A 144,179-nucleotide genomic window follows, 5' to 3' on the forward strand; every position below is an offset into this window, starting at 1 on the left:
TAAGGTAGTGGTTAGGGGTCTCTGGAACTGTCAGACCGCCCCCTGCTTCTGGACAATAAACCACAGACACTTTTTTCAGCAAAATCTGTATCTTGCTGAAAACTGCATCCTATAGTCAGAAAAATACGATATTTCTGGGTGTAATGTATTTAATGGAAAGGAAAGACTTCTACAACTACTTTTTGTATCCACTGTCCCATGCTGCATCATAAAGTGCATGAAAAACAGCATATAAACTGCATGTGTCACTCCAACCTTTTAGCATTTCTTTGATATTCTGTTGTTAAAACTTTAACAAACATTATTGAAAAAAAATAAACATTGGTCTTCCAAAAAAGACTGGCAATAAAACATTGGAGGACAGTCAAATTAGACAATACATGTTATTTCTCTTCCACACTAGACAAACTAATTGTTGAAACCCAATAGCAGGTTTCCCCTCTCAATCCTTTTGACATGTTCCTGGCATCCATCACTTTTAACCCAGTGTATACACACAAGCCAATTTGCCATGTGGAATGTTTCTTAGCAGATGTCTGGAAGTGAAATCATGACATCTGTGTTTTGGTCTTACTTTAATGATTATTGACCAGAAAAAGTCAGGTAAAGATTATTGACTACAGGGACATTAGCAGAGAATCTGTCATGTTGCTGCTGGATGCAAACCAGCCATACATTCCAACCTAGATCAAGAGGTATGGATACAATAATTGCAAACGCAATGTAAACGTGCAAGCTAACAGACAGAGAAACATACTAGATGTAAAACTAAAAGCCTATACAATCCCGGGGGGTTAAAGAAAGGTGGTTTACAAAGGAAGCAAGAACTTTTGAAAAAAAATGAGTTGCAAGTTTGTCTAGTTCTAAATGAGTACAGACAGAACAGTACACAATATGGAAGTTAGTCGTTGACCTTCTTTCCGGCAAGAATACAACATTTATCAAACTAATGGCAGCTAATAAAAGGGATTTTTCTAAAAAGCTCTGGTACATTATATAACAAAAAATCACCTTGTAAAATACTGACTGCTGCCCCCCCTCCCCTTCCTGCTATTCTCCCATGTAACCTTAACCTCAATAACACTGCATCTGCTTGTCACTGCATCACCCAATCACTGGATGTTACGGTTAGGTTTTGTCCATACTGGCAATTACAACATTAATGGGCAATGTGGTATATGAAGTCAGTGCGGCCTAATCATTAGATTGGAGGATTACCAGAAGATGGTGACAGAAGAATTCACAAAGTCCGCAAAAAAAAAAACGTTTTTCAGCACAGTTTCAATGTAGACTTTGATTTATTTATTATGGGATCCAAAATCTGCACTTTTGGAGATGCTCAGCAAACCGCAAAGATCCATCAGCATCCAATACTTTTAGAAAGTCACTCGTGTCCCTACTTGTCTTTAGCTACCCAAATTTATGGAATAAAGTAATGGAATTTAAAATGTATCAGTGAGTGCAACGAGTGATATTCTCAACCCCTTAAGGACGCCGGCCCCTTCCCCCCATTTTCGATTTTTACCTCTCCACTTTTAATAAGTCATAACTGTTTTCCTTATATAATCACAAAGATGTCTGAGGGCTTTTCTTTTGAGGAACACACCTTTTTCAACTACACTAATTAATGTATCATATAATAGACTTCTGCAAAAGTGGAATAAAATGAAAAGAAAAAAACAACAACTGAATTCTGTCATTTTATGCTGAGGGGTCTTGTTTCTATGCTGAACACACTGCAGCAAAAATTACATGATCAATTTATTCCATGGGACAGTGCAGTTACTACACTACCAAATTTATAGTTTTTTTTTTTACTGTACTTTTATTTTTTTCCAATTTTTAAAAATTATTTTTTGACTCCATCTTGCGACAGCCATAACTTTTTTATTTTTCCGTGAACATAGTTGTTAGAATGCTAGTTTTCGGCGGGATGTCCTGTAGTTTAGTACTATTTTGGAGTACATGCGACTTTTTGATCACTTTTTATTATATTTTTCTTGGAGATGGCATGAGGCCCCCCCCCCCCCCCCCTCCTACTAATACGTTCACTGTGCGGGGTTAATCATGCGTTTATTGGATAACTCAGACTTTTATAGAGGCAGCAATACCAAATATGTTTGTTTTTTTCAATTTTTTAATTATAAGTATGGCAAAAGGATTTTTGTTAGCCTACTACCTTTGTTTTCATTAACTAATAAAACTTTAAAACTAATTTTTACACATTTTCTTTTAGTCCCCATAAGGGACAAGAACTTGTGATGGTTTAATTGCTCCCGCAGTGTGATGTAATACCATAGTATTACGTTATACTTTGATCTGCAATCTGCCATGGCAACCCTGGGGGCTTTCAGAAGACCCCCAGCTGCCATGGTAACTGCACAGCACCACACAATCGCATTGCAGGGAGGCGTTCAGGACCCCTGAACATCGAGTGGGGCTTTTAAAGGGTTAACAGCTTCGATCAACGGCGCTGCTGCTTGGAGCTGTTGCAGGCGGGTGTCGGCTGTAAAAAAAAACCAGCTGAACCCTGCTCCCCCTCCATACCTCAAACCTCCAGGATGTAAATGTATGCCATGCAGCATTAAGTGGTTAAGGGACTTGTTATTTGTATAGCGCCAACTTATTCCGCAGCGCTTTCAGGTAATTTATTTATTAGCACCCAGCAAGCTGCGTACTCATTTTACCGACCTCGGAAGGATGGAAGGCTGAGTCAACCTTGAGCCGGCTTACATGCTGCCTTAACACTCTGGGCCACACAAGGCCGTTAAAGTATTGGATGGAGAATTTGTATTGTAAGAATGCTCCAATGTGTGAAAACACCCTTAGCTTCATCAGTGCTTGTGCCTCCTTAATAGTACAATAAACTAGTTTTGCCTTTAAATGATTTAAAAAAAAAAAAAATACATATAAAACCTCCCTCACACATGCAATGCAATAAGCTACATGTTTTAACTTTTGCTTTCGGACGCAAGGAGCTGCGGCTGACAGCGAAGTTTAGCATACCGCATCATTGATAAGATGTGCTAAACAGGCAAAAATAGAACAGACACTGCTGGAAAGCGCTGCGATCGAGCGACTGTCTGAGGGGTCCCATTGAAAACAATGGAACCGCTGAAAGCGCCGTGCTAATCATGGTGAAAAGCACCTGTGTGAGAGAGAGCTTAAGGGCTGCTATTGAAACCTACCTAAACACATCCTTTCATATTAAAAGGCAGGGTATCCTCTGTACTCATTTTCCATGGTTTTATGGGTTATGAGAAGGCCTGGAAAACAAAACTTTTCCCAAAGCAATTTTCTTCCAGAAATATTGAAAACAAAGGGTGTAGAATATGTTCTTTTCCAATGATATATAATATATCTATGACATGGTATTCAAACCATATAACATAAAAAATGGCAAATTGGAAAAAAAAACTGAAAAAAAAAATTTCCCCCAATTTTTCCATTTTTTCCCCCAGGCCTTCCAATCCCTAGATGCTACACCACAGCTTAAATTGACACTCTAGGCAAATTTCCATAACTAGTAAAATGGATATACCTGTGCAATTAAGGCTTGATTCACACAGCTGTATAACTGTTGTGACCAAGAAACTCACGTGCAACTCTCCTATCTCCTATTTTAGTCCATGAGAACAGAAGATGCTGAAATCAATAGTGCGTTTGGGGGAAGCATGTGAATAGTCTCGTAAGTAGTGTTGAGAAAACCAAACCAGTTGAACTTTGCTAAAAGTTCAGTTTGTCACAAACTCAAACAGGGCTTTTAGGAAAGTTCTACCCGATCCACGGTTCTACTGGTTTAGTTAGTTCAAGACTAGTCAAGAACACTGGTGAAGAACACGGTCCAAGAGCATAACAGCTCTGTATTACACCCAAGAGTGTTACACAGGGCTTTTATGACTTAGACAATGTTATAAACTAGTTTTAGAAGTTTTGGTGGCGTTCGGTTTTGTTAAAACTAATTTGGACTGAGCCACACTTTTTGCAAAATTTCAGGAAAGTAGCCAATCGAAATGTTCAAAAGTTTGCTCTTCACTACTCATAAGCCATTATGGGAGTCATGTGCTGTCCATGGAATAGACGGGCTCCAGATCTTTCAGTATGGTCCCTTAAATACAAATTTCCAAACTGTTCTGTTTGCTCTTGATCCTGAACATGACCAGCAATAATTATGCAGAGTCCTACTGCTTTTGGAAGAAGTTACACCACACAGACTTCCTGCTCTGCCCACCCCATTCACATGCCATTAATGCAAATTGCTTCCTTTTGATACTTCCTTCTGCATTTGGACTAAAAAGCGTGGGAAAGTAACTGAAGGGTGAGCAAAGAGGTCCCAGCAATAACATTATATATACTGCAAGCAGAAGGCTGGTAGAGCAGGAAACTTTGTGGGCGGAGCCCTCCATCTCTCAGAATACATTCATTTTCCTGAATTTGCGGTTTTACATAAACCAGCACTAAGGAAGGGGATACAAAATATTAAACCCCATGTGACAGCCCCATTGCCTTTTGACATACTAAGGACCTAGAGGACGTAAAAACATGCATCCTCTAAGGATTAAAGCCACGTGGGCTGTGGACGTGACAGCTACATCGTGTCGGCTCCTGGAGGTAGCCGACAACATGGAGCTGTCACGAGGGGCTGCGGGAAGCGGTAATCCGGTCCTCCGGAACTTGACGCCACTCTTCTGCGCGTGCGTGCCAGACGTATGACGTCACGCACAAGGCTGGGAGCCCCCAGCAAATTTGAAATCTCCTGGCTCCTGAATGCAGCTGGGAGGCAGGAGATGTCACCAGGGACCACGGTGAGCAGTCCCTGGGCCCTTGATCGCCATTATCCAACAGATAGCGGCGATCACGAAAAAGTTAAAAAAAAGTTAGTTTCAGCTGCCCTCATGCATCGGATCCACCGGGGCAGCTGAAAATACTCACCCTGGTCCTCCATGATGTCGTACGGCGATCAGGACCTGCCGCAGGCTTTTGTGCAAGCGCCGATGTGGCGTGCATGCACAGAAGGCCAGAGAGTCCAGCAAATTTAAAATCTGTCCGCACCTGGCTGTCAAAGATAGTTGAGTGCAGGGAGATGTGAGCGGGAACCGCTGGGGAGCCCAGTAAATTTGAAATCTCTTTGCTCCGGGCTGCCAACGGTCGCTGAGAGCCTGGAGCAGTCTCCGGTCACGTGATAAAAAGGTAGCAATCTACTTTAGGCTGGTCTCATACAACTGGATAGGATTTACAGATTACGCATGCATCTGATCCACAGTAATACGCAGATCAATCGCATTGGATTACACAATTCCGCTTACATTAGCAAGTTGGAATTACGTAATCCACTCACAGAAAACAGAATGCAGCAGTTTCTATTTTACCGCAGATATCCGTGGCATAGAGCCCACTGTGCTCCATGGTCGCGGATATACCCGCAGCCCATACGCAACTATATTGTGTACGGGCTGCGGGTACCTGCGTCATCACTAAGCGACGGCACGGGAAATACAAACAAAAAAGTGGGTACTGTGCATGACCATCTGTGTGAGTACGCAGTTATGCGCAGTACACTACACGGCCAGACGCAGGGCCACGGCCGGGCTCACAGCTGGGATCGGCTGCAGACCTCTGCAAGCGGATTCCACATCTGTCCGTGTGAGCCTAGCGTTATTCAGATCACTACCTTTAATATGCAATTATTGCCCTATGTGCTCATTCCAACCAGGCCCCCGTAATTACACCTGCCTCGCGACATACCATGCTGTTTACATTATTGCTTTTATCTAAAATTTAGTGAATGCGAAACCGGGTGCTGGGAGGGGGTGGGCTAATTTTTAGGGAGTCAATTTTTTTTTCCGGCACCAGTATAAATGGGGCCTGCCTGGAATTTATTCAGTTGTGTCCTGAAATCCAACAGGTGTCCTATAAGTAGATTATGGCCACAAGTCTGCATTCATACGTGTGCTCTATTAAAAAAATATATATATATTTTGAAATTGACACTATTGCCAAAAAAAAAAAAGAAAATCGTAATTTGTTTTCCTTCTCCTTTGCTTACATGAATTCAAATACTGTGGGATCAAAATATGTGGGGTCATAAATTCGTTAAGGGGTCTAGTTTTCAAAATGGGGTCATTTGTGGGGGTTGTCCATTGTTTTGGCCGCTGAATTGTTCTAGAAGTGGGCAATGGAGCCTGGAATGTATTCAGTTGTATCCTGAAATCCAATGGGTGTTCCCTCCATTATAGGCCTAACCATGTGTCCTGTAAGTAGATAAGGGCCACAATGGGTATGTTCATGAACACAGGACAAACAGGGGGATCCATTTTGGGGTGCAAGTCTTCATTTATATGTGTGTTGTACAAAAAAAATGTTTTTAGATTGACACAATTGCCCAAAAAATGAAAATTGTAAATTTTTCCTACTGCTTTGCTTAAATTCATTCATACCCCTAGATGAATTCGTTTATGGGTCCAGATTTCAAAATGGGGTCATTTGTGGATGTTCTTCATCGTTTAGGCCCCTTAAGGGCTCTACAAGTGGGCAATGGGGCGTAAATCACCTTAAAGCAAAATGTCGGTTCTGAAAACCACTGGCTGCTGCTTTCGTTTAAGGCCCCATTGTGCATAGACATAATATTAGGGCCGCAATGGGTATGCTTCTGAACACAGGATAAACAGGGGTATCCATTTTGGGGTGCAAGTCTTCATTCATATGTATGCTGTACAAACCCCCACCCCCACCCCTCCACAAAAAAAATGGTTTTAAAATGACACAATTGCAAAAAAAGTGAAAATCATAATTTTTTTTTTCCTTCGGTTTTGCTTAAATTCATTGAAAAACGGTGGGGTCGAAATACGCAGTAGACCTCTAAATTAATTAGTTAAGGGGTCTTGTTTTCAAAATGTGGGGGTTCTCTATCATTTTGGCCACTCAAGGGCTCTGCCTGTGTGCTATGGGGCCTAAAAGGCCTTCAAGCAAAATTTCTGGTCTGAAAGCCACCGGCTGCTCCTTTCATTTTGGGCCCTGTTTTGCATACATACTTAGGATTAGGGCCACAATGGGGTATGTTTTTGAACACAGGACAAAGAGGGGTGTAAATCCTCATTTTCGTGTGCATAATAGAAAAAAAAACTGCCTTTAAAATTATATATTTTCAAAAATATGACATTTTATTTGCTCTCCTCTAACTTGCCTTAATTCCTAAAAAAAAAACAAAACCCTGTGGGGTCAAAATACTCATGAAATCCCTCAGTGAATACATTAAGGGGTGTAGTTTTTAAAATGGGGTTATTTGTGGGGATATCTATCATTCTGACACCTATGAGCCTTTGCAAACTTGGCTTGGTGCAGGAAATCAAAGTGTTCCTCAAAGTGTTGATAATCAATCTTAAATTTGTACGTCTCCTAAATGGTTAAAAAAAAAACAAAAAAAAACGACAGTTTTCCAAATGTGCATCCAGAATAAAGTAAACAGATAGAAATATGTATCCTATCAAAAATTTGTACAGTATGTTTGCACATATGAGATATTGCAACTAAAAATGTGAAAAAAAAAACTTTTTTTTTCAACATTTTCCCAATTTTGGTGCTTTTAATAAATATGCATTAATTCTATCAGTCTATTTTTACCACCTAAATAAAGTACAACATGTAGCGAAAAAATGTTAGAATCACTTGGATATGCAAAACCTTTATGGAGTTATTCTATGTCAAAGTGACATGTCAGATTTCCAAAATGTGGCTCCGTCACTAAGGTGTGAACAGGCTTTGTCACTAAGGGGTTAAAGCTAAGATTAGTCTAGTGCTGTCTGTAATAGAATTATGCCAACAAAGTTGACCACTTTAACCAAGATTCTGGACCCTATGCATTTTGTTCCCTAAGGAGTCTCCGGTGTTTAGCAAAGTCTTAAAGATATTGAAATAGAATACCCCTGTTCTTCATTGTAGGTTTAATATCTTCATCAATATGTAATGAGGAAATAAAAATACATTAGACTTTCTAGTGACCATAAAACAAGGTAACTTTCCTAAAGTTCTTACTTAACAATTGTACATTTGAAGTGTCACATTAAACAGAACAGTAAGGGCAACAACATCCACGTGGCATCAGCCTGGGCAGTTTCATATACAGAAGTATTTACTGAATACAGTACATGATGATGTAATGGCTTCTTCTGTTGTCACATCGCTAACTGCGCCACACTTTGTTTTCACAGGAATGATCTCCAACTAATCATCAGATCATTCTTGCAAACAATTCGGCCCAATGTCCACAGGCGGATCTGAATTGCGGAAGATCAGTAGATCAAACCGCCCATAGGAATACATTAGCGGCCACAAATGAAATAAAGCATGCGGATTGCCTTTTGGTCCGGAAAAAAAAACACAGGATGCTCTATTTCCGTGCAAATCTCACACAGACAGTCCCCGGCCACGGGCAGGGTTGGATTCCGCTGCGGGTTCCCACATGCGGAATAAAGCTGCCCGTGGCCATGAGGCCTTTATGTTTCTTTTCACCTTTAGTTCTTTGTAAAACATTATCCAAGTCTTTTTCTCTTCTAAGTACAAAAACAGTGCAATTTATGTTTATAGCGGACACTTTCACTCCACCATATTTTGAGCCCATGATACGAGCTTAAAGAGGTTGTCCAGGGAGGTGGAAATCCTTACAGCCTATGCAGAGTCAAAGAAGGGCATTTTCTTAGTTATTAACCCTTTCCAATCCACTGTCTGACATCTGAAGACATTACGATTTAAGGCTGTACAGCTCCGACGTTGGAAGACGTCCGTCAGGGTTCTCTTACTGTATATTGCCAGCCTCTCTGCTGTCAGAGCCTATCCAACGTGTCACCTCATGCAGTACTGGCTTTAGCCAGCATATAGCACAGTTGTATAACGGCAGAAAAAGAGGAAGCCCCCTAGGAAAACCAGGATACAAATTGGATTGAAAAGGGTTAAAATGTGCAAAAGAGCCAGCCACCGGCAATGAGACGACGCTCAAAAAGTCTGTATCACGTGACCCAGTGTTAAAAGAGGAGGTTCCGACACAGCAGGTGTGGTTGAGGATTTTGCATTTCTGGGCATATGCTTTAAAAAGGTAACATGTTTAGTTAAGCGTAGTCTAACCACTAAATACCAGATTACATGTAGAATTAACCCACATAAAAAATTGCTTAACTTTGTAAATACACTGAGGGAGGATATATAAAATGGCCTAAAAGAAGAACTGACTTTGCTGTTCATAGCAACCAATCACAGCACAACTTTCATTTCGTGTAGTGTTCTTGAAAATGGAAACTTACACTATGATTGGTTAGTACGGGCAAGAAAGTATTTTTTTTCCCCCTTGTAGACAGTTTTATAAATCTGTCCCATTATTGTGTTTTGATAGTAATCGGACTTCTGCAGGTTTCATATCTGAACTTCTGCCAGCATTCCTTGATGGCTCAATGTTTGCTCAGTTTCTCTGGTGACTTGCAGTCTGGGAAGTATAAAAGTACAATTTTTACAACTCAGCTAAACACCACGATACTGTAAGCTAAGAACAATGACACGTGCTATTCCAGTGTGTTATGGGAGCTAGGCAAAGCTGTTAAGCGGGTGGGTCTAACCAAACTTGTTAACAGGCTCCAATGGGAACCGAACAAGCAGAATTGTGAATGTGGTTCTGGGCTTTAAATACAGAACAGGAAACTATAAATAATGCAGAGTATTAATGTAGATGAACACCTGCTTAACCTTTCACTAAAAATTGGTAAATTTGGCTAAATATATATAATTTAAAAAAAAAAGTATCTTCCACTTCATAATCTACACGGTTTGCACTAAATTCCTACAGGTGAGCAGCCTAGCAGAGATGAGGGGAAGTTACATTTTAAACTGTATTACATAATGTTATTAGAGGCAACATACATTGATGCCCCATTTCACATGGGCCGATGTCACCGCTCGTACAGAGCGTTCAGACTAAAAGATATGGCTGGCTTATGTGAAGTGCTGCACGGGGAGCGTATACACGCAATGAGAAGCCAGTGATAGCTTTTTCGCTGACTTTCAGCGATTAAAAAACTGCGGCCTTACAGTGAGTGATTTTTTTACGCACTTATACTTAAATAAATTTGAGCGATAATCGTTATTTGAACGAATTTTGAGCGATAAGAGTTACCTGTGAATGGGTCATAAGGCTAGTGAACTAGTACAGTAACATGCAAGAATGTGCAACTAGTTGTGTCTGGATATGGTTCCGCCCTTCCATGGTTCAACTGGAGGTTTCAAGGTCCTAACAACCCACAATCATGCATTAGTATCTGTAAGGGGATGACTCAAGAAAACAATCCCCTAACTTGATGACGGCTGAGGACCAAACACTGGGACCCCACCAATCCCAAGAACAGGATTCTAGAACATCTCACACTGAAGGCAGTGATGGCCACACATGCGTACCAATGCTCCATTAATTTCAATGGACTTACTAGAGATAGCCAAGCGCTTGAACACCATGTCCAGCTGTATGGAGATGAATAGAGCAGAGGGGCAAATATGCAACCCCTGCTGCTGCCTACATTGTAGGGTGCTCCAGACCCTTGGTCTCAGGATTGATGGAGGTCCAGCAGTTGGACCACTCACCAATCAGCAAGTTATCTTCTAGCCTGTGGATAGGGGGTCATCCGCTTTAAATGCCTTTGTAACGAAATCTTTTGAACACCTCTGACATGTCATAAGTTTTAGGGCTGACACCCACTGACGTTTTATTCTCTCTTGCACTGCGAGAGCAAGTGTAAATACTCGCCGCGCAAGAAAGACGCCGGGATAGCGCCAGTGTTTTCAATGGGGGCAGGGGCAGCATTTGGGGAAGGGCTTGAAATATAGGACCTTCTCTGAAAATCATCATTAACTGGTTAAAAAAATATTTTCGAGGAAGGGCTTGAAATATAAGCCCTTCTCTGGAAAAAAAAAAAAAATAATAATTTACTTACCTCTTTGTCACGTCTTCTGGCTGAGTCCCCGGCACTGCTGTCCAGTACTTTCAGCAGGCGGCGATTTAGAATTTCACGCCTCCTGAAAGGGCTGTGCTGATGCTCAGCCAATCAGCACAACCCTTTCAGGATCTGGGGATTTTTAAATCCCCACCTGCTGAAAGTGCTGGACAGCAGTGTCGGGGAGCCAGCCGGAGGACAAGACGGAGAGGTGGATAATTTTTTTTTTCTTTTTTTAACCAGTTATTGATGATTTTCTGGGAAGGGCTTATATTTCAAGCCCTTCACCGAAAAGCATGCTGCGGGGGTTGCCACAAACAACTGCTTTCAATGGGACTGGCAGCAGCGCCAATCCTATTAAAAGCAATGGGATAGCATGGTAGACGTCTGCCACAGCTATGACAGAGAATTCCTTCATCCCCGCGGGGATGAGGGAAACTCCTGCCACAGCTGTGTCAGAAGTCTGATATTCTCCCTATGGTTTTAATAAGGCTAGTGCTGCTGTCGCTGGCCCCATTGAAAACACTGGCGATATCCCGGCGTCTTTCTTGCACTGTGAGGCAAGTGTTTACACTTGCTCTTGCAGTGTAAGAGAATAAAACGCCAGTGGGTGTCAGCCTTTAATCAGAGAGGGTCCTGGGAACTCTCAATCACTAAAACAAAGTGTCAGCAGCATGGAGCCAGGCACTGTGAATGCACGGCTGTGGTAGGTAAGCAGAGTACAGACTCAGACTTTCACGTGAGCTTAAACAGTACCCTGAGGATAGCCAAAGAGATAAAATCAGGAACCGCATTAGAATTAGCGCTTCTGGCCCTTTAACAATTGGTAGGTGCCTCAACATGTCACTATGGTAGGTCAGAAGTTTTCTAAAAGTTGAGTTATACCTTTTAAAGAAAGGTCGTAAAGGTTTCTTCCAGGAACACCTCTTTAAAAAGAACTGTAGTTTACTTCTGCAGTAAATAATCTGCAACATGCAAACCTTTGAGATGTTTGCTAGCAGACTAAGGGCTCATGTCCACGGGCAAAATGAGATTTAAAATCCGCAGCGGATCTCCCGCGCGCGGATCCGCACTCCATAGGGATGCATTGACCACCCGCGGGTAGATAAATACCCGCGGATCGTCAATAAAAGGGATTTTTTTAAAAATGGAGCATGAAAAAATCTGGACCATGCTCCATTTTCGTGCGGGTCTCCCGCGGGCTTCTATTGAAGCCTATGGAAGCCGTCCGGATCCGCGGGAGACCTAAAATAGGAATTTAAAGAATTTATTCACCCGCAGCGGACCGGGAAGCTCTTCTCTTCCTCACGGCCGCATCTCCCTTGCTTCGGCTCGGCGGATGTGCCGGCGTAAGGAATTCATCCGCCGGCCGAAAAAGAAGATCCGGCCGTGAGGAAGAGCAGAGCTTCGCCGCCCGCTACGGATAGGTAAATTCTTATTTATTGTTATTTTCAGTGCTCATGTCCGCGGGGCAGGAGGGACCCGCTGCAGATTCTACATGTAGAATCCGTAGCGGGCCCGATTTTCCCCGTGGACATGAGGCCTTAAAATTGCGAATCTCTGCCCTGAATTCTTGCAGCTTTAATTACATGACTAGTATATAGATTTTTTTTTTTTTTTTTTACACACACCACAAGTTAGTTATTTGAGCTAAATCAAAGTTTACACCAGGAAGTCACATTTACAGCACTATACTGAATAAATGGTATGTATGTGCATTAAGCCTCGTTCACACTAACGATTTTGTCACGTTGCTACAAATCGCATGTATGCGAAGCCCATGCTTTCCTATGGGTCACTTCACACATGCAATGTTTTGTAGCATGCAACAACCAGACAACTACCTCGCAGGTCCAGCGATATGCCTACGACTCGTGCGGTTTTGTAGCCCATGTTTCCCTATGGAGCCTTCATCGCTGTTGCATTGCATGAAAACGCGTTTTTGGGCAGTGCAATGCAACTTTGACAGCAGGAAAGCCTACTGTCAAAGCTCTAATCCAAGCCCTGGCTGCAGGCAAAAAAGCAAACACAGTATACATCCCCTTAGAAGCACTGTCAGCCTGGCCGTGTCATCTTCCCGAGTTCTGAGACTGTTTCTCTTCATCATCTGGCCGGGGATTGAAAAATGCCCGCCTCCTGGAAGCACTGACTGTGTTTGGCTAACGCTTAGCCAATCTCAGCCAGCACTCGATGAACCAATCATAGCTATTCATCGAGTCCTGGCTGTAATTGGCTAAGTGTTAGCTAATCACAGCCAGTGCTTCCAAGAGGCAGGGATTTTTCAATCCCCAGCCAGAAGAGAAGACTATGAGCAGTGCCGAGGACCTACTGTAAAAGGCTATAAAGATTCCTTGCACATTGTACAGATGCCGAGAAACTGCTGCAGCAGAGCCCCGGCCAGGAAAGCGTACAGGATGATTTTTACCAAGTACCCTTGATTTTCTATATCTCCATAGCAGTCAGAGTACTTAGCCAATAAAACAGCATTTTGTGTAAGAATAGGGGCCATCTGCCAAATCACTTTAACCTTTAACATTTCTAATTAAGAATATTAAAAATACTCCCATCTACTACATAGGCCACTTTCACACGGGCGACAGCAATACAGCCGCAAGAAAATCACAGCGGTATCGCAGCTGTGAGATATTGCTGCAATATCGCGATTTTGGGGTTCTCGGGGTCTTGAAGAATAAGCCCTACCTTGAAAATAAGCCCTGGCTGCAGTAAAAAAATAAATAAAAAAATTAAAAACACATAATACATTACCCAACAGGCGCTGCCAGCTCTGCCGCACGTCTCTTCCACCGACAGACTTGCTTATAGTTTTGAACCAGCGTTTCCCGGTCAGGGGATAAAATTCCCTGCTTCCAAGAAGCGCTGGCTCTAATTGATTCTCGAACACCGCAGCTCAGCAAATCAGAGCCAGTGCTCAATGACCCAATCATAGCCATCACATTGAATGGCTGTTATTGGTTCATTGAGCGCCGCAGTGATTGGGCCATGGCACTTGAGAACCAACCAGAGCCTGTGCTTCTTGGAGGTAGGGATTTTGAAACTCCAAACTAGGAAACGTTGTTTGCATCTCCGGCAAACTTGCTTGTAGTTTTCAGAGGAGACGCACGGCAGAGCAGACAGCGCCTGTTAGGTAATGTATTGTGTTTTTCTTTTTTTTGCAGATAGGCTTCATTTTAGGGATTTTACAGTAGGATTTCCTACTGTAAAAGTTGCATTGCAACACACCACAAGAAAACCATGTTTTTGTGTGATGCAACAGAAAGGAAGGCTCCATGGGGAGACATGGGCTACAAAAACATAGGAAAACGCAGCAATGTTTATCAATCCCCAATATTTTTTTCCTCGCAATCTAGCAGCCTACAAAACATCACTAATGTGAAGGATCCCATTGGAAAGCATGGGCTTCACATAGTACATGCGATTTGTAGCACTGTCGCATCGAAAGACAAATTGTGCGATTACGGCCAGTTTCACGCGGGTGACAACCACATAAACGTACACATATTTCAATTCTTTAAAATAAAATAAAAAAAAAAAATGACTCCTCCATAACCTTATCCATAAACTACATTGCAAAAAAAAAAAGTGTATCAGAGATCTGGAAGTAACTCCGAACCGTGTCACTCAATAGTACATGGATATACGTGTGTGGAAGCAAAGAAACTACACCTTAGGGAACATGTTTATTGTGTTTGGGGTAATACATTGGGTGCTCTCTGAGCTACAAAGGGATAAAGGAAATCCTTTCAGTACAAACTGACAAAGGTAAAACAGTATTCACAACAGCGTGTACCACATAATTGGAAATATTTCTGGGTTTAATACAAATGACATTTTCTAGTAATCTACAGCTAACTTTAATAACGTCGTCATACAGATAATGAATTAGGCTAAAATGCACTATAATATTTGGTTTGGAACGGTATCCTTAGTACATCACAAAATACATTTTGATATCCCAAAGAAGCAAGACTTGCAAGTAGGCATTTTAACGTTACTAATCTACAGCTACAAAGTTCTACTCTTGATAGCATTTACCTTTTGGGGCATGATAACCATATAGGATAAAAGCAGAGAGTAGAATCAGTTTAACATATACACAGAAGTCCGTATTGTAAAGGCTATAAAGATTCCTTGCACATTGTACAGATGCCTTGTACTTCTTCACGCTGTACAATTTATGTAGCGTATCTCTTGGTCCACTGCCTGGCTATCCTGTCATGCTCTGCTCTGTTGGTCAAATACTGAGTGGCTATGCTTCCAACCAGGGGGTCAGCTGCAAAGAGAGAAGAATAGGTTATTTATTTCAGCAAGACATTCCTACAAAAACACATTCTGAAGCATTCCTGAAATGTGACATTGCTACAGTAAATCCACAAGGAGTAGAGATGGCAGCAGTCAGGTGCAAGTAAAAACCTTTATTCCTCCCAGTGCTACAACAATGTTACAATTTGACATTGCTACAGATGGGACTGTGGCGATTTTACACAATGCATCTTTACAGAATGAAACCTCACTGTGTTTATTATACTGGATACAAACCATACAGGAATTAAGAAGAAATATCACAATATCCGAGTACTATTTGTGCACTTTAAAAAAAACAACAAAAAACTTAATGTTGTAACAAGACCATTACCTCCAATATTCTATACCCCACAGTAGGTCAGACTAGAGAACTATCAGTAGCACCAACCTATAGCTTTTATGTCAAGTTTTGAAGAAGTGACAGAATGAGCTTGACGTGAACATAGACTTGCATATGCTACAACCACATGTGGTTAGAGTCCTACATAGCGGACAACTTGTGGCCGAGACACGGTTGGGTTCTGGCTTTGATGTGGCCAAGACTACAGCCATCATGCAAGTTGGTGCAGCTATCAAATAAATTAGGTTTTAACTGGCTGTTCACTATTAATGACAGTGTGCTTCTAGACAAACCACATGGCCATTAATAAGTACTGCAGGTTTTAAAGCTGCACTTTCCCGATTGAAATCTCTCAGTTTTTCGTTGCGCAAAACCGCAGGATTTCTGCCAAGAATACGACCGTGTGACCCCAGCCTACCCCATTTCCCCAAATGTCCTGAACACATGGTTTCTCCCATTTCCCTTCTTTTCCCCAATTGGCTCCACCCACAGGGTGCAGGGATATCACTTTCATGATTTTTTTCAAAAGTCAAAATTTTGCCCCAATAAATGGTGAATTAGGCTGTATTCACACTTGTGTCAGTGCTTTACGTCTGTTCTATTTTTACAGCAGAGAAACAGAATTAAACGTTTCTTTTTTTTTCAACGGATTTCAATGGGTTTTCAAAAGAAAAGAAAAGCTTCTAGTTTGCTTCCATCAGTCAGGTTTCAGTTTTTCTTCTTTGGAAAGGAACAAACTGCAGACTACACTATTCTGTTAAAAAAAGGAAAAAATAGAATGAAAACACACCGAAAGGCTTCAGTTTTTCTGAAAATCACTGGGCATTAAAAAAAGGAAACATTTATTCCATTTCTCGGCTTCAAAAATGGAAGAGAGAAAAGGAGAGCCTTAACACAAAAAAGTGTGAACATAGTCTTAATCAGTGGATGCAGGGTCACCATCCTAAACTCCTGGCATCGTGACTTCTACAATGTGAGCACTGGTGCCAGGAGTTAGGGCCTCAGAATGGCCGCAGCAGTCACCTGACTTCTGCGGGCCATACACCAGGAAGATGGTGCTGGCGATACAAGAGCTGCTCAGCAGTGTTGTTGGGTGGCCCAAGGAGAGGTGGGTATGCATTGTTTTTTGCTTTTATTTTACAACAGTCACAGCTGCTGGCGGAATTTTCATGGTAGAGTTAACGGTTCAACGGGACTCCTATGGCTAGCACTACACATCCTTGAGATGTTGAGTGAAGCTGGCTCCCGGCCATACTAGATCAGTGATTATTCTAGAACTTAAAGAGAATCTGTCATTTTGGGAAACCCACCTAAACTATAGTAATCCATGAACAGCTTAAAAGACAAGATTCTGAATCTGTTCTTTTTGTTTGCAGTAAGCCCACAAACGGCCTGAGCGCTGCATGCTAAGGCATATCCCAGACTTGTAAGCTTGGCGAAATGACACAGCAAACTCCTAGGACTCCTTCAGCGGCACAAAGTGCACAGACCATTTGTGTGCTTACTGCAGGGAAAAGCAAGTCAGTCCAAAGATTACATATTCAGAATCTGTGTCTGAAGCCATGTGCGGATTATTGTGGTTCAGGGAGTTTTTGGTGGCGCTAGGTTCCCTTTAAACTTGGCACGATCCTTTAAAAAGTCAACTCTCAGCAGAGAAGTCTACTTTAAACCCTACGACTATTTATCTTTTTTGTTTTAATACAAGAATCTCCCCAAATGTATTTTATTGTTGAAAGGAATTGTCCTCCATGTGCACTTGGCAGCACGGTTATTTTAATAGACACATTACTTTGCATTAAACCTCCGCCATCTGTTCTGCCCTGAAATTACAAATGTAAGAACATAATTTACAGCAGACACAACGATATGCAATTCAAATTTGTAAGTGTACTCAATGAAGCAAAGCTGCTGCTTCAGAAGCCATCATGACTGAAAGCATTCTTGTTTTATGGAACATTTTCTAAACAAATAAGCTATTTATATCAGTTAATCGATGAAAACATTGGATTTACTTTGCCGATTTAATATTTTAAACTGGTTTTCACTAGAAATGTTGAGCATGATTTAAGTCTTCCTGGCGTTCCCTTTAACAGGTCATTACAAAATATCCTCAGACGTAATCTGTAAAGTGATGCTTTGTTTTCTGGCTGATAGCGAATGTGATTGGTCAAAGTACTCATCCTGTTACTCACACTTGTGAGGTCACATAGCAGCTCAGCCAACTGTGACTATGGGGAGACAGCTGCTAAATTATGTATTCTAAGTAGGGAGGGACAGGGGGAGAGTCTCCAATTAATATTAATGAGCAGCTTATTTGATTAATCTCCAAACAATCACATTAAAGGGAACCTGTAACCTCCCTACAGCACCAAAAACCAAGATATGGTGCCCTTGAGGGAGATCACCGGGTGCCAGGTCATGTATTTTTTTATTTTCGTTTCACATAGCGCCCGAAAATCTAACTCTTCAGTGTCCCGCATTTGCTCTCTCTCCCATAGACTTGTATAAGAGAGTGCACGTAGGGGATTCTGAAAACAGTCAGATAGGTGTGTTGCCATGAGATCTTCAAAAGTGGGACACTGTTAGAATAAGGGGGCAGGAGAGTGTATGAACCCCCCCCCCCCCCCCAAAAAAAAAAAACAACAAAAAAACAAAACACATCCGGCTTCCTGTCACCTTTCCTACCACCACCATAGCGTCGTTAATGGTACTGTTGGGAGGTGATGGATTCCCTTTAAATTGAAACCCTCCCGAGAATGTCTTTTTATATTGCAGATGCTGAATTTATCTCGTAAATATACTTTTGTGGCAGAACTTAGTTGCCTTCAGTGAATTTTTAACCCCTTATTAACATAACTAATTTTAGCCATAAGAACCAGTAAATTATTGGCCCTTTCGTGGTCCAGCAGTCATAACTTTTTAATAGCTATATAAACCCTTGTATTTTGTGGGGAGAGTTCTAGTTTATATAAGAAATAATTGCCGATGCATAGAATATATTGAATAACTTATTAGTGTTATTGCTGGGGCGATGGATAAAAGCTCTCACCACTGTTTTTGGGAACTATTTTTACAGCATTCACCATGTGGTATAAATATTTTGTTAACTCTATTCTACAGGCGATTACGCCTAGGACACCACCAAATTTCTAAAGGTTTATCATGCTTCATTACTTTTGCACAATGTACATTTTTCTGGCTTCATTAAATTCCAAGACCTTAGCATTTATTATTCATAAATTTTCCCCCATCAACAGAGCTGTATGAGTTGTTTTTTTTGGGGGGGGGGTAAGGACTTGTTTTTATTTGTACTATTTTGATCGTTTTTCATTCTTATTTTGGGGAAGCAGGATTAAGAAAACTCATTTAAATTTTTGTTTTGGATAAATAATGTACTTTTTTTTATAATACAAGTTGTAAAGGGGAGGGGGAGGGGAGGAGTGAGGGAGATCTAACATTTTCTGTAAAAAGATTTAGATGCCGCAGTCAGCAATGACTGCAGCAACTTCAGTGTTAAACGGCGTAGAGGAGCAATTAGATGAGCAAGTCTTCATCTTTTTGCTCTTTTTTGGGAATAAGGACCCCCATATGAGATAATGAACATGCAAACATGCTCTATGATTGATGAGGGGGTGATAGAAGAAAAGTTCATAGCACACCTTCCCTGAGACAGGGGGCTATACAGGAGAATAACATTCTATACTTCCTGCACATCCACTTTCTTCCCCTTCCTTTCCGTCTTGAACACTGGCTTAAAGAAGTTGTCCAAGATTTAAAAAAAAAAACAAAACAAAAAAAAACAACACTACGCAACTGCTTTCTTCCAGACACAGCGCCACCCTTGTCAATGTGTTGCATCTGGAATTGTAGCGCAGCTTCCTTTCACTTCAATAGAGCTGAGCTGCAATAGCACACACAATCCTATGGACAAGGGTGGCGCTGTGTTGGGAAGAACGCAGCCATGGTTTTTCCAACCCTGGAAACCTCTAATAGTGACAGCTGTAAATTCAATATTCCTGCCTCCACTCCAAGTGGATATAGCTATGGGTCTTTAAGTGCTACTGACATGCTTTTGGAGCAATTTTAAGGCCATTATTCTTTGCCTAAAAATGGTGACAAGAGTATGTTGACAGCTCTACTAGAACCAGAGCTACAACTGCCTGAAGTAGAAAAGGCCCCGTTCATCCAAAACTAGAACGTCCCTTTCCTGCAGAATTAACAGCGCTCCTCCTAAACTATTGGGGGGGGGGGGGGGGTTAAGAGAACATGACTCCTGCTGCCCAGGTGGGAGAGACCAGACGGTGTATCAAAGAGTCCCAAAGTACTGTTGCAGTGGATAGAAATTCCTGTGACCTCTTCTGCAATCTATCTAGTCTCAGATGTATAGAGGCTCTTGCACAGGTAGATATTCTACATGTTAATGAGCACCGATCGGCGCTAGGCACCATTTCCATGCAGTAGAGGATCACTAGAATGGGAACATGACCAGACAGATTACACTAGTCAGTAGCACATCTCCCCACCGATCGCAGACATACTCACAAGGGTCAATACATGGGAAAACAACGTTCATGTCTGATTAACCGCCCGTGTAAAACAGATTGAAGCATTATTGTACCACTTTCATGTGGTGTCTGAATGCTCCCGTGCAATGACTTACCAGGGTTGCAGTCTGTCAAGAGGGAACAAATAGATAGCAAAACTTTTGATATAGTCAATGCTGGACTCCAGTTGTCTTTCAGAATATCCAAGCAGATGACTCCTTGGCTGTTAATATTACAGTGATAGATTCTTGTTCTGAATGTGACCTAAAATTCAAGCAAAATGATATGTAAGGATTATTTCGGTCCCATAATACCACCATACCTCCCATTTTAGAGTGTTTTGTTCAGCTACATGCTGGAATTCTTAGGAACGCTTCATAAAGTGAAAATTACGGAACAACCAAACACAAGGAACTACTGAACACAAAGCCTGGAAGGTTTTACATAAAATGATCAATCAATCACATGCTCGCTGGATCACAGAATTAGATAGTAATCGTTCAATGTTAATGCTGCCGGGGACTGATCGACAAATGCCAATTTGTTTGCTTATCATTCATCGCACAGTTTCTGCAGGCATAAAAATCAAGTGACGGTTGGCCTGTGTGGAAGGACCCCAAGTGAATGTCTCATCCAGGTCATAAACTATTAGAGGGGTTGTTTTAGTAATCTCTAGAGATGAGCGAACGCACTCGTCCGAGCTTGATACTCGTTCGAGTATTAGCGTGTTCGAGATGCTCGTTACTAGAGGCGAGCACCACGCGATGTTCGGGTTACTTTCACCTCTGAGACGTTAGCGCGCTTTTCTGGCCAATAGAAAGACAGGGAAGGCATTACAACTTCTCCCTGCGACGTTCAAGCCCTATACCACCCCCCTGCAGTGATTGGCTGGCGAGATCAGGTGTCACCCGAGTATATAAATCGGCCCCTCCCGCGGCTCGCCACAGATGCATTCTGACAGAGATCAGGGACAGTGCTGCTGGTGCCGGAGCTGCTATAGGGAGAGCGTTAGGAGTTATTTTAGGCTTCAAGAACCCCAACAGTCCTTCTTAGGGCCACATCTGACCATGTGCAGTACTGTTGAGGCTGCTTTTAGCAGTGTTGCACAATTTTATTTTTTTGTATATCGGCCGTGCAGAGCATTGCGTCCGCAGTCTGCAGTCATTGTACAGAGTATAGGGCCAGTACTGGTGAGGAAGGGAAAGAGATATTCAGGCTCTATAGGCAGTGGTCTTTTTCCAAAAAACTGGGGAAAAATACTATATTTGGGCTGCCTGTGACCGTCTTCAGTTTACATCAGCGCCGTCATCCCGCCAGAGGGAAACAGTATCCATAATATTATACGCTGCCTACAGTATCTATCTGCTGGGGGTAGTAGTCCTAATTAATAAGCAGCTAAGCGTTACAGCAGCCATGCGCAAAATTGTTTCCTGGATCTGCTGTGCGTTCCGTAAGCGAAGTCAGCCTCCAACCACAGGCCAATAAGCGGCACATTTAATTACAGCATTCTGTTTCTGCACTACTGGTAATACAGCATGCTGAGGGGTAGGGGTAGGCCTAGAGGACGTGGACGCGGCTGAGGACGCGGAGGCCCAAGTCAGGGTGTGGGCACAGGCCGAGCTCCTGATCCAGGTGTATCGCAGCCGACTGCTGCGGGATTAGGAGAGAGGCACGTTTCTGGCGTCCCCACATTCATCTCACAATTAATGGGTCCACGCGGTAGACCTTTATTAGAAAATGAGCAGTGTGAGCAGATCCTGTCGTGGATGGCAGAAAGTGCATCCAGCAATCTATCGACCACCCAGAATTCTGCGCCGTCCACTGCTGCAACTCTGAATCCTCTGGCTGCTGCTCCTCCTTCCTCCCAGCCTCCTCACTCCTTTACAATGACACATTCTGAGGAGCAGGCAGACTCCCAGGAACTGTTCTCGGGCCCCTGCCCAGAATGGGCAGCAATGGTTCCGAATTCTCTCCCACTGGAGGAGTTTGTCGTGACCGATGCCCAACCTTTGGAAAGTTCCCGGGGTCCGGGGGATGAGGCTGGGGACTTCCGGCAACTGTCTCAAGACCTTTCAGTGGGTAAGGAGGACGATGAGACACAGTTGTCTATCACTCAGGTAGTAGTAATTGGAGTAAGTCTGAGGGAGGAGCGCACAGAGGATTCGGAGGAAGAGCAGCAGGACGATGAGGTGACTGACCCCACCTGGTTTGCGACGCCTACTGAGCACAGGTCTTCAGAGGGGGAGGCAAGTGCAGCAGCAGGGCAGGTTTGAAGAGGCAGTGCGGTGGCCAGGGGTAGAGGCAGGGCCAGACCGAATAATCCACCAACTGTTTTCCAAAGCGCCCCCTCGCCCCATGCCACCCTGCAGAGGCCGAGGTGCTCAAAGGTCTGGCAGTTTTTCACTGAGTGCAGACGACCGACGAACAGTGGTGTGCAACCTTTGTCGCGCCAAGATCAGCCGGGGGGCCACCACCACCACCAGCCTCACCACCACCAGCATGCGCAGACATATGATGGCCAAGCACCCCACAAGGTGGGACGAAGGCCGTTCACTGCCTCCGGTTTGCACCACTGCCTCTCCCCCTGTGCCCCAACCTGCCACTGAGATCCAACCCCCCTCTCAGGACACAGGCACTACCGTCTCCTGGCCTGCACCCACACCCTCAACTCCGCTGACCTCGGCCCCATCCACCAATGTCTCTCAGCGCACAGTCCAGCCGTCGCTAGCGCAAGTGTTGGAGCGCAAGCGCAAGTACGCCGCCACGCACCCGCACGCTCAAGCGTTAAACGTGCACATAGCCAAATTTATCAGCCTGGAGATGCTGCCGTATAGGGTTGTGGAAACGGAGGCTTTCAAAGGTATGATGATGGCGGCGGCGGCCCGACGCTACTCAGTTCCCAGTCGCCACTACTTTTCCCGATGTGCCGTCCCAGCCCTGCACGACCACGTCTCCCGCAACATTGTACGTGCCCTCACCAGCGCGGTTACTGCCAAGGTCCACTTAACAACGGACACGTGGACAAGCACAGGCGGGCAGGGCCACTATATCTCCCTGACGGCACATTGGGTGAATTTAGTGGAGGCTGGGACAGAGTCAGAGCCTGGGACCGCTCACGTCCTACCCACCCCCAGAATTGCGGGCCCCAGCTCGGTGGTGGTATCTGCGGCGGTGTATGCTTCCTCCACTAAACCACCCTCCTCCTCCTACGCAACCTCTGTCTCGCAATCAAGATGTGTCAGCAGCAGCACGTCGCCAGCAGTCGGTGTCGCGCGGCGTGGCAGCACAGCGGTGGGCAAGCGTCAGCAGGCCGTGCTGAAACTACTCAGCTTAGGAGAGAAGAGGCACACGGCCCACGAACTGCTGCAGGGTCTGACAGAGCAGACCGACCGCTGGCTTGCGCCGCTGAGCCTCCAACCGGGCATGGTCGTGTGTGACAACGGCCGTAACCTGGTGGCGGCTCTGCAGCCTCACGCACGTGCCATGCCTGGCCCACGTCTTTCATTTGGTGGTTCAGCGCTTTTTGAAAAGCTACCCACGCTTGTCAGACCTGCTCGGAAAGGTGCGCCGGCTCTGCGCACATTTCCGCAAGTCCCACACGGACGCTGCCACCCTGCAACATCGGTTTCATCTGCCAGTGCACCGACTGCTGTGCGACGTGCCCACACGGTGGAACTGTACGCTCCACATGTTGGCCAGGCTCTATGAGCAGCGTAGAGCTATAGTGGAATACCAACTCCAACATGGGCGGCGCAGTGGGAGTCAGCCTCCTCAATTCTTTACAGAAGAGTGGGCCTGGTTGGCAGACATCTGCCAGGTCCTTGGAAACTTTGAGGAGTCTACCCAGATGGTGAGCGGCGATGCTGCAATCATTAGCGTCACCATTCCTCTGCTATGCCTCTTGAGAAGTTCCCTGCAAAGCATAAAGGCAGACGCTTTGCGCTCGGAAACAGAGGCGGGGGAAGACAGTATGTCGCTGGATAGTCAGAGCACCCTCCTGTCTATATCTCAGCGCGTTCAGGAGGAGGAGGAGGGGGAGGAGCATGAGGAGGAGGGGGAAGAGACAGCTTGGCCCGCTGCTGAGGGTACACATGCTGCTTGCCTGTCATCCTTTCAGCGTGTATGGCCAGAGGAGGAGGAGGAGGATCCTGAAAGTGATCTTCCTAGTGAAGACAGCCATGTGTTGCGTACAGGTACCCTGGCACACATGGCTGACTTCATGTTAGGATGCCTTTCTCGTGACCCTCGCGTTACATGCATTCTGGCCACTACGGATTACTGGGTGTGCACACTGCTCGACCCACGGTATAAGGAGAACCTTTCCACTCTCATACCCGAAGAGGAAAGGGGTTCGAGAGTGATGCTATACCACAGGACCCTGGCGGACAAACTGATGGTAAAATTCCCATACGACAGCGCTAGTGGCCGAACGCGCAGTTCCAAGGGCCAGGTAGCAGGGGAGGCGCGGAGATCAGGCAGCATGTACAGTACAGGCAGGGGAACACTCTCTAAGGCCTTTGACAGCTTTCTGGCTCCCCAGCAAGACTGTGTCACCGCTCCCCAGTCAAGGCTGAGTCGGCGGGAGCACTGTAAAAGGATGGTGAGGGAGTACGTAGCTCGCACGACCGTCCTCCGTGACGCCTCTGCCCCCTACAACTACTGGGTGTCGAAGCTGGACACGTGGCGTGAACTCGCGCTGTATGCCCTGGAGGTGCTTGCTTGTCCTGCGGCTAGCGTCTTGTCAGAGAGGGTGTTTAGTGCGGCTGGGGGAATCATCACAGATAAGCGTACCCGCCTGTCAACCGACAGTGCCGACAGGCTTACACTCATCAAGATGAACAAAGCCTGGATTTCCCCAGACTTCTCTTCTCCACCAGCGGACAGCAGCGATACCTAAACAATACGTAGGCTGCACCCACGGATGGAAGCATTGTTCTCTATCACCATCAAAAACGGGGACCTTTTAGCTTCATCAATCTGTGTATAATATTCATCCTCCTCCTCCTGCTCCTCCTCCTGAAACCTCACGTAATCACGCCGAACAGGCAATTTTTCTTAGGCCCACAAGGCTCAGTCATATAATTTTTGTAAACAATTTTTATAAACTTGCACCTGAACCAATTTTTATTTTAACTGGGCTGCCTCCAGGCCTAGTTACAAATTAAGCCACATTAACCAAAGCGATTAATGGGTTTCACCTGCCCTCTTGGTTGGGCATGGGCAATTTTTCTGACGTACATTAGTACTGTTGGTACACCAATTTTTTGGGGCCCTCGCCTACAGTGTAATCCAATTTTTTGCCCACCTGCATTAAAGCTGACGTTACATCAGCTGTGCTGGGCACCGCAATGGGATATATTTATGTACCGCCGGTGGGTTCCAGGGAGCCACCCATGCTGTCGGTCCACACGGAGTTGTAACTGCATGTGTCCACTTGTAAAGAACCCCAGTCTGACTGGGGCATGCAGTGTGGGCCGAAGCCCACCTGCATTAAACATGACATTACCTCAGCTGTGATGGGCACTGCAATGGGATATATTTGGTGGGTTCCAGGGAGCCACCCATGCTGTGGGTCCACAGGGACTTCACAATAGGGAGTTGTACCTGCCTGTGTCTATGAATTAAAAACCCCGGTCAGGTTGGGGCATGCAGTGTGGGCCGAAGCCCACCTGCATTTAATCTGACGTTAGCTCTGCTGTCCAGGGCACTGCAATGGGATACATTTATGTACAGCTGGTGGGTTCCAGGGAGCCACCCATGCTGTGGGGGCACACGGAATTCCCATTGCGGAGTTGTACCTGCCTGTGACTATTTATAAAAAACCGCGGTCTGACTGGGGCATGCAGACACCTTGACAGAATGAATAGTGTGTGGCACATAGGTTCCCCATTGCTATGCCCACGTGTGCAGCTCCTGATGGCGGTGGCACAGAATTATATTTCTCATTGCTTCTGTACAGCATTGTGGGCTATCGCCCCGCCCCTTTTAAAAAGAGGGTCGCTGCCTAGCCGTGCCAACCCTCTGCAGCGTGTGCCTGCGGTTCCTCCTGATGGCAGACACACTTATAAATAGACATGAGGGTGGTGTGGCATGAGGGCAGCTGAAGGCTGCGCAGGGACACTTTGGTGTGCGCTGTGGACACTGGGTCGTGCAGGGGGGGGGGGGGGTTGGGCAGCATGTAACTTAGAAGTGGCAGCGGAGTGTCATGCAGGCAGTGATTGTGCTTTGTTGGAGGTAGTGTGGTGCTTAGCTAAGGTATGCATTGCTAATGAGGGCTTTTCAGAAGTAAAAATTGTTGGGAGGGGGGGGGGGCACTCTTGCCGCTATTGTGGCTTAATAGTGGGGCCTGGGAACTTGAGATGCAGCCCAACATGTAGCCCCTCGCCTGCCCTATCCGTTGCCGTGTCGTTCCCATCACTTTCCTGAATTGCCCAGATTTTCACAAAATGGAAACCTTAGCGAGCATCGGCGATATACAAAAATGCTCGGGTCGCCCATTGACTTCAATGGGGTTCGTTACTCGAAACGAACCCTCGAGCATCGCGAAAATTTCGCCCCGAGTAACGAGCACCCGAGCATTTTGGTGCTCGCTCATCTCTAGTAATCTCCTTTCCCATATGTGGTCAGAGAATTCTGAGTTAATAGAGGGGTTTCCTCTGTTCAGGATCTTTGTCTCTTAGCCAGATAGGAGAGCGGTTCCGAAGAGTCTCTTGCTCTGGAGGACTCGCCTGGTATTATACGGACATCCCACTGAGTGTGCACTGTGTAATGCCCAATTTTCTCCTATGATGGCACTTCTTGAAACTGTGAGGCTACAGATTACATCTGATTATTGGGGATTCCAATAGGGGGACACTTTGTGATCAGCTTGTCATTATGGGACCCTTCAAAAGAAAAAAAAAAATTGTGCTTGCTCAAACTAAGAACCCCTTTAAAAACGGAATTAGAAAAAAAGTTCAGTGAAATTCCTTTAATTCAGCAGTTCTTAATCCTGCAAAATAAAGCAAATCTTCTCAAGATCATAAGCAGAAGACCAAAAACTGACAACCCATTTGAAGATTACTTTGATTGCGGAATGCCATGTAGCTGAATTTTGTGGGAACCTTCTGTTTACAGGCAAGGAGGAAAGGACCTTAAAAAAAAGGTGCAGAATCTACTACAAACGAGGGATAAGGAAGGGCGCCCTTTATCATTGTAAAACGTGCCCCACGTAACCCGGCCTGTACATAAAAGATTGCATCAAAATATACCACACACTTCATGGAATAAAGAACATTGCTCCTTCTTAAACGCCCCTACATCACAGCTAGAAATACAGGGAGCCATTTCAAATCTAAAAAACAAGGCTTCGGGGACCAGATGGATATACAGGAGAGTTCTTTAAAATATTCAAAGATCAGATGACACTATTATTGGAAACACTATTCAATGGCTACATGCAGGGGACCTCTATTCCATCACATATAAATACAGCCCACATTAAACTACTCCCCAAACCGGGCAAAGACCCCACAGACGTGACCACCTACCGACTAATCTTCTTAATCAACAGTGATTTAAAGCTAATGGCAAAGATTATGGCAGACCGCCTAGCCACCGGGAAAATAAAATGTTTGAAAAGTGGCGTAGTAGGGGTATTGGGAAGGTTCAACATCTCCTCCACCATAAGAAGCCAAGGTATAAAACATTCAAGGAACCGCAGGAGCTATAGCAAACGAAAGGTGGTGGGAAACCTGCTTTAAAATAATTCATGGTGTGATATAGGGCTTTAACATTCCCCTGCACCCTGGAAACCCAGGCAGACTACAAGCATGCCCTAGATGCTTGCAACCAAAATCTGATCTACTACATGGTGTTTGGTATTGCACTAAAATCCAAAGGTTTTGGGAGCAGGTCCAATCGCTGGTGCGAGAGATGGGGTGGGGTGGGGGGGGGGGGGGTGGGTGACTAGCCCACTGACGCTACAGGCTTATGCGTTTCATTCTTTTACTAATTATGGTAACACACTAAAATAATTCACACCATCCATATAATAAGCAAAAGCTGCCTTTTGTCAAACTGGCAACAAGCTGGCACTGACACTTCAAGATATAGTACAGCAACTAAAATATCTAATAAATATGGAGAGGTTTGAAATAGAAGGGTGTGCAGAATCTCAAGCACCAGGGTTTTTCACAAAGTGGCAAGTTTTTATTGAAAGATTTTTAGACCCAGACGAGATTATAGCGTGTGATGCCATTTAGAGATGCATCTTGGTACTATAACCAGACTGACACCGACCGCCTGGGGAGACTCAGAATAGATTAATATAAATCATCATTCCCTAAATACATGGGAAGGGAGATGGGTAGATGTAAGGGATAGCCATGACATTAGATTTTGGAGAATCATGGGATCTGATTCTAATGTTAAATAGTAGAAATTCCAGGAGAGGGTAGGGGGATGATATAAGTGATCACCGATGGATAGAAACCCTTCACAGATATAGAAATTAAAATTTAATGACTTATTCGTAAATTCTAAAAACGTGGGCTCCGATGGATAGAAAGGTCATGCAAGATCTTTTTTTTCTTTAAGTTTTGGTCTAGGTTTTGTTTTTTTTCCATATACTGTATATGTTAAATCAGTTATTTTTTGATTCCAGCAGAATTGCTATATTTTGCAGTTAATATGCTTGGGAGGGGGGAAAAAATACTAATTATGATTTTACACTGTAGTATGTTAGCACATATACAGGTAGTTGACTTCTTTTATATTACTACTGCAATAAATACACACAGCAAGCTATTCATGGACAAGTTTATTGGTAGGCAGTGAAACCACTGAACACCAACAGGTTACTCGAATTATTATTAAATATATAGCAGCTGGAATTTACCCTGATATACCCTACACAGCTTATACATAAAGTCACATGCCAGTCCTTCTCTTAGGAGCCCTGCCATGTGCCCAGAGGTTTACGTCCACATACAATTAGGTAACATCGTGGGGTGCCTTTTTCTCCTAATGCTCAGAGCAAAATAAAAAATTTGGGGCTAAACCTACATAATACTGGAAAAAGTGGGATTTTTAGTTTTCAAATCAAAGAAAAAAAGTTAAATTCACAAAAGTACTTGTGGAGTCAAAAACACCACACCCCTCAATGAATTCCCTGAGGGGTCTAGTCTCTAAAATAGGGTCAGTTCTTGGGAATGTGGGGATGGGGGGTGGGGTTAATGCACCGATACCTAAAGGCTGCAAACACAACATGACATCTAAAAAAGGGTTTTCAGCAAAACCTCCATTCCAGAAGCCAGATAGCACGCCTTCCCTTCTGAGCCCCGCCATGTGCCCAAACAGCAGTTTACATCCACACATGGGCGTTTCTAAAGATTGCAGAATCCAAGTAATAAATTCTGAGTTTTGTTCCTCTAACTCTTGCTGTTATGTAGAAAAATGGTTTTAATATTTGAAAATCTACAAAAAAATAAAAGATGGAAAAGTTGTAATTTTTCATGCTTTTTCTTTAATTTCTGTGGAGCATCTAAAGGGTTAATAAACTTCCTAAATGCCATTTTAAATACTTCGAGGGGGTGCAGTGCTGCTAAAAACTTATACTTTGTGGAGTCGTTAAAAAAAATAAAATAAATAAAAAAATTTATATTTGCATTACTTTTCTATTGTAATAATTTTTCAATTATTTGAGTTCGTTTGGCTGTCTCACAAGGGAAAAAAAAGTTTTGATTTTCTTAATAAAGCCAAAATTTATTGTTGAAATTAACCACTAGCAAATTACAATATGTCACAAAAAAAACAAACTCAGAATCGTGTAGGTACCAGTAAGTAAAAGCATTCAAAATGTATTACCACATAAAGTGACGGATGTCAGATTAGAGAAATAAGAGACGGCATTAACACTGTAAATGGTATAGAGCTGTGTAGCATCAATGGTTCCCTGTGGTGGACTGGGCCCATTGCTGGATGACAGGGATGTCTATTCATTTGAAGGGCATCCATGAAATACTACATTTTCCCTGCAGCAGCTACTATTACTATTCTGCTTGAACTGCTGGAAATAAAATCCCATCAGCCAACTTATCTTATAGCACAAAAAGGAAAAAAAAAAAAAATGCCTTGGCTTCTTGCACTAGGCCTGTGGTGTAGGCAAGCCAAAAGTCCGACTCCTAGTTGTCCACACTTGTTATAAGTAATAGAAAATTCACTGCAGTAAAAAGGCAACCTTCAGCCTTAATATCCAGTAATATATTTTTATTTTGAAGTCAGAGTTGGTACCCCTCCAGCCACTCTACAGCCCCCCTGCATTGTGTCACTATCACGTTTGTAGATATCCCAATTTAAAGCTTTATAAGCAGATACTGGCAAAACATCGAGCAGATAAGAAATGTTATTTTTATATTTTAGGGAATCTAATATTAACTTGACCTAAACCTTAGTCTTCCCTTATAAAAAAAAAAAAAAACACTACTACTCATATGTCTTCCAAAAAATAATATGGCTCAAATTGTTTCATAATACCATATATAGTAGGAATACATTTTTTTTCTGTAACGCAGAAGGAGAGTTAATGGCATTTTATTTCTGGCCACACTAGATTTAAAACGGCTGCTCTTGTCTTGCAACTTTATATTTGTCTCCTCCGAGTCAGATTTAGTATTGCTATCAATAGTCATATTACAATCTCACGCCTCCACGTTACTGATCCGGTGGGATGTGCAGAAGTCTGCAGTACTCTGAAGTTTCTGGCCGGTTCTCACAGGCGACAGCCAAGTTAGATGAGTATCTCGTATAAAAGCAACATAGTGAAATGTGGCCTCATGCTTCAAACCGAACAATTAAAAGGAAGTGGTATCCAAACTGTGTCAACACCACTCTAGAGACTGACTGCAACCTCCATGAATGCCAGATCTGCTCAATTCTGCATAAAAACGGAGACAGCTTTACTCTGCGAAAAATCGATCACTAGATGTATGCTGTTCTATAAGGGGGCAGCGTAAGTACTGATAGACCCACGTTTCAGCACTTTTGTCTTGCAGTAGTTTTTCTAAAAAATAAAAAAAAAAAAAATAATAAAAAAAAAAATCACCATTTATCAGCTACCGTGTGAACCAAGTGCTGAACTCCTTTAACCCCTTTCCACTTAAAGGAGATGTCCCGCGCCGAAACGGGTTTTTTTTTTTTTCAACCCCCCCCCCCGTTCGGCGCGAGACAACCCCGATGCAGGGGTTAAAAAAACCACCCGCACAGCGCTTACCTGAATCCCGGCGGTCCGGCGTCTTCATACTCACCTGCTGAAGATGGCCGCCGGGATCCTCTGTCTTCGTGGACCGCAGCTCTTCTGTGCGGTCCACTGCCGATTCCAGCCTCCTGATTGGCTGGAATCGGCACGTGACGGGGCGGAGCTACACGGAGCCGCTCTCTGGCACGAGCGGCTCCATAGAAGACTGCTGAAGACCCGGACTGCGCAAGCGCGGCTAATTTGGCCATCGGAGGCCAAAAATTAGTCGGCACCATGGAGACGAGGACGCTAGCAACGGAGCAGGTAAGTAAAAAACTTTTTATAACTTCTGTATGGCTCATAATTAATGCACAATGTATATTACAAAGTGCATTATTATGGCCATACAGAAGTGTATAGACCCACTTGCTGCCTCGGGACATCTCCTTTAAGGACGTATATTTATGTCCTGGAGCGTCGGGGTATGTATGAAGAGAGGTCGCCCTGCAGCTGACACCCGCGGGCAATAGCGGCAATCAGCCGCGTGTCAGATTGTGGCTATTAACTGTTTAAATGCCGCTGTAAATTCTGACAGCGGCATTAATATCCCCCGAACAATATTTGGGGGTCCCGTACGTTCTACCCGCGGTGAGATCGGGGGAGCTGTGCAGGTGTCATGGCAGGCAGGGGGCCTTCTGAAAGGGCTGCCTAAGGAGACTGCCTATCAAGCCATCCCCATGGGGTGGCTTGATAGACTGCCTGTCAAAAAGCAGTGTGACTTAATGCTATAGCATTACATCATACTGCAGGTTTAAATGTCCCCCCCTTTTGCCAGATCTATAATAAATAAATCTAAATAATTAAAATAAAAATACATATTTGGTATCACTGCGTCCGTGAAAGTCCAATCTATCAAAGTAGCGCATTATTTTCCCCGCGCGGTGAATGTCGTCCGAAAAAAAAAATAAAGAACGCCAGAAATGCACTTTCAGTTACCGTCTCCCAGAAAAAATGCGATAAAAAGCGATCAAAAATCGTCTGTATTTTGAATTGGTAATAACAGAAACTACATGACATCCCGCAAAAAATGAGCCATCGCACAACTACATAGACGGAAAAATAAAAAAGTCATTGCGCACAGAAGATGGCGGCAGAAAATAATTTAAAAAAAAATTTAATGTCTTTGGAAAAAAAAAAGTAGTACCGTAGAAAAAGAACCTACTAGAGATGAGCGAGCATACTCGCTAAGGACAATTACTCGAGCGAGTAGTGCCTTATTCGAGTACCTGCCCGCTCGGAAGAAAAGAGTCGGGGTGCCGGTGCGGGTGAGCGGTGAGTTGCAGGGGGGAGAGAGGGAGAGAGAGATCTCCCCTCCGTTCCTCCCTGCTCTCCCCCCGCCGTCCCCCCCACCGGCACCCGAATCTTTTCTTCCGAGCGGGCAGGTACTCACTAAGGACAATGCTCGCTCGGGTAATTGTCCTTAGCAAGTATGCTCGCTCATCTGTAGAACCTACACAAGTTTGGTATCGTAGCAATCATACTGACCCATAGAAAAAAAGTTGTCATTTTTGTTGCAATTTGTGCGCCGTAGAAACAAGACACACCGAAAGATGCCGGAATGTAGTTATTTTATTTTTTTTTTCATTTTACTCCACTTAGAATGGTTCAAAAGTTTTTCAGTACATTATATGGTACAGTATATAGTACCATTTAAAAATGCAACTCGTCCCGCAAAAAACAAGCCCTCCTACAGCGACGGCGATGGATAACTAAAGGAGTTACGAAGGGGAGAAAAAAAACGAAAATGGAAAAAAAAGGGGGCGCGTCATTAAGGGGTTAAGGTTGTACACAGGCAAGTGCGATTTTTGTAGTGATGCGATTTTCGTGGGTTTGTAATGCGTTTGTGATTTTCATGAATTTTTCACTGCCCTGTACTTCCCAATTTTCTTATGTATTCCCCAAAGTAACATACATTAACAATCGCATGCAAATCGGATAGTAAGTGATGTGTTTTGTTCCACCCCCCATTTTTTAACCTCCCATAGAAAATAATGGGTGATTCTTAGTGAAGAATCGCATAAAAATAAGACATCCAGTGATTTTTCTAACTCTGCTTATTGGTCAGAGAGAAAAATCACTTGTGTGAATGAATCACTTCAGAATCAAACAGGACTTGCACAGAACAAACAAAAGGAGAGAAAAAAACTGCCCATGTGGAAACAGCCTCAATGTTGTGCATATGGAGTCCTCAATATTCCTGACCTGCCAACTCCCCCTGCCACTGATTGCCTTCTTCCTTTACTTTGCATAGGGAGAAGGCAGGCAGTCAGTCAATCAGCCATCGGTTGGCAGGGGAGCCCCCCACCCCCCACCACCACCGATGAATACGAGGATTCAGCACTTGGCTCACGCTGCAGCTGATCAACAGAGATTTTATGAAAACTATTGCAAGGAAAAATACAATACACCAATTGGTGGAATCAGGACAGCATAAACCTGGGGACAGTTTCCCCTTCACGGTCTTTGTTTACCTTTGGTGGCTTGAATGGATAATCAGAAGAAAAAGTGATATCCAAAAAAAACACTCCTCCTTCATATACAGATCCTGGTGGTCCCAGAATAGTCGACCTCCATTCATATATGTTGTCTCCCTTTGGGCCAGCACTATAAAAAAAACAGGAAAAATTAAAAAGATATTTAAAATGTTAGTAAACAAACAAAACGTGTTAGAACAGGTAGAATAGAAAATGAAAATTTCTATGATTTTGGACATCTATTCCTTGATAAATTCATAAAGTTCAGCAAAATAATCAAAATGACCACAGTTCTAACACCATGTCAAGGAATAGAGAAAGAACAAAAGTACCCTTCAAAGAGTTATCAGGTTTTTATAATCTTTATTTTTTCAGCAGACCCATGTAACAAATAAAGTAGTCACAGGGTGTCCCACAGCTAGCAAGTCCAGAATGCAGCTGTAATTTCAAAAGGAAGCAAGTGTTGCTTTCCCCTGGAGGACCACCATGGGTAAAATAAAGGATTTAGAGATGAGCGAGCACGCTCGTTTAAGGCTGGTGCTCGAGTGAGCATCAGTCTTCTTGAGTAACTGATTACTCATCTGAGCAAATGCGCCCCCCCCCCCACTCACCCCGCCAACCCCCGCATTTGCTCAGTCGAGTAATCAGTTACTCTAGAAGACTGATGCTCACTCGAGCATCAGCCTTAAATGAGCGTGCTCGCTCATCTCTAAAGGCATTACATGGTTTGTGGTGGGTCTTCATATAAGAGTGTTGTTGACAATTAAAAAACCAATAGAGGGAGGTCCGCTGTCCAGAATCCTCATCTCTTGGCCATCTGTAGCATCTGTCCTGTATTACAGAGACACACTTATTTAATATTTCTGCTTCACTCTAAACATTACACAATGCCATTCAATCTTAATCAATTGCGCTAGGTACACACAGAAATTTTAGGCTGTGAACATTTGTATTTCTATCAAGACGGGTGTCCTTTCTGCATGTGTATATTATATGTGTGCCGATCCAAACCAGTCACATTTTAGCCTGTGGAAGAATCGATAGAAGATCTGAAAGCTTGCTATAACATCATGTATTTTTGTTAGCCATTAAAAGTTATCATATCTACAAGATTACTTGGTTTCTCTCACTGAGAACAATCACACTTTGCACCGTACCAAACCTTTTTTTCGTTTTAGGTATATGCAAGTCACACTTTTTGTATACAAGCAACCTTGTAGCTTCACCATAAAACATTACTTTTAATGTTGCGCACCCTAGTTTGCAAATTCACAATCTTGAGTCGAAGAGGTGGTTGGAGAATCCCGGCCTCTACACCCCCCCCCCCCCGTCTACTTTCGTAAGCGCTGGAATAAATGCGCTCGTAATGTAAAATCTGCATTTTCAGCACATAAGAAGTCTGAATACATATTATGAAGTCTGAGCTTTCTAAGCCTATTTTAAAATTAGTGGAGAAACCCTTTAAGAAGCCCATATCAATCCACTTAAAAACGGAGACCGGTCATCTAGAAAGACTATTTCCTTTATTAGCAGATACACCATTTCTATTGCATCAGACACCTACTAAATCACATTCTAAAAACAAATGATTAAAAGGCTCTTGCGCATAGTAGTCAGAATACCACAGACCTTCCAAACTGATAATTAGAGGCAGAACATAAAAGAAGAAGAAGAAACCCGACTGACTACAAAGAACGCCAGTCATCAGAATCATAGGGCTAAAAAGAACTTTCTAGTTTTATGTGAGAATACTGCAACTTTGTAATTTCCTTATTTTCTATGTTTCTCTGCCATGTAGAATGTAATAGAAAGCAAAAGAAATAAATCTTAATGCTTCAGTAGCGATAGAAACAAACCAGCTACAGCTGGAAACTAGTCCGAGTGCCTGATGAACTCATTACAACACTAGCCATTTATCCAGAATGCCATGTATGCTAGAGGACGTGTGAATGTGGCACACTTTTAGGTAGGTACCGTTAAAAAAGTTGTAGAAGATTAGAGAAACACGGCTGCTTTCTTGCAGAAACAGCGTCACATCTGTCCACAATCTATATACCGTACATTGCAGCTCAGCTCCACTCACTTCCTTCAATGGCGATGAGCAGTAATACCGCACACAACCTATAGGCAGGTGTGCTGCGGTTTCTAGAAGAAAGCCATATTTGTCTGGTTCTCTGTAACTCCTGTAAGCTCTATTTAAGCCCGAGTTAAATGTAATTTTTGATTTTAAATCAATAGAGAAGAATAGTAAGTCCTCATGTCCCTGGTCAGGTCGGATTCTGCATGCGGGAGCCTGCAGCAGAACCCGACCCTGCCGGTGGCTGAGGACCCTGTGTACCTGTCTTTTCTCTGTACTGCGGATATGTGCGGAAGGGACGGCCAGCGCACAGACGCAGTACATTTGTTTCTTTTTTTTTTTTTTTTTTTTTTTTTTAAAAAGCTCTTACTTTCCTGCGGAATCCACAGCCTGTCTGCAAAGTCAATTGCGGACAGAGCGGTAGTCGGACGGCTTCCATCGAGTTCAATGGAAGCTGTCCGCACGGAATTTGCACTAAAATGGAGCATGCTGCGATTTGTTTTCCGCATACGAAATCCGGGAAACAAATCTGCATGTGTAAATTGAAGTGCGGACGCCTATGCTTCCCTGTGGGCGGCCAGAACCGCGGATCTTATGCATGGGTAACCCACGCGGATACTAGAAATCCCATCCGCCTGTGGACATGAGGCCTTAATCTGTCCCAAGGGTCTGTTCAGAGAGCATCTCTGGCTCCATTGTGGTGCTCAGCCCGAATCCCCAAATGCTGGAATCAAACAAAAGCCCAAGAAAGACTCGTAAGCTTTCATTAACCAATCCGAGACCACTATTTGAGGAGACTTTCTTTCTGCAGTTTGTGTCGGACAGAAAAGGCATAGTCGCCTGCACTATTTTGTTCAACCTGAATGCCAGGGAGAAAAGTAAAGTAAACCTGCTTAAAAGTGAGACCAAAGTGGTCTACAACAACTGAAAGCCTAGGATTCAGAGAGAACACAGAGATCCTGAAATGTGGTCTCAACAGACCCTAATAATTAATTAGTCAGTGTAAAGTCACACAAAAGACAGGTTGAAAAAAAAAAAACACCATGAGTCCCTTCAATAAATTTGGTGCATTGTAAATCTGGCACATCTCTACACACTTGTCTAACTGGATTTCTGGCATGAACTAAAGGCCCATTTAAACTGGACGAGTTTCGGGCAAACGATGCCCGAAACTCGTACCTGCATCTCTGCGCTCCCGTGCTCCTGCAGGGAGCTAGCACAGTTGGCTTGGTCACAGAGCAGCCAGCAGGGGGACGGGGCAGTGCAGGAGACTTCTCTCCTCTCGCTCCCCCACCCCTCTCCGTTGAGATACACAGCGGCCATTTGCTATTGAACGGCCACTGTTTAAACTGCACGATGAACGCTGTATCTCATTGGAGAGGGGCGGGGAGCTGCACGGAGAAAGCAGTTAGCGCAGAGGGGAGGCCGGGGACTGTGCGAGCCGATCCGCCGCTAGCGGACATGCCAGGCCGGCAGGGAAGTACTGCAGCCTCTGAACAGTGACAGCGGGGACACAGCACTTTAAGTCAAATGTGCCACCCGCCAACCTCCCTCATGCCCCCCCCACGGTCAGTGGTCCTTGCTGTCGGCAATGTAGTATCTTGATGCTACCGTGCAGCGCACCACACACAGCCAGTGGGAAGCTAGGGGCTCAACAAGGGGCATTAAAGGGGTTGTCCCGCGAAACAAAGTTGGGGTATACACTTCTGTATGGCCATATTATTGCACTTTGTAATGTACATTGTGCATTAATTATGAGCCATACAGAAGTTATTCACTTACCTGTTCCGTTGCTAGTGTCCTCGTCTCCATGGTGCCGTCTAATTTTCAGCGTCTAATTGCCCGATTAGACGCGCTTGCGCAGTCCGGTCTTCTTTCTTCTGAATGGGGCCGCTCGTGCCGGAGAGCGGCTCCTCGTAGCTCCGCCCCGTCACGTGTGCCGATTCCAGCCAATCAGGAGGCTGGAATCGGCAATGGACCGCACAGAAGCCCTGCGGTCCACCGAGGGTGAAGATCCCGGCGGCCATCTTTACAAGGTAAGTAAGAAGTCACCAGAGCGCGGGGATTCGGGTAAGTACTATCCGGTTTTTTTTTTCAACACATGCATCGGGTTTGTCTCGCGCCGAACAGGGGGGCTATTGAAAAAAAAAAAAAAACGTTTCGGCGCGGGACAACCCCTTTAACTGCAACAATGCCAGGTCAGCCCCTACCTTCCGGTGGCGTCAAGATACACCAGCACCGAATCACTGCATATGGTCAGCCCTCCATAGTCAATGTGTAGTAATGGGGCTGTGGAAACGGAGCTGCCAGCTCCCGATGCTCACTGTGACAGTCCATTCAGGAGCAGAAGGATGACAAAGAGCAGGTGAAAGATGATGAGGTGCTTGACCCAACATGCACGGGCACTGAGAGACCTGAAAGCAGCTTGCAGGTGGGGGGTGGCGGACATTGCGGGCCAGAACCATGCCAAGGCACTGAGTAGGATGTTGCAGAAGAGGGCAGTGCCACCCACCCTTAGCTACTACTAGTCACAGGCCCACAGCTATGTCTCCTCACAGGACTTCTACAGCCTGGGCATTCTTTGAAACTACAGCTGATGACAGAAGAGTAGAGAGCCCACCTGGGCCAGCGGGCAAAGAGTCAGTCTCATCCTGCTCCATCTCCATGTTCATACAGTAACCACTGGGGAAAGAGGCAGTTACGTGCAGAGACAGGCTATAGAGCAGATTTTCAGCCGCCACATCACCACCACCTTCAGACATTGAGATCTAGCCCATATACCAGTGACCCAAGTCAGCAGCCAACCACTGTCCCCGCTGCCAGTGTGCTATCAGAAAGGTTGTTCAGCACAGCTGGGGGTGCGGTAACTGACTTTGCCATCCGCCTCTCCACATACATGCTGGTAATTTTCAATCACATATGACCAAGCATAGATTTATATCAAAGACCACACTGTGCCCTCAAAGTACTGGTGCTCTCCTCCTCATGCCTCTGCCATGTTTTCTCCTCCTACTTCCTCCTAAATGAAAAAAAAATAATCATCATGTAAATATGGAGCTACAGCTCTTGTTTTTACAAGCAGCACACCCTGTCCTCAAGGTGCAATTGCTGCTGGTGGTGCTGCTGCTCTCCTGCTTCTGCCACATTTCCTCCTCCTTCTCCCAAAACAAATGTTTTCTCAAGTGCAAGAAGCAGCTGTAGCTCAATATTTTTCTTGGAGAAGGCCTGTGCTCGGCTGTTCCCCCTCACCTGGTAGAATTTGTTCTTTGCAAAATGTATGACACTGCTTTTAAAACCAGCAGCACACCTGTTGCCTTGTATAGCAAATTTTTGGTAGCTCTGCAGCTGTTCCTTGGAGCAGACCCGTGCTTGAGTGTTTTGTTCACCCAGTAGAATTTCTCCTTGTAAAAATTTATGTCATTGCTTTTAAAACAAGCAGCGCACCAGCTGTCTGCTTTGCCGCAAGTTTTGATCTAGGTCAGGAGACCCTATGTGGGCATCATTTTGCTTTCTGCGACACCCCTGTGCTATGTTTGACACCTACATTAGTGTACACCATTTGAACAATTTTTGGGAGGAGCACAACACCAGATGTGTGGCTGTGGGCCCATGCAATTTCAAGGGGTTTGGCTGCAATGGGGACCTTCATGGAAACAAGTTAGTGAGCCCTATTTCTACTCCCATTAACTTTAATCGGAGTCTAAATCAACCTTCCCAATGTTCATGTTCATGAAATCGGCCCAATACTGACACAAGCAGATTATTCCACTAACCGCTCATCACTAACAACCAAACAGTATAGCTCATAGCTATACTAGCATTCCGCTGAAAGCAGAGAAGGAAATGCCATCTGAGATGGCTCCACAATATTGTACCAACGCTGTACTCACAACCCATAAGTGGCATTCATCATTAACAATTCCGAAACTCCTTCTGCCACCATCTAAAGAAATGCTTCAGATATTTCCTCAAGTACCTGTACAGTGCAACTACAGAAATCATTATTCTCTTCTCATGGTCAAATATAGTAGTAATGTTTCAGACAAGTGTTCAAGGAAATCAAAGAATATCCATCTGTTTGTATCCTGTTCTACACTAGAGTCATTCTGCAGTTAACCATTTCTCTGAACTACATAGTACACGGACCTGACTGTGATACACATAGTTTAATAACCACCATCTGTTGCTCTAACAGGTTTGTGCAGTGAGCACAGACTAGCAGAAATTATTAAGTCGGAATAGGGAACCCATAGACTCCTGTCGGACCTACTGTACCCATATGTTCACCAATGTTCCAATGGTGTAAAGCCACACAGAGCCAATGTTTATGGAAGGCAAGACTTCCTTTTCCTCCATTGTGGAGACTGTGGAGGAAGATCAGCGAGGTGATGAATTCTCCTTATAGCACCAGTGCTTTTCAAAGTCCAACGTGCTCTAGAAGGATGAGTGGAGATCGTTAACAGAACTCAATCTTCCCAAGTTTCAGTTCTAGAAATGTAGTTCTTGTTTGTTTTAGTAATCCAAGAAATTCTGGTTGTTGATCCGGGGTGGGGAAGGAATTTGACAGACTGGGGTTGGGAAGGAATTTTTTTCCTTCCTTTGGATCAAGATTGGGGAAGGGGGGAAATAGTATGTAAAGCCAAAAAAAGTCATATGTCCATCCAGTTGAGCCTTACATACTATGTTACTGATGTGGTTCTAGTTCTGCTTTTCTGATACAGAGCTCCAAATCCTCTGTATAGCAACACACTGAAAGGATAACATTTTGGCAGCCTGCTGACACAATTTTCAGAAGCTTACTGCATAGAGATTTAATATTCCAAGGAGTTCTGTAGGGACCGGTTTAAGGGGGGTTTCCAGGGCATCAATACCAATGACCCATCCACTGAATAGGTCATCATTATCATCAGATCAGTGGGGCTCCGACATCCAACACCCCTATTAATCAGCTGATTGAAAGGGCCGTGGTGCCTACGCAAGCAGTGCAGTCTCTGTTTACCAGACAACTCCACAATTTTTAGCGGCGGTGCCTGCAACAAAATGTATGGAGCTGTGCCTGGTAAATTATGAACAGGCCCCAGTACTCGCCTGGGCACTAGCGCACCTTCCATCAGCTGATCAGCCGGGGTACTGCGAGTTGAAACCCCAGTGACTTCATATTCATGGCCCATTTTAAAGGCATTTTTGAAATTATTGCTTTTGTATAGTTTGGGCCCCACATGCCTAAATCTATAGGAAATCAATATACTTACCATAGAGCCGGACCACCACTTCGGCCGTCCAGCGCCAAGGCATCCGACAAGTGATCTCACTCGGCCAGAGGACCTGGCGACGTACCATATACCAGTTACATGGGCTCCTAATATAGAAGCCCGACAGCAGGTTTACGGGACTTCATTGATGTCCTTGTCTAGCCTCCTATTGGCTGCAGCGATCACATGGGTAAACAACCCACATGACCATTGCAGCGCTTGTATACAGGAGAGAGGAGCGCAGCGAGTGGGGGCGGGAGAGCACTGCGTAGTGGGAGGGGAGTATTTTGTTTTCTTTTTATATCTGTCCCCCACTGCCACCAATGCTAGGGATTCTCAAAAAAAAAAAAAAAAAAAAAAAAGATATCAATATCAGGGTTTACCAAAGACCAGTCCTACCGACCTCCTCAACAGGTCATGTTTTCAGGATTTCCATAGTACTACACAGGTAATGCAATTATCGTCAGTGCCTCAGAAAATGCCACAGGTGTCCACGCTATAGGAGATCCCCAAGTCATGATCTGTTGGGGTTTATCGGCACTGGAGTCTGGGAATCAATGATCTACATTAAACTCCTGGAAATCCTCCCTCCTTTAAATCTGACTTCAGTAAACTCTCCCTAAGGGCTCCTTCCCACTCGCGAGGCAATCATGAGGTTTTTCGTGCAATGTGAGAGTGATTGAAAACGCATGATTATGAAAATAAATGAATTTCAGTGGTTTTATTCTCATTTGCGATGTTCTCACTCCAGCAATGCTGTGTGTGTGTGTGTGTGTGTGTGTGTGTGTGTGTGTGTGTGTGTGTGTGTGTGTGTGTGTGTGTGTGTGTGTGGGGTGGGGGGGGGGGGGCAGTATGCCCATTCTTTTTGCGATATCACCCATTGAAAGCAATGAGAGAGGATCACCATCTCCTGCTGCGGCTGTGACAGCTGCAGCAGGGGATTCCTAGGATGTGAAACCCCTGGATGCTGTCACATCAAGGGCCTTCACCTTGTTGTCAATGGGGCCAGCGGCAGCATCCACAGTGGCAGTGGATACCTTCATCCCCGTGGGGAGTAACCTCATCACAGGGATGAAGGAATCCCGTCACAGCAGTGCCAGAGGATCATGATCTTCTCCCATTACTTTCAATGGGGCCGATGCTGCTGCCGCAATTAGCTGAAAGGAACCCCCGCAGGGATGCAAGGCCATTTTCACATGAAAACGCCTCGCATCCAGAGGTTTCCCATGGATTGCGGGAGCAATATCGGGCCATTACTCACGGCCTGATATCGCTCTCGCCAGTGTGCAGGTGGCCTTAAGGTTGCTACATTAGATAGAATGTTATGAGAATAGAGCAATGACCTCTAGAAATACATGATAAAGTGAAAAGGGGTAGTAACAAGAACAACTTTTATCACCTACCCATAGGGGATATCATGGTCAAGGCTCCCACCGATTTGGAGAAAGGGGCTCCTGTGCGCCCCCTCCTCACTACACCTCCCACAGTGAGGAGCAGATTAGACTTTTATCACCTATCCTATGGATAGATAAAAGCAGTTCTCCCTTTAGCGAGCACAGAATTATGAACCTATTTCGATGAGGGAAATAAAACTAGGTTAAAAGGCAACAATTAGTGATAGAAAAACGTAGTCACATCACTCCATAAAAATGAATAGTGAAATTGATTAAATATGAACAAATGGCAGAAGACAGAGCGATAAAAAAATATCACATATCAATACAAAAATAAAAGAAACGCAGCAGAATAGAAGAAGTGCAACCGACTGCAACTTATCGATTCCATTATGGAGAGAATAAAAAAAAAGTCAACATTATAAACACTTGAGAAGGAGTCCAGACGTACAAAAAGGACGGGTTAGCGCACTTGTCATTTATAGGATATTTTTTATTTAACGTCTCCCTCAATTTAAGGTCTGCTCTGAAAAACCACATATCACATGCAGGATATAATTTCCTATAATGTGTTTATTATGGCTGGAGGTACATTATGTCTAATAAATCAAAGTATAAGAGTTCTTAGTGCACGCCAAAATGGTGACATTTACCCAAGCTGTAAATTAATGTCACATGTGAGCCATTTATATAACGCTCAATTTGGAGCTCACTTGCCGTTATCATATCGTAGTGCAGTAATTACCACAGATCGGATACAGAAATTACTTGTCAAACAGATCTGTTGTCCAATCAAAAGCTTATTTGAAAACGGAGACATAATTGCACCATCCAAACTGCTAGTGAGGCAAATTCTATACATTAACCAATTTAATATGATCCACAAATCTACTAAACTTGAATTTTCTCTGCTCATGTTCTCCAGATGTTGCAGTTTCTTTCTCTCATTTCCTCAGTAATGATATTCAACCAGCCACAATGCATTAGGCTGTGTTCATATCTGTGTCTGCGGCTCCATTCACAGACTACGGTGTCAGGTCCATCACATTGGAGGCATGCAGCACTAGCTTTCATGGTCAATCCTTGGACGGCGTGACAGAACCCAATAGAGCCCATTATACGTTAAGGGGGTCCATCAGGTGTGATGAAACAGTCATTGGTTGGGTGTTTAACAGAAACCATGATGCAGATGTGCACAGAGCCTTAGGTTGGCTGCACACAGCCAGATTTGCATAGGATGTGAAGCTGAGCGAGAAGCGGACGACAAGCCAGCGGCAAGTTTTTCAGTTTCAATGCTCTGCACAAGCACCAACGACCTTAGGGGTGAGGCCAGTGCTTGTGCAGTTGTTTTAAAAGACTGTTGGCCTGTATAAAAGGGCCTTAACAAGCAACTTCTCACTCAGTGTAAACAGGCAGTTCATCTCTGCACGACTGCCTGTTCACCATCAAGGCGGTGAGCGATGGAAGAAATCCCCACGGCACTCCGCCTCTATTCAGAACGGTTATGATTCCTGTGCGAAAGCACAGGAATGATAGTTGTTGGGAAGATTGTCGGGCACTAAACACCTGGTGTAAAAGTACCCCAACACACATGGAGCACAGCTTAATTCACAGATCAAGGTCTTATTATGGGGCCAATTCATGCAAAAAGAAAAAAAATCCCCCAAAAAAGGTTAGGTAAAGAATTTCACAGGCACCAACTAAAATATAAATTTGCACATTTACAGTTAGGGCCAGAAATATTTGGACAGTAACACAATTTTCGCGAGTTGGGCTCTGCATGCCACCGCATTGGATTTGAAATGAAGCCTCTACAGCAGAATTCAAGTGCAGATTGTAACGTTTAATTTAAAGGGTTGAACAAAAATATCTGATAGAAAATGTAGGAATTGTACACATTTCTTTACAAACACTCCACATTTTAGGAGCTCAAAAGTAATTGGACAAATAAACATAACCCAAAACAAAATATTTTTTTTTCAATATTTTGTTGCGAATCCTTTGGAGGCAATCACTGCCTTAAGTCTGGAACCCATGGACATCACCAAACGCTGGGTTTCCTCCTTCTTAATGCTTTGCCAGGCCTTTACAGCCGCAGCCTTCAGGTCTTGCTTGTTTGTGGGTCTTTCCGTCTGAAGTCTGGATTTGAGCAAGTGAAATCCATGCTCAATTGGGTTAAGATCTGGTGATTGACTTGGCCATTGCAGAATGTTCCACTTTTTTGCACTCATGAACTCCTGGGTAGCTTTGGCTGTATGCTTGGGGTCATTGTCCATCTGTACTGTGAAGCGCCGTCCGATCAACTTTGCAGCATTTGGCTGAATCTGGGCTGAAAGTATATCCCGGTACACTTCAGAATTCATCCGGCTACTCTTGTCTGCTGTTATGTCATCAATAAACACAAGTGACCCAGTGCCATTGAAAGCCATGCATGCCCATGCCATCACGTTGCCTCCACCATGTTTTACAGAGGATGTGGTGTGCCTTGGATCATGTGCCGTTCCCTTTCTTCTCCAAACTTTTTTCTTCCCATCATTCTGGTACAGTTTGATCTTTGTCTCATCTGTCCATAGAATACTTTTCCAGAACTGGGCTGGCTTCTTGAGGTGTTTTTCGGCAAATTTAACTCTGGCCTGTCTATTTTTGGAATTGATGAATGGTTTGCATCTAGATGTGAACCCTTTGTATTTACTTTCATGGAGTCTTCTCTTTACTGTTGACTTAGAGACAGATACACCTACTTCCCTGAGAGTTTTCTGGACTTCAGTTGATGTTGTGAACGGGTTCTTCTTCACCAAAGAAAGTATGCGGCGATCATCCACCACCGTTGTCTTCCGTGGATGCCCAGGCCTTTTTGAGTTCCCAAGCTCACCAGTGAATTCCTTTTTTCTCAGAATGTACCCGACTGTTGATTTTGCTACTCCAAGCATGTCTGCTATCTCTCTGATGGATTTTTTCTTTTTTTTCAGCCTCAGGATGTTCTGCTTCACCTCAATTGAGAGTTCCTTTGACCGCATGTTGTCTGGTCACAGCAACAGCTTCCAAATCCAAAACCACACACCTGGAATCAACCCCAGACCTTTTAACTACTTAATTGATTACAGGTTAATGAGGGAGACGCCTTCTGAGTTAATTGCAGCCCTCAGAGTCCATTGTCCAATTACTTTTGGTCCCTTGAAAAAGAGCAGGCTATGCATTACAGAGCTATGATTCCTAAACCCTTTCTCCGATTTGGATGTGGAAACTCTCATATTGCAGCTGGGAGTGTGCACTTTCAGCCCATATCATATATATATAATTGTATTTCTGAACATGTTTTTGTAAACAGCTAAAATAACAAAACTTGTGTCACTGTCCAAATATTTCTGGCCCTAACTGTAAATAGCCCCTTTCAATAAACGTATCTGTAAAATATAACCCTGTATAAGTGTTCAAAAACAAGTCACTCAGCTGAGCCATTCTTGACATTAAAGGGATTTTCTAGGAAAAATATTCCACTCCATACATTGTGGCTGACGGCTGTTTTTTTTACCGCATGAGATCGCAGGGAACTGTGCGGGTGTCATGGCAGCCCGGGGAGGGGGCCTTCTGAAAGTGTAGACTGTTCACACTCATCCATTTCTGCCAGATTAGTATAGCAAATTGCAATATGGTATCCAGAAAAACAAAGCAAGGAAAAAAACTGAAAAACAGGATGATACCTGATGGAAACCCTACTGGTCTATTATAAGTCAGTGGAGGAAAAAAGAAACGGGTCAGAAGGCTTATAACTGAAGTGACACTAGTGGAGCTTATTTGTTCAGTCCAAATGAAGCCTTTTTTTTACTGGTAGGATAAGTCTTCTGAAAAGGTCACTGGGAAGCAACATGATATACAGAACTCGAACCCTTCAGATCATAAGAAACTCCATAGATAAATAAGCAACCAAGTCTTGGCGCAAATCGGCTATTGTAGCTCCTACCCATACAAGTAGAGGACCAGGCTGCAATAATGGAGAGTGTGTGGGGCCAATAATGGTGCCTTTCCCCCTCCTATCTTGTACAACTCTGTTAAATCCATGTCGACTGCACGATGAATGAGTACTAGAACACTCTAATGGATCCTTCTACTATTGGTAAGGTAGAAGAACGCCAAGGACTGTTTATTATGCCATTTGTGAAACGGCCATCTACGAGGGAGCGAGAGGTAAAGCAGAGGAAAATCCCCTCTAGCTTATAAATCCTTAATTACGCTCCTTAATTCAAAGAATATGGCGTGATGTATTTAGCTGTAAATGTGTCCAATTTGTAAGACATTTGGGCAAGGGATAACTGCTACAAACTACAAATGCAGTTTATATTTATTGTTTTAGTAAGTATGCTGTAAAATCACTTTCCAGCAAGTAACGTGCCCTGGCAAACACAATGATGCAAAACGTGGTAATAATATAAAACTAAAACTCACATTCACCAACTAGATCAGTTTATTACCGCAATAGAATACAATCACTCCATTGGTAAAATACATTCCATTAAAAAAAATTTTAAAAAAACAAACAACATCCAGCCCCTACAAGGAGTTGTTGTTTTGCTGCAAAACTTGGCATGCAGTTAGATCTCAGGCAGATATACAAATGATTAGAGTTGTGGTGTGATTAGATGAACAGTCTTGCCACCTGGGGCCCTAAAAGTGGTTCCCCCCTTGGGCTATAAAAGGCTCTCAGAGGCCCCTTGTGTGTAGTGACCTCTGTTTCTCCTTGTGAACAGCTTGTTGACCATTAGACGCCTCTACAACGCAATTGAAGAGATTTCACCCAGTACCAGAGTTTGACAGTGGGGCACTATTGGAATGAGAAAAGCTGGATGTTGTATCAACAAATTGCACATCGCCTGTGCTGTTCTGACCAGCCTGTTAGGAGGTGTTGAGAGCAGTGGATATGCGGGAACATGCACAAAAGGCAAGCAGGCTCCAGATGCCCTCAACAGACCATCAGTAGAGAGGATTGTCTAACAAGCAACTCCCAATGTTTCATTGTCCACCATCCCAGGACAGATGGCACCATCTTTACAGGCCCGTGTTTCTGTTCCAGATGGTCTTACAGCCCCCATTACATGTACGGCCTTTGACACCCACCCACAGTCGCCTTCGTTTGTGGTAACGTCGTGAATGACTAAACGGGACTGCTATGGAGTGGAACCGGGTTGTCTTCAGTGACAAATCAAGGTTTAGTTTGGGCACTGATTATGGCAACGATTGTGTCTGAAAACATAGGGGGGTGAGCATCACAATGCTGCCTTTGCTGTGGAGCGGCACACTGCTAGTGTGATGTCTGGAGGCGCCATCGCATACAACAGTTGGTCACCTCTAGTAGTGGTAAGAGGAAGATGATGACAGCTCAGCGATATGTTCAGGACATCCTACAGCCTCATGTGTTTCTCTCATGGCGGCTTCCAACAGGCATTTTCCAGTGGGATAATGCTCCACAGGCACACACAAGAGGGTCACACTTCCGTAGGATCACATCTTGCATTAAAGCTAGGAGTCGGCCCAACAGGGTACTAGAGCCTCCCTTCAATTGTTCCGTCCTCTGCAATAAATTAACCCTTTGCTCTGATATTGTAATAGGTTACTAATATCAATGTTGCAATCACAAATAGAGTTTCATTTGATTTCAACAATTTTTTTTCTAGGTGCTTGATTGATTTTTTTTTTTTTTTTTTACAGCGAGTGTATTTTCCAGTGGAGAATGTGAGGTTAAAATTCATCATGTAAGTGACACGAGTTTCCACTACAAATTTGTTTAAAGGTTAAAATGTGGCTTAGCATTTATTTCTACCTCACCACAAACTCAAAACCCTTATCACATAGCTGTAAGCTAACAGGAGGGTTCAACTCGGATCTCCCAAGTAAAGCAGTACACACAGGAAACTACCCCATCATGGCAAGCGCTCAACGAAATGCACATATGAAAAGTCATTTATTCCATTTAAATCATGGTTACGAATTACTATAGGTTATGATAAAATACTTATTTCTGACAGCAGGAAGTGAACCCTTTGGAATCACTGGATTTCTGCATTGATTACTTTTAAAATTTGATCAGATTGCTATGCAAGTCACAAGTATAGAGAAACAACATGTAACTATACTACCACCACACAAAACATACCATTCATGTGTTTAATTGAGCACATTGAATAAACATTCACAGTGCAAAGAGAAAAAGCAAGTGAATCTCTGCGTCAATGATTTCTCAAAGCGCTAAATGGCAAAAATCTGTTTCAATTAAGGAGAGGAGATTGAAAGTATTAATTTCATAGATGGTTTGCTCATTAAATAAAGGGTACACAAAGCCTGGTTACTGACAAATATGTTCTCTAAACAGCTTTGTTAGTGTGAACCATGCTTTGATAGAAATAACTTTTAGAAGACCTGTTAAAGAGATGTATGAAGCTGGAAAAGCCTACAAAAATATTGATAAAAACCAGAGCATATATGAATTATTGGTTAGAGAAATCTACACATGGAAAAAATTCTAGACTGTCAATACTCCCCCTAAGAGCAGGTATTCTTTTCAGATAACAGTCAATCCTAAAAGAAGTGAGAAAAATCCCAAGTGTGATAAAAAAAAAAACCTACAGTCTACAAACTGCAGAAATCTATTCATGAATCTAGTATTAGAAAACCACCAAGCAGGAATGGTGTTCATGAAAGGATATCACAAAGGAAACCGTGACTGGTCAAAAATAATTGCAGCCTATCTCATGTTTGGCCAAGACCACTTCAATGTTCCAGAATGCTTTTGGGGAAAAAAAAAAAACAAAAAAACTATGAACAGATGTGACAAAAGTGGAATTTTGTACCACAAACTCAGAATGCTACGTTTGAAGGAAAAAAAAAACACTGCACACCAAACACCAAAACCTCATCCTAACCGTAAAGCAAACTAGAAAGATCATGTTTGCAGATGCTTTGCTGCTTAGGTCTGAAAACCGTATAATCATTCAGGAAACTGAAGAAGTGTTCCGTTTATCAGAACAATGCAGTTAGAAGGAACGATCATCATTCAAAAAAAAAAAAAAAAAAAATTGTTCAAAAAAATTTCACAAAAGTGAACAATTTGTCTAAACATGAGCCAATGACTGAACAACAAACAAGAATCGTAGTTGGCTCGTTCACTTGTCATTGCATTTAAACAATGATCGTTCAGTGTTTCACATTCCAAAAGAGGAAGTCATTAAGGCAAACTGACAAGAAAGGAAAAAAAAAACACCTGTCTGCCACAAGGCATCTATGGGAGCATCAACTTTCATAGGGATCCAACTATAGCTAGACAATATATAATTAATGCGCTCTACGTGTCTGCATTCCAAGAAGATTTATCATAATGCATTTTACAGGTTTCAGAAGGTACAAACAAGAAATCAACTTATGACCAACAATGTTAGAGACTGTTCATCAGCCTAGGAAATTACTTGCTGGAGAATCTAAATGTCACACTACCTTAGTCTCCCAGTATACATTCTCCTTGAGGCTGTAATTCCAGTCCGCTTCAATTAACTAATATTCACTACCAGAGACCAGCAAAACAGCAATCTGTACTGCCCACAATAGGGATGCTATACCCACCTGACATTTAAGTGAGGTGTGCACATAATTTAATAGGCTGTGCATGCATAGAACATTACTCATGAAAAAAATTAATAAAAAAAAAATCCTAAAAATCCCATGGTTTTCACAGTGGCCACTAAGCCCAATAGCCTGAAACTTCCTGTTCTGCAGAGAAAACTTTTCAGCAGTCACCTCATTATCCCAGGTAGGATATTAATGAAGGTGACACCTGCATATAGTTAACAAAGACCAGCCCTCCATACTGTGATGTGGATGCAACAACCAAGAAGCTAAGAGGACGGGGAAAATCGGGAGCCCTAGTTCTAGGGATTAGTAGGGACCTCAGCAATCTATCAGTTTTCACCTATCCAGTGGATAGGTTCAAAGTTTGAAAAAAAATATAAAAAAATTACTAACCAGAATATCCCTTTTAAAAAAAAAAAAAAAAAACTGTACAGAATGTCCATTTTTGTAGCATATATAAAAAATGTGTTAAGATCTTATACATTTTACCATACCGTATTCTGGAGGCGATTTTTTTTTTGTCTGCCAATCTACACGTCTGCCCATGTGCACTAACCCTAAAAGGTTTCCTTAGTAAATATAACTGTAGCACGGCAATCATAGCCTAGAGATCTCATGCATATTATCATCCAGCAAAAATGTTAATATTGGAAAAAGTAACTTAACTCTCGTAGCACTTAGAAAATGTACTCACGCCATTAAAACTGTGTTTATTGAATTGTCTATTTGCATTTTGCTCCTCCGAAGCGCGGCTCCCCTCTAATTAGGCTATATTATGTGTTCTATTATTTGATTTTCCAAATACAAGGAAAGTTGCCATATCACAGCAGGACTTCTCTTGAGAATAATAAAAGACTCTTGGGGCATCAAAATACTAGGAGGATTTTTTTTAAATATGTGTCGTTAGTTTAAAAAGAGGAAGAAAAAAAAAAAGTCATCAATTTCTGTAGCACATTTACATTTTACTATTCGTATTCTGTTTAAAAATAATCTCCGATAATACCACCACCGAGAAAAAGTGATTCCTAATGACCTTGACATAGACATTCTGTGAAGTGATTAAGTAACTCATTAAGATGAATGATACAGACATTATGGATATTACTGAGCGGCATATTACCATGTAAAATATGGGTTCATTCCTGCCACGGAGTAATCCACAAACCATTCCAGATAAAACAAGTTTTTCTTTTGAGTTATTTAAAGCAAGACGAAACTATGTTTCTATTACACTAAAAATCACAAAGGATTAGTGATGTTAATGCTTCGCTGCCTACTTTAAGCAATTTCTCCTAAATAAAATATATCAATCATTCCCCTGCTATTCACTAAGAGTTTTATAGCCTTCATATCTGAAACACTCAAAATTAATCCCCATTATTATGACAAAGCTTCTATCTTGAGAAATCCTCTAATTAAAATTAACCAGGCGGTTGCTCTGAATGATCTGCACTTTTGATGTACAGTAATGCACACGTTCTAGCAAGCTGCTACAATGGAGCCTTAAACCAACAGCGACCAATTTACCGGACCTGCCATACAGGCATGGGTACTCCTTGTTCATCAACCATATGTCGTTAGATAAAGAATGGGCATTGGCCATCATAGGGCTCTGAACTGCAGTTACAGCTTGATACAGAAGTTGTGTACCGTCAGATTGGGTCTCCTTCAGCATGTGGTCAACTGGGACAATAGCTGCTACTCTCTTCCAGCCAATCAGGATGAGAGGGAGGGGCTACAATAGCAGACAGGCTAAGGGCTCACTCACATGGGCGTATGTGTCCGGCGTATTATGCGCATATTTTTCGAGCATGTATATTACACAGCAAATATGCATTTACATGTGTATTTGCTGTATATGCTAAAGCTCCATAACCTATATTAGCGCATAATACACAGCAAAATTAGGACACAGTGTTTGGTTTTTTATTTATCCACGCAATATGTGCGAGAATTTAAAAAAAAATACATTTTTTTTAAAAAGCACACAACGCAGATGTGAGTGGCCCAACAGAAATCAATGCGCTTTTAGCAGCACGTATTACACGATCGACATACGCCCGTGTGGGAGAGCACTAATACATTTACATCTACTATAGCTCGTGGTCTGACAAGACAGTAAGTGCTATACTCCCCCAACCAATCAGGAGGAGAGAGAGGGGGACTGCACATTGGGACCCAATGTACACTAGGCTCTGGTTCCATGTTTGAGCCTTGAAGCAAGGAAGGTATTCTAACACCCAATTTCTACTTCTTACTCTCTAAGCCAATTTGGAGGTGCAAAGATAATGGGCCATGGCTGTTCTACCTGCTGATAAGGCTTGTGCTTACAAGTTCCTGTCACCACTCTTTCCTAACCAAATCCTCATAGGCAGGCACTTTTGATCAAAGCTATTGGTTGGGGAGAGTCTCAGACACACTCTTCACAAAAAAAAGAGAAACAGGTGATGTATGAAAAAGGCATGGTATAAGTGTAATAAATAAAAGTGGAGGCCATTACTGTTATAGGGACACTGGACATCTAAAAAAACCAAAAAAATCAAAAAGTCTGCGGCAGTGGCCCCCATGAGCCACATTCACAAAAAGAAAATCCCTTACTGAACAGGTTTGGCCATCCCTGATCTAGATCGTCGAAAGTCTTAGGCCTCCTTCCCACGAACGGATTTCCGCCGCGTAATTCGCGGCGAAAATCCGCTGCGTTGCACGCAGCTATTAGGTTCTATTGAACCTAATAGCTCCATGCTCACGATGCGTAATTCCACCGCGGAATTACGCACCGCGATTTCTCCCGTCCTCACCCGCAGCATGCTCTATTTTCTGCGGGTGAGGACGGGCTGTACGCACTGACGGCTTCCATTGCAGTCAATGGAAGCCGTCCATTCACGCTATCTCCCGCTGTAACCAGCGGGAGATAGCGTGAAAAAACGCTTTCCCGCCCACCGCCGAGCGTCATATGACGCCAAATGACGCGGCCCGGCCGCGTCACGTGACACGGCTGGTGACGCGAGAGCGGTGGGCGGTGACGAGCGGTGACGAGCGGTGACGCGGCGGTGGTGGGCGGGGAAGCGATTTCACGCTATCTCCCGCAGGTAAGTATAGGGGCTCTGGGGGGCGCCGTGACGGGCTTCACAGCGTAATATTACGCTGCGGAGCCCGTCACGCTCGTGGGAAGGAGGCCTTAAAGAACAGGATGTATCAACGCAAGTCCAAAAGAAATATAGTGAACTGACCTCATAAAACTGCACAATACAGAATGCAGACACAAATCCAAATTCCGTGCACATTCTGCACAAACATTTTAGCATACATAGTAACATAGTATGTGAGGTTGGAAAAAAACAAAACAAAATACGTTGTCCACACAGTTCAGCCAATTATCCTGCAACGTTCAACCAGAAGCAGCAGCCATGGAGGTAGAAGCCAATTTATCCCATTGCCATTTATTGAATACTTTTCATTTTTGCAATGCAGAAAGGTTTACCAAGGAATCTCATTTAGCATGAAATTATCCAAGGAAACATTCTGCATAATGTATATATATTTACTGCATTTCCATTGGAGTTATTTAAAATTATCCATCTACAAAGGTTTTTATCAGGATAAGAAAGTTATATTATATAACTTCATAGACTTGTACGCACAAAGGACTCAGAAGAGAGTCAGATTTTCTTTCGCCTCGCTGACTTCAGCTGCGGGAACCAGGAAGCCAGCGAGTACAATAAAAATACATCACTCGGCTCTCCGTCACCCCGTCTAACACCACCATAAGTTAGTTTATGGTGCTTTAGGCAGGTGACAGGCTCCCTTTAACAATACTAACTGCAAGTCAGAACCAGCACACAGACTATATACGATGAACCATTCAGTCGTTGTCGACTCTGGGTCACCCTATGGATCAACTCTCACCATTTTCGTCTATAAAGTACAGCTTCTTTTAACTGGCAAATTATATATATATCTATATCCTAGTGCTCAAATGTCTCCCTCCTACATACGGCACACGTTTGGCATGTATTCACCGAAGCATTTCCCGACGTGTGGGTCCATAGTAAACAATTCCATGCAGCACATGTCACCAACAGACTTGCATTGGCGGTATACCTTTTAAGGGATTCCCCGTGTATTGAAGAGCATAGTCTCCTATTGGGATACAATATAATTGTCATTTCTGGGACACAGTAGTACTGCAGCGTTTTAATTATTCCATTCCACCCTTATCAAAATAGTTTACAGAAGTGAATTAAAATATGCAACCGTTCAAACTCTGTCTCTGCTTGAGTGACATGCAGAAAACAGTACTTCAATATAAGAACTGGTAGCGTGCCAAAGGGAGGGACAGGCCTTCCATGTCGCACGGTGAGGCGGTATACACCGCTGTTTTGGCAGCCAACTCTGAGCCTGATAATGGAGTGATGTTAATTTAAGGAGAACTGGAATACATAACAAATCTGTTTTACAATCTAATAACTATAGCACTAACATACGAGAGGCAAAAGATTAAAAGTTGTCAAAGGATATTGACAAGTTACTTCTCAAGACACATTAAGGAGATGCCAGTTCTTGTCATTTCTCAGGTTTACACAAGCAGACGATCAGAGCAGAACTCCAGGTTCCCAGCAGGTACGTGTAGAAGGGGATCAGATGGGACCAGATTACTCTACTCCAAAACTAAACCTGGAGGGCCGGGCCTGCAGTATAGCATTATCTAGTGTGAATGCAGCAATAGTATACAGAAGGAGGATGCAAGCACATAAGGCACTTCTCTGGTGGATTCAGCATCATTGTACGTCCCCAGATCAGACATGAACACACAGACCTTTAGTCCATAATGGATGCATAAAAACAGGCAGGAAATCAACAGACAATACTACATAAAACATGACTCCTACATGGACAAGATAAAAAAAATACAAAAATAAAAGTAAATGATTATAAAACTGGGTCAAAGATACATATAGCCAAGTGAGACCAGGCCATTGAGCAAAGTGGAGAAATTTGGCAATAGATTTAGGCCAGGGTGTGGTGAGGTATAGTATAACAAAACCAATTTTGAGGAATAAAGGAGGGAGGGAATCCATTAGGAGAAATATTGCTCTAGAAAACATAAAGGGGCCGAATATACTAATAAAAACTAAATTGGAACGTCAATAAAGAGAATAAAAATTATGGATAATGTACTACAATAACTAAGAGATTATTAAAAAGGTTATTAAAAAGGCAAACAGTCAATTATGGGAGGGGAAAGAAAAAAAAAACATTAAAAATGGGATTAGTGGAATGAAGGTATAATTTATATTGAATTTTATTTGATTATTAAAGTGGTTAAAATAAATAGGGGCCATTTAATAACACCACTAAAAACTACATGTTGAAATGCGATTAGATAGGCTCTAAAACTTTATTAAGACCCTTGGGAACTAAAGTATTTAAAAGGAAAAATCCAGAACCTCTCTTTTTTGCATAGTCGGCTAAATTCATCAGAGGGGATTTTCTCTATAGGGTTAGGTGCATTAAAGATGTATCCTTACTTGAGAAAAAACATAGAGCAGTGTTGGATTTGTGACAAGGCACGTTGTCTTGTTGGAAGTATTACTGACCATTCCCAGAGTATTACCACATTGTCGGCAGCACATTAGTGTCTAGAATGTCAAGTACAACTCCGTATTCATGGTTCTTGTCGCTACAACCAACGGACCGAGACCATGCCATGTAAAACATCCCCAGACCATAAATGCCGCACTTAACTGTTGGCACACCACACCCAGGTATGTCCAACTGATATGAAGATGGAGTAGTGCGATTAGTACACCATAGAACATTGTTCCATTACTTATAGATTTAATAACAATGGTCCCTGCACCCCTGTAGATGGGAAGATGGATGCAAATTCTTTGAGAGAACTTGTCAAACCTTTGCAGGATGAATAGAGGGAAATACCAGCTGAAGTGTATCAGACGTTAGATCATCTGATGTCATTACAGACAAAGGAAACTCAGCTAGGTATCAACATGTATAAATAGTGTTTTTTATTCTCTCTCAAGTGTCCAATTACATTTGGTAGGATCGTGAACGATAAAGACCCCACATCCAGGATCCTGCGAGACAAACTTTATGCGACACTCTTTTACTCTGTATATGCTACGGAGGAGGCATGTACAGAGTTTGTTGTTGGTTTGTTTTTCCTGGTTTTTTTTTCACCTGGCTAGTTACAAGAGCAAATTAAAAAGAGGTTTTCTCGTATTCTATCATTTAAAGGAATTCAGGATAAATGTAATTATCTTCTAGTGAAAAAAAATTAAATAAAAGGGTCCCTACATTAGGACTTTTACAAGAGAAAATTGCAAATTGCAGGCACAGCAGCCCCTTATTAGACATTATCTGAATTTTCCCATTTACAAGTGAGGATGATAACACACACACACACACACACACACACACACACACACACACTTCTGATGACTAGTATACTATATATTATTATATTTTTTAATGGCTGTGCATGGAATTTTTTATTTTTTTAAGCAAAAACAAGACAAATCAAGAATTGTCCTTAAAGGGGTTATCCAGTGGTAAGCTATTGATGGCCTATCCTCAAGATAGACCCCACTGATGTACTATTGATAGCCTGCCATCAGCGGTTCTCTGGGGCAGTGTGTTCGTACATGGAGCCGATTTCTACAGGAAGCAGGCACTGCAGCAGTGACGGAACCATCTGCATCAATAAGCTCAGTGCATCGGTCCAACAAACAGTTGGTCGGTGGGGTTCTCGGGTGATAAGACACCCACTGATCTACTATTGATGACCTCGCCTGAGGCAAGGCGATCAGTAGTATACAACTGGACAACTCCATAAGTTTGAAAAAAGAAAAAAATAAATTAGATAATTTTTATAAATTTTTTTTTTTTTTTTAGCGCTATTGCCCAGCTCTACTGGCAAAAGCCAAAACAGACCTCTGTACTTAGTCACAGGTTTAGGGTCTGCTGTTTTCTTGACCTAGCCTGAAACCCTACTCCTTTCTCATTCAGCCTCCTGGTCTGTCTTCTTTACATGGCAGTTCTGCCTAAAATCAGATTTGCTAGAGTGCACAAAGCTCATTAAAAAGTACAGAGTGACAATTTCAAGCACAGCAAAAAAACTAAAATTACTTACCCACATCACCAGCGAAGGAAAAAAAAATAAAAAAAAATTATATATTATACCTGCATGCATACACACACACACAGCCCAGCAACCCGCAGTTTTCTGGCAATCCGCTTTTCCTTCACAGACAGTCAAAACTTTGTTTTGTCGCAGACCAAAACTCATTTTTTCCAGATGTTGATGTTTTTCTGCACATTACACAAAAATTAAAACCAGATCTGTGAGCCCAGTAAATCTACTAAAAAAAGGCAGGAAGCACAACGCAGAAAATGTGTTCTCAGAGATGTCCAGACTATAAATGGAATTAGTATTGTTTACATGCTGCGCAAATGATGCAATTCCTAATGGAGTCAGTCTGCAAGGAGCTCAAGCCGTTCGATCACAACAATGGGCTTTCCATGTTACACTTTCAAATGAGCCATTAGACCGTTCTCACTCGTTCATACATCCTTGGCTACAAATAATCTGCTACTTGTACAAGGTGTTTGGAGGTAAACTAAGAAGAACAGTGTGCAGCTTCAGATCTCAAATATTTTAACCTTTTTTTTTATTTGTAACATAGACTAAGAATCTGGATAACATGAGGCACATTTATTATACCGTATCTATACAGTAAAGGTGCACGTAGTAGCCTGAAGGATCTCTTAGCCAAGTTATAGTAATTTAAACAGAAGCATTCCCATTGACATACGTCAATGTAAAACTTGGCCAAAAACTATTAAAAAAGGGCCACTTTGGTAATTTTTTTGAAATTGCATTCATTATGTAGCTATTCCCCAGTATATACGGGTGACCTATATTGCCTTAGTTATTTCTTTCTGTCCAAATCTCCTAACCTCGCTTTCTTCAGGTGGTCATGTGATCTCAGTTCTTACCAGCCCAGATCTACTTGGGAGTTATGGATTAATTTTCTAGTCAGTTTCCCAGCCTGTGTGTTGCTGTTGGATGCATCTACTAAAGCCACAGTGTTGAGGGGAGAGAAAGTCACTCCTATCACAGTTATGGCTGATGATCACACAGCTACAGTCACACAGGTATAATAGAGGAGATCACAGCTTATCCTCCTGACTCTATACTTATGGTCTGTAGCTTATATAGGTGAATATAGAAGGTAATAAGTAAACTGCTCCCCATGCGGGTAGAATGGTATAACGCCAGCTAATGCTGTGCCTAGTTGGCGAACACTAATCTATGAACTGGCAGGAGAGACTACAATGTTTTCTCCAAGACACGGAGATGCAGCATAGTCACCCATAACAGCAGGGTCTCTTGCTGGATATCAATCATAACTTATTCAGGCAAAGGCTGGCAAGGAAAACGCTTTAAACATACGATCTCTCAGAGTCAGAATACCTCCATACAACTAGCCATAATCTGGTTTCCTCTTAAAATACGGAAAAAAACAGCTAAGGCAACATACTGTCCTGTTTAAATCAAGCTTATGCATTATTGAGAGCGATAGATATACATACAGACACACTTTTGTTGCACCTGATCAGTTATTCCGAAGTGTAGCTATGAAGAAAAGTTCCTTCCAGACCCGCAAATTCACACTACGAAGATACCTTATCTTTGAAACAAAAACTACAATTGCCGCATTGACAATATTTAATATTTTACCTCTGGCAAAAAGTTGAAATGGGGTAAACCTAAAACTCTGAATTTACTTATACCTCTTTTTTTCCCCTCTCCTTAAATCTTTGGCATACTCATAAAACGATCCACGAGTAGTATTTAATGACTGCGAATATTCTAAATGATTAAATAAAAAATATATTAAGCTAACTATATTAGGACTAGACTTCCAATTGAGATTAAATGCATATTGTAAGTCAATTTGGTAATTTATTTTGGCGGTAACCAACAGTCAGTCATTGTTAGCAAGAAGACAGCTCAGTAATATCCATTATCAGTGACAATGACAAAAGGATGAAAGGACTAGGTGAGAGCATTCACTGAGGTTAAAGGGGTTGTCCCGCGCCGAAACGTTTGTTTTTTTTTCAATAGATCCCCCGTTCGGCGCGAGACAAACCCCATGCAGGGGTTTAAAAAAAAAAAAACCGGATAGTACTTACCCGAATCCCCGCGCTCCGGTGACTTCTTACTTACCTTGCGAAGATGGCCGCCGGGATCTTCACCCACAGTGCACCGTGGGCTCTGTGCGTTCCATTGCCGATTCCAGCCTCCTGATTGGCTGGAATCGGCACACGTGACGGGGCGGAGCTACAAGGAGCAGCTCTCCAGCACGAGCGGCCCCATTCAGAAGGGAGAAGACCGGACTGCGCAAGCGCGTCTAATCGGGAGATTAGACGCTGAAATTAGACGGCACCATGGAGACGGGGACGCCAGCAACGGAGCAGGTAAGTGAATAACTTCTGTATGGCTCATATTTAATGCACGATGTATATTACAAAGTGCATTAATATGGCCATACAGAAGTGTATAGACCCAACTTGCTTTCGCGGGACAACCCCTTTAACCTTCAATTTGCTCAGTTATCGCTGGCCTGTCATTAGTTCCTTAACTTCTTGCCAAGCAGAAATCTTGTCTGCTCTAGATATCAGCAGGAGAAATTTAATTTCACCTAATAATCAGTACTAGACAAATGTCTCCAAAAGTTAGGAGCCAGGGCCCAAGTCTGTAAGCCAGCTAGTGTGTAGTGAAGTGATGTAAAGAGTGGGGGCTTCATACATACGAGCCTATTACACAGAATCTGTCTTCAATCAACAGAAGCTTTAGTTTTTTTTCTTTTATAGGTTTCAGAAGGCTTTCACAAGCAAAGACCATCACAGGCATACAAAGAGGAGAGACAGTCTTGTAGATTGTTCCATTTCCCACCCAATACAGGAAAGAAAAAAAAAGCACCTCAAATCAGTTCTCTGGCCTCCCCATTTGCAGATATTATATGCATGGAGAAAGGGGAAGATAGGGGTGGCCAAGTGCAGGTTCAACAGCCAACGTTATAAGAAGGGTAGTAGAGAAGAAGTCGATGTTCTATTTTAACAGACAATAACCAAGAAATTGTCTTACAATGCTCCACATCTGCAAATGACAGAAGCAATGGCTAGCGGTCCTGCTGCCATTGTGGCACTTTCACTTACTGTCAAGACAAGTTCTGTGGATGGCTTCCCATGACAAACTTGATCAGGCAGTTGTGGAATCTACTAGAATGATCTATAAAGTTTTACATGAAAAGGGGCTCATAGCAGACAACCCTTTTAAGGTTTCATTCACTCCTCATTTGGCCAGACGTCACGTCCAAGGGTTCTGTTTCAAAATGGCATTCAGATGGAACCCTGGATGGCTCAATATGCTGGCATTTCTGAAACAGAGACCAAAGTTGCAGGCTTTGGTCTCCAGTTCATTAGGTTTCTGTTAGTTTCCGGTATTTTGGCCGCACAGAACAACAGATGACTAGACTATTCTGTCCGGTCAAAATGCTAGAAACTAGGAAACCAGATGAAAACACCAAAAACTTGCAGCCCTGGTCTCTGTTTCAGAAATAACAGCCTATGTAGCCATCGAGGGTTCCATCTAAATGCACTTTTCTGGCAAGCCAGATACATCCCCAGGGAAGTCGGAATTACAGTCACAAAGTAAAGAATAATCCTGTACTGCTGACCACACTGTCTATACATAATATTCTGCGGGGGTCAGAGAACACGACAAAGGAGAGTAGCTGGTGAATGTATACACTTGAATGATAAGAAACAGATATTGAAAAAGGTCAGCTTAATAAAAAAAAAAAAAAAAAAAAATCAAGTCATAAATAAAATGCTATAAATTGGCTAAGGGTTTTGCACTCATGTAGAGTCCTGGGAAACCTCCCAATAAAGTTGCAGCTTTCCACTATCTCATGCTGTACATAAAAAGCCAAGAGAGACTTTCAAGGTTTGTAGAGAATGAAAAATGAAGGTTTTACGATATCGACCTCTGTTCCCATTAAATGGTGTCTGATGCTTAATGACTTGTTTTATGAAAACTCAAAAAAAGACACTAATGAATCAGAAGCTTGTGAACAATGTCATCCAAATCTGCCACATCATGATAAGGATAGACGAATAAATATATATCTATATATATATCTATATATCTATATATATCTATATATATATCTATATATATATCTATATATCTATATATATCTATATATATCTATATATATTATATATGCATCTGGGATTACTTTTTCACGTGCAGTCTTATCAACATCTGTATTGCTTAGAACCAAGTCATTCAAACCCCATCACAAATGTTCAATAGGCACTAACTGTATTCTAATACAGCTTCTGAACTACACCTATAAAACAGCTAAATGCTACAATGTGCATCCATCCGTTCGGTTAGGTAAATGCATTTAATTCTGGGGGTTGAAAGCAAACAAGACATATACTGCGGGGATGCAGTGAGCTTTCATATATGACCCGCCTGCCATCCTTCTACTAACCCATCTCACACTAGTCTGGCAACCCTCTTCATGTCACTGAGATCAGGTTGCCTAGTTATATTATTGGAAAAACATATTAAAAACAAATTGAAGGGGTTCTGACATGAATAATGTTTTTATGCTTTAGCAGCCATTGTTCCCTGGTCTGCCTAATGGACACAGGGAACCCATAGTTTAATGGCTGCTAAAGCATAAAAAGATAATACTTACCTGTTCTTCTGTTGTTGTTGACATCGGGGGGGGGGGGGGGGGGGGTGTCACCTCCCAGCAGGCGCTGTTCCTCCTCTTCTGTCTGCACGAGCCGCGCCGCTCCGGGATCGCGCGCATGCGCAGTGGAGAGGTGCCCTCTGACAGGAGTCAGGACGGGCTGCGTCTCCACTGCGCATGCGCAGCACTCCGGAGTTCAGCAGGACGGACGGGCCGCCCACAGCAAGCACTGCTTGTGACGTGCTTGCTGTGAGCGGCCCGTCCGTTCACCTCGGAAGTGCCTGACGGACGGACCAGAGCAGGAAGCGGTCTTTTTTGACCGCTCCTGCTCTGCTTTAAAGGCACAGAAGAAGATGCCGGCTGGAGGGGACATGCCTGGCGATCGGGCCAGGCCAGGCAAGGTGAGGGGAGTACAATTTTTTTTTTATGTCAGAACCCCTTTAAGCTTTTCGAATAAAGAAACATTTATGTATATGAAAAGGAGTTTAAAAATATCCTGCTACTAGCAACAAAGACATTTCTTATGTTAACACACAGCATGTGCTTTCATAACAGTCCAACTATCAGCAGGCATAAAGATAGTCCAACTAGTCCAGCAAAAAACAGTAAACAGTTATTTAAAAAAAGTTTGTGCCCTCTCCACTAGAAGAAGGAATTGTACAGAGTTTACTAGTGCTCGGCACTCCTCGGGTGTGACCGAATCCCAAATTGGCTGATTTTTCACATTTAATCCACCCTCGCTGTGGCATAGATTTTCCCCAGAATGAGTCATACAGCTATAAATCAAGGCTGCTTGTAGGCCGAGGAAGTTATGGGGATCCCAATTTGAGCCAATCAGGCTTTAGCCAACTTAGCTGTATGACAGGACGCTCCATTTTGGTAGATAATGAATTCTCCAACTTTAGTTTGAAGCTTTGGAGTAGAGGGCAGAGGAGGTCCAGCCAAATTTTTCTATTACATATTAGCATTGACAGTGTTCATTATGAAGTGGAGATTGCCAATGCCCTTAGCAGATATGCATCCCCACACAAGCTGTACAAGTTAGGCAGTCTAGGTCAAACGCTTCTTCAGATGCACTCATCTCTAATGCAGAGACCGAACCGCAACTAGTCACTCCATATTATCGAACTCTACTGACGAGGCACCCAGTTTCAGTGTCTTAACCCACACCAAACATTTCTTTTTTGCAGTCTCGTAACAAGTGGTTTTTCCTTTGCCTTGTAGAAGCCAAAACATAGCCCGTGTATGGCCCCTATTGCATGTTATGTTACCCTCTTTCCACTAACGGAATTCCACTGCATTGAAATTGCAGCAACTGGCACTCACCGATTCTTTTTGATAATTCCGTGCGACGTTCTTCTGCTTTTTGACAGGAAGACCATTTTTTTCCCCCAACAGCAGTTGAGCCATTTTTTGTATATTTTAAAATGATACCATGAATTGGCGAGCAATGAATACCCCAAATTTTGGAAATCACACGTTGAGATTTTCCCCTTTTTATGCAACTTTAAATTGCTTTCCTCAGTTAGCTGCATACAGGCTTACCAAATGGAATTTTATGGAAAATCTTATGACTGCCACATAAAACCTTTATATTGTATCCTTCACCTGGCTTAAAACACAAAGTCAAAAAGTGTGAAGTCATTCAAAATAATTAGCTTTATTAACCAATCTGCAAAGAATAGTTGGACTATTATGATAGTTAGAGTGCAGGGTGTGTGTGTGTGTGTGTGTGGGGGGGGGGGGGGGGGGGTAATTGACTACAATGCAACATAGGTTGATGTTGAAGGACTTGTGTAACTTTCTGTAAATCATTTCGTTTGACGTTCAAAACTTGCATCCCATAGGTGAAAAATCATAGTTTAAAAAAAAATTTGATATAATTTTGTATAACTGACAGATGCGGCGAAAAACAAACAATTTAGCAAAAAAATAATAAAAAAAAAAAATCATAAAAAACAAACGGTACCCAGATTGTTATCAAAAAGGGGTAGTATACCTTCGCTAATGATTACTGCTGCATGTAGAGAATTACACAGATCACCTGTATCCTTTGAAACATGAATCAGGAGCACATTTTTAGGTTTCCTACTTGCCTTTGGTTGTAATACTCGATAAAGACCAAACTGAGTGGTACATCAGGACACAACTCAATTATAAAGTGTTTATGCTTGAATAACTACAGTACAACATCAGGAGGAATTATTGAAAAATGCTGGTGTGGGTTAAACAAAAGTAGTGCAAAGACACAAGGGAAGTATTACCTGTGTGCAAATTAACAAGCACAGTACAGCAATATCATTTATCCCACAGCCATAGCACGTTATCTGGGATGTCAATATTGATGACTTACCCTTAATTACTGTGAGATCAAAGGGAGTCCTGAGCAGTGGACCCTGACCAATCAGCTGACTACAATACCCAAAGAGGTTATTGAAATTGGGATTTAGTTTAGAAAAAGACAGCTGAGGGGGCGACCTAATAACTATGTATAAATACATTAGAGGACAATACAAGGATCTCTCCCATCATCTATTTATACCCATGACTGTGAAATTAACAATGGGGGCTCCCTCTAAGTCTAGAGGAAAGTGGGTTTTTACACAGACATAGAAGGGGGTTCTTTACTGTAAGGGCAGTGAGACTAAAGGAACTCTCTGCCTGAGGACATTGGGATGGAAAATTTGATAAAAGAGCCCTAGAGGGGCCTGGATGCTTTTCTTGAGTGATACAATATAACATGTTATAATCATTAACAACTTCAAAATGGTTGTTGATCCGGGGATTATTCCAATTGGAGTCAGGAAGGATTTTTCCCCTTAAATGGGGAAAATTGGCTTCTACCTCATTGGGGGTTAATAAGATGAACTAGATGGACATATGTCTTTTTTCACCCTTACATACTATGATACTAGCTGTCTACAGTGGCTTTGACGCTTAGATGAGCCATTGCCACTTCATTGCATAAGAGGCACACCACCATACATTGCATAGTGGCTGTGCCTGGTATTGCAGCTCAGCCCCCCTCACTTGAATGAGCTGCCCTCATGCCTTGTGACCATCGAAGGTGATGTCACAGTTCTAAGAATCAGCAGACCTCATCAATCTAATATTGAGGATAGGTCATCAATACTTTAGTCCTGGAACCCCCCTTTAAACATATAGTTATAGAAAACCTACCAAACCATCATATCTATAAAGAAAAAACATTGTGCATTTACATATTAACCCTCTCGATCACAGAGCTAAACACTTATGAATTCTTGAAACAATTCCAGTCTTTACAATAGCCAACCAGTAAAGCATATGATTTAGACCCGTTCCAGTTGTCAGTATTTGTAAGCCAAAACCAGGCTTTCCATTCTACTTTTTTTCTGTAGGTTCCATTCCTGTTTTCGACTTCCAAATACTGTTGCCTAAACGGGATCTTAGTGCTTATGCACATTTAGCGTGGAGCTTCCATAAAGATGCACGAGTCGTCTACAGAACCCCCGTTTACCTTCCATTTCAGACATTGTGTGCATTTAGGTTTTCCCCACCAGACGATCTCAGCACAAATAGCATCCAACAGAGACTGTGTATAAAGGAGCAGCATGCAGAGCATCACGTGTCTTGTTACTTTCATGAAACAGGTCTAAGCAGATCACAATAAAAATAATGAAACAAACCGATATTTAGCAACTTTTTTTCTTCCCCACTATACTTGGTGTGCCATAAACTCAAGACAGTTAATGATAGTGGAAATGACCATTTTCTTCTTTCCATACTGTTGAGGGCAGTAAGTAAATGACACCCGGAATAGTTAACGATTTCTCTCTCTTCTCCAGACACATAGTACAAGTATTTCCACTATGTCCCATATTATTGCTGTAAACTTACTAGATAAAGTCTATGCTCATTACAACAATAACTTGTGCCTAGAGGAAGAAAATAGAGAAAATCCTCTCCTTATCAGAAGCCTTCTTCCGATAAGAAAAGTGCCAGAATGAACCTGTGGCAAACATTACATAAAGGGCTTGTCAGAGATAGGAATTTACCAAAAAACCTGCTGCCCATGCTTAAAAATAATTAATGATCACATATTCTTTCCAGGCCCCCCTGAAGCTCCAGCGCCGCCTCCAGCCTCCACTACAACACCGTGTTTACAAGCTGCTGCAACCACATTCAAGTTTGGGAATGGCTGTAGCAGCCGGTGGCTTCCGGTGAGCAGGATCACTACAGATTGTCAACACAGACCTGCGAGTGAAACTGGCGAGTATATGAGCTTTTATTTTTGGGCATGGAAAGCAGGAATTTAAAAAAATAAAAATAAATTATATATATAATAATTATCATCATCATCTGAGACAACCCCTAAACTCAGAAATCTGTATAAAAAGGTATTCAAGAAATACAATCTACCCCATTTTTTAGTCTAAAATATATTAAAATTCAGTGCAAATTAATATTATTGGGGAATTTGGGCTTAATTTCCAAACCTCAGAGTTCAAAAATGTCTTGTTCCTTCACACAGCACTCGTTATAAATGTAGATTTCACCTATAAAACCCAGGGATTAGTCCCAAGGAGTTACAACGGAAATAATCTGCATGCAAGTCGGCTGCAGATCTGCAGCAGAAGTACAAGCCAGATTTGCTGGGCCAACCCATGAGAACTAACAAGGAGGCATACAACAGCGGCCCTGGCAATTTATAAACACAGGCAAGTCTTCATGTTGTGCTCACGTTGCACGCCAAATTGTAAACTGTCAGTCTGTAGACAACATGACCGAAAACTTACTACATATGGATTTCTACAGCTCCCACTTACACATATCTTCAGTAACCACTCAAGCTCCTCTTACTAAAGGTCTGATGCTTTAAATTGTGAAGCAAGTAGTCATTGGGCGACCGTCTGGCAGCTCACAGACATATCGTTGGTGAATTCTACGTCAAGAAAATTCTAAGTCAGCTTAAAGGCCAGTGATTGGCTGCAGCAGTCACTGGCCACAGGGATAACCTTCTATAGCCAGTCACATCACATGGCTCCCCGTTACGTCCCCTAACCGCATCATAACTTTATGGTGCTGGGGGGAATATGACAGTTTCCCTCTAAACATAGATTTTTTTTTCTCCCATGTATCTACACTGAAGTGGTTGAGGAGACACATGCAGATTAGACCTATTCATATGTGGATTAGTGCCAATGAAAAAAAATTCAACACAGAATTTATGTCAAGTTGTCACAGTTTACTTTTCTCATTTTACACAAACGTGGATTACAAATTCACACGGTATAGCCTAGGGACTCACTCTCCATCAGTCATTAAGACACAATGGTGCTTGAAAGTTTGTCAATCCTTCAGAATTTTCCATATTCCTGCATATATTTAACCTAAAACTGCATCAGATTTTAACACAATTCCTAAAAGTAGAATAAACAAATGAGTTAAAAATATTAGACTGTCCTTTATGGATAGAGGAAGAGCCAATATAACATGTCTGAGTGGCAAAAGTATGTGAAACCTTGCTTTCAGTATCTGCTGTGACCTCCTTGTACAGCAATAACTGCATCTAAACGTTTCCGCTAATTGTTGAGTCCTGAACATCAGCTTGGAAGAATTTTAACCCATTCCGCTGTACAAAACCGCTTCAACTCTGTAATGTGGGTGGGTTTGCTTTCGTGAACGGCTTGCTACAGGTCCTTCCACAACACAGCAGAGGTCTCAAGTGAAAGACTCCTTCCCCCATTCCCTGCATGATGTCTGTATGCCCTATTGCCCCATCAGGGCAAATGGACAGGGGTTGTCTTAATGAGACAGACTCTTGAAAATTTAAAATTATTTTTTTTAGATAAAACGAGAAATAAAGACCCTCTCGAACAGGAGTACCAAGTTGGTGTAGAGAGTGTTATATAGGCAATACAATGCTCCCTCGGAAAAAGTATGTAAATAGGGTAAGTGGGAGGATGGAAAAGTACATCGCAAGAATCCGGTGATCGGCCTCCCCTGTACCAGACTCTACCCTCTCCAATCCCCCCTGAATGCGGCAGCCAGGCTCATCTTCCTGTCCAGCCGCTACTCGGACGCCTCTGCCCTGTGCCGGTCACTGCACTGGCTGCCAGTCAAATACAGAATACAATTTAAACTCGCTACCTTCATCCATAAAGCCCTCCACAGTGCAGCGCCCCCCTAAATTGCCTGCCTCCCTCATCTCAATCCATCACCCAGCCCGGGCTCTCCGCTCTGCTAACGAAACTAGACTACGCGCCCCTTTAAATCGAACTTCCAATTCCCGCCTCCAAGACTTCTCCAGAGCAGCACCAGTCCTCTGGAACGCACTACCAAAGGCTACCCGAACAATCCAGGACTCGCAGAACTTCAGGCGTGCTCTGAAAACGCACCTCTTCAGGGAGGCATACCGCATTCCCTAAGCAAACTCCTTAGTATGCCGCCTGATAACATGCTCCCTGACCTACTGACTGCAATCCCTGCTAGCCACCATAAACCGCTCCTGCAGTCACACGGCTAAATGTCTGACCATTGTTTATGTGCATAGCATCCCTCACTCTCCACCTCTCCATACCGTTCACATCTCCAGCCCCTCTACCTTCTGTATTGCCCTATTATCTGTAGTACATAAGCTCGTTGGAGCAGGACCTTCACCCCTATTGTTTCCATCAACTGATTACTACAGGTAACCGTGGTTCTGTAATTGTACTTTTGTCTTTCTGTAGTCCCCGTCTTTGGAATATGTTGGCACTATATGTAATAATAATCTTTATTTGTAAACAACACACCTTACAGGAAGGAGACTTCTCTATTAGGTAGTGCCATGGAGGTACTGTTCCCTACTTCTATATAAGCCTCTCTATACCAACCTGGCACTCTCCTCAAGGAGAAACTTTATTCTCCCCAAACCCACAATAAGGTCTCTAACTCAGCCAACCAGTAGCTTGCTCTGCACTAACAATGGGCAAACAACCCTAAACAGTCTGCGGAAGGGTGTCTAGAGAAAACTCTGTAGCTTGGCTGCTATCCTTTCCTTAGTCATGTTGTCAAAGCCTGTAAAAAGGTCAAATACTGATTTATTGGGAACTCCCGTCCAATAGGTGGCGCTATTCTTAAATTTCCTCTTTGTACTGTATACGCTAAAAATAAACTCAAACTATAATATCTGCAATAACTACAAAAAATACAATAATGCAGCACAGCACAGTACCTGGTTATGTTCTATCATCTAAGATTTACTCAATCATGGTTAGAAACAGAAGAACAGTAACTATAGGGAAATCCTCTGCGTGTTTACGGATGGCTAATGTAATTCACATTTTGCTATCCTCGGATGCATTTACACCGTTTCAAACACCAACATATTAAATCCACAACCTAAGCAGTGCAAATACATTAGGAAACCGTGCAGGCAGCAGGATTGTGATACTACAGCGCAAACTTGCAAGCAGAGCTACCAGTGCCCACAACACTGCTGACAAAAATCAATTTACTGAATATCATCTCCAGTCAAGAGCAGTTTTCATTTGAAGTAACGCACCGTGGAGTCAGTATAGTAAAACATACCACCACACACTAATAAAGAGCATGCATACAGCAGTATTCCTTCATGTTCATTCATATCCCAATATGCCGTCCGGATGGTGGGATTTCATGGAACAAACAAAGCATATAATCTAGATCATGTGAAAACTGAAAATTCTAGTCAACTTTAATATACCACAACTTTGCCAGCTCTACCTTACATCTTAAATCAATTTACTTAAGCCTTGCGCTACTGTGTAATAAATCAACTGTTACAGTAGCACAACATGTGCATACATCAAAAGCCAAGCGCTGCTGAACGGCAATACAGACAAACTCCAATAACGGCCCATTAAAGATTAAACAACCGGTAGGGAGAATTCAATTATTGAAAGGCCTGCAAATAAAACAAACAATTCACATACAACTTAATTGTGATAAAGTTAAAAAAAAAACAACTAATAAATAAAAGATAATAATGAAAAACTCCAACAAGGAATGCTCAATAACTCAGCAGCTGTCAGAGTATGCTGGGAGTTGTAGTTTCCCAGAATCCACAGGCTAGAAACCACTGGATTAGTACCACATACTGACTAGACTCTGAAGAATAGAAGACTCTCTTAAATCATTTCTGGTGAATTTAGGAAAATTGTAATTGATTCATGCATTGTATTTTACGAGCTGCCTCCTAACATCAATATAGAAAGATTACTGCAACACAGTAGCAACATTGTTTATATGTTGCCATTACATTCTCACACGAACATCACTTCAGTAGACAAGTCATAAACAAGGTGTAGAACACAGAAAACAAAACAATAAATAAAACGACGCATTCTCCTTCATAGCACAGCCTCTAAGGGCTGCAAGTCATTTTTAAAAAAAGGTATTCAAAAACTTTTCAGCAATGTAAAATCCCCTTTGCGGCGAGCCGAACCTGATACCAAGCACAGCAAGTCTAGGGCTTCTTCTAATAGTACAAGTACAGCGGGGCAAGCGCTGCCGAATAATTTACGGCACATAGGAAAAAAATTAAAATGATCCCATTACCTTTAAATTCACAAAATAAAACAACTTTACCCGAGTCAGAAGATAAAGCATGCACCGCCTGATTCATCGCTGTACCTTTTTTCATTTTAAAACGATTCCCCCGCACATCAAAGTGGTTTTAAAGCCCAAACATCTTCTTTTACTGCTAAGCTAAGAGCCCATTAGATTGCTAATTTCTTGTGGAAACAAAGCAATTACAAAAACGTGAATGGTTACATACCTGCAGTTTGGAGGAGGATCAAGGGTTATTTCTGCTAACTCCTTCTGAATTCTGTAAGTGAAATGAGAAGCGTTTCAGACACTCTGCAGAATGAATCAGGGAATTACACTGCCCTCTACCATCATGTTGTTAAATGCAACATTGGCTTTGCCTTCAGTAACGCTAACATGGCTGCTTCCTCTTTGTTCTCAGAGGCATAACCCAAATCCTAGAACACAGGAACTTAGCAGCTCCATTCCAGGGGCATCCGAGCAAAAATGTAAGATGCAGACCCTGGAGGGGGCAAGAAGACCCATCCACGTCCCCGCAAAAGTAAAAAGGTTTCCGTGCCAAACACTTTTTACTAGGGAGATTTCCTTTTCTAGCTAATATGCAAATGAGGCAGAGAGGGAGGGGTAAACTCCAGCATTTTGACAATGACTTTAAACCAGTGTCCTGACCGAGCCGCGACTAAAACACGCTATCACAGGCTGCAGAGAATATTTATTTAACACAGCATTCAGCCATAAAAACTGAAGAACAAGCAAACTTCCAGCACTGGCAGTTCTGCAGCACAAGCCTAATACTACAAGCACTTACAAATCTGCTTAAAAATAAAAAGTTCCACAACTATTTAAAGGGACTCAAGATATTCTTGCGAAAATAGGAAAAAAAAATATAATAAAAATTCAACTTATATGTCTCTCTTTTAAATTTGATCTTAACTAGCAAAGGAGATTCTGCAAACACAGTAGTAAAAAATATATTAGGGTCTCTGCTCTTCAGCGATACAGCCATGACAATGTTGCTGATAAGCACGACTATGTAGTCCGCTATATATACATAGATCTGTCTATATATTGTACGGTCTGCCATATCAACCTGATAGCCTGCTGCCCCACATACATACTCTTAATGCCTTGAACGCAATAGCTGTATGACAGAGCACCACGAGAGTTCTCTTACTTAGGGCTCCTTCACACTGGCGACTGCGATATCGCCGCGAGAAAATTTGCAGCAAACAAGAAAACTGCTGTTTTTGTTTTGTTTTTTTTTAGCAATGCTTTTTCCTGTGAAAAACTGTGCAATGCTGCCGCCCTCTATTTTTCCACATAAGAGTCAATAGGAGTTTCTAACGTTAGAAATGCATTGCACGAAAATCGCAAGTTCGTGCAATGCAATAAAAAGGAGGCTCTACAAGAAAACATGGGCTATAAGAAACAAAAAACATTTTAAAAAAAAGCCAGATAGGACATGCTGTGATTTTTTTCAACGCCACATCAGTGAAAACATCGCAAATGGGAATAACGCCATTGAAAATCATTGGTTTCATAATTCTGCATTTTCACTCTCGCATAGCGTGAAGGCACCCTAAAGTCATATCTATACAAAATGCTTAAAGAAATAAAAATTCTAAGTATCCAACTCCCACCAGGGTCACAAAGCAGAGATATGGGGAGTTCTTCAAGGTGCGCTCACACACAGCCGATTTGTTGTGGATTTCGATGCAAATCTTCAGCAGATTTCAGCCCTTCAATTTAATTAAAAAGGTTGAGATCTGCTACAGCTCTGCACCAAAACCAGTCAGCGACGTGTGAACACAACCTTAGCTAGTGATTAATAGTACTAATAATAATAACTCTGCGGGGTTAAATATGAATTTTACTTATCATTAACCCTATAGAGTTGCACCTTATGAGGACCTGACAAAATATCATCTTACAATGCGCTAGCTCTGTAGACCCTTATAAGTGCAAGATGGCCTGGTCAAAGCCTGAAGACGCAGCGATGACTGCAATTAACCAGATAAATCAATCATGATCATAGCCCTAGTTCACACGCACAACCTCCAAACATCATTAATGCATTCCCATTGTGCAGACCCTAATGAATCTTGCTCAAAGCATTAAAGCCACATAAAACATCACCGAAGCCATGCCTCCTAACCTCAAATGACATCTTCCTGACCAAGCCACAAGACTGTAGAATGCATCTCAAGCCCTCTCGAATATGAAGGAAATTGGAGCAAAGCATGCCATGTAGGGCCCTAATAAGAGGCATATTATGAAGATTCTCATAGCCTTGGTCACTTCCAAACCTGAATCTATTAGAGCATCCAAGTTCATTAAAAGAAGAAAGAATAGGGGGCAAACAGCAATGAAGAAAAGCGTGACAAGTAACACAAACATGCAGGTGTCCTTTTTCGGATATTAATTACCTAAAACATTGACCTTGTCTGGTCCAGGCATGGTGACGTCTGCTGCGTTTTACCCAGCAGCAAGAGGCGTTAATGAAGGATAATTTCTGAATTTCACCTTCACATTGGCAATTTTTTTTAATCATGTCATGTTCTAGTTGCGGCATTTTCCACCTACTGACTTCAACTGAGAGAATTCACAGTTTATAAAGAAAAGCCACACGCGGGCAGATTTTACATATGGTATTACTGCATTTATATAAGAGGGATTTCACTAGTTCTAGAACCCGTTCTTTAAAAATCCCCCACACATTAGTACAATAAAACGACATGATATTTGCTACTCATGTGGATTTTGCTACCATAGTGCTGCCTTTATCTCCATATGTTTGAGGCCGGCACTTTAATAGTTAATTCATACTACACAAATCTCACAAGAGAAAAACAAAGTCACGATAGACGATTATTATTAGGCTATGTTCACACGCGGCAGATTTTCCAACTGGACACTCTGCGCAGAAGATCCACAGCGTTTACAGTATCAGGAAAGTGCATGAGATTTGTATACGCAGCGAAATTTAAATCCGCGGTGTGCCAATTTTAGCAGGGGATTTGCAATGCGGATTCCACACCAAAAACATTTTTAATGAGGATTTTGCGCTGCGGATCTGCAGACACTGCACCCCGTGTGAACATAGCCCATGGGTCAGCGTTCTAGTTCCCACCCTCTACTAAGATTTGAAAGACTTTCTAGCATTGACTTGTAGCACTCTAAAAAGTAGAATACTCTTACACAAGGCCAGATCATAAATGACCTCCATGATGATTCCAGCAGAGCAAGCAGGTGAAAAAAAAGTTCCTAAGTTTTCCAGCAGCCATATACTTTGCACACTGTCCGTTGTCTTATTGACAAACAAGAGCCCCATAGTGAAGTATTACTTACTTATCCCAATCAATAACCAGAGACTGATCAATGGGAAAAGGAAGGGTTTCTATTAGTGGCCAAATCCTACATGGATTAGCTCGTAAGTAGATTTGGTAGGTTTATGGGGGGGGAGGGAGGAGAGAAATATTAGAAATCAAAAAGTCACAACCAACTCTCCAATACATTATAGGGATCATCATAGGAACCTGTTCTACCAGTCATAAAATTAACTTTCAGGAATAATTACTGGATTGTGCATAAACTTCTTCTGGTAAACTCATGTAGAATACAATTGTTGTGGGAGAGTAAAGTTACAAAGCTTGTGTAGGATTAAGGAAAAAAAAAAAAAGAAAGGGGAGTGGAGGGGGTTGACCGTATACATTTCCAGAAACAGCGCTACTCTTGTCCATGGGCTGTGTCTGGTATTGCAATTCATGTCTATTCAAAGTAAATAGGGGTAAGCGGCAATACCAAACAAAATCCATGAACAAGCATGGTGCCGTTACTGGAGAAAAGCAGATGTTTTTTTCTAATCCTAGACAAACCCTTTAATTACCCATCTAAAGCCCCTTAGGACTGGCCTGGAAGCCGCACATGTGTGTGAATGGGTTAGGGGTCATATGGCTTTAGATAAAAAGGGCTTAATCCAATATATTAAAAAATAAAAAAATCACCACACACATCCAAAATCGGGGGATCCAGAGGAAGGAGGAGAAATTGAGGTCAGTTCATATTTCAACATGTAAAAAAAAAAAATCAGGTTTCCCCCTAAAAAGAAAAATCATCACTAAAAATATACTTAGATGTGATGACCTCTTCTAGGAGATTATTAAGGATATCTATTTCGACATGTCTTGCTTAAAGGGATTTTCCAAGGAAATAATATTGATCGCCTGGTGTCCCCTGCTTAGACCATGGACGATCAGCTGATCGGGTGCTCACTGTCATTGCTGCTACACACTGGAGTATGGAGCGAAAGCAGCAGCTCCAACTCCTATGTAGTGGCCAGAGCTTGTAATCACAAGCGCAGCTCACATTAAAATCAGCGATCAACTGAGGATAGATCATCAATAGCTGGAAGTCCCCTTTAAATCTGTATCAGGGATAGCTGGGTAAAGACAGGTTCGGCTATGGTTACATTACTCATGACAGTTGTCACCCTGCTTTCCTCGGCTCCTGGATGACATCCATCCGGCTAGATATCCAGGTTGTAGATCACTTACCCTAATATCCCAATAAGCCATTCAGAGGTTTAGGAAAAGTTGGGTATCTGGGTGACAAATCTATCGTCACCAAACTATCCTATCAATTCTATGTAGACGTTTCATAGTTAACAAGCAGCCAGAACTATGGTAGAGACATGACATCACCGCAGACCCAGAAGAAAGGTGTCACTTTTGTGATCGGGGAATCCTTACCCTCCGCACCCCTCCCACTATATCCTTTTTTGGTCTGGCTATTGTTATTTTTTATTATTATGGCCATCATTTTTAGGATTACCTTTTAGCACTAGTAGATAGTTTTGCAGTGGTTTTACTGGATAATTTGGTATTTTTCTTCTGTTGGACTGCTGACGGTTTCCTTTCCTCTTGTTCTTCGGGCTCAGGGGCCGGTGGATCCCTTTGATCCGCATCTGAACTTCCACTGCTGGTACTAGGACTTTCATCATCGGACCTTTGCCGATCGCTGGACATCTTGCTTGGATTTACTCAATTCCTTATCGAGAAGCTAAAAGAAGATAACAAACATGATGACTTTAGATGAAACAAGTGATTAAAAAAAAAAAAGTTAAGGCTCTGTTCAGATTTCTGCCGGATTAGGTCGCCAGTTAATAAAATAATAGCACAGGATGCTGTACTGTTTTTTTTAAATGGTAAAACAATGGAAACCCATGTTAGGCAATGGGAGCCGTCATTTTATTTTCGTTCTTCTCTTCCATAATGGAACAGCAGATGGAAATATGACAGAAGCCACAGAACCCCGGGAAATCCACATGTAACTATTTGGAGAAGTTTTTGTAACTTTTCAACACGGTGACATCCAGGTGATGCTGCTCTGATAGAACACTGCGGGCACGTGTACTAAGGTAAGGTGTACGGGGCACCAAGTGTACCCCCTATACCGCCTGGATGGTCATAGTCACAGAACGTATGTATCAAGATGAAAATCGACGCAAGCTAAAACCCGTTTGACCTCGTATGGATCGATCATGAAATAAGACAATATTCGGTTCCTAATCCCACGAGCGGCAGTATTCTTACTCGAAGGCCACATCTCTTACCCCACAGGCGAAATAATGATTTAAAAAAAACCACGGTCACATGTGCTCCTCCTATGTAAATGTATGGGGGGACTCCAGCCCGCGATGAATAACTTTTGACATGCCATGTAAATAACACTGATGCTTTGTAAATATTTACACGCCGGTGTGCGCTCTACCCCTCGTCCCCGGCATTCGCTGGAATGTATTGTGATTTAACCCTTCGTAGGCAGTGGATTGGAGGGGGTGGGGGGGTATAATAGTGATATAATTGGAATATTGACATTGCTGGAAGCCAAAATAAAGCATCTGGTCAGGGGATGAGCGTGTAGGACACAGTCAGGCTGCAGGAGACCGTTCACACCGACATTTTGACCACCAGGGAATCCCCCCCACCCCCCCTCGGAGGACGGTGGAGGGGCCCGGGGTCCGCTACAAGGATAGGCTTGGGGGGGTACCATTATTCCTGGCGGGGGGGGGTTCAGCAGGTATAGTGTCATGATAGGGGGGCACTCCACCGTGGACGGACCAAGTGATGCGTGAAGTCAGTTCCAGCTTCCCCCTCCACCCCCCCTCGTCGCTTTCTCCGGGGCTGAAAACAAGAACAAAGCTCCGGCTCTGCCCCGGATCCCTCCCCCGCTTCTCGTTTACCTCAGCAGCTCTTGCCCTTCCCTGCTCTCACGCCCGCTGGATGCCGTGCTGGGGAGGGGGGGATCCTGGAGACACCGAGCCCGGGGGGGGAAAACGAGCAGGCTCCGGCCGGCTGCCGAACATTGAGAGTCGGAAGAAAGAAGAAGGAGGAGGAGGGGGAGGAGGGAATGGGGAGCTGGCTGTAATACGCTTCTGTAGTCTGCTGGTGGCGCCGGAGAGTCGCAGGTGGGCGGGGGGAAAGTGGGAGGAGAAAAAGGCGGGAAAAGAGGCAGAGCTGAAAGACTGATATCAAGAGAGCGGAGATACAAGCCACGCCCACTCTCGGTCACCTCAGTCTCCGCCCCTTTCTGCTTTTCTCCCGGTGACTAAAGCCACGCCCCTTTTGTGTCCCCGCCGCACAACGGTGAAGTCAGTGAGTGCCGGCGCGTGCATGTGTGAAGGGGGGGCGCTCATTAACCCCTCACACACCTGGCTGCAGCCTGTATATAGTCATGTACACAGTCTGCAGCCGCCTTCTCCATCTCCTCCTTATCTAGTGGTGTCATCTGCATTTACTGCCATTACCCACATTATCACCCAATTTGCACCTCAAGGTGGAACAGACACAAAGCCGGATCTGCTGGCAGAGAGCCAGGCTACACTAATGGGAGAACTATAGAAAGTCCGGTCCGACCAGAGGAGACCTCACTGTTCCATTTACATCATTGGTCAAATACCCTGATAATGAGGGTCACAGCGAAGCGCCTCGGAGTGGGGGGCTAAATGGTAGACTGCGCGTTACGTGAACAGCCCGGCGCGCTCCCCTGCCATCGGGCACTCTGAGGCCGCTTTCACATGGGCGATAAAATCGTGCGATGCGAGAGTGACTAAAAACGCGGAATTATGAAACCAATGATTTTCAATGGCTTCCTTCACATTTGCGGTTTTCACTCCTGCGATGTTGCGCTAATAATAAAAAAAAAATCGCAGCGTGATCTATATCCATCTGCGATTTTCTTTTCCTATGGAGCCTCCTTCTTATCGCACGAACTTGGGCGTTTTGTGCGCTGTCATGCGTTTTTAGCATTACAAAGTCCTGTTGACTTTCTTGCTAAAAAAAACCACAATTGGCATCGAGAAAAAGCAGCGCTGGCGCTCAAAAATCGCAGAAACAAAGACGTGATTTTGCAGCAATTTTCTCATGGCAAAATCGCGATTGCCCGTGTGAAACTAGCCGAAGGCACCCTCGCAGAGCCGAAAAAAATCGCGCACGATTTGTTTGTTGCAAGACGCACAAATATGAACCCACTTCTTTAGAATGGGGTCATACTCATGAGAGATTTTTCCCGCGTGTCGCGTGCGCACAAGTGCGATGCAAGGTTTTGCATCGGAAACAATGGGAAACACTTTCACCCACGTCGAAGGATCGCTACTTCCCTGAAGCTATGTCAAAAATGCCTTGCATCCGCGGGGAAATTGCACGTTGGCAAGCGCGACATCGGGACGACCCGTCGGAGCCCTTTTCCACGGGACGACCTGTCGGACGCAGATGCCCAATAGTCCATTCCAGCCATGATTGCGCCGCTGCTTTTACACAGGAGCGACCGTCGCTGGGTGAATGGACGCCAGCGACTGCCTGCGTACATGAGACGATTCGTCGTTCAGTTTTTAGGCAAGCACAAACTGAACGAATTACCGTTCGTCGTTCAGTCGCTGCACGCTTTTACATTCAGGTTCACGCGGGTACCTGACCGATTTCTCAGCCCGTGTGAATGGGCACTAAGGTTACGTCCACATGGGGCAGCCGTGTCTCGCAGCTACTGGTGCAGATTTTGCTGTAGGTGATCGGTAGATTCTCCGGCACGGAAAATCTGCTGTGGAAAATCCGCGCCAAATCCATAGATATTATCGCAGATTTAATGCGTATTTCGGCCTCTCCATTGAACTCTATCGACCTAAAATCTATCATTGGCACGATGCAGAATTAAATTCTGCATGTTAATTTCCGCAGTTTGTGGACAAGATTTTGAAAATCTCTTACACCTTGCTGCTACTATAAATGTAGTGGATTTTCTGTGCAGAAAGTCCTCACAGGAAATCTGCCCCATGTGAACTTACCCTTAGAGGGCCCATAAGAGTGCCCATGTTCTTGTATGAAGCACTGTCTGGGGCATGGTGGCTTCGGTCAATGGCCTGTGGCTGCACTTTCTGCAGGCGTTGTGTCCTGTGGGACTGTTTAGATGCTCAGCTTCACCCTCTGGGATCCCCTCTGTTAGAATCTGCCTGGGAAGAGATGCCCTTTAATTTCTTTCTCAGCTGCTTGTGCTTGCCAATATGATCACAGCTCGAGCCCGCTGCCTTGGGGTCATATTTGATACTGATCTTTCTATTACTTCCTATAGTCAATCTCTAGCATGCTCGTGTCACCTGCACCTCTAGAACTTCTCCAGAAGCTGCCCTTTTCCTGCTGTGCAAACAGCCAAAACTCTTATTGTTGCCCTGATCTATTCTCGTCTTGACTACTCCAACTTGCCACTCATAGGTCCTCCCATCACTAAACTCTCTGCTCTCTAATCTAGCTTGACCACCACAACCAGTCTCATCTTTTTGTTCCTCTGCTACACTGATGCCTCCACCTTGCATCGGTCACTGTACTTGTTGCCAGTCCACTATGGAATACAATTTAAGTGCATTACTCTCATATGTAAAGCTCTCCACAGTGCTGCACCGCCCTATGCACTATCCTACCACAAGTATTTGGACACTATTATCAGTAGAATGGATTGTGTCTTATCAGCAAGTCATGTGTCCTAAACCATGTTACATAAGATGCAATAAAAGTACATTCTATGGAGTGATGAATCACGCTACTCCAACTTCAGATTAGATGGACATACCTGGGTGTGGAGGAGCCTGGGGAACGTCTTCTGCCTGAGTGTGTTGTGCCAACAGTTAAAGGCCGCCTGAAGACGGCCGGGTCAGATCCCCTGCGAGAATTCTTGCAGCGGGATCCGACCCGCGCCCCTGCAGTGACCAGTGTGGGTCTAACCTGCTCCCGCGGCTCCGGCTCTGTAATGTGCCAGCCGATGCATATGCAAAGCAGAGTTGGGGCGCTGGGAGTGACATTTCTGTGCGGGCCTCTTCGAGACCTGCACAGAAATAGAACATGCCGCGATTTGTTTTCCCCATGTATTTTCACATGGACAAATCGTGTCTGTCTGCATAGGATTGCGTTTTGCAATGCAATCCTATGCAGGCGGGCACAAGCAGAAATTAAGCGGGAAATCCCGCCGCAGAATTTTCAGCCCGTGTGCAGGGGGCCAACTATAGAGGACATTGTTTTATGGTCTGGGGAGGTTTTATATGGCAATATCTTTGTCCCCTTGTAATAGTAGCGAGAACCATGAACACGGAGGTGTACATTGACATTCTAGACAATAATGCTGACAATGTGACAATACTCTGGGAATGGCCAGCCATACTGCCAACAAAATAATGCACCTTGTTACAAATCCAACGCTTTACCTGAGTTTGAGGATATGGATGTTCCATGATGGGACTGGCCTGTACAGAGTCCCAACCCGAACCCTACAGAACACATTTAGGAGGAACTGGATTGTTAGGTCAGGAAATATGGACAGCGTTCATCTTCTTTGAGACAACTCACCAGATGTTTGCAGGATGAATAGAGGGAAATACCAGATGAACTGTATTAGACCTTAGTAGAAAGTATGCCGTTGGGAGTATCCGATATCATTAGGACCAAAGGAGACCCCATTTCATATAAATAAAGTGTTATTAGCGCTTACACTGTAGCTTCATTGTCACTGAGATTTGCCATAAAAGAATAGTCTTTGCTCTTTAGTTCTTTCTTAGTAACTGAATATAAACTTCTAAATAACAGTGAAAGGGATATTTTGTAGTCTATTGCTAAGTAGGAACTGAAGCAACAAATTACAGCAAGATGCTGCACTTTTCCAAAATTCCACAAGAAAATCTTCCCAGTCTCGGTGAAGTGCCGTTATTATGACTGTATGATGTTATAAATGAAACAGATCAGCGCAAAACAAATATCAGATCAGACCTGCCTGTCTAGAACTACCTTTACCTGTATGTGTTATCTCCTCATAAGTACGATACAGTGTATACTTTATCTGTTATTGAAAACTCGAGGGGATTCTAATAATTGTCTGATCCCAGTTTATTGAGGAGGATACAGGATGTGCTCACACTTTGGGGAGATTTATCAAAACTTGGGCAAAGGAAAAGTGGAGGAACACCCATGTCAAGTGATAACGTCTCCAAAAGGCAAAAGTACGATGATTTATACCGTTCTTTTAGAGAGTCAAACAAGCAAACACATCCACCTCCATAGTGAACTGTATGGACAATGCATCTGCTGGGAATCAGCGAACAGGGGTCACTGGACCACTATTTGTATAAGTGACGCTCCCTGTGCTTAAGACCAGGATGCTCCTTTCAACCAATGCTCAGTACTGCTGATGGTAGTTGTGCCCACAGCAGTTTGTTTTAGCCCTTATGCCCTTGTTTAGTATTTCCGTAATCATACTGACCCACATAATAAAAATAATGTGTCACTGCCATAAGGGCTCATTCACACGGGTGCATATTGGCCTGGTTTTCACACTCTGGCCGATATACATTGCCCCTCTGATTGGTTTACAATGCATCAGTGCACAGGGGCGTATCCCTGCAGCATAAAAGTGCACGGCCGGGCGCTTCAATGGCGGCAGCTGCATTGACTCCTATGCGAGCCAATGACAGCTGCAGGAGAAGGAAGGTGTGAGGGAGTTTAGCAGCATGACTGCTAAACTCCGTCCCCCTTCTCCTTTTTGCCCCTTGCCACTGTTTGCAATGGGAAGGGCGGGACGAGAGAGGGGCTAAGCTTCTCCCCCGCCCCTCCCATTGCAAACAGTAGCAAGGGACAGGAGCTCAACACACTAGCTCCCGCCCTGTTCTGCCTCCTTCCCTTGCAGAGAGCCGGTGAGGGGGAGGGAAGGGGAAGACAGCCCGATGACGTATACGCCACCCCATGCATCACATGGCCAGCCGATATACGCTTGTATGAATAAGCTCTAAAGGCGATAAACCCACCAAAAATGGCGCAATTGCATGTGTTTTCCATTTCACCCTAATTAGAAATTGCTAAATGTTTTTCAATACATTGTATGGTATGTTAAGGGCTCATTCACACAACCATGATTTTGTTGCGTATCACACACACGATGCACGGCTGTGTGACACGCAATGAATGGAGTCAATGAAAGTAGTGGACTTTCATTGATCCACTAACATTAGCGTCTAACCACTGTGTGCAGAGATGCACATGAAAAAGATCGCAGCATGCTCTACTTCACCGTGTATCACGCAGCGTGAGCCCTATTCTTTTTATGGGCGACATATGCAACATTTTCCCTACACAATGCATTGCGTATGGGTGACGATACATAGGCAACCCCACTATGAAACAGAGCGGGAAATTAAAAAACAAAGCGGCAGCGTTTTACGCATGCGGTCGCGTAAAAGCGCCCTAAATAGTACTTTTGAATAATACAACTAACCCTACAAAAAACAAGCCCTCATGTAACTATATCACCAGAAAAAACAAACTTCTGAGGGTTTTTATTTTTCAAAGTGGGGAGTAAAAAAAGGAAATTAAAAATTCAAAAAGGGCTGCAGCAGGAAGGGGTTAATCATCAAATCTGCTATTGTTATGAAAACCTTATTTATACACCTGATAGTTAGGCCGCCTGCAGACGAGCGGAAATCCCGCGGCGGGATTTCCCGCGGGATTTCCGCCGCTCAAAGCCTGCATAGGATTGCGTTAACAAATGCAATCCTATGCAGACAGCCGCGGTTTGGCCGCGCAAAATCTCGCGCGGCAAACAAACCGCGGCATGTCCTATTTTTGTGCGGGGCTCGCAGAGCCTCGCACAGAAACGTCACTCACGCAGCCGGCGGCTCCGGTCTGCGCATGCGCCGGCTGCTCGGCAGCCGGCACATGAAAGAGCCGGGGCCGCCGGGCGCGGGTGAGTACGCGCTCATCCCTGCAGGCGCTCGGGTCGGGTCCCGCGGCGAGAATTCTCGCCGCCGGATCCGACCCGCTCGTCTGCAGGCGGCCTTACTAGTTGAATAATAACACATAATGTGGATATCATAATACTATTAATACCATTCCCTTTGCCAAGAGCCTAATAATATTTATAGTAGCAATGTGTAAAACTTTGTATCTTATTTGTTCCCAGTGTTGAGAGCCTCTCCCCCCCTCCCCTCCGCCTGCTCTTCCACAGACACACTAGCCCAGTGCCTGGGGCAACCTAACATGTGTTTACTTTACTTCCTGAGAAACACTCTGCCTGCATGCCCTGCTGACAGCGAATGGCCTCCGTCTCCAGCAATTCAGATGTAATAAATGTAAAGCACAATTCTCAGCAAGGACAGCAGTCATATTGTGGCTAATACCTGAGCCTATAGTACTGCAGGTCAATGCAACATCCCTTGCACATCAGCCGTATCAGATCAGGTTCATACAGGGACATGCGGTGCTGCTGAGAAATGCATCAACTAGTATCTAGTGCTTGCTTTAAAGAAGGAAAGCAAATAATTTACCCAGAACGGTTTCATCCTGATCACGCAGAACTGCTTGTAAACAAAAGGTGGACCTTTTTTTCCTATACAAATCAATGCCACAAATACATGATGAGTAAAAGAAATGAAAAAGGAGGGTGGAGCAAGACCCAGTGAGGGTAGTGGAATATTTATGGAGTACAAAGAGTTTTCAATGATTGAGTATTTTGAATGGTGGAGGTGCTGCCAACCAGATGACGCTCCACCAGTGTGGGCGTAAGTGTAGCGAAAAGGAAGTGAAAAGAACTGGTATGGAGGCGCAACACTCTAAGCTACTGGAAGATGTAGATCAAAGTCCAATGTGTGATGGTGAAAGCACTTCTTTTTTATTATTTTTTCAGAAATTAAAAACCAGCAATGGAATACGCGTTTCGGGGAAGAACCCCTTCGTCAGTTCGGCTGGATAGGACTGTGTGATAAGTACAAATAGATAATGGAGGAGTGATTAACAAAGAAAGGGGAGGAGAGGGGGAAAAAAAAAAAAAAGAACAAAATTCATATACATAATGAAGTCTCACAAATGTGTCAATAAGAACAATAAATATACGATGAAAACATCGATCTAAACAGTGATAAAATATATATGAGACAAATAACATAAAAGAATATGAGCATCCGTACATGTTAATCTCATGTTAATTTGTGAGACTTCATTATGTATATGAATTTTGTTCTTTTTTTTTTTTTTCCCCCTCTCCTCCCCTTTCTTTGTTAATCACTCCTCCATTATCTATTTGTACTTATCACACAGTCCTATCCAGCCGAACTGACGAAGGGGTTCTTCCCCGAAACGCGTATTCCATTGCTGGTTTTTAATTTCTGAAAAAATAATAAAAAAGAAGTGCTTTCACCATCACACATTGGACTTTGATCTACATCTTCCAGTAGCTTAGAGTGTTGCGCCTCCATACCAGTTCTTTTCACTTCCTTTTCACAAATACATGATGGTAGTGCCTGCGGCGATTTACGATACGATGCATAAGGGGCTAAAAGCAGCACAGTGTGCAGGAAATTCATACCTTCCTGTTTGCTCAGATGTAACATCTGCACTATATGATGTTTTAGGTCCCCTTCACGTGAGCGCATGCGTATTTGCAGAATGATCGATGCTTTTTTTGTGTGTGCATCAGCGTATTTTACTATACTTTTTGCATCAGCAACCATGTTCATTTGCACGGGCAAACAAAGATGCTCCGATTGAAATGCCTAATTAGTCTAATGAGTTCCAGATGTGTTCCTTTTTCCTGCACAATTATACAGTGTTTCACTAGTGTATTTTGCACACATTTGCGCATCTCCATTGACTGCCATATGGACTTTGGTTGCGCAGATGTGCAGGAAAATAAAGCATGTGCGAGGTTTTTGAAATGTGTAGCAAAAATGCGCACATATGAACAAACCGATTGAAATCAATGGGTTCTAGCATATTGTGTGCACAAATTTTAAATGCACAAATAAGGGGCCTTACACAACAGAAAAGGGCTAGTGTGTGACTAAGGGCTCTTTCCCACAAGCGCAAGCATTTTTACGTGCGGCCGCTGGCACTGTAAATAAGTGTGAACAGGGGCACAAATCTAACATTTGTGCACCCATTCAGATGGCACGAGCCTGGTGTATATACATCGAGGTCACAATGCCATTGCCTCCCTCTCCCTCTCACCGGCTCACCTCCTCTCTCCTTCCCTCCAGCTGTTTGCAATGGAAGGGTGCAGCGCTAAGCACCTGCTCCCTCCCCGCCCCTTGTTTGCAGCCAGTAATAGGAGCTCCGCCCCACCCCCTCCCTTTGCAAACAGATGGAGGGGAGAGGGAGATAGAGGAGGAGAACAGGGGGAGCGAGTTTATCAGTCACGCTGCTAAACTCCCTTCCACCTCCCTTCTCCAGCCGCTGTCATTGGCTACCATAGGAGCCTATGCAGTGGCTGACGTATTCTGGGCACAAGGATAGTTCCAGGACTATCTTTGCTGCCCAGCGTAAAAGCGCCAATGCTATATTTGCTGGCTGAGCGCTTTTATGCCGCTGGAATACGCCTGTGGAATCCATCAGATGGTAGCGTATGTTGCCTGGCCATGATAATGGCGGCCAATATACGCTCGTGTGAATAAGCCCTAAGGTCAGCTAAGTTTGATTAATGCTGGCTTCAGATGGAAATAAGTGCATTTACATGTGCATTTGTACTGCATATTTACATAATGGGAATTGAAGGGCTCATGTCCACGGGGAAAATAGGATTTAGGATCCGCAGCGGATTTCCTGCATGCGGATCCGCATCCCATAGGGATGCATTGACCACCCGCGGGTACATAAATACCCGCGGATCGTCAATAAAAGTGATTTTAAAAAAAATGGAGCATGAAAAAATCTGGACCATGCTCCATTTTCATGCGGGTCTCCCGCGGGGACGGCTCCCGCGGGCTTCTATTGAAGCCTATGGAAGCCGTCCGGATCCGCGGGAGACCTAAAATAGGAATTTAAAGCATTTACTCACCCACAGCGGACCGCGAAGCTCTTCTCTTCCTCACGGCCGCATCTCCCTTGCTTCGGCTCGGCGGATGTGCCCGGCGCATGCGCGCGGCACGTCGACGACGTGCCGGCGACGTGCCGCCGGCGTCAGGAATTCATCCGCCGGCCGAAAATGAAGATCCGGCCGTGAGGAACAGCTGATCTTCGTCGCCCGCGCCGGATAGGTAAATGCCTTTAAATTGCTATTTTCGGCGCTCATGTCCGCGGGGCAGGAGGGACCCGCTGCAGATTCTCCATGGAGAATCTGCAGCGGATCTGATTTTCCCCGTGGACATGAGGCCTTACTGTATTTTTGGCACGCAAATGTCGTGCGTATTTATGTGCACAAAAAAACACACAAGCATGCTCCTAATAATTTCAATAGGCAAATAAGTTAAATTAGTTTAATATGTTCGTGCGCAATACTCAGAAAAATAGAACATGCTGCTTAGTTTTTGGCGTTGCTGATATGCAATGCAGGATGTACCCGTGAACAAACCCAAATTTATTCTACTTACCGCGTATTGTGCACAAAGTTTTGCGTGTGCAATGCGCTGCACAAATGTGTATATGTGAATAAGTCCTAAGCGTCCTTTCACAATAGGAGATATAACATGGATGATGAGCACCAATAAACGAGATTGGCACTGCTCTCCATACAGGCAACTTAGACTCTATTAGGGGTTGAACACTTGCTCGTTTGTCGGCTGATCAGGTTCAGTTTTAAATGGGATGACAGTTGGGCAAAGAAGCTTTCATTGGAATATTCAGAATCATAACCAATTTTCAGCCCATGTAAAAAGGCCTTAAAGGGGTTGTCTCGCGAAATCAAGTGGGGTTATACATTTCTGTATGGCCATATTAATGCACTTTGTAATATACATCGTGCATTAAATATGAGCCATACAGAAGTTATTCACTTACCTGCTCCGTTGCTAGCGTCCCCGTCACCATGGTTCCGTCTAATTTCGGTGTCTTCTTGCTTTTTTAGACGCGCTTGCGCAGATGGGTCTTCTCCCTTCGGCTCCGCTCGGCAGCATCGGCGATTTGGCTCCGCCCCCTTGTACGCATCATCGTGTAGCTCCGCCCCCGTCATGTGCCGATTCCAGCCAATCAGGAGGCTGGAACCGGCACACGTCATGGGGCGGAGCTACGCGATGACGCGTACAAGGGGGCGGAGCCAAATCGCCGATGCTGCCGAGCGGAGCCGAAGGGAGAAGAACCAACTGCGCAAGCGCGTCTAAAAAAGCAAGAAGACACCGAAATTAGACGGAACCATGGTGACGGGGACGCTAGCAACGGAGCAGGTAAGTGAATAACTTCTGTATGGCTCATATTTAATGCACGATGTATATTACAAAGTGCATTAATATGGCCATACAGAAGTGTATAACCCCACTTGATTTCGCGAGACAACCCCTTTAAGGTTAACCCCAATGCTCCAGTGGACAAATCGCTAACTTAGTTCCACAGTTTTCTAACTCCTAAAATTTTCATGGCGGCACCTTGAATGTTTGAACACTTGTACAGTCAAATGTATTTGCTTAATCTGGAGATTTAAAGTATACACCTTACAGTACATTCTGTTTTAGTGCCCTCCACACAGCAAAAGCACGCCTTTTCCGATCAGGAATAGTGCTGCCTTTTCTGCCCCACGTCAGCATTAATGCTGCCTCTTCTGACCCATATTTAAAAATGCCCCTTTTTGCCTAAATATGTAACATTGACCACTTTTCTGCCCTCATAAGTAATAATGCTAACTTTCTGTCCCTTTAATTAATAATGCAGTCCTTTCTGCCCACATAATTAATAATGCTGCCTTTTCTGCCCCTTTAGTAAAATGCCATCTTTTCTGTCCCTGTAGCTAATACCGTAATACCTCCTTTTCCCCCCTACTTATAAATGATCCCCCTCTCCAGCCCTTCTAAAAAATAACACCGCTCTTTCTGAGCACATAATAGATAAGATTGAGGCTTTTACCCCTTTATGTAATAATGTAGCTTTTTCTGCTTTCTTAATTAATAATACTGCCTTTTCTGCCACCATTATTAATAATTCCCCTCTCCTGCTCCCCTTATAAATAATACCACTCTTTCTGCCCCCATAAGAGATAAAGTCACCACCGTTGCCCCATAGCTATAAATGCACCCTTTCTACCCTTGAAGGTAAACTGCCTCAAACTGCTCTAGAGTGCTTTTCCTTCTTTTCCTTTCTTCAGGGTCTTCTGGCTTCAGCGTGGGTAGGTGGTATGTCCCAAGACAATAGGCCAGTGCAAGTGCTAGCCTATCCCCGTCCTCATACTCTGGGGCCAGTATCAGTCAGGTGTTACAGCACACACCACTGACCCTGGAAGAAAGGAAGAGCTGTCCAGAGCGGCCTAGAAGGAAGCGGGGGGGGGGGGGGGTATGTTGTGCTACAAATGAGTATACAAGTCTTTAGGTTTTTTTAACCAACACAAAATTAAGCCTAACTACTTTTCACTGGATCTGTTGAACTGGTGAGAGCCAGTGTTTGGGGATCCCCTTAATTGGCTGAAGAGCAGGCAGCTAGGAACCATCCTGAATTATGGATATCCCAGGGCCTGGAGCCAGTGCTCCAACTGCTCCAATGATAGTACAGCCCTGCTAACATGCTCTGTGCTCTCTTGAAGAGTGTTTGTACAGTTTTTCAATGTCTTTTACTTTTAACTTATTGACTTAGGATTTGATAATGTTTAGCTTTGGAACTGGAAGAATGTTTTCTGTCACTCCATGTCTAGTTTTTGTTTGATTCCTTCAGCTAACCGGCTAGAATTTCGAACTTTCTCATGTGGATATCTTGTACATGAGAAAAGAGCAATTTTTTAAAATATAGACTATCTGTTCCGTCTGTGTATACAGAAATTTTTGGCAAGTTACAAATTGGATCAGAGTTTTATCATTGTAAAAGTCCTGAGACTTCAGCTGAACGACAACGTATTTCCTTTTAGCAGGAGTGCTAATGATAATTCAACACAGCGAGTAGGCCATGTATTTCAAAATCTGGCTTTAACCCTTTCCAATCCATTTATTTTTTCTCATCCATTCTCCCCAACTCCAAATAAATTGGAGCTGGGGAGAATGGATGAGGAAAATAAGTTTTCCCTTTACCCTCCTGATCTGACAGTTCAGGAGGGTGCAAGGGGTCACTACACCGTGGGGGGAATGTGTAAGTATTACTTCCGCATTCTCCCTTCAGCCTCCCAGCGCGGCAATCACGTGACAGCTGGGGGTCAGGTGACAACGGCGGTCACATGATCGCCGGGCGGAATCTCCATGCAATACATAGCGCTAATTGAGCGCTATGTAATGTGTAAAGGAGAAGGCAGAAAGGGTTTTTAACCCTTTCTGCCTTCTCCTCGGGGGTCCTCGATGAGGACCAGTGCAGGAGTGCATCTGCACCCGATGCGTCTGATGATCGGATGCAGATGCACTCCTGCACTACAGTGTCGGGCCTGTCCTGACATCGGAGCTGTGGAGGAAAATGATGATGTCGGGGCAGGCCCGACATTGGATTGGAAAGCGTTAATGCCCTATCCAACACATTATGGATAGTGTCCACCTCCTGTACATTGATATGCCTTGGTTTATTTACGCCTGTCAGTGGACAAAATTTCAATTCCATCAGTTTGGTCGTGTCTGACTCTTGGATACTCTGTAGGCCAGCCCTCTCCAGGCTTCTCTATGCTCTACGGCTGCTTTCACTTGCCTGATGTCCATTCCTGTGTCCTTCTTGATGGTGTCCAACCAACGTGTCTTTTGTCTACCCTGTTTCCTTTTACCACTGGCCATTCCTAGTATCATCTCCTTTTCCAGCATATTCGACCGAATCGCGTGTACAAAATAAGTCAGCCTCTGTCTGACACCTCAGGGTTGATACGGTTCAGGAAAGCTTTGTTGGTGACCCTAGCTGTCCAAGGAATTCGTAGACGTTTTTTCCAACATCATAGCTCAAAAGCATCAATTTTTCTTCTGTCTGCTCTCCTTAATATCCATATCTCACAGCCGTATGTTGCAATTTGCAAGACGACGGTTGTGATTAACCTTCATTTGATGGTGACTGAGACATCCTTACTCTTCCATATTGGATCCATTCTCACCATGGCCAAACGTCTCAGTGCTAATCAACGCTTTATCTCACCTGTGCAGCTGCCAGTATGATCAATAAGGGACCCAAGGACAAAATACAAGACGGGTTTTGCTCTCCCCGCCGCAACTCACCTGTCAGCTGCGGCGGTCCCCGAATCTTTCAGGACGAGCAGGGAGATACTCGGCTAAGACACATAACTCGAGCGAGTAGTGCCTTAGCGAGTATACTCGCTCATCCCTAATTAGGTTCTAATGTATTATCAGGATACCACAATCATTGGCAAGTCCCTGTGTAGCCCAAGTATTAATAGGCAAGCGTAATGAAGACGTTTTTAGCTCTATATAATGGCTGCAAGACTCGGACTTTGGTTCTAATGAACCAAACTTGGATAACCTTAGGATCCTGTAGTAATCTTGGTTTCTTTCAGTAGAATGGGTAGGATGTATGTGGCTGCTATAATAGTAAAAACTGTTCCTTTTCCTGTTCAATAAATTTGTGTAGAAATCTCCAGCCCGCCAATCCATGTTACATCCATTCAGTGTGAGATGCTATTCTTTGAATTAGCTTTAGATCTCTTTCATACTCACTATGACCTGTTTGCAGCCTATAAATGAAATACCGCTGCACATATCCTTTTCATGGCAACAAAAATGGAGCAAAAAACTGTTGGGAACATAAAATTTGGTGCAGACAGTATTTATGAGTAAATGTCTATTAGAAAATACCCCATATTTATATTGTCTTCATAACTTTTTTCATTTTTTTTCTTCTCATTCCTGGCAATTTTTTGTTTGTGTGTTAGATTTTGTGTTGGCTTTCTTATATAGCTTCTAGTTTTAGAATAGTGATGAGAAAAGACAGCCTCAGGGTCCATGTCCAGTCAGAGGACCTTTGTTTAGTTTGGGGTCTACTCCCCAATAGATGCTCGGTAGTTCTGGGTCAGAATACAGAAACATGGAGATACCACACTCTGATGTTCTTGCAGGCGGAACAAAAGGGGACTATAAAAGTGTAATTACCACCAAATGTCATTAAAGGGGTTGTCCCGCGCCGAAACGTTTTTTTTTTTTTTCAACCCCCCCCCCCCCCCCCGTTCGGCGCGAGACAACCCCGATGCAGGGGTTAAAAAAGAACACCGCACAGCGCTTACCTGAATCCCCGCGCTCCGGTGACTTCTTACTTACCTGCTGAAGATGGCCGCCGGGATCTTCTCCCTCGGTGGACCGCAGGGCTTCTGTGCGGTCCATTGCCGATTCCAGCCTCATGATTGGCTGGAATCGGCACGTGACGGGGCGGAGCTACACGGAGCCCCATTGAGAAAAGAAGAAGACCCGGACTGCGCAAGCGCATCTAATTTGGCCATTAGACGCTGAAAATTAGGCGGCTCCATGGAAATGAGGACGCTAGCAACGGAGCAGGTAAGTGAAAAACTTCTGATAACTTCTGTATGGCTCATAATTAATGCACAATGTACATTACAAAGTGCATTAATATGGCCATACAGAAGTGTATAGACCCACTTGCTGCCGCGGGACAACCCCTTTAAGCCCCAGAAGTGTAAAAGGTGGCTTTACTCCTATTGAGTTCAATGGGAGAAAAGCTGCCTATTACACGTACTGTTCCGACCCCGATGTCTGACTCTGCTGCAAATCAGTGGAAATCCACCACTCATGATCCCAGCCAATCAGTTGATCCCCAGGCCACTCGCTGATCATATAAAGCTGTCTTTGTGCCGGAAGATGACAGATCCGTACATTGCCCCGCGGCTCCGGCTGGTATTACATGCTGAGTCCTATTGAAGTGAATGGGGCTCAGCATATAATACCAACCAGGGCCACTACACAGTATATGGAGCTGTTTGCTTCCAGCCCAAGATCAGCTCCATACTGACAGTGACTGGCTTGGGGATCAGCTGATCAGTGGGGATCCTGAGCAGCATATCCCCTCCAATCTGCTATGGATGACCTATCTAGAGGATAGGTCATCAATAGTAAAAAGTGGAACAATGCATTTAAGTACTGTGCCTTCCTGTGGAAACCTGAATTTCAGCAAAGTTGTGCTGTTTAAGAACTGTTGTTGCGACTTTTCTATAGGCCTGTGCACCATTTGCTGTTATTTCTAATCAACATCGGAAGTTACAATATTGAGTAATTTATAATTTTGTGAATGTGAGTCAGTCTGCTGTGCCATGTAGTTTAAGCAAGTCTACAATTATCACTTTAATTAGATAGCCAAGCACTCAGAAGAACAGAAGTACACTGTAATAATACTCCTGCGTCAGAGTGTTAAAACATTACCTGATTTTACAACATCTACAGTAAATAAATTAATGGCAAATGATTACCTTGCAATTCCAGAGAATCTACAATTATAATCAGGCTTGGTCTTCTTGTTTTTTTCTTATGATTCATACAGCTAACATTATGGAGTAAAATAGGAAGCACTATACTATATTGTGCCACTTCTGTCTACATATCTGAAGCCGGGGATGGACAAATATTGTAGACTTTACAATATAGTTACAATGCTACAAGAGCCAATTTAACCTTTTTTAAACTTCCTTTTAGCTTTGCTCAGTTTAGGCCAGGGTAAAACTAGAGAAGACAACAGAGGCAATTGCCCCAATGGCTTCAGAACTTCCATAAACTGCATGGTATTGCATCCCAGACCTATTCACACGGATGGGGGTAGTTTACAATCTAAAACACAACTCATATAGAAGAGTGGTGCTGTTTCTGGAAAAATAAAGTCTATTTTCGAAGCCTGGATAACCTCTTTAAAGCAAACCCCTCATGTTGAGCATGCAGATTGACCTGCAGGTAGTATGGTAAAGAGCAGGAAAAGTTGAGTAAATTGATATGTGCAGTAGTTTTGTGGGGTCTAGTATAAGATAATTTTTAAATTCAGGGCTTAAGAGTCTTGTAGGTGGTTCCCTCCTGCACTATAGCATGGTGCCTGCAGATGGGACTTCATATACAATGTCACTGGTTTTCTTAAAGGGGTTTTCTGAGCAAAAATTATTGATAACCTATCTTCCAGATAGGTAATCAACAGTTAATCACCAAGACCCTCTTCTCAGAATCGCCGGCAATGACCTGATCGCCCGGCCTGTTGGCAGTGCAGTGGGGCAGGACATCATCATACGGGAAAGCAGTGGAAGTGTCATAGCTGGCTTCACTCCCATTGTAATCAATGGGGGCTGATTCTAGCTATTAGACTTCTGCATATGACCCAGGTGTTGGAGGCGGAAGAGCCAGAAGTGTAATAGTGAGCTTCAGCTCCCTTTGATTTCAGTGTGAGTGATGCCAGCTATGGCACTTCTATGACGACGTCCAGCCTCACTGACAGTGGGCAGGACAATCAGCTCATCGCTGTGGATCCTGAGCAGTGGGTACCCGGCATTGATGATCTATTCTGAGGTTCGGTCATCAAAGGTTTTTCTCTGGAAAGCCCCTTTAAATTACCATGTGATTAGAGTTCATGAGTATTTTAGTAATAGCAGCACCTACAAGGCTGTATTATGGCTATGTAAAACCTCAATCATATGCTATATCACCTACTATATTACAGAGCTAGAATATCTTCTTCAACATATGGCACAACACAAAGCACCATATGATAGCACACTGTTACAGTACAGCTGCCTCTGAGCACTGCTGTTCTGTCTTCTGCACATGGCAAGGACTAAGAATGAGTTAACAGGCTACAATTTCGTGTTCCGTTGAATTCCAACAGCACAATCTCAGCAATCGAAGTGATTGTTTGCAATTGACAATAATTGCTCTCATCATAATATATTAAAATGTGTATCATCAGAGGGCCTTAATTGTGATGGGTACTATCTGCATATAGGAGGTTTTTTTGTTATTTTTATAGCAAGAAGTGGCCTCCCAATCTCAGACTCTGGTCAATGTTAGAACTGGATTGCGTGTATCTTATCGGGAAATAGCCCTGTGTAAACACTTTATAGAATTGCTTGCAATCATAATAATATTGCAAATTAGATCTTCACAAAGTAGTAGTATATAAAACCACCCATTAGGCATTATTAATAAATCACTATCAAAGTGTGAAAGAAAGATCATGCTAAATCAATAAATCTATCTTTTTTCCCCAACAAATGGTACATTAACTGTTTCTATTGTTCATCATATTTAGCTAAAAGGAAAATAACAAAGTGTGTGAATTTCGCATTTTCAATAGATCTGAGGTGTCTTATCCACTCTGTTAAATTCTCATTAGTCAGGCGGTCAATTGACTGAGTGCAACAGAGCTGAATGTAGGGATCTGCAAACATATTGAATGCAGAAAGATGCAAACACTATAGAATAATGGATATACCGACACTCATTGTTAAAAAAATCAAGCACCTAGAAGGAGTTGTTGGAATCGAATGAAACTCGATTCTAACATTGATATAAGTAAGTAATTACAATATTCGAGGAAAACGTTAATTTATTGCGTAAAACTGAACACTTGAAGGGAGGCTCTAATACCCTGTTGTACCGCCTCTAGCTTGGATACAAGATGTGATACGGGTGGGCATGGAGGCTCTAGAACCCTGTTGTACCGCCTCTAGCTTGGATACAAGATGTGATACAGATGAGCATGGGGGCTCTAGTACCCTGTAGTACCGCCTCTAGCTTGGATACAAGATGTGATACGGGTGGGCATGGAGGCTCTAGTACCCTGTTGTACCGCCTCTAGCTTGGATACAAGATGTGATACAGATGAGCATGGGGGCTCTAGTACCCTGTAGTACCGCCTCTAGCTTGGATACAAGATGTGATACGGGTGGGCATGGAGGCTCTAGTACCCTGTTGTACCACCTCTAGCTTGGATACAAGATGTGATACGGGTGGGCATGGAGGCTCTAGAACCCTGTTGTACCGCCTCTAGCTTGGAGGCAAGATGTGTAATGGGTGGGCATGGAGGCTTACAGGTTCCCTATGGTATCTTGCGGTATATTGGTCCATATTAACTGTAATTAAGTCTCTTGGTCATGCAAACTTCTAGGCTATCAAAGTTTGCATCCCAGATGGTCCTGTACATGCTCTAGTGACGATAAATCTGGCGATAGGGCAGGCCACGGAAGTCTGGCAATGTTGTGGAGGCATTCCTGTGACACCCTTGTGTGTGCGGCTGAGCATTATCCTGCAGGAAAATGCCTCTTGGAAGCCCTTCTATGAGGGACAACACATGTGGCTGCAGGATGTAATGAGCATATTGCAAAGCTGTTATTGTCCCTCATACTACTACTAGGGGTGACCTACTGTCATATGTGATGGCCCCTCAGACCACCACACCATCAGTGGGGGTAGTTTGCAATTCCACAGCAAAGGCGGATTGCAGCGCTGAACCCTAGGCCTCCAGGCACAAACACGGCCATTGTTAGTGCCCAAACTAAACCTGGATTCATCTTTGAAGACAACTCAGTTCCACTTCGTAGCAGTCCAGTTTTGTCATTCACAACACCTCTACAAATAGAGGCGATGGTGGGTGGGTGTCAAAAGCAGTACACATAAAGGGCACTATGAGACCAAATGTCCTTCAGCCAAGCGCCAGGAAATGGTTTAGACAAGCATAGGGGCCTGTAACAATGGTACCACCTGTCTCTGGGTTGCGAACTATGAAACATTTGGAGCAGCTTGTGCTTGTCGATCAGATGATCTTCTCTACTGGTGGTCTGTCAAGAGCATCCTGAGCCTAGTCGTCTTGTGTGTGTGCCCTCATGCATCCGCTGATCCCAACACCTCCTAACAGTCTGGTCAGAATGTCCCAGGTGGCAGGCAATCATTGATACGACCATCCAGCTTCTCACATCCAATAATGCCCCCCTCTCAAACTCTGATAATTGGGCAAAATCTCTTTGATTGCATCGTAGAGGCGTTTAGTGATCAACAAACTCTACACAAGCAGAAAAAGAGGTCCACTACACACATGGAGCCTCTGAGAGCCTTTTTGTAGACCAAAGGTGGAACCACTTTTAGGGCCTCAGGTAGCAATGCATAGAACAGTCAGACAAGAATAGGACGTGTAGCGATTTTTTTAAAAATTGGTCTATCAGTATGAGTGAAAAATCGCTTGTGTGAATGATCCTATTTGAATTCATTGACTCTTTTTCTGGCGAGTTTCTACCCATCTCAGATTTGGACAGAACTCGCACAGAATATTTGCCCATGTGAATGCAGCCTAAATTAAAGGGGAAATTTATGAAGGGCTATGTGTTAGTTTGCACACTATTTTTGTGCAGAAATTTGGGATTTTTTTTATTTTTTGCTGCTCTCGTCACTTTTCAAATAAGTGGGTGAGGCTTATCAGAAGGAGTTCTCCACAGATTAACTATAAGTTATGTAAAAAATTTGCATAAAGTATAGCACAAATCTGGCGTAGATTTAACTTTCTGGCACACAGACGTGCACCTCTTCATAAATGTAGTGCATCTTACTTCAGTGCACTTCAGATAAAGGGGCTATCCCAAAATCTAAAGTTATCCCTTATGCACAAAATAGAGGCTAACTTTATAATAAGTGGGGTCTCATAGCTTAGACGCTCAATAATCCTGAGAACGGGGTTCCAATGTCCCCTCCTGTCACTGTGGGCTTGCTGCCCCACCTACAGTGATGTCAGATTGAATGGAACAATGAGCTTACACTGCTGCCTCTCCATTCATTTCCATGGGGCTGATGGAAATAGTTGAGTACAAGCACCTGGCTATCTGGTAGCCCCATTGAAAATGAATAGAGTGGCACTGCACATGCAAATCCTTTACTCTATTCATTCTCTTTCTCACTGGAGGGTGCAGTGAACCTGAGTGAAGAGAAGAGGGCGACATGGCACCCCCACTCTCAGGAACGGTACACATCTCAGCACCGAGACCCATACTGATCGTAAAGTTATACCCCATCCTGTGGATAGGGGATAACTCTAGATTTTGGGACAAGCCCTTTAAGACTAGTATAAGAAATGCCAGTCATAGTAGATTTCCCCCACAGTATATGGTTTATTTTCTATGATTGGTTTGCTATTTTTGGAGATACCATTATTGCACAGGTTCACCCATGTGTGCACCAGGCCTAAAGAGGAATTTTTATTTCTTTCTTTTTAAACCTAGAAACATTTAATTTCCAAGTTTTTTATGGGATAAGAATGGAGAAAAAACAGATGTTAATACCTCTTAAAAGGATTTACACAGTATGTGCTAAAATATATTTATCGGCTGCCTGTGTTGAAACTACACCATTGTAGCCAAAGACAAACGAATGATATACAATGACTCTGATGATGGGGGGAATGAGACTGACACAAAATATCCATATGAAAAGGTGTCTATAGTCATGCAGTTAACTATATACTACATCATCGGGCTGAAGGTTCCAGTCGAATATGTTATTATATCACTACTTGTGTGAAGTGGGTACAAAAGCCAATAATGTAACGGCATTTAATTTCTTTGAGGAGAAAACCAAAAACTGATTTAGCATTTGGCTGCGGAATCAGATATTGCACATTGGAAAACTGGAAACACATTGCCTGGTCTGATCATTTCTGCTTCTCAGTGCTGAAGAAAATGTGAGTCCTTTCATCCATCATGAGATATGTCAGCACAGTGCTCTGATCACATTGGCATTTATTAAGAATTATCTTTTTATTAGCAACAAATGTGTCAGGTTACAGAGAATGAATGCTAGAGTCTTAGATTTAAAATCTAAGTCCATACAAAGCCTTAAAATTCTGCTATGAGTACAACTACGCCTGATATCCTATTCTGCAATGTTATGTTCACAAGAAGCCGGAAAACTCATATATGGATTGGCAGGGTCTTCACAGTAAAGAAATGCAGTCTCCCTGAAACATTGATTTTTGTCTCCATGACCCATCAAATACCAGCTGCTTGGGGTCGTAAGAGGACTGTAGGACTGCTTTAAATAGGTATTCCCAATTCAGATATTTATGGCATATCCCATATGCCATAGGTGTCTGATATATGCCATAGGTGTCTGATATATATGTGTTTCATCTTTGAGACCAGCATGTATAGTATGTGGAGTATGGAGGTCTCATTCTACTGACAGAAGCATCTGGATGGAAAATGAAAAGAGATGTGGTTGCACGTAGAGCCCTCGTTCTCCACATAGTTGGCGGTCTTAGAGGTGGGAGCTCCATCCATGACACATTTAGGTTTAAGGGAATAACCCTTTAATTCAAACACAATTTTTGTAGGTTTTTGAGTACAAACTGCTCATTTTAAGTCCAGCCAAGACATCTCTATTGCATGTCAGGCAGTTAAATGTTGACTTGTCTTAGTGTTTTCAATCACAGTCTTCCTTTATAACCAAATTATGTCTCAATTAGATAACTGGAAATTGTCTTCAAGAGTTTTGTGGTATGCTGCAGAATTCACAGTTCGCACATGTCATGGCACTGGATATGCCTCAGAACTGATTTGACTTAGGACTAGATCCAGGGGCGGCATCTGGGCTTCCTGGTTTTTAGCTTTCCATCCCACCAATCATGATATGGTCTTCACTGCAGGGACCCAAGACCATTAACCGTAGAAATAGTCTCAGTTCGGAGGCAGCTTACACACTTTGTCAGGTTTTCTGTTATGCAGTACTGGAGTGTGTTGACAGGGATGTAGTCATAGAACAGGGCCAGACTCAGGACAGGTGGAATACTTTCACAAAGCAGACCAGACCAAGCGTCAGCACAGGCAGAAGACAAGGTACGCATAGTCAAATAACAAGCAAAGGGTCAGGGTAGGTCAGGGTCAGGGTAGCTGGATGGTTCAGCCAGGGATCAAATACCAGGGACATACACACTTGCACCTTCACACAGTATATGGACTGATTGCCCAGGTACCTTAAAGCAGGGGAGGGTGACTTGAATACCCAGAGGCCAGCCTGGGTTGGCTGAATGTGCATACTGGACCTTTAAGAGGCATGCTGGTAGTAGGCACACACCCTCTGGGAACCAGGGGACTGGCAGGAGATGCAGTGTCTGCCACAAACAACATGGGGAACAAGGCTCTGGCCATGACCGAGGGCAGGAGGTGGTAGGAGACATTGCCAGCTATGACCAGTGGCCATAACTCTACAGCAGCGAAACGTCACAATCCTAGGGAAACAAAAATAAGGCCCAATGTCCACGGGCAGTTCTGAGTTGCGGAAGATCTGCAAATCAAGCCGCCCATTGGGATACATGGGAATCCACAAATGAAATAAAACATGCGGATTTAATTTGCAGACCTTTTGGTCGGGGAAAACAATCGCAGCATGCTCCATTTCAGTGCGTATCCCGCAAGGACAGCTTCCATTGAAGTCAATGGAGGCAGTCCGATCCATGGCCTGTCCGTAATTTAATTGCAGACAGGCCGCAGACTCTGTAGGAAAGCAAGAGGTTAAAAGAAAATAAATTCCACTGCGCATGTGCGGTGGCATGCTGGCCAGGGCTTCTGCACACATCCATAGGGAAGAAAATGAAGACCTGGACGGGTAAGTAGAAGACCCGCAGGGTCCTCTGCCACAGGCAGGGTCAGATTTTGCTCTTGGCTCCCAAATGCAGAATACCGATCTGCCTGTGGACATGAGGCCAAACTCTCACTATCATGTTAGCCACTATGCTTAACTGTAGTTATAATATTATTACTGTAAAATGTTGTATTTGTTTTTCAATAAACATACTGTAGTATGACCTAAACTGAGAATTCCACTCTTGTCTAATCTGTATAAAGAACAATATCCACAATAGCCTTGGTATCATCCTGATGGTTCCAATTTGATACTTTGCCATGAATACCATTTTTCCTTTCCTGTTTCCTATTAAGATGTCACGAACCTTGACCTTAGTTGGGGCTATAGAAGACTGCAGTTCTTTGTAATTACTTCTTAGATGAGTTGTTTCTGTGCCCTTGTAGTAATTTTGTCAGGTAGGCTATTTCAGGGAAGATTTACAACTTTTCTAAGTCTTCTCCATTTGTAGATAATTGATTTTACTGTGGTTCCATTTAGTCAAAGAGCCTTAGAAATGACTGTAACCCTTTTTGGACTGATATAATTTAACCATACCTTCTCTATTAAGGGTTTTTTTTTTGTATAAAAATACTTAGTTAGAGAAAGATCAGAAACCATTCAATTCCCCTCAAAAATGTGACAAGGAATACCTATTCACAACCCTCTGCACCTGGAATTATATCTATACAATATTGTGCAAAGGTTTTAGGCAGGTGTAGAAAAAATGCTGTAAACTAAGAATTTTTTCAAAATAATTTTTTTTTCAAAAATAGAAGGCTTCTGATTGGCTCCAAATTTATTCTGCCGCAAGACAATCACCCCAAACATACAGCCAGTGTCATTAAAGGGGTTTTCCGGGACTTAAAAAAAAAGAAAGAAAATGTTACAAGGGCTTAGAAATCAGTAAAAATTGAATACTCAACTGTCTCGTCCGCACCCTGTCCAGCACTCCAGCCCTAGAGCCCTGCGCGGCAGAGCTATAGAAGAATCACCACTGAATCCTGTGAGTGGCTGAGCGGTCACATGCAGAATGAACTGCACATGACCACCTGCCACACAGAAACCCAAAGAAGCAGCACTGTTCATTGTGCATGTGACCACTCAGGCACTCACATGCTTCAGTGGTGATTCTTCTATGGTTCTGTGCAGAGGGCACTGGGGCTGCAGGGCTGGATGGAGACCGGCCAGGATAAGTGAGTTTTTAATTTTTTTTATTTCAAGTCTTTTTAAAATTTTTAAGCCCCTTTAAGAATTATCTTCAGCGTAAAGAAGAACAAGGAGAACTGTAAGTGATGATCTCAACATCATAGAGTCTGTCTGGGAATATATGAAGAGATATTAGCAAGACTACATCCACAAAAGATCTGTGATTAGTTCTTCAAGATGTTTGAAATAACCTCCCTGCCGAGTTCCTTCAAAAACTGTGTGCAAGTGTAACTAGAAGAATTGATGCTGTTTTAAAAGTAAACGGTAGTCACACCAAATATTTATTTGATTTAGATTTTTCTTTTGTTCATTCATGTAGCATTTTGTTAGTCGACAAAATAAAGTATTAACACTTTCATTTTTGAAACCATTCTTACTTTGCAGCATTTTTTCGACATCTGCCTAAAACAATTGCACAGTACTGTACGTAGGGGCATCACGACTACTCAGTAGTTAGTACTATTACCTTACAGCTTTGGAGCCCCTGGTTCTCTCCTTGATTGGCTGGGTTTCCACTGTGTTCTCCAATTTCTTCCTATACCGGTAGCAGAAAGTAAGGACACCGCCATACAATATTAGATGGTCAGCAGGTTCTGCCAACAACCTAATGTATATGGCCTCTAGTATGTGAGACTTGTATGATGTTGGATACGTTTAGGATACTTTTTTTCAAATATACTACCTTTTTGTGGAACAGAAGCCCCTTTGTTGAGCAAGTTTACAAGTCAACCTTTTATATACCTACCAAAGCAGCTTTGGTTCCCCAGAAGTTTGCAATTTATTTTCTAGTTTTTGTATACTTTTGCTATATCTTTGTCTTTTTAAAACTACAATATTTTTTTACCATAGAGACCTAGGTTGACAATAAAAATCTGAAAAAATCATGCTTACATTGATATCACAGGGAGTGTTACTTGAAAGTGTTGTGCAAAGGCATTTAAAATATATTTCAAGTATTTTTTTTATATTTTATACAAATTGCTGAAAAATTAGAATTTATTTGTTCCCTTATTGTATTGTAATAATAGCAGAGATGTTACAATACTTAAATACATTGGCCCTGATAATGGCACATTTATGGAAAAGTATTACCATTTATCCATAGGACAGAGCTTTAGCCTCAGAGTGCTGCTATGATGAAAACCAGACAGACTGTGAAATAAGACTGAAACAGATCAATGTGGAAGCCGACGTGTGAGTCTCACAAGAGCAGACGAGTTGCAGAACGAGCCGGGGAAGCCAAGGAAGTGATTCCAGCCTCCTAAAATGATGAGTAATTTGCTTCTACAAAGACATATTTTTATTTTTATGTTGATGTATTAGACAGTGCTGCTCGTCGAGAAAACAAACATTGACCGAGAATTAATGACAAGTCGTTGTGCTCATAGAGAGGGAGGACATGTAAGAAACCAAGTGCATGCATAAAATGCGGTAAAGCTATAAATCTGCTGTAAACAAAATACTTTTAACACCTTCACCTTATTTGACCCGAGCTGTAAACAAGGTGCGCAATTACCAGCAAAATACCTTCAAATCAATAAACAGAATATTTAGGATTGAGAAGTGCAGAGGCTGTTTATAGTCCGTCTCCAACCAAAAACAAACAGTCCGACATCTCCATACCCTACTCCTCCAAGTCTTCCTGTCAGGACAGTGTCCGGGATATGGGGGTCCCTGAGATATCCCGCAACCCCTGTCCCTGCCTACTTGCCCCCCTGGGCTAACCCCCAGGGCGACAACTGGGCGACGGTCCCTACCCTCACTAGGGAAGCGGGACACGGGAGACAAACAGACACTGAGACAAGCAACGGTAGAATGGTCAGACAATCCGGGTAGGCAACAAGAGGGTACGCAGTACGGAGGGGTCAGGCAAAAACGTAGTCAAGTCCAAAAGCAGGTGTCAGAAAAGCCGAGGTCACAAGAGCAGTCAGGATAAACGCGGGTGCAGCTGGAGAACCAAACTAACACTGGCGAGGCCTGAGAGGAAAACACACCTATTTAAATGCTGTCAGCGCTCCCGCCCCAGAAGCTGATTGGGGCGGGGAGCCTGACAGCAGCAGGGCTAATCAGGGCGGTGCTGGGGACACGCCCCCAGTCTAGCTGCACAGACAGTTACTAGGGAAGCCAGCCTGGTAGTCAGGACACTAGAAGCACCAGCTGCCTCCCTAGCAACCCGGCGGCGACCAGTCTTACAGCGGCCCGGGGAGATCACAAGAACCGGGGTACCTCTGCGCCACGCTCCTGTACCCCGGGTGGCCGGACCGGTGGTGCGGGCACGGCGGCCCCGAGAGTTGCCGGTTCTGACAGTACCCCCCCTTCTACGGGGGTACACCGGACCCCCATGGCCAGGTGCGGGTTTAAGCGGGAAAGCCCTGTGGAATGCCTGGACTAGGCGTGGCGCATGAACGTCCCTGGCAGGGACCCACGTCCTATCCTCAGGGCCAAATCCTCTCCAGTGGACCAGGTACTGCAGCCCACCTCTAACCCGTCGGGCATCCACAAGCCTTTCTACTTCATACTCCAGTTCCCCCTGTACCAGAGAGGGAGGAGGCGGGTTCTGGGTGGGGAGAACTGGAGTCACATACTTCTTAAGCAAGTTCTTGTGAAAAACCTTGTGGACCTTCCAGGGGTCAGGAAGTGCCAACTTATATGACACCGGGTTGATAACCTGAGAAACCGTAAATGGGCCAATGAACCGAGGAGCAAGTTTCAGGGAGGGAACCTTAAGTCTCAGATTCTTAGATGATAATAAAACCTGCTCCCCGACCACAAAAGGTGCAGAGATAGTACGTCTTTTATTTGCGTATTTACGCAGTTTCTCTTGGGAACCCTGAAGGTTCTTACGAACCTGGGCCCAAACTGTGCACAGTTCTTCGGCGGATATGTCGGCGGCCGGATTGTTCGAGACCAAAGGAGTAGAAAGCGAGAACCGGGGATGGAACCCATAGTTACAAAAAAAAGGTGACAGTTGGGTCGACGAGTTACCATGGTTGTTAATAGCAAATTCGGCGAGAGGTAAGTAGTTGGCCCACTGATGCTGGTTATCAGAGACAAACAGTCGCAGATACTGGATAAGTTCTTGGTTCATCCGTTCCGTTTGTCCGTTACTCTCGGGATGGAAAGCGGAGGAAAAGGACAAATTAACGTTTAGATTTTTACAGAAGGCTCGCCAGAAGCGAGCGACGAACTGAACCCCTCTATCAGACACAATATCCTCGGGGATGCCATGTAACCGAACAATCTCCTTGATGAACATCTCAGACAAAAGTTTGGCGTTAGGCAACTTGCCAAGTGGAACAAAATGAGACATTTTGGAGAAACGGTCAACTATTACCCAAATGACCGTATTCCCCAGCGAGGATGGCAGATCAGTAATAAAATCCATGGACAAATGGGACCATGGCCTGGACGGAATGGGCAAGGGCAGAAGAGGCCCCTCAGGACGTCTCCTGAGGTTCTTCCCCCTTGCGCAAACCGGGCACGCGGACACAAATACCCGTACATCCTTGGCCATGTGCGGCCACCAATAGAGTCTGGCCGCTAACTCCAGAGTACCCCTGATACCGGGGTGTCCAGCTAGGACTGAAGCATGTGTCTCCTCTAACACTTTCAATCTCAGTGACAACGGGACAAATAATTTGCCTTCCGGAAGGGCTTCAGGAGCAGATTGTTGAGCGGCGTGAATGAGAGGTGAAAGGTCGGAGGAGACAGCAGCGAGGACCACCCCGGGGGAGAGAATGCTCTCAGGCTCCGGCTCGGAAGGTTCCGGAGAACCAAAACTCCTAGACAGGGCATCAGCCTTGACATTCTTAGAACCGGGTCTATAGGTAACAACAAAATTGAACCGAGAGAAAAACAAGGCCCAGCGGGCTTGCCGAGCATTTAACCTCTTAGCGGAATCTAGATAAGTGAGGTTTTTATGGTCAGTGAGTACCGTAATCTGGTGATGGGCTCCTTCCAAAAAATGCCTCCACTCTTCGAAAGCCCACTTAATCGCCAGCAATTCCCGGTTGCCTATATCATAGTTCCGTTCGGTGGACGAAAACTTCCTAGAAAAATAGGCACACGGTCTAAGGTTGGTGAGAGTGGAGGGACCTTGGGACAGTACCGCTCCCACACCAAACTCAGAGGCATCTACCTCCACCACAAAAGGACTGGACAGATCCGGTTGTACTAGGACAGGTGCAGACGAGAACGCCGCCTTTAGGGTATTGAAGGCCCTCAGAGCCTCAGAAGACCAGGTCCTCACATCTGCCCCCTTTCTGGTGAGGTCCGTTAGAGGTTTAGCCACCACGGAGAAGTCTTTAATGAATTTGCGATAGTAGTTGGCGAAGCCGAGGAAGCGTTGAAGGGCTTTCAACGACCCTGGCTGAGCCCACTCCGTGATGGCCTTCACCTTTTCAGGATCCATCTGGAAGTCGCATGGCGTGATGATATACCCCAAAAATGATATCTTTTGTACCCCGAAAACACATTTCTCGAGTTTAGCAAACAGCTTGTTATGTCTGAGTCGAGCTAGCACAGTCTGAACGTGAGTATGGTGACTCGGCAAGTCGGAGGAAAAAATCAAAATGTCGTCTAGATATACAACCACGAACACCCCCATGATATCCTGAAACACTGAGTTCATGTACCCCTGAAAAATGGCGGGGGCGTTACACAATCCAAAAGGCATAACTAGGTATTCAAAATGCCCGAGGGGCGTATTGAAGGCGGTTTTCCACTCATCCCCCTCCCGAATGCGGATGAGGTTGTATGCTCCCCTGAGATCAAGTTTAGAAAACCATCGGGCACCAGCGACCTGGTTGAGGAGGTCAGGAATGAGTGGAAGAGCATACTGGTTTCGGACTGTGATTTTATTTAGCTCTCTATAGTCAATACAGGGCCGGAGACCCCCATCCTTCTTCTCAACGAAGAAAAACCCGGCACCCACCGGGGATTCTGAGGGCCGGATGTGCCCCTTGGCCAGGCTGTCCTGGATGTAGTCCCTCATGGATTCTCTCTCTGGAACCGTAACGTTATAAATGCGGCCCTTAGGAAGTTTGGCCCCAGGAATCAAGTCTATTTTACAGTCCCATTCCCTATGAGGGGGCAGAGCTTCAGATAATTGTTTGGAGAACACGTCAGAAAACTCGGAGAGGTATTCTGGTAGGGGGCTCCCCTCGCAGGTGGAGATTCCCACCTTCACCGCACAAAGGTGGTTGGCACAGCGGGGACCCCACTTTACCAGTTCCAACGTGTCCCAATTTACTACCGGGTTGTGCTCCCGGAGCCAGGGGAGGCCTAGGACGACGTCCACAGACAAATCTCTCATCACTAGAAAGGTGCAGGTTTCCACGTGTAAGGCTCCTATAGTAAACCTTACTTCAGGGGTTACCAGATTAACCACCCCTGCTTGCAAAGGAGTGGAGTCCACTCCTGAAACCAGAATCGGAGTTTCTAAACGTAACAAAACCCCGGACAGTTGAGCAACGAAATTAAAGTTAACGAAATTAGCCGCAGCCCCCGAATCAACAAAGGCTTGCCCAGTACGGTGGAAAGCATGAAATTCTAGGGTGCAAGGCACTAACATTTTGGACAACACAGGGAGTACCTTGGCTCCTAGACAGTCCCCCCGATAACTGCCTAGGAGCGGGAGTTCTTCCTGCCGTGGCTTCTTAGCGCAGGTAGCAATGCGGTGACCCGGCTCCCCACAGTAGAAGCAGAGGTTCTTCTTCAGGCGGTGTTCCCGTCGTTGCTCGGGGTTCACGGCTCCCAGCTCCATGGCCTCGGTGGTGGGAGGGTAAACGGTCGGGTCAGTCGAAGAAGTAGACGTGGGGAGTGGGGTGGTCCGAGCGGCGTGTCTGGCCCTCAAACGTCGGTCGGCTCGAATAGCCAGCGACATGGCTTGCTCCAGGGTTTTAGGCTCTGGGTGGGCCACAAGTAGGTCCTTGAGACCCTCAGACAGACCGGTCAAAAATAAGTCTTTTAGGGCGGCATCGTTCCACCGGGATTCCGTACAATGTTGACGGAATTGGGAACAGTAGTCCTCCGCCATCTTACAACCCTGGCGCAGGGCCAGAAGTTTGGAGACTGCGTAACCCGCCCGGTCGGGTTCGTCATAAATTTGACCCAGGGCGAAAAAAAAGGCGTCAAGGGATAGTCGGGCTGGAGAGCCAGCTGGTAGCGAGAAAGCCCAATTCTGGGGCTCTCCCCTCAGGCGGGTAATTACGATTCCCACTTTCTGGTATTCAGAACCAGAGGAGTGGGGGCGGAGATCAAAGTAGAGCTTGCAGCTCTCTCTAAATGCAAAAAACTGATCTCTCTCTCCGGAGAAGCAATCCGGAAGCGTGGCTCGAGGTTCTGACATCGTTCCTGGAGCGGACGAGGGCTGCATGGGACCTGCAGCTGCCACTTGTTCCCGTGGCTGCAAGCGGGCTGTTAGGTCCTGGGCAAGGGTCGTAAGGACCTGGACCTGGTTCGCTACAGCCGCCACGGCCTCCATCGAGGGGCTCAAAGTTGCCGGGCGGATGCAAGGGTCTGACCTTAGTTCGGCCAGTGTTACTGTCAGGACAGTGTCCGGGATATGGGGGTCCCTGAGATATCCCGCAACCCCTGTCCCTGCCTACTTGCCCCCCTGGGCTAACCCCCAGGGCGACAACTGGGCGACGGTCCCTACCCTCACTAGGGAAGCGGGACACGGGAGACAAACAGACACTGAGACAAGCAACGGTAGAATGGTCAGACAATCCGGGTAGGCAACAAGAGGGTACGCAGTACGGAGGGGTCAGGCAAAAACGTAGTCAAGTCCAAAAGCAGGTGTCAGAAAAGCCGAGGTCACAAGAGCAGTCAGGATAAACGCGGGTGCAGCTGGAGAACCAAACTAACACTGGCGAGGCCTGAGAGGAAAACACACCTATTTAAATGCTGTCAGCGCTCCCGCCCCAGAAGCTGATTGGGGCGGGGAGCCTGACAGCAGCAGGGCTAATCAGGGCGGTGCTGGGGACACGCCCCCAGTCTAGCTGCACAGACAGTTACTAGGGAAGCCAGCCTGGTAGTCAGGACACTAGAAGCACCAGCTGCCTCCCTAGCAACCCGGCGGCGACCAGTCTTACAGCGGCCCGGGGAGATCACAAGAACCGGGGTACCTCTGCGCCACGCTCCTGTACCCCGGGTGGCCGGACCGGTGGTGCGGGCACGGCGGCCCCGAGAGTTGCCGGTTCTGACACTTCCGCTCAGTTGAACGTGGGTCAATAGGGGTATCGTCTCTCCTTAAGGAAAGCACCTAAAAAGTGTGTGGAGACACCTAGTGGGTCGGGATATGTGAAAAAGATACCTGAAGGGGTGTAAGAAGACACCTGAGAGGTGAGTGAGTAGAATTATAAAACCATGCATGCCTTTTCTGGGTAATTTATGCAAATAAGGAAGATGGAACAATACCTCTGCAGCACCACCTACTGGATGGCACCATTTCTTCAAATCAATGTACGACTCTTTAACAAGTTTGTAAAACAATAACTGGGAATATGGTTTTCTGGCTTGGTTTCCTATTCCCAGTCATTGTTTTACAGACTTGTTAAAGAGTCGTACATCGATTTGAAGGAATGCTGCCATCCAATAGGTGGCGCTGCAGAGGTATTGTCCCATCATCCTTATTTGCACTTATAGGTTGAACAGTTACTACTGTGGCCATTCATTGGCTGTCGTTATCTAACATGTTGTCACAATAGATGGCATGGGGGAAAAAGTGTTAATGGACACACAAGACTTCACTGATGGATCTATAAAGGTATTGGACAAGTTTGGTAATTTTCCATTTTCAACCGAAATGTATAGATTTTAATATCCTCTAAAATCCTGTAAAATTAGGGTGTAGGGTGCAGATAGATTTAGTACTATCAGATGTCCTAATAGTACTAAACTACTAGGTTCAATAGCAACCTCTGCCCACCCCCTCAACTTTAAGTGCGCTTCAAGTAAGTACCCCATACATGCAAAATAAGGCATTCTTCTGGGCAAAATGACTGATATGGATCACTTGACCTACTCCAGGGTCAGAGGTGTAACTTGAAGATGCTGGGCTGCAATACAAAATCTGTAATACAGCTCTCAACTATAATACTTCATTTATAATACTGGTGTCACGTCTATCCAAAACTGCTGACAGAACTAGGGTGAGCAGGATACCAGGGCAGTCTGCACAGGCATGTGTACGAGAGATCAATAGTTGCTAGACACAAGAGCACAGATCTGAACAGAACACCCTGAAACTCCTTGACAGAACCGGCTTTGAAGCAGAGCACCGCCCCGAAAAGGATGATCCCACTGCGTGTAAAAGGTGAGGTCCAAAGTCAGAGAGGAACCAGATCAGGGACTACAGAAGGACTGGCCATAAAACACAGGACACTGACAAACAAACTGACAGCAGACAAATATGCTGAAAGTACAGAACAGACAGGAATGGATACTACAAGACTGACAACAGCCAGATATGCTGGGAGTCCTGACAGGGCCAGAATGACAGAAGTCTAACCGGCTGCCTCAGCAAGGAGGAGCTACCACTTCATATCTCATAAGAAAGTTGCTGACTGGGCTGTCAATCAAGCCAGCTCGCCCGTCAGCTAAACAAATCTAATAAGGTTACTGATTAGCTAGCTGGACTCCCAACTACAAGCCAGTCCTTCAACTAAAGAGTAGCAGGGAGATGTTTAACCCTTGCTGACCAGGACTGACTGAAGTATGTGCGCACTACAGGTACACCAAATGAAGTAGAGCGGATGTAATGACATCACCCCAATCCCGATCCTAAGACACAGAACAAACTAGCACCGGTGGCGCCATGACAACTGATCTCCTCATATGGGGAAAGAGACCTTATGTGCGCCCAAAGGCTCCAGGGCCTGGGTGCAATCACATTCTCTATACCCACTAAAGTCATGCCCCTGTCCACGGTACCTTTCTCTTGTTAAGTAATGTCTTTCAGGCAATCATCTAAGGGGGTCTTCACACTGGCGAGGGCAATATCAAGCCGTGATTCACAGCCCGATATCACCCTCGCAATCCATGTGAAAACCCTGGATGCAAGGTGTTTTCATGTGAAAATAGCCTCGCATCACTGCGGGAAAATTTCTTCATCCCCGCGGGGAATTCCTTCACTCCCACCGCGGCTGAAGGGATTTCCCCACTGCGGCTGATGGGATTCCCCCCCCCCATCCGAATGGATTCCCTGCAGGGCTTAATGGATTTCCCAGCTGCATCTGTCACAGCCGAGGCAAAAGATCGCTGAGTTCTCCCATTGCTTTCAATGGGGCCAGTGCTGCTGCTGACCGTCCCATTGAAAACAATGGGCGATATTGCAAAAAGATAGACCAAACTGCAATCTTTTTTTCCCACAACATTGCATGAGTGAAAACATCACAGAAGTGAATGAAACCATTGAAAATCATTGGTTGCATAATTCTATGTTTTCACTCATTTTCGCCTGGCGCAACTTTCACGCCAGTGTGAGGGTGCTCTAAGGATATACTGCTTTTATTATCCACTTAAAAGGAGTTTGTTCATTGGGAGTTTAGGCCTAATACCCTTTTTACATAGGAAGATTCTCGTTTGAAAGAGTGAGTGACATCACTGCTAGTCATTCACGCTCCTGCAGAACATTTAGACGGGCAGATCATCGCTGAGAATTGCTCACTTCTCGTTCAATGCTTCATACTCCTAAGTGTTTGGAGTGTTTAGACGTAACGAAAAGTGAGCAAACCAGTGATGATTTTTATGCAGGCTGAAACTGAGCGGCAAACGAAACATGCATGATGGCTTGTGTTTACATGCAACAATTGTTACACGCTTTCATTCGTTTGAGCGAATTGTGAACGACAATTGTTACATGTAAATGGACCTTAGGGTGGATTCAGACGACCGTATATTGGCTCGGTTTTAACGCCGAGCCGATATACTGTGTCCTTGTGTGCAGGAGGGGGGATGGAAGAGCCAGCAGCAGGAACTGAGCTCTCGCCCCTTCCCTGCCCCTCGCCACTATTTCCAATGGGAGGGCGGGACGGGGGCGGAGCTAAGAGGTGGGACTTAGCTCCGCCCCCATCTCGCCCCCTCCTAAATAGTGGCAAGGGGCGGAGAGGGGGCAGGAGCTCAGTTCCTGCTCCTGGCTCCTCCATCCTCCCCCCCTTGCAGACAAGGACACCAAATATCAGCTCGGCGTGAAAACCGAACCGATATACGGTCGTCTGAATCCACCCTTAAGGCAGAATTGCTGCGGCTTAGCTTGCTAGGAGCCAGGATTGAAGCAGACGCTCCTAAGTGATACCAGAGAGCAGCAAAGGCTAGTTTTTAAAAGCTGTCTGTCTAACGGTGCCTGAAGAGCCAGCGAGGAAGCAGGTAAGTGCAAGGGCCTGGATGGAGTTCGCTGTCCTGTAGATACTGTGTCTGCTAATTTTAAGGTTGAGCACTGTGTAAAATTCAGACGATATGGTCAAGTCACAATTTTAAATCCCAACTGAAGTGGAGACAAAGCAGTCACGATGCAAAATAGTGACTTCGCTGTAGTGTCTGTATATACACTCTCTCTGTCTTGCTGTCTCAGTCTCTATCTCATTGACTCTTGCTGTTGATTAGACACTCCCCTTTTATATAAATCATGCCTTTAAAAGTCACTCCCATTTTTACCGTAACTTGAAAATCATCCTCCCAGGCTCTCCCAGGTGGATATATTTACATATCTGTCAGTATGCATTAAGAGGTTAAAGTATTTTGGGATTATCCAGATATTTCATCTTTTTGTTGTGGCTTTATAGTGCATCTGTGCAGACAACGGGAATATAATAATACAGTTTCATAGATAACACAAGAGATAATTGTACATTCCATTTGTTCTGATTATTACTGATTAGTTGATTTTTCACTATAAGTCTGTGGAATGTGGAATAGCTGAGAACCCATCTGTACTCCCAGAGGCTTCTTTGATAAAATAATCAAAGTCAGGAAGTCCATGAAGAAGATGAAGAAGGGATTTCTAAAACTTCAACATGTTTGAAGTATCTTATAGTCTTCGTTGTCCTTAGGGAGAATATCTCTGACTTTTAAAGGGACACTAAACCGAAAAAAAGGAGAAAAAATTCACCCGTTACAGTCTAGCAGAAATCTGAGAAATAAACACTGATTCCTCATCTTTGTTTTTTCTTCATGTTTGACTTAACACTTTAGGGTCCCCTTACATGGAACAACTGTTGGGTGCTTCAACATCCCACAGTCCTCCCAGCAGTAATCACTCCTGTGCTTTCACACAAGAGTGAGAATTGTGCTTTCACACAAGAGTGAATGGAAGCAGAAGGAGCCTGAGATTGCTGGGGCTGCGTACCTTCATTCACTGTAAACAGGTTTACAGGGGCCGAATGCCATTTGATCTTTATGCCTGCAAAAAATGAATGTCTAAGGAATTATTTATCACTCATCATTCAGTTATTCCTGGCATTTTACACTGAAGATGATCATTCACATTCTCGTTAGATAGCGGTAAGCTAAACAATAATCGTTCAGTGTGAATGCCGGCAGTGACTGAATGACAAATGATAATTCAGTCATCGTCCCGTTTCCGCAGACATAAATATCAAACAACAATTGGCCTGTATAAACATGCAGTCAATCATCTGTGAAAGACTGCCTGTTTACTGAGAATGGAGGCGGGTGGCCGGCGCAATCTCAGGCTCACTCCTCCTCCATTCACTGAGCGATCCTCACTTCTATGTGAGAGCACAGGAGTGATTATCTCTGGGATGAAGCTCCCGATAGTCATCCCATGTAAAAGGAGTCCCTGAAGATTCAGGGGGGTTATGGGGGTGGGGGGCGGCGTGAGGAAGCGGGTGGAGAGTGACAGAGATCTCTCTCTCCCGATCCCCTCCGCATCCCCCCGCTCACCCCCGCGCCCCCCCCCCCCGAATCTTCAGGGCCGAGCCAGCAGTTACTCGAAAAAGGCTATGCTCTCTCGAGTAAATCGCCTTCCCGAGTATGCTCACTCACCTCTAGAGACTACCTAAGGCTGAATACCCACTTGATAGAGAGGAGCGAGTATACTCGCTAAGGCACATTACTCGAGCGAGTAGTGCCTTAGCCGAGTATCTCCCCGCTCGTCTCTAAAGATTCGGGGGCCGGTGCGGGTGACAGGTGAGTTGCGGCAGGGAGCGGGGGGAGAGAAGAAGAGATAGATCTCCCCTCCGTTCCTCCCCGCTCTCCCCCGCCGCCCCCCTCCGGCCCCTGAATCTTTAGAGACGAGTGGGGAGGTAATCGGCTAAGGCACTACTTGCTCGAGTAATGTGCCTTAGCGAGTATACTCGCTCATCTCTACCACTTGAGTTTTTCTTGCGCGTTTTTTTTTACCTGATTGTCAATGGGACTTTCTAACGTTAAAAACGAATCACACAATAAAACGCATTGCACAAAAATTTGCAAAGCACCAACTTGCGATGCCGTTTTAACATTAGAACGTCCCACTGACAATCGCGTTAAAATAACGCAGCGATATTGGGTGAAAAAAACGTGCAAGAAAATTCAAGTGGGTATTCACCCTTACTGTGAAAAAACAAATCATTGCTTGGCCTCCGTTGCATGCTGCTCACAGCTACAAGCAAAGCATAAGCCCAAAAATCCAAGACAAATGCTTTTATATATGTGAACTCTAATATGTATTTACTGATACATTTTTTGGAGGAAAAGGAAGTTATCTCATAAGAGAGTCTTTCATTCTGGCATGTTCTTGAGGAAATTCAGCATTGTCAATGGAAGGAAGATATACGTCTGAGACAGTGCTGGCTCATGGTGGATGGCAAGTTATACAAAGTCACCAACTTGGCACCAAGACAAGCACTTTATTGTTTTCTAAATGAAATGCATATGTGTAGCCAGAATTGTGGTCAGATCCACAGATGAACTTTCTAAATAGGATACAACATGGGAAAGACAGCCAAGCAGAAGCAGTTGTGCTGCGTTATGACACAAATGTGTATTTACAGGCAAAAAAACAAATAGAATCGAAAATATAAACAAACCAAATGAAATAAAATCACAAATCAAAAATAGTCCTCAAACTTATGCAAATGTTATTTGCAGCTACAGGTAATGTATCATGGTGGCAATTGCTACAAGTGGGGGTTATAAATTCAGGGGTTCGCTCTCTTTTTCTCCCTGCATTATAGATATTTGCTCCACGTGCTCAACAAAAGGCATGAGCAGTACAACTGTTCATTTGTTATTAGTTTAGATAGATTGTTTCTATCTATATTTGTGACTCAGATAACAAGCAGACCATATTTTATTAGTAATCAATGCAGAAATACAGGAAATTCCAATGGGTTTACTTTTTTTTCCTAAGAACTGAATTTGTAATTGTACTTTGTAATTTTTTAGCTTTTTAATTCGCGGTGGGATTTCCCGCAGAATTTCCGCTTGTGCCCGCCTGCATAGGATTGCATTAAATAAAGCAATCCTAGGCAGACGGCTGTGATTTGTCCGCGTGAAAACGCATGCGTAAATCAAATCGCGGCATGTTCTATTTCCGTGCAGGGTCTCGCAGAGGTCCGCACAGAAATGTCAGTGGTGATGGAACAGCTCCTCTCTGTGCATGCGCCGGCTGGCCGGCAGCTAGAACACAGCACAGAGAGGAGACACCGGGAGCGGGTAAGCCGCAGGGCTGTGCAGGGGCATGGGTCCGCATCTCGCTGCAAGAATTCTCGCAGTGGGATCCAACTTGGCCGTCTGCAGGGCGGCCTTAGACTGTATTAATACAGGTGAGTGTGATTTAGGACTGAGAAAATTGAAACCATATCACACTCACTTTTTCAGTGATTGTGATGTGTTTTGGCATAAAACACCTTTCAGCGCTGTACATACGTTTTTCACTTATGTGTAAGAATTGCACATTGTAACTATAGTAAAAATGAAAAGAAAAGAATAACATGAAAACGCTGCTGAATAAGTTGGCGCTATACAAATAAAGATTATTATTATATTATTATTTCAATCAAATGGCATCTGAGTGCAATACAATTTTTTTCACGCACCCATATGAAATAATTGGTGATTCTTGAACAAGAATTACCCAAAAATAGAACATGCTGCAATTTTTCTATCTTATGCTGTCGGCCCAAGCGAAAAATTTCCCATGTGTGCAAACCTTTGAAAATAGTGGGTTCTTTTCCCCTGCAAATTATATTCGTATCACATCCGAGAGAATTTGCATGGGTTTCTCGCCCATCTGAAGACAGCCTTACAAGTCACTGCTAAATATTGTAACACAGATTTTTTACTGATCTGTGGCAGTTCTGTAATAAAAAGCATCTTTGTTGGGAATTAATCCTTAAGGGCGGCTTCAGAGGGTTATTTTTGGGCATTGCTTTACAGGCATTGTGCAGAGAATAATGCCCATGTTTTCAATGGGATCATTCGCACCTTCTCTTTTGCGTACACATGTCGTGTGTACAAAAATCAAAATGCAACATGCTCTATTTTTGTGCGCATTTGCACTCCTGAGGCACCATAGGAGTCTATGGGGGTGAACAAATGTGCACCCGATCCCTACGAAATTGCGCAATCAGCTGTGCAATTTAGCAGGGATATTGATAACACTGGGGACTAATTAGGCTGCACAGCCTTATCAATTTTGGCGCAGTCCCTAACAATGCAGAAAGTACAGTACAATGCGCTAAAACACGCGCAATAGCACTACCTTCACAGCACAAAAAGTTGCCCTACCGTGTTTTTGCACTTATGCTTGTCTGAAGCCGTCCTAATGAGAAGTGAATCTAAGACCAGTTTCACACAGGCATAAGCGTATTTACACTCGCATTTGTGCTGCGTATTTGCGTGATGGCGTAGCGTTTTTGCACAAATGTGTGTGTACTTTATTGAACTTTTACTTGTGCAAAAAAACACACAAGCATGCTCCCATTGATTTCAATGGGCAATTAGGTTTAATTAGTTTGATATGTGCTACTTTTGTGCGCAATATGCACAAAAATAGGACATGCTGCATTTTTTTGCGCATTAAAAAAACACACATGATTAAACGCATTGAAATCACTGCATACATAATACACAGCACAAATGCATTCTTATGAGTAAGCCCTTAGGCTTCTACATTTTTTTCATTTTGCAATGAGGCACTAGAGTATGAATGCAGCTTTTCAGGAAAAAACTTGTAAGCATGTGAAAAATCAATCAGGCTTAGAAACTAATCTATTAGTGAGCAGAAATGTTACTTTAAAATTACAGGCCATCTATTAGAACAAAAAAAGCTGTTCTGGAATACCCTCTACAGCATTTTAACAGGTAATACCTACTGACTATGTTTATGACACATACCGAATTACAGTAATTAACTACGTAGGTTTATATACCAAACCCTGACTAGACTCATAGCCTAAACATTGTGTGTGGTTGCCGTCTTCAGTTTCACACTACTGTAGTACCTCTGTATTTTACTGAACATATTGCAGCAGTTATATCTAGAGCCCCAGTGTAACGGGTAGCACTCTAGTCTGCAGCTACAGCTAGAGCCCCAGTGTAATGGGTAGCACTCTAGTCTGCAGCTACATCCAGAGCCCTAGTGTAAAGTTCCACAGTCTCAGTGCTCTTACAGTAAAGAACCCCCTTCTGTGTAGGTGATGAAACCTGCTTTCAGGGGCGTAACTAAAGGCTCAGGGGCCCTGATGCAAAATGTGAGCTGGGGCCCCCTCTATCTGTATCTGTACCCGTACCCATACCTAAACCATGCTGCACAGAGACATAACTTGAAGCTTCTGGGCCCCAATGCAAAACCTGTAACAGGGCCCCCAACTATAATGCTTTATTCATAGTACTGGGCTCCCTATATGGAGAAGAGAAGCCTTATGGGCCCCCTAAGGCTCCTGGGCCTGGGTGCAACCGCATCCCCTGCACCCTCTATAGTTACGCCCCTGCCTGCTTTCTTCTAGACGTAGCGGATGTTCTCTTGTTACCGACGCAGTCCTTGGTATAAACAGATCATGGGAGAGATCATATAGGAAAAAAGAAATAGAGAAGCTCACCTGTGCTTAGGAGCCCTGCACTGCACCGCTGTTGCACAAAACATTCCCTGTGTCACATCCACTCGCCCAGTCCTGGCGGCTTTCAACAGGAAAATTCACAGTAAAAGAAACTTTGATATAACACTCGGGAAAAAGTGTATTTCTGCTTTATTGAAAAAAGTGCCTTTTAAAACAGGAACAGAGAACGCGTTTCAAACTACGCAGAGTTCTTGTTCACCTCAGGTTTCACCTCAGCTAAGTTTGTTTCATCTGCAAATATTGATATTTTACTGTGCAGCCCCTCTATCAGGTCATTGATAAATATATTGAACAGAATGGGGCCTAGTACTGAGCCCTGTGGCACCCCACTAGTGATGGTGGCCCAATCAGAGTACGAACCATTTATTACCACCCTCTTCTTCCTATCTCTGAGCCAGTTCTTTACCCAGATACACACATTTTTGCCCAGTCCGAGCTGCCTCATTTTATATATCAATCTATTATGCGCATGGTGTCAAATGCTTTAGAGAAATCCAGATATACGAGATCAATAGACTCTTCCAGGTCCAGCTTAGAACTTACTTCAACATAGAAGCTGATCAGATTGGTCTGACATGATCGACCCCCTCATGAACCCATGCTGGAGAGGAGTTATTCCGTTGTTCTCCTTGAGGTATTCTAGGTTGGCGTCTCTCAGAAACCCCTCGAATATTTTTCCAGTTATTGAAGTGAGACTTACCGGCCTGTAGTTACCAGGCGCTCTTTTTGACCCCTTTTTGTAAATTGGAACCGCGTTGGCAATGCGCCAATCCACTTAGTTCCCTTAGAACCCTTGGGTGTATTCCATCTGGGCCCAGTGATTTATCGATTATAATTCTCCTGTGTTAGGTATGCAATATGTAGCAGGTGGGGGGGGGGGGTTGTTTTATTCTTCTGCATCTTGTGTGACATACAAGTGAATACACTTGAAAAGAAACCATTTAATAGATTTGCCTTCCCCCCCCATCGTCTTCTATGATTTTTCTTGCATTATTCGTTAAGGGGCCAATGCTCTCAGTGCAAATTCGTTTGCTGTTAATATAGTTGAAGACTAGTTTAGGGTTATTTTTGCTCTCTTTGGCGATCAGTCTTTCTGCCTCCTCCTTGGCAATTTTAATCTTTTCTTTACATATTTTGTTTTTTTTCCCCTGTATGATTTTAGCGCTTCTTTGCTGCCTTCTTGTTTTAGTAGTTTAAACGCCTTCTTTTTTAAAGGGTGTGAACTGCTCACATGAGGTGATTAGGATGTTTTTAAATGTTTCCCATTTGTTGTCTGCACTGATATTTTTGAGGATGTTGTTCCAATTAATGTTACCGATAGTAGTTCTCAGCTGATCAAATTTTGCCTTACCAAAGTTGAGTTTTTTTTGTCGTTCCCGGGTAATTTCCAGCTGTCATTCAATCAGAAATCTTTATTATATTGTAGTCACTATTTCCCAAGTGCCCCTTGGTTACCTATATACCTATAAGTAGACTATAATTTTATTTTGATCAATTTAATAATAAAACTATTACATCTTAAAGGGATTCTGTGATCAAGTTCATTATGCCTGAACCACGGGCAGCATGAACCCGAGCCAGGTATGCACACTACCCCCTTATATATTTTATTCAGGAATGCTGCAGCTTTTCAGAATAAATGTACTTTGAAGTCTGACTCCAAATGAGCTCCGAGTCACTGAAGTGGACCACACTAGCATCTCTCCACCCGCAGCATGTAAACTGACCGCTATCTTCTCTTTTGTGTATAGAGAAAGAGCTGTCACAGTGCATGATGTAGGTGGGGAGAGACCGGGGTGGCCCACCTCAGCTCCGACTCAGACTTTAAACATACACAGGCGGGTTATTGATTTATATAAATTGTACACAGAAAAACTGCCCCTTCAATAAAAAAAACTGCTTGTGATGGGCATGGGAACAAATCTCAGTGATATGTTTTTCACAAGAGTGGTGAAAGAAAAAGCAGAGACAGTCGCGACACTGGAGTGTAATCAAGGAATAAGATGAGGTCAGAGCAAGGATCAAGAGTCAAGAACAAATAGGAGTCATAATATATAACTTCAATAATGTTAGCATACCCAGAGAAAGATCAACCAGGCAGTACAATTCATCTAAAGCACCCCCGGTTTCCTACAACTTTGGTTATGGTCAAGATTAGAGATGAGCGAGCATACTCGTTAAGGGACAATTACTCGAGCGAGTATCGTCCTTTTCGAGTACCTGCCTGCTCGTCAGAAAAGATTCGGGTGCCGGCAGAGGTGAGCGGTGGGGTGCGGGAGTGAGCAGGGGAAAGCAGGGGGGGAGAGAGATCTTCCCCCCGTTCCCCCTCGCTCTCCCCCGCTGCCCCCCGCCAGCACCCTAATCTTTTTTGACGAGCAGGCAGGTACTCGTAAAGGACGATACTTGCTCGAGTATTGTCCCTTAACAAGTTTGCTCGCTCATCTTTAGTCAAGATACTCAGTTGGTTTGGTGTCTCTAGCTTGCCTACTGGATAATTCTCTGGGTGACTTCATTGGTAGACTACAAAGGAACCAGACTGCAAAGGAATTAGGAGGTCCACTTGCTATGGATAGCAACAATTAAGGTCAATTACAGGTACCCAAATTGTGACATAGTGGAGTAACAGAGATGGGTACATGGTACATGTCCGTTAGTCTAGAAAGTAATCAGGCAGTCGAAGATTCAGCAATGGTGATGTAGCAAAGCTGGGTGAGCAGTGCCAAAGTGTTAGGCAGATAGGCAATCCATTTTTCAGTAATAGGGATATAACAGAACCAAATACATAGTACAAAGGGTAACCCAAAAGTGTAGTCAGGAACAAATTTGGTCAGAAGAGCAACACATAAGTTAAAGTTCAATCTTTGAACTAGGAAATGGCATAATGAGGTAGGATAGACAAGATAAGGCCAGATTCACACGGACATATTTGCTTGCGCAAAATTTACACGTCTTATATGAAAAGAAGAGAACCCACTGATTTCTTTTTTCTTGCACATTTCAGTTGTGTAAAAAAAATGCAGCATGCTCTATTTTCCTCTTCATTTGCTAACCAAAGTTTCCCATAGAAGTCAATAGGGATGTGCAAATGTGAGCACAATACGCTAGGAGATGCATTATGCGCTGCATAATTCCTCTGGAAAAAAAAAACACATCTGGAGGTCATTAAGACTAATTAGCCATTTCAAATGGTGCGCCTTTGTTTGCCACACACAAATTAACATGCCTTGCGGACACGAAATCTACAGTAGAATACCCATGCGCACACAGAAAAAAGTATCATTCTTCCCACAAAAACAGTATGCTCATGCACATTCAAATACGTATATGCTCATGTAAAGGGAGCCTTGAGAAGTACCGTGTTTCCACGAAAATAAGACCTCTCTTGATAATAAGCCCTCCCCCCAAAATAAGCCGTAGCTACACTACATGAAAAAAAAAATACTTTGCAGGCGCCATCCCCATCCCTCTCACTGCTCTCCAGGCGCGTCAGCATTCTTCCTTGTTGTCTTGCAGCGCTGAAAAAGCATTCTCTTCCTGGTAACGTGGGTTGAATACCCCGCCTCCAGCAAGATAATGTTGTGATTGGTTCAGGACTGCAGCCTGAGCCAATCACAGTCAGCGCTTGATGAGCCAATCACAGTCATTCAATGATGTCATTGCGCAACGCCTGCAGAGCAGCAAGAGGGACAGGGAGGCCGCCTGCTAGGTAAAGATTAAGACACACCCTAAAAAAAAGACACTGTGTCTCTTTTGGGGCAAAAATTAATAAAAGACAGTGTCTTGTTTTTGGGGGGAAACACAGTATAATTGGCACTGAGGCAAATGTATAGGTGATTTAAACAGAGTGTCTAGCACTGCAATTAGTTGATGCAGGGACCATCTATAGAGCAGGAGGAGCCAAGCAGATTGCTATTTGGTTTTATCGAGAGAAGATTCCATATAACTTGTATTTTTTCATTGAAACCTCTGCACATTCTGAGCAGAACAGTACAATGGGCGGTCCTATCAGTGATTGACAGCTATCTGAGTGACTGTACATATAAAGGTAGCTGTCAATCACTGATAGGACCGCCCACTGGACCTCTAAACTCATAATAGGCAGAGATATAAATGTATAAAATCAGGGGCATAACTACAGGGGATGCGGTTGCACCTGGGCCAGTAAGCTTAGGGGGCCCATAAGGCCCCTCTTCTCCATACAGGGAGCCCAGTACTATGAATAAAGCATTATAGTTGGGGGCCCTGTTGTAGATTTTGCAATGGGGCCCTGAAGCTTTATGCTATGCCTCTGGATAAAATACAAGTTATACTGAACCTCTCCCCATAAAACTCTTTATATCAATCTACTCAGCTCCTCCTGCTCTCTAACATGATGCCTGCAGGTGGAACATCTCCAGGGATAAAGTCAGCAGGGTTCTTCTTAGGTCCGGCTCCCAACACTGTTAATGTGTCAAGTGGGCGGTCCCCATTGCTCACTGTGAGTGGATGATATTAGACTGTCAGTCAAGTCCAACGTCATCCACTGAGAATGAGGATTGCCCACTTGACACACTGACAGCACCAGGAGCCAGTCCCAAAAAGAGCCTGTCCGGTCGAAGAGAGGTGAGTATGCAAAAAAATGTAGTTGGAGTTAGCAGGGTGGCATCTGCAGAACTAGCCGGCTGTCCCCACTGACTTTATCCTTTGACAGGACTTTTTAAATAAAAGTTATTCAAGAGGGCATAAAAACGGTACCATTGTGCCTTCTGTTCAAAGCTACGGTATAACAGATCCGTTTTCAAATTGCTTCCATCCTGACAGATCCCGTCGGCTTACAATGGACATCTCCATGTTTCTGTTGGGTTCCTGTATTTCTCACAGCAAGAGGAAAGCTGCAGACAACCGGGCTGCTGACAGGCAGCTGCATCCTAACACAGCATTTTATTACTTTGCTGCTTACAATGGCTTTAATGACAGATCAATTAACTCCTTCATGCTCCATGATATAATAGTTGATTATGTGGAGTTCTCCAAAGAAGTGATTTCAATACATTGAAAAATCAATGAATTCTTATTTTTGCTTTGATAGGCATTCTCTACTAACCCGTTACATTCGGAATGTTATGCGCTCTCCATCCCTGATACCTTTTTTTTTACATTTTAGTTTAGTTCTACTTAATCAGGCAGGCATTCTTCTTCACGTTATACTTGTTCATGAAGAGAGCAATTTTCTGGATTTGCAAATGGACAATCTTTTTTTGCTAAAGGCAGAAATAACAGGCAAAATAATTTTTCTTTATGGTGAATGTCACTGACATTTACAAAATGAATACCGGTAACCATGAAGTAAGTTTTTAATGTGGATAATATATGCTATGAAGTATGAATATATTGAGCATTGTAAAAAATGGAGTAAAAGATCAGGCTTTTGGCTTACATTTAAATTAGATTTTCCTCTTGAGTATAAATTGTGAGAACACATATTTGCAAAACCTCTTTTTATTAACTGAAACTAGATGCATGCATATTACAGAGTTATTGACGTGACTGAGTTTATTTAGTGTTGTTAGTAAAACATACAGTATTGCAGTGTTTCCACTATTATCAGGAAATCTTCTCTGCAGATTGAGCAAACATCATTTTTACTTTTTTAGCTCACCAATCCCTGTCCATTTCCCCTATTAGTGTATATAGATATCACAGAGAGTTGCCCCCACTCAGACTCCTTGGCATGCGCTAGAACCTAGAGTTGATAACAAAGATCTGGTCTTGCTGTGTTGGACTTGGTCTATCCAGGTATTTTATTGTCGGCCATTCATTTGCATGAAAACATAAAACTTGGGTCGGAAGGGGGATCGTCTCTCCATAAGGAGAGCAGCTAAAAGATGTGTGGAGACATCAAGTAAGTGAGGGGGTCGGGGGTGAGGGGGTGGGCATCGTCTCTCCCCAAGGAGAGCACCCATGGTGTGGAGACACATAGGAGGTGGGTGAGAAGACTTACAAGACCATGCATGCTCCTCTTGGTAATATATGCAAATAAGGAAAATCGAACAATATCTCTACAGCGCCACCTATTGGATGGCAGCATTCCTTCAAATCAATGTATGACTTATTAAACAAGTCTTTAAAACAATGATTGGGAATAAGAAACTAAGCCAGAATCCATACACAAACAGCTGTTTTGGGGTGTTTACCCCTCATCAGTGTGCAGTAGGTTTCTGGCTTAGCTAGTGAGAGGCCTGTGACATAGGTAACAAGGCACCCAGAAAGTATATGGAGACACCTAGTAGGTAAGTAGGTTGGGGAGAGGGCATTGTCTCTCGCCAATGAGAACACCCAGAAGGAATGTTGAGACACCTAGGAGGTGGGTGAGGAGACTTACAAGTCCATGCCTGGGTACTCTCTGGGTACTTATCTGGGTAATATATGCAAGTAAGATAAAACAATGCCCCCCCCAACCCCCTCCCCCCTGACCCACTCGCCTACTAGGTGTCGTTACACAACTTCTGGGTGCTCTCCTTAAGAAGAGACAACACCCCTTCTGACCCATGTCACAGGCCTCTCACTAGCTAAACCAAAGCACTCCTTCCTGACCCACTCACCTACTAGGTGTCTCCACTCACCTTCTGGGTGCTCCCCTTATGGAGAGGCAGCACTCTTTCTGACCGATCTCACAGGCCTCTTACTAGCTACGCCAGAAACCTACTGCACACTGATGAGGGGCAAACACCCCAAAACAGCTGTATGATTTTCTGGCTTAATTTCCTATTTCCAATCATTATTTTAAAGAGTGGTACATTGATTTGAAGGAATGATGCCATCCAATAGGTGGCGCTGCACAGGTATTGTTCCATCTTCCTTATTTACAATGTAAAACTATATACTAAAAAATATGGTAAGCTACTGCTTCTGAAGCTGGGCCGGTAGCAATCAGGTGATATTAAGACCTGCTTCAGTTGTAAATAGTTGACTTCAGGAGTCAAACTTCAATCTATTTAACTGTTTTGCATATATCGTGATAACTATCATTTCATGATGATAACTTCTAATTTCTCACAGAAAATTAGACTAGTGTATTTGTGTCAATGTGCTGTCTGTGTTAATTCACAGACAGCACACCAACCCATTATAGGCTATTAGGGTATGCACGCTACAGTGAAAAAACTCATCGCATGTCCTATTTCTGTATCATGGACAAGAATTAGGGGTTTCTTCATTTGACATTTAGCAGGTTTTGGCCACTTGTATTTGCCTCAAACTTTATATAGTTTAACTATGTCATAAAATATCCTTAACTACAAGTAAACATAGAAAAATATCTTCAGTACTCTTCAGTAGTCTCTATTTTATGTCAAACTAGCCCAGCAGAGTATTAGCATGGTAATGGGACCTAAAGGTCCAGCAGAAGACATTCTCATTTAGGGATGACTCTGAAGCCAATCCCTTGGCACTAAGGTGTATTTCTAATGAGATGATTCATAAATAATCTATTAAATACTATGTTTTGCATGTGCAATGAAAACAACAACGATTAAGTGAAATTAAATCTGTTGGATGGAAGGAAGGCCATTAGTTTCTCTGATGGACCTAAGGAACCTCAGTTCAACGCTGTTTCTACTTAGCAGAATGGAATCGGGGCTGTGCGGATCACTAAATTTTTTTTAAGCAGATGGTTACAAAATGTCATACCCTGAAGCTACAGGGGAAACATAAGGAAATACTTACATGCATTGAAGAAGGTTCTGTCCCTTCACTAACAATAGATATTTAATGTAGAGAACACACCACGAAAATGCCTGTTAAACATGGAGTAAATAATTACTGCAAATTATCTCAAATCAAAGTCAATCTTTCGATTCTTAATTACTGAGCATCACACTACAAGGCAGAGAAAAATCTATTAGCCAAATCATTATGTGAAAGCAGCCGCATTGTCTAATCTGTTATACACGTTTACCAGGCTATAGGCGTTTTAAGACATTTTAGTTCTTTAGGGTACTTTTACATGGAATGATCTGTTGGGCAAGATGCCTGACAGGTTGTCCCAGCAATAATTGTTCCTGTGCTTTTACTCGGGAATGAGCATCGTTGACTGGATGGAGTCCGAGTGGGGCCAAGGATCGTTCCGGCCTGGCAGCCTCCATTTACAGTAAACAGGCAGTTGTTCATAAGTGAATGACTGCCTGTTTACACAGAATGACATGTTGTTCAGTTTTCTGCATGCGGAAACTGAATGACAATTGAACGGTAAAATGGAATACAAGACATAGCCCTAGAACAAACGTGGCTCTCTTTCTGGAAAATCAGCTTACAATTTATTCTAGCCCTAGATAAATCGTTCAGTAATTAAAAGAATTGTTGAAAATTTTGATGTCCATGTCATAGCTCGTAATTAATGTTGACTCTTTGACTATTATGTACATTACCGCTTTAACTTAATTTATTTCATATAGTAAAAAAATGATTGCAATGAAAAATCTGTTCAAATGTATATACTGTAAGGTAAAGTCCCCTGGTGCAAGCAACGAGTCATGACTGACTCCTAGGGTGACGTCACCTCGGCAGGATGGAAGGCTGAGTCAGCCTTGAGCTGGCTACCTGACGTCACCTCGAAAGGATGGAAGGCTGAGTCAGCCTTGAGCTGGCTACCTGAACCAAGCGGGGATTGAACTCGCAACCTTCAGGTTGTGAGCAAGAGCATAGGTGTTACGATTGTGTGGGCAAACTAAGCGCAGGGCCCACACAATTGTGACCAAAGAGAGGACTGGGTACGCACACGGGTTTCATACAAACTGTCCCTGTGCTACCAGGAGGTTGACCTGGCCCTACCTAAGCGGGGACATTGCCCCAATAAGGGCAGCCCAGCAGTCTTTGGATCTGGGCCCTAGCTGATCCTAGGAGCTACGCTCCAGAGCAGGATGCATTCACATGCCACATGACAGGGACTGAACAACAGGACACACAGAGCCAGAATACACAGCATACATAATGCAAACACTAATAGCAGATGATAAGCTGAATATAAATGCGAGGTGTTAGTTCGTACACTGGCCAATGAACTTAAGCTGCAAGCCCCGGCAAGGTTCCTCATATCTTGCAGTCCCTACACTAGCAAGACACATCTACTAGAGGGCCCTAGGGGCCAACCTAGTGCAGACATAACAATCAAACTCAGCAGACCAAACTGACACAAAATAAACATACAAATGGACATGAAGCAAGGCACAGATCACACAGCAAGCTGCAACAAAACACAGATAGCAGGTCACACAGCAAACTTCAACAGACAAGGATTCAAGATTGCTCACACTGAACACCATATAGAGACTGACCAGGAGCTGGGTTTATATGTGAGCAAAGACCCAGCAGATTGGCTAGCAGGAAGTACCACACCTAGCCAGCTCAATCAATTAACCCTGTGAGGGCTGCGCTGCTAGAAAGCTTAGAACTACAGATCCCAGCAGCACTATAGGACTGCATTTCTGCTGCTCCACATAGGGCTCATGTATATACTGCAGTCCTGTGCTATATCTTTGCAGCAACTTCTAATAATAACTCTTTCTAACACTTTAGAAATGTCATGGTTCTTTGTGTCCCACAAGCTGTTAAATTAACCTCAGTATACATGGCCTCAAATTAGGGTGAATGGTAAGCTTTCAACATAAAGTTCCTCTGTAGATGTACGGTGCTGTGAAGTATTTCACCTTTCCAGATGTCCCCCATTAATGCAGATTTGTCACACTAAATGGTTTCTAATCTTTAAATAAAATATAATTTTAGGGAAGTGGAACTTGAATAAACACATTACATGGTGTTGGAATCATTAGGCCGGCCAATACACGTGCAGGATTTGATCAGCTTTTGTTGAGGCTTTTTGTTGTAGTTTTTAATTCCAAAACCAGGAGCGGATTTAAAATAGAGAAGTAGTATTTGAACTTTTTACTTTATCTCCTTTTATGGTCCACATCTGATTTTAGCTTCAAAAACTGTATCAAAAACCTGAACAAAACCTGGTCTAAATTTAAACATATACTGGTAGACTTATAGCGCTAGTACAAAACACATCTCTGCCTCAAAACACAGATGTAGCTCCAGTGATTGTGGTTGGCACCTGGACTCATCATATTGTTTGAATTGACGAGTTCAGATGCAAGCCACACTTGTTATTTCTCCACATGCATTTTACGGGGGAGAAATACTATATGTACTTACATTCTTAAAGGGTTATTTCTATCTTAGTAACTTATTCCATATACTGTGGATAGAGCAAAACTTGCTGATTATACTGCCTCGGCTCCATTCACTTCAGTGGGACCACCTGAGATAGCCGAGCTCTTGAACTGGGATTTGCACATCATTTCAATGAGCCCATCTGTGTTTTTTTGCGTGTGCAAATATGCAATATATGTGTGTACATAGCAGTTAGTTGGGATGCATGTAATCTAAAAAATAACCACAACTTTCTAAACTGTATGGTGACTAATGCTAGAAGTCTGACCAATAAAGTAGATGAGCTAGAAGTAATGGTGTCTGAGGAAAAGTACAACATAGTGGGAAAAACAGAGACCTGGTTGGATGAAAGCTGTAACCAGGCAGTGAACTTCCAGGGTTACAGTCGGTTCAGAAGGGATCATAAAAACCAAAAAAGAGGGAAGGGTTTGTCTTTATGTAAAATCCTATTCAAAGCCCACATTACAGAAAGGAGGGAGATGAACATGTAGAGTCTCTATGGGTGTAAATACATGGAGGAAAAAGCAACAATAAAATCCTCCAAAGGTTTTTTTTTATAGGCCACCAAATATAACAGAAACTACTGAAAATCTATTATTGAAGCAAATAGATGAAGCAGCAAATCACATTGAGGTAATTATTATGTGTGAGTTTAACTATCTGATATAAACTGGGAAGCCGAAAACTGCGGATCTGATACAGGTAACAACTTTCTGTCAATTGCTAAAGATGATTACCTTTCCAATCCAATTTGTATCCTGGTTTTCCTAGGGGGCTTACTCTTTTTTTGATGTTATACAACGGCGCTATATGCTGGCTAAAGCCAGTACTGCATGAGGTGACACGTTGGATAGGCTCCAACAGCAGAGAGGCTGGCAATATACAGTAAGAGAACCCCGACGGACTTCTTCCAACATCGGAGCTGTACAGCTTTAAATCATAATGTCTTTAGATGTCAGACAGTGGATTGGAAAGGGTTAATGTTACAAACAGACTTGACAGAATAACAGAGGTGTAGGTAGAGGGGCACCTGGGAAATAGTTACCATAATATAATACATTTCAACATGTTTTTTTTCAAGAGAAAGTTTTATAGGAGAGCTATGAAAATACTGAAGTATAGGAAGGCCATTTCCATCAGCTTAGTGATGCCCTTAACCTTGTTGACTGGGATAATGTCCTCACAAATAACAAAACAAACAATAAATAGGAAACGTTTAAAAATTTCACATTTGCTTACTGTTAGCAGTTCTTACCTTACATGAATAAAAGATTTAGTAATAGGAGAAAACTAATGCGGCTTAATAAAGATTAAAGGGCCAATAAACAACAAAAAAAGCATTTAAACTACTAAAATAAGGCCATTCTCACACATTCGCTTTTTATCACTGCATTTTGAACGCCGCATTAATTGTGGTACAAGGCTCCTATTGATATTAATGGGGCCTTACAGACCTGCATTCGATCGCAACACACCTCATCACCCATCAGAATTATGGGGTACGTTAAAACCCGCTGTCGGAGGCAAAATTGTGGCAAAACACCACGATCGAAATCGCTCCATTTTGCCAATGGTATGTGTGAGAGTAGCCTAAGAAGACAGTGAAGAAGCACTAAAAACCTATAAAGGAAAAAAATAAATTATGTAAAAATCAGCTAAAAGCAGCAAAAAAGACTTATTGCCAAAGAGAACAAAACTAACTCTAAATTGTTCTTCAACTATGTAAACAATAAAAAGATTAATACTGAAAGTGTTGGCCCTTTAATGAATAATGTAGGAGAAATTGTAGAGGGTGATAAGGAGAAAACAAATCTATTACATATTTTGTTCTCCAGTGAATTCACTGAGGAGAATGAAATGTTCGATCAGATGCATAGTGATAATGTAAACTCTCCACTAAACGTTAGTAGTCTAACTCAGGAAGAGGTGCAGAGCAGTCTTACAAAGATTAAAATAGACAAATCAGCGGGTCCCAATCACATACACCCCTGGATTGTAAGGGAATTAAGTAATGTGATAGAAAGACCCTTGTTTGTTATATTTAAGGACTCTATAGTGACAGGGTCTGTTCCACTGGATGGCCATATAGTCAAAGTTGTGCCGATTTTCAAAAGGGGGTCAAAAAAATGAACCTGAAAATTACTGGCCGTTAAGTCTTACTTCTATTGTGGGTAAAATGTTTCAAGGGTTTCTAAGATATGCTATCTTGGAGTACCTCAAGGAAAATAGCTGTATAACTCTGTATTTGCATGGGTTTGTGACAGATCACTCCCAGCAAACCAACCTGATCAGCTTCTACGAGGAGGTAAGTTCTAGACTGGATCGGGGAGAGTCACTGGATCTTGTATATCTGGACTATTCTAAGGCATTTGATACTGTGCCTCATATAAGGTTGATATATAAAATGAGAATGCTTGGGCTGGATAAGAATGTATGTAAGTAACTGGTCAGTGATAGAAAGCAGAGGGCGGTTATAAATGGTTCATACTTTGATTGGGTCACCGTTACTAGTGCGGAACCACAGAGGGATTGTTTCTGGGCCCTATTCTTTTTAATATATTTATTAATTCTCTGGTAGAAGGATTACACAATAAAATATCAATATTTGCATATGACACAAAGCTATATAAAGAAATTAACACAAGAGAGGACACAAGGCAGTTGCAAAAGGATAAGTTGAGAGCTTGGGCAGAAAAGTGGCAAATGAAGTTCAGGACTGATAAATGTAAGGTTATTTACATGGTCAGAGGAAATACATGTCATCATCACATACTAAATAGGAATAAAGATGGAACAACACCTCTGCAGCGCCACCTATTGGATGGCAGTATTCCTTAAAATTAATGCCTCACTCTTTATACAGATCTGTAGAGCAATGATTTGGAAAAGAAAATGAAGCCAGAATTCATACACAAACAGCTGTTCCAGGGTTTTTGCCCATCATCAGTTTGCAGTAGGATCCTGGCTTGACTATTGAGTGGCCTGTAATGTGGTTCGGTAGGGGTAATATCACTCCTTAGGGAGAGCACCAAGAAGGTAAGTGAGAAGACTTATAAGGCCATCCATACTCCTCTGGCTAATATGAAAACACTAAATGTGAAGCACTGACATAGAAAAAGACTTGGAGATTTCAGTTAACTGTAAGCTCAACTTAACTGGAGCAACCAGTATCAAGCAGCTGCTGCCAAGGCAAATAGGATCATGGGGTGCATCAAAAGACACATGATAAAAACATTGTTCTTCCTCTTTACAAGTCACTAGTTAAATCACACATGGAATATTGTATACAGTTTTGGGCACCAGTACTCGAAAAGGACATATCAGAGTTTGAGCGGGTACAAAGCTGGGCAACTAAAGTAATAAACAGAATAGGTAGACTACAATACCTAGAGAAGTTATCAAAATTGGGATTATTTAGTCTAGAAAAAAAACTGAGGAGCAACCTACTAACTATGTATAAATATATCAGGGGACAATACAGAGATCCCTTCTATGCAGGTACTACAAGCTTTGTGAGTGGAAAGCCTGTAGGGATGCTGCCCAGCCAAAGGCTAATAGAGGGGTTGCTATTACTACTGGGGTCCCTATACAGGACTCTGTTACTACTGGGGCCACTATGGATGTCACGTTACTACGTTCACATGGGCATGAGTGCATTTCTGCCATTATGCAATGGCGCCATCTGCTGGCGAGAGCCAGTATTGTGGTATGGGACATGCTGGAGAGGCCCCTGACAACAGAGCAGCCAGTAATATATAGTAAGAATACCCTGCGGAACATCTTCCGGCATCAAAGCTGTACAGCCTCCAATCAGAATGTCTTGAGACATCAAACAGTGGATTGGAAAGGGCTAATAGTGTCCCCTATGAGCGATTTTTGATTGTGCAAATACTCAGCATATTTGCATGACCAAAATGCACTCATGCCCATGTGAACGTAGTAACGTGACATCCATAGTGGCCCCAGTATTAACAGAGTCCTGTATAGGGACCCCAGTAGTAATAGCAACCCCTCTATTAGCCTTTGGCTGGGCAGCATCCCTACAGGCTTTCCACTCACAAAGCCTGTAGTACCTGCCTTGCGGCAATAGCCGCTGTTGAGTCTGTAACCACTGACCTCTCACCTCGGCATCTACATCACGTATAGGACAGCACATGATGACGGGAGGGAAAGGTCAGCGGTCAGAGATTGCACTGCTGCTGCTGGACTGGAGTTGCAGCTGGGGTGAGTATAATGCCTGTTAGATTTGTGGTGGCAAGACATATTTGGGTGAACGAGTCTTGTTTTTGACATTTGTGCTCTGTCCTGTGGATACAGGATAAATTGCTGAGATACAAATAATAACGCTTTAAGGAAAAACATGATCCAACAACCATATCAGCCATGTGAAAAGTACTTACCCCTTAGTTACCTAGTCCACCAGTTTATCAAATATAGTTATGTATCAGGTTTGCCTAATTGAATACAGCCAATCTTTAATTGAAACCAGTCCTGTTGACTCTCAAACCCTCAAACCTCAGCTAAGACAAAAAGCAGCCAAGTGCAGTAAATTACATAGCACAGTCAGTGGAGCACCATTAACATGCATGTTTGTCAAATATATATATATATATATATATATATATATATATATATATATATATACACACACACATACATCTAATATAATCATGCCTACATGCTTTTTCTTGCACCACACCTTGAGCCCTTTGCCCGTACTTGCCTTTCTGAAATCTTCTCTGTACTGTGGATGGTTTGCACGGTAAGCCGTCGGACATGCACAGTACAGATTTTTTTTTCAAAACCGCAATGTCATTGACTGCGATTTAAGCCGTCCACTTGGAATCCGTGCAAAAATTTAACATGCTGCGATTTTACTTCTGCAAGCGGAAAATTGAAATTGATTTCCCCTCGTGTAGAGGAAAAAGTGATTTTCAATAGCATGCTAAGGGCAGTATTTGGTGCAGAATCCGGAGGCAGATGCCCACTCTGGATTTCGCAATGCAAATCCACTCGTGTTTAGTTGACCTTACTCAGTCTGCCGAATTCTGTCTCCATCTTCCAGTACACAGGCAATCTGCAACAGTGAGATGAGGCTGAATTTACAGACCGAGCTTTTAAGTTACAGGCGGAAGCCATGCTGTGTAATAATCTGCAGTTTTTGGAGATGAAGCATTACTGAGTTGGGGGGAAGCACTCAGGCATGATTTGCAAGCAACCGAAGAGTAAGTGGACAGATGATATGCTACAATATGTCAGGAATGCAGATGTCCAATTTCACAGTGAACTCTCAGTGCACAGAGATGGCACAAGTAATAATATACAACTATGCAGGAAGATATTTACCAGTATGTGGTCGTAGATCACCATTGAAGTTTAAAAACAATAATTTATTAGAAGATCTGGCTAAAAACATACAATTGCCATGCAAAGAGCAAACTCATAGGGCTCAATTAGACAGGCGTATGTGTGTTGTGCTCGAGAAACTCAGGTGCAAAACACATCAGACAGCACATGGACACCTCTACTCGAGCTATTTGATCTGCATGGACCATGCATATTGCACGACCAATTCTCATACATAAAAACGGGCCAGAATAGAACATGCTTTTTTTCCCACCCGAACCAGTGGCCCACTCATAGGCTATAATGGATCTATGTGCTGTTCTTGGAATACACGTACAACACACTGACCAAAACTACGGCCATCTGAATGGGACCTTACTCCTGTTATGACAGGTACATATGAAGAGCCAGTGATATCCAGTGTCTTCACCTTCATACAGGACAGCACATACTACATCTAGCATCCCATAGAAGGCTGTTATCTATCCTCAGTGCCATGCTTGAGATAAAGGAACAGTGTAACATCCCACTTGAGTTGTGCCCCTTTATTATTGCAGATTATTATAGTATTTTAATAATATAATAACCTCCCCCACCCTTTCTACCCTACAATACAAAAAAAAACTGAAAGTACTCTGGACAAGTTAGTGATATTATTAGTATAAAATATTGTGTACATTTTCCCCTATATTCTGTTGTGTAAATCCTGGGCGCATCCGATAGTCGGGTGCGTCTTATAGTCCAAAAAATACAGTAATATAAAATTATATAACTAATCAAGCATATATGTATATATAAAATAATAGTATATGCTTGATTACTCAGCTCTTACGGATTATGTTTTATGAACAGATAAGTCAAAATCCTTGGATAATGAAAGCTCAATGATGTGTGACGTAAAGCAAATACAGCATTCCACAGTGAGAACATCATATCAACAGTCAAATATTGAGTGAACCATGAAGTCCACATTACCAGCAAATTCATATGGAGAATGTCTGATCATACAACCAGAAACAGAATGTTAGTATTGCCAGGCAAAATTGTATGCCTGTATTACCCCTATGAGTACCGTAGCTTTGTACCGCTGATAATTGAATTCATAGATCTCTCAAGAGCGTAATCCTATCTCTAAGGGTCCATTAACACCAAATGATTTATCGTTTGAACAAGTAAACAATGTCAGAGTTCGCTCATTTGCTTGGGCAACCTGTTTATACAGGCAGATACATTGTTGGCTCGTTCAGTCGAGAAATCGTTCACATTCATTGTATAAGTGAATGAGAACAACTGAATGATCTGTATTTAAGGTGAATGATAAGTGGACGAGCCAACTACGATTTTTATGCTGGATAAAATAATAAATGATGAACGAAAAGCAAATGATTTGTCAGCCAATCACAGGCAGCGTTCAGCTATTCATTGAATGACAGCTAAGCGCTGCCTATGATTGGTCACAGTGCTCAGCCAATCACACGCAGCGCTTGGCTATTCGATGAATTCAATGAATGGCCGAGCGCTGTCTGTGATTGGCTGAGCGCTGTGACCAATCACAGGCATCGCTTAGCTGTCATTCAATGAATGACTGAGCGCTGCCTGTGATTGGCTGAGTGTTCAGCCAATCAGACACAGCCCTTTCAGCAGACGGGGATTTTAAATCCCCGCCTGCTGAAAGAACTTTATTACAGTGATGGAACCCAAGCAGCTAGATGCGCTGAGCCCCTGTCAGTGGCAGAGAAGTAAGTATAGATTTTTTAAAAAATTTCGGGACCCTCACTTGAGTATAGGCTGAGGGCGGGTTTTTCAGCATAAAAAATGTGCTGCAAAAATCTGCTTATACTCAAGTATATACGGTATTTTATTTTTCAACCACAAATAAAAAAAATCAATGTATGTGGCATATTCAGAATACAATGACAATGATGACTTGGTGTCAGATTAGTTGTATTATTTTTCACATAAGTGGATATAATCGATGTACCAACAGGTAGATATGAAGTTTACAAGGTGAATCTCTTCTATTTTGCAGTCAAAGTGAATGTGTAATCATATCAAAGAAGGCTACCTACTGTCATTTTCTGACTGTCTTGACTGAGAGTGTGTATAACCTCTGTGCTGAGACATCACTTTGTCTATTACCACTTACTGTGACATTACTATTTTTATTCTTCCTGTGATGTGACATCAGTGATTAGATATTTTTTGCTTGAAAACATAACCAAGTGCATTTTTTCTTTGCATTGATATTACTGCGTACATTGTGCCTGTGTTGTGACTGTAAATTGACCTCTACAATGACATCACTAAATACACATTTTCCATGTATTATTACGTTGTACATGTGCATTATTCCTGTCCTGTGACAATATTGTGTGCATTATGCTCAGAACCGTGACACTATATTTGCACTGAGATATCGCTGTGTGCTCTATTTCTATACACTAACATTATCATTGACATTAAAGGGTCACTTCAGTGAAAACACATTTTTCCATATCTGTACCTCTTGCATGTCACACTATGGATGTCTCCTATGTATATTGCAGTCACTTCTATGCATTTTAGCCCCCTGTCTGATGCCTATTAGGCACCATCTTGATGCTGCTTTCACTATTCTCTGCTATCAATTCCATAATGCATCAGCACAGCATTTGATGATTAGCTATAGGCTGTACCATTTCCTATGTAAATTGCAGTCACTTTCCTGCAGTGCAGCCCCTATCGGATGCTTATCAGGCATCATCTTGATGCAGTTTTCATTTTCACTATTCTGTTCTATCAATTCCCTGATGCATCAGCACAGTATGAGCTGATCAGCTATATGCTGTTCTATCTCTGCTTTACTGTGAGGACAGTTTAATTATATCATTGCCTTATTACATTTTTCTAAATGATCTACAGACTATAAGTATACAGTTAGGAGGCTCAATTGTGATCTCCTCTATTATGACTGTGTGACAGGAGCCGTCTGATCATCATCAGTAACTGTGATAGGAGTGTCTGTGTCCATTCCAAAGAGCTTCTGTGGTAGGGTCTATCACAGGTGCAACAAACGTACATCAGAAAGAGAGGCACACAAGAGCTCATACAATATAGACAAACTGCATATGCTCTACATTGTGCTTAGCATACTCTCACCTATCTTTGGAATCTAGATAAGTTGAGGAGGAACCGCAATTTTGCTTTTCTATGTAACAAATAGTGATACATATCTGTTTACCCTTTCCAATCCAATGTCTGACCTCTGAAGACATTATACTTTAAGGCCATACAGCTCCGACGTTGGAAGACGTCCGTCAGGGTTCTCTTACTGTATATTGCCAGCCTCTCTGCTGTCGGAGCCTATCCAACGTGTCACCTCATGCAGTACTGGCTTTAGCCAGCAGATAGCGCCTTTGTATAACGGCAGAAAAAGAATAAGCCCACTAGGAAAACCAGCATACAAATTGGATTGGAAAGGGTTAAAGTTCATCCGGAAATAGTGGAAATGAAAAGCGTGTGCAAGAGTGTGCGTGTGTACGACGGGGTAGGGTGCATTGTTCGCCTTGGGCACTCAAATGTCTTGTCCTGTCCCTGTTGATTTATCTGGCAGAATTTTGAATTTAGCATTAAGGGTCATTTTGCAACTATGAGCAACCCAAATCGTATAATCACGCTCATTGTATGGCGAACGTAAATTTAATTCCGTGAGCGAATACTTGTTTGTAAAATATTGATGCATTATTATGTTCCTGTGTAATAAAACCAAGCCAAGGACAATGTGGATGAGCGGTCATATGGCAGTATGTTGTAAATTTGTTTACCAAATCTGAAACAGCCAATTAAAACCTCGCAGCACAAGGGGCACATCTTTAAAGCTTGTCAGCATTTATCCTCAGGGATGAGGATGTGGAATTGTGACACCACAATAAGCCTTTGTTTTCCAAACTTGTTTTATATTCATCACTAAACAGGCTGTACCTCTGCAGTCTGTATCCTTGAATTCTTTCAGCTCAGTGATAACCCTATTTATACAACAGAGTGCTATTATACGAGATTTCAGCGTTTTATTACAGTCATTAGAGTAATCCTTGAATAAATTTACTGTGTTGAAATGTCTTACTGCATTATTTGCTGTTAAATTATTGTATAATTATTTTTGATTCCAACTAGGGCTACATATTGACATGAGGTTGTGTGTGAATCGCATGAAAATCATGTTCCAGATGCAATTTCATTTGTAGCCTATGGGAAAGAATTTATATTAAAGAACTGCAGCTTTCTATCCAAGTTTGCAAAAAGCTGAAAAGCTTAATTCACCAGACATGCTATGTTTGGACCCAACCATTTTTCTCAAGTACCTAACAATGGTGCATGATAACGTACAACAACTAAGAAAGCAAGAGAAGAAAATGCAGCAGGGTTTCTCCTACTGATCGCAACACTTCCAGGCTTTCTCACAGATGACATATGATTTTTGGGGGTCCAGGCAGCACGACTTCTTATCACTGAGAGACCTTCTAATAGGCCCATTTACAGAGCACAAGTGTTGGGTGAATGATGCCTGACAGCGCATCCCTGTGGTGCTCGCTCCTGTGCTGCTACACAGGAGCGAGTATCGCTGGATTGCTTACAGCGCAACCAGTAGGCAGGCAGGGCGTCCCCCCCCACCACCTCCATTCACTGTAAGCAGCAGTCATTAAGAACTAAACGACTGCTCTATACACTGAACGGCTTGTCGTTCGGTTTTCAAGCATGCTGAAACTGCACAACTGAACGACTCTCACCCAGTCGTTCAGTGTCTCCATGCATTTACACAGGATGACTACCGTTCAGACTCCCGCTGGAGCGTGGGTTTTGAACAACTATTAACAATAATCGTCCCGTGTAAAATGGCCTTAACACTTTTCATGGATTTTACCCATGTGGTGGCTTATTGTTTTTTCTTCAGCTACCAAAATTATTTTTGTGTTTTTTTCCATGATATATAGTGCTATTTTTGACATCTTTTTTTCCCTGCCTATTTTTTCTGTTTTTTATTTTTATTAGTGGTAAAAAGCTAAAAAAATTATAGTTTATTTTTTAAATTATTATGTTTACACTAAAATAAAGCATGGTAATGGATTCCGCATTTTGTTTTGGATATTTTGATATGCAATTTGTATAGTTTTGGATTACAAAGCGCATACAGCAATGATTTTGGTTAGCGATGGCGGTGGGTCATTTTCTCTTTTATATATATATATTTTTTTATTTCATTTTGTAATTTCTTTTTACTTATTTCTGTAACTACTTTTTTTTACATCTATGTCCCCATGACATCATATAAGACCTCTGGGGGTCATTCACGAGGTCTTTTTTGAAATTTATTTTACACCATTCCACTGTAGCTGGAGCATCCATAGGAGCCACAGTTACAGGGAAAACATCCCCCTGTAGTGACATCAGTCACTAACAGAGCTGATTAGGGTCTGCTAGGACCCTGCAGCTCTGCAGTGACAGAGGGCACCCGGGGATTATGTGATCGATGGGTTGCATAGCAGAACTAACACTTCCTCTTTCACTTTTTAGTACATAGCGCTCATTAAGCGCTATGTAGCATGGAAAGTAGAAGGCAGAGACAGTCAAAAATCACTTCTACCTGGTGCTCTGGGTTCTAAGCTGTGTCTGATATCTGAGGACCCAAGCTGCTCCTGTTTGATTGCAGGAGCAAAGGCTTTAATCCCGTGCTGTATTTTTGCTATCTGCTGGAATAACCCATTTAGGATCAAGCACTGTAAATTACGGTGCTTGGTCCCGGGCTTTAAGCCCAGCCATATGTAAAATTATGGCAGGGATTAAGGCCTCCTGCTTCTGTAATCAATCAGAAGCAGGACGGGTTGTCAGCTGTTAGTCATATCTGATAACCCGGAGGAGGATGGAGAAGTGGGTTTTAACCTTTTCTGCCTCCTCCTTTCTTTAGTACACATAGCTGAATGAGCGATATGTACTAAAGTGGAAGTGGAAGTGGGACCGCCGGGATTCCCTGCTACAGCAGAGCTGCAGGGCCATATCAGACCCTGATCAGCTCTGTTAGTGATTATTGTCACCACAGAGGATGTATTCCTCTGTAACAGAGGCTCCTATGAATACCTCAGTTACAGTGGGAAAGTGTCAAATAAAAGAAAAACAAAAACATATGAATGTCACTCAGAGGTCTTATATGACGTCATGGTGGACATAGTAAAACACATAATTATATACATAAGTAAAAAAAAAATTACAGAATAAAACAATAATATATACATAAGAAAGAAAATATCTAGGGATGAGCTAGCATGCTCGTTTAAGGCTGATGCTCGATCGAGCATCGGTCTTGTTGAGTAACTGATTACTCGACCGAGCACCATGCGGGGCGTGGCGGGGGCGATGGGGGGAGAGAGAGATCTCTCTCACTCTCCACCCCACTACCCCCCGCAGCCCCCCCCCCGCATGGTGCTCGGTCAAGTAATCAGTTACTCAACAAGACCTATGCTTAATCAAGCATCAGCCTTAAACGAGCGTGCTCGCTCATCTCTAAAAATAACCCAAAGCCGACGCCAACCAAAACCGTCGCTATATGGGCCCTGTAATCAAAAAATATACATATTATATATTGAAACGTCCAAAACAAAATGAGGAACCTGTTCCCATACTTTATTTTAGCATAAGTATACTAATTAAAAAAAAAAAAACTAGAAATGTTAAAAATATCATTTTTTTTAGCTTTTTCCCCGATAAAAACAAAAATACAGAAAAAAAAAGGCAGTGAAAAAGATATTAAAAAAATAGCCCTATATGTCATGGGAAAAAAACGCAGCACGAAATAATTCTGGTAGCTGAAGGAAATAAATAGGGCAGTAAAACTACTACATGGCTAAAATCCCTAAAAAGTGTCTGGTCCTTAAGTTACAAAACAGCCTGGTCCTTAAGGGGTTAAAGCCCAGGACCAAGCACCATAAATTTACGATGCTTGGTCCTTAAGGGTTAATGGTATGAATTGTTAAGTTGTCTCCAGAATTTGCATAGAGAGAGATCTAAGGGATGTTTTTGAATATTTTGGCCTTGGGGTTTGCTTATGGAACATCCTTATATTTTGATGATCTTTATCATACGCCCTGGCATACATGGACTTAATGAGTTTTCAATCCCACAATATGCTGAACTCTCACTGTGTAATATTTTTCCTACAATAATTCACTCTTTGCCGGCTTATGTGCCACCCTTGATTTATTTTACTAATTAGCCCTTCCCCACGTCCTAAATATTTACAGTGGCTTAGGTTAGCATAAGATGTATACTCAGAGCACGTGTCATTGTGGGTGTGCGCAAATCAATGTCAGTCTAACTATAATCACAGTAAACAGAGCAGGGTTGGAGCTGTTCAGCTGCTACTCAGATTTTTGATTTCTTGGCATAAAATCTGTAACAATACTTGTTACAGTCAGTCTCGTTTTGCATCTGCAGAGCCTTCGTAGTATTATTGTATTCAAAGTGCTGACACCTATCTCAAATTAAAGGATTTTTCCCCATGTAAATGCTACTAATGATCTATCCTCTGGACAGGTCATCAATATTTAATCACCTGGGGTCCGCTGCTTGGAACCCCAACCGATCAGCTGCCCACTGTCAGCACCGTAATACACAGGAATTGGAACGGAAGCAGTTGACTCTGACCCCTGTGTAGTGGCTGGTGCTTGTACTTGCAGGCTGGGGTCCCATTAAAATCAATGACAGCTACGCCTGCAAATACAAGCGCGGGCCAATACAGATGGGTTGCAGCATCTGCTCCACAGCTCTGATCCCTGTGTACTGGCCAGCGTTTGTAATTGCAGGCGCAACTCTAATTGATTTCTGGATTGTTGTAAAAATCTTGTTCCCACAGTAGCATATGTGGAGACTTACTTTGAGAAGCTAAAAAAGAGAGTCATCATAAAATACTTCAGGACTAGAGATGAGCGAACGTACTCGTTACGAGTACTTACGCACCCGAGCACCGCCATTTTCGAGTACAGCGGTACTCGCGCGTAAAGATTCGGGGGGCGCCGTGGCGGCACGGGGGGTAGCAGTGGGGAGTGGGGGGGAGAGGGAGAGAGAGAGGGCTCCCCCCTGTTCCCCGCTGCTCCCCCCCGCACCGCCGCGCCTCTCCCTGCCCCCCGGCGCCCCCCGAATCTTTACGCCCGAGTACTGAAGTACTCGAACATGGCGGTACTCGGGTGCGTAAGTACTCATTACGAGTACGTTCGCTCATCTCTATTCAGGACACATGACTAGACAGGGAGAGAAAGGTAAAATCATAACTGGATTAAACAGGCTTGTGGACACCAAAAGAATGAAGAACATGTTGTAGCCTTAAGCTACTAGGCAACTGGATTGAGTTACAAAATGTTGAAAAGTCGAACAAGGAATTGTTTTCATTCAATAATATATTCACCATTTTTTTATGCCCAGAGTTTCTCAGGTACCAAATTCAAAGTCTGCAAAGTTGGAAGAAAGAAAACGTAGAGAAAGGACTGAGACTGGGAAACAAATTGCCACTCAGAATTTCTTTTGCTTGGGGTTGATATGTATTTATAACTTTTTTTAAGTTATAAAGGGATGAGTAATATTTGGCAAATGCATTAGCAATTTCTTGGGGGTGAGTAATCTTTTGTCTTTCGGCATCCAGAAGACTTTTAAGTTATTTAGCTAACAGCGCTCCAGTATGATTATCATGGGCATAAAATCACATATTAATTTAAAAAAAAACTAATGTCATGCTTTACAACCGAAAGGCTTTGTTGCTTGGCACACAATTTAAATATATCTTCAGTTTTTCTACAGTATGGGGCATAGGGTTAATCTTGTTTAGAGAATCAATGGTGTTAATTTAGGATATCAGGAGAGTTAAAGGGGTTGTCCCGCGCCGAAACATTTTTTGTTTTTTTTTAACCCCCCCCCCCCGTTCGGCGCGAGACAACCCCGATGCAGGGGTTAAAAAAACAAACCGGAGAGTGCTTACCTGAATCCCGGCGGTCCGGCGTCTTCATACTCACCTGCTGAAGATGGCCGCCGGGGTCTGCTCCCTCCGTGGACCGCAGCTCTTCTGTGCGGTCCATTGCCGATTCCAGCCTCCTGATTGGCTGGAATCGGCACGTGACGGGGCGGAGCTACACGGAGTCGGCATTCTGCACGAGCGGCCCCATTGAAGACAGCAGAAGACCCGGACTGCGCAAGCGCGGCTAATTTGGCCATCGGAGGCCAAAAATTAGTCGGCACCATGGAGACGAGGACGCGAGCAACGGAGCAGGTAAGTATAAAACTTTTGATAACTTCTGTATGGCTCATAATTAATGCACAATGTACATTACAAAGTGCATTAATATGGCCATACAGAAGTGTATAGACCCACTTGCTGCCGCGGGACAACCCCTTTAAGTCCTCAACCCTTTTCCTTTAAGTTTAAGACCAATATTTTAAAAGAAGGACTCTCACATAGGCTTTGTAGCCATTCCACCTCCATAAAACACTAGTAACTGATGAGACATTAGTAGTAAGAAACCTTGCACCTCCTTTATGCTATTATTGCTTCTTAAGTATATCCATTCTATCTTTATATTTTATGCCCTTTTTCATCATTACTTTTTAAGAATATACATACACAATGATTTTTATGCCATATCTTGCCCCTCTTATATGTTATTATTGCCTTTTATGTACATCTATATATGTTTAACATAATGGACCTCATATATGGTATTCTCTTATTAGGTTATTTAATGCCATATAAATACATCTAGACATTTAGGTGGATGGACCTTACATAATTATATATTTTTCCGGCATCTCTCTCCTTTTGCACTTCATCATATTTGTGCCTGAATTTTTATAGCTCTCTGCGAAGTAAAGGATCGACATCAGCTCCGAAACGCATTGCACTTTGTACTGCCATTCAGACTCTTCAGTTAATAAATATACACTTGATTAAAATACGGAGAATTCTGGACCTTCTTATGATCACTCCTTATTGATAGACTCATATTGATTCCACAAGAGGTTTCTCTATAGATGTAATTCTTCTTACTATTTGGCGTTTCTGGTGTCCTTGGTACCGTGAGCACAGGATTTTATTTTCTTGTAGCTGTTTATTTTTAAGGAACTGATGAGGCTAGATTCATATTATAGGTGCGAAAGAATATATTCATTGAGTCTCCAAGGAAACGATGGAGAGTGGGGGAAACTCTCATTTAATGGCAGACACTGGGGCATGGTCTGACCAGGTAATGGTTCCAATCTTAGTCTGTATAAGCTGCCTCAATCCGTTGGTGCCCCAAAACAACAAATCAATTCTGAATAAGAAGAGTGAGGCAAAGAAAGAAAGGTGTAATTTCTCTCAAAGCCATGAAGAGAGTCAAATTCAAGAAAAATCAATGTATTGTTGTATGGGAATGGTAGAGATCGTCTTTGCCTCCCCTCAAACAAGAGTCTCTCTTAGTTTGATTAAAATGGATCTAAGCCGGGACATCCCTTGGAGCAGCCTCTGTAAAAGAAGGAGCCTTAGGTTGGAATTCTATGTGCTCTCAAAAAGGCGTACTCCAGTGGGGATAAAGATAAAAGCAAAGTTTTTAGGAGCTTGAGTAGATATTAAGAAAGGTCAGCTAAAGACACTGATTCCGGAATACCTCGAAATTTGAAGTTGTTTCTTCTCTATCTCTCTTTAAGATCTTTAACCTTTTCACACAGGTGAGAGGCCTCTTCCTCCAGGACACTGTGAGTATCTACTAACTCGTTATGTGCACTGGAAATTCTCTCATTTTTTATTTGACATGAGCTGTATGTGTGGTGAAATGATCAATATAGGATTGTAATGTTCTGCGTATCTAATAGTGATAGGAGCAACTCTTTTAGTGTGTTAATAGTTAAATGCCTATCTGTATGTGGATAAGATTGAAGGTTGCAAGGTAAATCTTCTATGTTTAAGTCTTCAGTATTTACGGTATGGGGTCCTTTCTTAGATGAAGGCCTTTTAGAGTTGGGATAGGACTGTAAGGACCATGGGGCACTTCTTTTACTAACTTATCTGGAGATGAGACTGTAGTCTGTTGTTCCAGAAACTGGAGGACTGTTGTAAAGGAGAACCATGTTCCTGGGTTGCTCATGCAGCCCGGTCAGGTTCAAGGCAGTAATCGTAGGTGTCCATTAGCACTTCGGAAACCAGAAGGAAAAAATCTGTAAGCCTCCTTGGAGTTGTAGATTTAATGCATTTCATCCATTCTTGGCTGGTATTAATAAGCACCGCATAAAATGACAGAATTTCTGCTACTGAAAAGGAAAGGTAGTAATATCAAGCAGATTATTCTCATGGTTTGCAGGCTAATGGCTCGAAGATGGCCGCAGATTATATTGTAAAAAACTGATTTGAATGGTTATGTTGTGAGCCGCTCTGGAGCTATATATGATCAGGAATGCAGGTTTCGGTGAACCATGATTTTATGTCTTTATGCAAGTTTATATTGGCGTAGATAACAGGCCATGTTGAATGTAGTTGGCCACTAATATTAAGCTGTTTAGAAAAGTTCAAAACTCCAAGCAGAGGAACGCAGGTTCATCTAGTACTGAGAAGCTGGTGTATGGCTCTTGTTGTTAGAGCTTGGTCACATACGTCCAGACCATCAGCCTCTTTTATTTTAGGCACCGTACAAAAATGCCAGATTGAAGCTGATGTATAAGCTTAATCTCCTATGTCAATATTTTTGTGTCTGGTGGTGTCTGTAAAGCCGGAT

General features: G+C 43.3%; 1 protein-coding gene across 1 annotated transcript; it reads right to left on the reverse strand.

Moving 5' to 3' along the window:
- Nucleotides 1-14,652: 14,652 nt before the first annotated feature.
- UBE2E3 (ubiquitin conjugating enzyme E2 E3) lies at nt 14,653-76,989 on the reverse strand. The gene is made up of 6 exons (XM_066575761.1): nt 76,850-76,989; nt 75,439-75,666; nt 70,838-70,888; nt 33,921-34,053; nt 20,291-20,438; nt 14,653-15,258 (listed from the first exon to the last, which is right to left on the reverse strand). The coding sequence occupies exons 2-6, from the start codon at nt 75,630-75,632 to the stop codon at nt 15,161-15,163; spliced, it is 624 nt and encodes a 207-aa protein (XP_066431858.1). The 5' UTR covers nt 75,633-75,666; nt 76,850-76,989; the 3' UTR covers nt 14,653-15,160.
- Between the last annotated feature and the right edge of the window lie 67,190 nt (nt 76,990-144,179).

This window comes from Eleutherodactylus coqui, chromosome 8 (assembly GCF_035609145.1).
Source record: "Eleutherodactylus coqui strain aEleCoq1 chromosome 8, aEleCoq1.hap1, whole genome shotgun sequence".
In the NCBI taxonomy this organism is placed as follows: Eukaryota; Metazoa; Chordata; class Amphibia; order Anura; family Eleutherodactylidae; genus Eleutherodactylus; species Eleutherodactylus coqui.

Coding starts and splice junctions, on each gene's coding strand:
- UBE2E3 (XM_066575761.1), bottom strand. CDS start 75,632: ATGTCCAGCGATCGGCAAAGGTCCGATGATGAAAGTCCTAGTACCAGC. Junction 20,439..33,920: donor ATCCATTCAAGCCACCAAAG/GTAAACAAAGAC, acceptor CTTGAATTTTAG/GTCACATTCAGAACAAGAAT. Junction 15,259..20,290: donor CTTGACAGACTGCAACCCTG/GTAAGTCATTGC, acceptor CTCTCTTTGCAG/CTGACCCCCTGGTTGGAAGC.